The sequence below is a fragment of the Haliotis cracherodii genome, unplaced genomic scaffold (assembly GCF_022045235.1).
Source record: "Haliotis cracherodii isolate W230 unplaced genomic scaffold, xgHalCrac1.p SCAF_11, whole genome shotgun sequence".
Taxonomy (NCBI): Eukaryota; Metazoa; Mollusca; class Gastropoda; order Lepetellida; family Haliotidae; genus Haliotis; species Haliotis cracherodii.
Genome location: NW_027266266.1, coordinates 44,237,084 through 44,370,676, shown reverse-complemented (window position 1 = coordinate 44,370,676; position 133,593 = coordinate 44,237,084). Strand labels below are relative to the sequence as shown.

At 41.1% G+C, this 133,593-nt stretch overlaps 2 protein-coding genes across 2 annotated transcripts; one reads left to right on the top strand and one right to left on the bottom strand.

The window, feature by feature from the left end:
• The first annotated feature begins 20,796 nt into the window (after positions 1 to 20,796).
• LOC139456535 (huntingtin-interacting protein 1-like) lies at positions 20,797 to 111,033 on the top strand. The gene is made up of 32 exons (XM_071238304.1): positions 20,797 to 20,972; positions 47,082 to 47,145; positions 56,053 to 56,195; positions 60,794 to 60,850; positions 66,209 to 66,289; positions 66,943 to 67,019; positions 67,379 to 67,440; positions 67,622 to 67,762; positions 68,535 to 68,592; positions 69,231 to 69,306; positions 70,314 to 70,460; positions 73,708 to 73,787; positions 75,110 to 75,182; positions 75,972 to 76,064; positions 76,694 to 76,772; positions 77,791 to 77,879; positions 79,103 to 79,171; positions 81,195 to 81,332; positions 83,625 to 84,030; positions 85,108 to 85,197; positions 85,605 to 85,691; positions 86,457 to 86,630; positions 87,147 to 87,325; positions 87,970 to 88,059; positions 88,440 to 88,502; positions 89,387 to 89,487; positions 90,530 to 90,759; positions 92,001 to 92,062; positions 92,917 to 93,006; positions 94,287 to 94,322; positions 106,823 to 106,905; positions 108,733 to 111,033. Exons 1-31 carry the CDS (start codon positions 20,886 to 20,888, stop codon positions 106,877 to 106,879), a joined length of 3,279 nt encoding a protein of 1,092 aa, XP_071094405.1. The 5' UTR covers positions 20,797 to 20,885; the 3' UTR covers positions 106,880 to 106,905; positions 108,733 to 111,033.
• Positions 111,034 to 120,434: 9,401 nt separating this feature from the next.
• LOC139455836 (HEAT repeat-containing protein 6-like) lies at positions 120,435 to 131,900 on the bottom strand. Its single transcript, XM_071237383.1, has 8 exons — positions 131,816 to 131,900; positions 128,362 to 128,522; positions 127,388 to 127,464; positions 126,185 to 126,262; positions 125,257 to 125,478; positions 124,764 to 124,905; positions 122,022 to 122,135; positions 120,435 to 120,814 (listed from the first exon to the last, which is right to left on the bottom strand). The coding sequence occupies exons 2-8, from the start codon at positions 128,480 to 128,482 to the stop codon at positions 120,750 to 120,752; spliced, it is 819 nt and encodes a 272-aa protein (XP_071093484.1). The 5' UTR covers positions 128,483 to 128,522; positions 131,816 to 131,900; the 3' UTR covers positions 120,435 to 120,749.
• Between the last annotated feature and the right edge of the window lie 1,693 nt (positions 131,901 to 133,593).

The window sequence follows — 133,593 nt, the reverse complement described above, 5'->3', positions numbered from 1 at the left end:
GTGTTGTACTGGACACTGGCACTGTCGCACTGGTGCTGTCGTGGACACTGACGCTTTCACACTGGTGGTGTACTGGACACTGCCATTGTCACACTGGTGTTTTACTGGACACTGGCACTGTCACACTGGTGCTATACTGGCCACTGACACTGTAACACTGGTGCTGTACTGGACACTGACACACTGGTGTTGTACTGGCACTGACAATGACACACTGGTGCTGTGCTAGACACTGACACTGTTACACTGGCGTTGTATTGGACACATACACTGTCACATTCGTGCTGTACTGGACACTGTCACACTGGTGTTGTACTGGACACTGACACACTGGTGTTGTACTGGACACTAACACTGATACACTGGTGTTGTACTGGACACTGTCACACTTGTGTTGTACTGGACACTGTCATATTGGTGTTGTACTGGACACTGTCACACTGGTGTTGTACTGGACACTGACACTGACACACTGGTGTTGTACTGGACAATGACGCTGACACACTGGTGTTGTACTGGACACTGTCACACTGGTGTTGTACTGGACACTGACACTGAGACACTGGTGTTGTACTGGACACTGTCACACTGGTGTGGTACTGGACACTGACACTGTCACACTGGTGTGGTACTGGACACTGTCACACTGGTGTGGTACTGGACACTGACACTGTCACACTGGTTTTGTACTGGACACTGTCACACTGGTGTTGTACTGGACACTGTCGCACTGGCGTTGTACTGGACACTGACACTGTCACACTGGTGTTGTACTGGATACTGACACTGACACACTGGTGTTGTACTGGACACTGAGACACTGGTGTTGTACTCGACACTGACACTGTCACACTGGTGTTGTTCTGGACACTCTGACTGCCAATGTTAAAGGAATATTGAACTCAAGTTGGTGACTTTCCACACTGGTGACAGACAGTATTTTTACACAAGGAAGTAATAGCATGTCATCCAAACAGTGCCGTGTCAAGTAGAGCCCGCTCCGCCTCCTCAAATACCACAACAATAGCAACACGAGGAGACCGGATAATGAGATCTTAACAGCGCCTCTCTCGAGGATTGTTGTCACAAGTTTCTGAAACTTACATTTGAAGGTATTTATTTTTATCCTTGAACGGGGCTAATATTATCAGCCACACGAGATTTCCTACGCTTACCCAAGCCGGAAGAAACAACAGGATGTGTCCAGATGGGAAATTCCGTTTGAGCCTGGTCATTTATTATAGTGAGTGACTGAGTTGGGCTCAACGCCACTTAATCAAGTATTCCAGTTATATCACGGCATGTCAGCTTAATGTGGGGGAAAAGCCCGAAATGATGCAGGTCTCAGACGTTTACCACTTCGGTGAAACCCACGAGCACGGGTATGGTGCTGACAAACCTATAAATATAATCGGGGCGAACCGCGGTTCGAACCCACAATCACAGAGAATTGCGGCGCCTTAGACGACTGGGCCACCCGTGGCCCGTCATTTATTATAGGGGTGGGATATATATCATAAAAACAAAATGTCCCTATATAAAAGACTGGCGTCAGAAATACTGTCCGCTCACCTAGACTTGCCTTTTATAAGAATAGAATTACTATACACTCTTGGGCTCATTTAGTACAGTCTAGGAGAAGGGTGAGTAGGGGTTAGGCAAAATACGACACAACCCTTTGGGTCAGAGATAACGTTGCAATGGGACAGAATGCGTCATACGTTGGCACAGTTTTCACTACATTGTGTAAACTGTAACCAAACACCAAACAGTAGAAGTAGATGTAAACATTGCGCTGTGGTTAGCAGCGAAACAAATATAAATGTCAGAACAGAATCTTAAATACATTTTAAAATGTAGCAAATCGTACATTGTTTGCTTTTTAATTAACATAGAAAATACAATTGTGTGATTAATACACCAGGTTATTCAATATTTATTGCTGCACAAACTTTAGTCCGAGTCTGTTCTAAAATCTGTTGCAGGAACAATCGGTAAAAAGTCTGGAGTTGAGCTATGACCGAATAACTTATGTCATGGATATATATGCTTGTGGTAAGAGGCGACTAACGGGTGTATATGCTTGTGGTAAGAGGCGACTAACGGGTGTAGATGCTTGTGGTAAGAGGCGACTAACGGGTGTAGATGGTTGTGGTAAGAGGCGACTAACGGGTGTATATGCTTGTGGTAAGAGGCGACTAACGGGTGTAGATGCTTGTGGTAAGAGGCGACTAACGGGTGAAGATGCTTGTGGTAAGAGGCGACAAACGGGTGTAGATGATTGTGGTAAGAGGCGACTAACGGGTGTAGATGATTGTGGTAAGAGGCGACTAACGGGTGTAGATGTTTGTGGTAAGAGGCGACTAACGGGTGTATATGCTTGTGGTAAGAGGCGACTAACGGGTGTATATGCTTGTGGTAAGAGGCGACTAACGGGTGAAGATGCTTGTGGTAAGAGGCGACTAACGGGTGTAGATGCTTGTGGTAAGAGGCGACTAACGGGTGTAGATGCTTGTGGTAAGAGGCGACTAACGGCTATAGATGCTTGTGGTAAGAGGCGACAAACGGGTCTAGATGCTTGTGGTAAGAGGCGACTAACGGCTATAGATGCTTGTGGTAAGAGGCGACTAACGGGTGTAGATGCTTGTGGTAAGAGGCGACTAACGAACGTAGATGCTTGTGGCAAGAGGCGACTAACGGCTATAGATGCTTGTGGTAAGAGGCGACTAACGGGTGTAGATGCTTGTGGTAAGAGGCGACTAACGGCTATAGATGCTTGTGGTAAGAGGCGACTAACGGCTATAGATGCTTGTGGTAAGAGGCGACTAACGGGTGTAGATGATTGTGGTAAGAGGCAACTAACGGGTGTAGATGATTGTGGTAAGAGGCGACTAACGGGTGTAGATGCTTGTGGTAAGAGGCGACTAACGGCTATAGATGCTTGTGGTAAGAGGCGACTAACGGGTGTAGATGCTTGTGGTAAGAGGCGACTAACGGGTGTAGATGATTGTGGTAAGAGGCGACTAACGGGTGTAGATGCTTGTGGTAAGAGGCGACTAACGGGTGTAGATGCTTGTGGTAAGAGGCGACTGACGGGTGTCGATGCTTGTGGTAAGAGGCGACTAACGGCTATAGATGCTTGTGGTAAGAGGCGACTAACGGGTGTAGATGCTTGTGGTAAGAGGCGACTAACGGGTGTAGATGCTTGTGGTAAGAGGCGACTAACGGGTGTAGATGATTGTGGTAAGAGGTGACTAACGGGTGTAGATGATTGTGGTAAGAGGTGACTAACGGGTGTAGATGCTTGTGGTAAGAGGCGACTAACGGGTGTAGATGCTTGTGGTAAGAAGCGACTAACGGGTGTAGATGGTAAGAGGCGACTAACGGGTGGAGATGCTTGTGGTAAGAGGCGCCTAACGGGTGTAGATGCGTGTGGTAAGAGGCGACTAACGGGTGTAGATGGTAAGAGGCGACTAACGGGTGTAGATGCTTGTGGTAAGAGGCGACTAACGGGTGTAGATGCTTGTGGTAAGAGGCGACTAACGGGTGTAGATGGTAAGAGGCGACAAACGGGTGAAGATGCTTGTGGTAAGAGGCGACTAACGGGTGTAGATGCTTGTGGTAAGAGGCGACTAACGGGTGTAGATGCTTGTCGTAAGAGGCGACTAACGGGTGTAGATGGTAAGAGGCGACTAACGGGTGTAGATGCGTGTGGTAAGAGGCGACTAACGGGTGTAGATGTTTGTGGTAAGAGGCGACAAACGGGTGTAGATGCTTGTGGTAAGAGGCGACTAACGGGTGTAGATGGTAAGAGGTGACTAACGGGTGAAGATGCTTGTGGTAAGAGGCGACTAACGGGTGTAGATGCTTGTCGTAAGAGGTGACTAACGGGTGTAGATGATTGTGGTAAGAGGCGACTAACGGGTGAAGATGCTTGTGGTAAGAGGCGACTAACGGGTGTAGATGCTTGTGGTAAGAGGCGACTAACGGGTGTAGATGCTTGTGGTAAGAGGCGACTAACGGCTATAGATGCTTGTGGTAAGAGGCGACAAACGGGTCTAGATGCTTGTGGTAAGAGGCGACTAACGGCTATAGATGCTTGTGGTAAGAGGCGACTAACGGGTGTAGATGCTTGTGGTAAGAGGCGACTAACGGGCGTAGATGCTTGTGGCAAGAGGCGACTAACGGCTATAGATGCTTGTGGTAAGAGGCGACTAACGGGTGTAGATGCTTGTGGTAAGAGGCGACTAACGGGTGTAGATGCTTGTGGTAAGAGGCGACTAACGGGTGTAGATGCTTGTCGTAAGAGGCGACTAACGGGTGTAGATGGTAAGAGGCGACTAACGGGTGTAGATGCGTGTGGTAAGAGGCGACTAACGGGTGTAGATGTTTGTGGTAAGAGGCGACAAACGGGTGTAGATGCTTGTCGTAAGAGGCGACTAACGGGTGTAGATGGTAAGAGGTGACTAACGGGTGAAGATGCTTGTGGTAAGAGGCGACTAACGGGTGTAGATGCTTGTCGTAAGAGGTGACTAACGGGTGTAGATGATTGTGGTAAGAGGCGACTAACGGGGGCAGATGATTGTGGTAAGAGGCGACTAACGGGGGCAGATGCTTGTGGTAAGAGGCGACTAACGGGTGCAGATGCTTGTCGTAAGAGGCGACTAACGGGTGAAGATGCGTGTGGTAAGAGGCGACTTACGGGTGTAGATGCTTGTGGTAAGAGGCGACTAACGGGTGTAGATCTTGTCGTAAGAGGCGACTAACGGGTGTAGATGCTTGTGGTAAGAGGCGACTAACGGGTGTAGATGCTTGTGGTAAGAGGCGACTAACGGGTGGAGATGCTTGTGGTAAGAGGCGACTAACGGGTGTAGATGCTTGTGGTAAGAGGTGACTTACGGGTGTAGATGCTTGTGGTAAGAGGCGACTAACGGGTGTAGATCTTGTCGTAAGAGGCGACTAACGGGTGTAGATGCTTGTGGTAAGAGGTGACTAACGGGTGAATATGCTTGTGGTAAGAGGCGACTAACGGGTGTAGATGCTTGTGGTAACAGGTGACTAACGGGTGAAAATGCTTGTGGTAAGAGGCGACTAACGGGTGTAGATGCTTGTGGTAAGAGGCGACAAACGGGTGTAGAAGCTTGTCGTAAGAGGCGACTAACGGGTGTAGATGATTGTGGTAATAGGCGACTAACGGGTGTAGATGCTTGTCGTAAGAGGCGACTAACGGGTGTAGATGCTTGTGGTAACAGGTGACTAACGGGTGAAGATGCTTGTGGTAAGAGGCGACTAACGGGTGTAGATGCTTGTGGTAAGAGGCGACAAACGGGTGTAGAAGCTTGTCGTAAGAGGCGACTAACGGGTGTAGATGATTGTGGTAATAGGCGACTAACGGGTGTAGATGCTTGTCGTAAGAGGCGACTAACGGGTGTAGATGCTTGTCGTAAGAGGCGACAAATGGGTATAGATGTTTGTCGTAAGAGCCGACTAACGGGATCGGGATGCACGTCATCGTACCCCAATTGCGTGGGTCAATGCTCATGATGTCAATCACTGGATTGTCTAGTCCAGACACGATTATTTACTGACGGCCGTCATATAGCTTGGATATTGCTGAGTTCGGTGTTAAACAACAAACAAACAATAATAACACCAACCTGAATCGGGGGCACGGGTGGCCCAGTCGTCTAAGGCGCCGCGATTCGCTGTGAAGAGTTGCGTCCCTTAGGCATGCCAGAAACCTATGATTGTGGGTTCGAATCACGGTTCGCCCCGATTATGTTTCTAGGTTTGTCAGCACCATACCCGTGCTCGTGGGTTTCACCGAGGTGGTAAACGTCTGAGACCTGTATTACTTAGGGCTTTCTTCCCACATTAAGCTGACACGCCGTGATATAACTGGAATACTGTTAAAACCGGCGTTTAACCAAACTCACTCACTCACTCACTCAACCAACCTGAACCACCAAATTCCCATTTAAGTCAGCTCACGGTTACCGTGATGTGTGAATAGGGGGTGGTGGCCTCGAGGCTAAAGCGTCCCCTTGTCACGCCTAAGGTCGATGTTCGATTCCCCATATAGCTGAGATATGGCTGAGATTCTGCCCATGCGACGTTAAATTTTAACTCACTCCCCCCCCCCCCCCCATCAAAAGAAAGTCATATTGCTGGAATATCGCTAAAAGCGGCCTAAAATCATACTCACGCATTTGAATGAGGCTTAACCTATTCTGGTTCGTGCAAGTAACAGGAAATACTGCATACGTAAACACTACTCTGGAAAGGAAGGAAATCTCTATTTTAATTGCTTTAAATAATTTCCTTAATCATTGTTCAACGACAGTATGATACTCCATATGTCTGATATAGCAGCCTTTGTATTCTCATTGGGACGTGTTGTGTTTGTTTAACAGCCCCTACCACACGATCCCGTCAGTCACTTTTTACGGCGTGGGTTGCTGAAGATTTATTACAACTGAAGTAAACGATAAACAAGCTTATATTATGAGAAATAAAGACACGAAATTTAAAAAAAAAAAATTATTTTATTTTATGTATTTTATTTTTTTGGGGGTGGGGGGTGGGGGGTAGATATGAGAAACCCAGATTGTTAAATATGAGGAATCAAGATGATTTTAGATAGCTGCATATTAGGCTCTCACTAATATCCGACTATAAGATAAATCAGAATTATTTAATTGAACCAACACAGATTTTATTTGCCTGTTCTAGGTATAAAAATGAATTTTAATTATTTGGTTTCCAGGTTGTCCACATTAGAATAATAGTGATTTCTTAAAAATAACAATGTTTGGAGATGATATGTCAGATAGTTTTGTTTTTTCCCCGACCCTTTTTGACATTTTATTACTGACTTAATAGACCGTTGGAACATTAGTAACATACAACACCATTTACATGTTTGCTGGCAGATAATATCATCGGATTTTTGTAATATCTGAATAAAAAACTAATCAACATCAACATGATGGATATATTTTAAGCATGCTGAACTTTTTTGTGAGATATCTCAATGAGTTAATAATTGAAATCATATTACAATGATATAATTTCAATACTTCCTTTGAAAATCAGATTTTCTCATCATGAAACTTGATAATCTACATGTGTGATATGATATATATAATCAGTTTTGGGTAATTCATAAACAACGTTATTTTTCACATGTATCCAGCTTTCAAGATAGATTGTAAATAGACTGTAAATATATGTTTGTATATTTATTTTTGAAATTTTATGAAAAGAATACTTTGACATTTTTGTTTGGTCATAAGTATTATGAAATCATATATTTATCTGCATGGACTTCATTATTTAGACCAGACACACTGGTCCATTTGAAAACCTGTTTCACTAACTCTAAACTTGGAGGTTGCCAAATTTAATTTTTATATCCCACAATAATTGTGTATTATTGTTTAGTGGATTTGTGTATGAATAGTTTGGTAGCCAGTGGTTTCATGATCAGTTTCAAAGAAAGAATATACAAAAGTTTGAAAGAAGACAAGTTAAATTTATTCCTGTCACTCTGAACTGAAGTGTAACAAAATCTATCTACAGACCCAGATTGCAGCCTTAATTCTTTTATTAATCTACTGACATGGTTTCTATTGTCATTCTGAAATCAAACAAATAATTAATTATTGTCCTGCTATGACTAAAAAGGACCAGCAAACTTATATTTGGCTTTCAATTTGACATACATGTTGTGTGAGGCGATCTCTTCTTCCGTCGGAGACATTCGGTTTCCCTCGGAAGTGTTCGGGCAGCTGAGGCCGAGATGCACGTGGCCGAGCGCTGCCGGGAAAGGGGTCGTCTGCAACGAAGCCTTGAAACAGGTAAAATCCTTAGTTCTGAGCTAACAGTAGCGGGCCGCATTTTAACATAGCACTACGCGCATCGTGCCGGGCGATCATACCATTAATTGGCGGAACCGTCAGAGCAGCTAATCACCACCACGCGGAGGTAAAATCACTATAGTGGCGCTGCGAACAAAAATACGATTTCTGCTTTTGAAGGGGCCGCCATCTTGATTGTTTTGACCGTTGGCGATCTGTAGTGAAAATTTTGTCGTACGATTGGAAGACATTTTCCATTTATTGTACGGCAAATATTGTAATTATTGATGCTATATGTTAGAATATCTATGTCTTTAAAAATTTTCATTCATGTGCCACGCGAATTGACGTGTTTGGCAGATTTTGATAAAATTTGACAGTCTGTTGCGAGCGTCAACAAAACCTTTGACCTCGTGACCTTTATCCTCGTCCGTGATACTTTGCATACGCGCGATTGTTTGTATGTATATGTAATTTTAAAGGAATTTTGTGTGTGAGATTGATTTATTACCACTTTTGGTCCACCGTGATACCTATTCATCGTGGATTGATCGTATAATATGATTGAAATCTGTTGAATATTCTGTGGTGACAAAACAACACAGGAATCGTCAATATTGTTGAGATTGGGATTACACACTCGCTGTGTTTTGCGATATTCTTTGCAAAATACAATATCCACAGCGAAATTAATAATGACACACATTGAAAATAATGGGGAAATCCAGGGTTAGAAACTAACAGTTTTCGTCCACTAGTCCTTATAATGATAACATATAGCAATTTTAAAACCCTTAAAAAGGGCAAATTTCTACTAGTCCTTATGATACCTTTACCATTGGTCAGTTTGGCAAGGACTATAGGACTAGTGCCAATTTCTAACGCTGAAATCACCAGGGAGGAATTTTTAAATCTAAAATTTCATAAAGTCACCTCCTTGGCGGACTATTTTGATTTCTCTGTACCTGAAAGCACTACAATGGGTAGCCAGCCTCTGGCTCAGAGCCTTCTACAACCAGACATATCAAGTTCAGCCAACATGGGGCCAAGTTCTGCGGCCTGTATGTCATCAGGGTATGGGGGCATAGCGGGTTTAATGACCCCAGTACATCCAACCACCACCTGCTGGCAGTGTTGCGAGCACTCTTGCAACACCCACTCATACACCTCCACCTGTTGGCAGTGTTGCACTCTTGCTCCACTAGTTGCGAGCACTCTTGCAACTAGCATGTCCAACACATATCTGCACATCCTGGCACAGTACTCACCTTGCCAGTACTCACCATACTCACCCCCAGCATTTGCTCAAGTTGCAGCACTCTGATATGAGGAAGAGTTGCGTCAAAGAGATGCATTAATTCAGTCATTATTGACAGAACACCAAGGGCGAACACAACAGGTACCGGTAAGCAGCCCAGTCCAAACCCCAGACCAGAATATCCATGGGGGGTTCGACCCAAAGTGCCAGCACTGGCAACAGCATCTCGGAGTCAAGACGACCGAACAAGACAGCAAAAACAAATTTCTGTCATTGACAAATATCAGGCCACACATGATGTTTAAACAATTCCCCCGCCAAGAAGGGTTGGAAACCAACCAGGAAGAAATATACACCCTGAGCAATTTCTCAGTGACCGAGAGTATGGGGCAGGGGATGTCAGACGACACACAGAGATTGTTACAGAGCCTGGTCGCCCAAGTACCGGAGATCTGCATAGAGCCAGTGCTTGATGATGAAGAATACAGCTTTCCTAAAAGCCAGACCAGACAGCATCAACCAAGGCAGGGCTATGCAAAACAGGACCGACACAGCCCGGCAATCAAGGTACCTAGGGCCCTGATCTTTGATGGAAAGAGGCGTTGGTCGGCTTTTTATTTAAAGTTTAGGCCAAACGGGAGAACTGGAATTCTGAGGAGCTACGGGACCAGTTATGCTTCTGCATGAAGGACGGAGCGAGCAAATACTTCGCTTCGTGCATTGAGCGAGATCCCGATATCCCATTTGAGGATCTCATTAAAACGTTTCAACGGTGGTATGATCGCAACTTCCAGAAACAGCTCAGGTATTAATTCAACACCATGCGCCAACAAACAGATGAGTCCCTCGAGAAATGGTCAGAACGGCTCATGTCAACAGCAACAATTGCATTTGACAGATTGCCAGAAGACTATGTTGAGCGACAAGTCATCATGAGGTTCTGTCTTGGATGTGAGCAGAAGGAGGCAGGTCAGTATGCAGCCAATCTACATCCCTTTTTTCTAGAGAAAGCAATGGATGCTGTGCGCACATTCCAGCACACCCATCAGGCCATCTATGGTAAACAGAGGCAGATAAGACACCTGGCATCTGATCAAGAAGAGGGTGGAGATTTTCAAGTCAGAGCGGTGTCAAGGTCACCAGTTAGCAACTCCAGAACCCCAACCCTGGAAAAGAAAATAGACCAGCTGGAGGCAAGGTTCGACGAGATTGAAACCATGCTATTCAAAGTAATGGGAAGGTTTAGTAATAGGCGTTCCTCTAGTCCTGCAACATCACCTGCTTGCAGCAATGAATGTTACCAGTGTGGCCAAGTGGGACACTTTAAGATAAATTGTCCTCAGAGAAACCCGATTAAAGATAAAAGGGTAACATTTCAAGAGGAACGGAGTTCCGGGGAGAAGGAGTTAAACTCCAACAGGGTGGATCAAAAGGCCTAAGTCCTACCCCGCACTGAAGTGAAGGCCAGCTGGAAACAATCAGGGCGCCACAGGTAGGTCTATCAAATTCCTATAAAGGTGCCCACGAGGAAGTCACTGCTCACGGCAATGGTCCTAGCAGACCACAAACTGCTGTGAGTAGTGACATCTTCAAATGTCCATGTCCTGAAGTTACCATCAATGCAGTGCATCATGGAACAGTTTTTACCATCCCGCTATTGGTCTAGTGCTCAAAGGCAGAGGCAATAATTGATACTGCAGCAGAGGTGACAATTATCTCTGACAAGTTATTTAAGAAGCTTCAACATAAACCAGCAAAGAACCATGATGTCACCTTACGCACTGCTGGACGAGAATTGAAGATGCAGGGTTTTCTCACCAAACCAGTCACATTGCAGGTCCAAGACAAGCATTTCCAAATGCCTTTATATGTGACTCCAATAGTATATGAGATAATCCTGGGCTTTGACTTCTTGCTGAAAAATAGTGCAGAAATTGAGATGTAAAATCATATTCTAATCATAAATGGAACAAAAGTGGACATGGTTTTAAGGGATTCAGGTAAACCAGTTAATGTATGTTGCATCATGATACCCCGGCATACGTTTCTAAAGTACTAACGGAAATGAAAAAACCCCGTAAAAGTAACATATTCCCTTCTCAAACAACAACTTACATGTCATTATTATTATGTACATAAACATAGCTGTTATTTTTATTGTTTTCATAACTTTTTTTCCAAGGCTAATTTGCATAATGCCTATAACCTCTTTCTGCCATGTCAATTTGGACTTAGTTTTATTTTTGAATGTTGAAAGTGCCTACAAATTACCTCCTGAAAAGTACTTTATTTTGTATTGAGCACTGAGATAAAACTAGCAAATCCAGACAAGTACTTTTCCAGTTGTTTTGTTATTTCGTATTTACATCCACGTAATGCTTTGTGTCGATTATTAAATCCAGCAAAGCAGGTTTTTTTCATTTCCATGAGTACTTTACCATGTTTACCACCCCATTCGGTAACCAGGACACCTTGTTACAAGGAGCAAAGTTTACAAACCTACATCCGAACCTCCGAACCAACCCCAGAAATGGCCGACATTATATCACCATGAATTCTTCATTCACCGGGAAATAAGCTTCCTTAACATTACAGACCACCACATTACGGTAAAGAAGGGTCATATTGTTGGGGAAGCATCAGAGGTGGATATCAGGGAAGTCGCTCTGGATGAAGGAGATGACAGGAACAAACACGACATCGATCTAGGGACAGAACAGCCAGGTGAAATAGGTCACGGCACACATGTAAACTTACCAGAACATCTCAAGGACCTCTATTCACGTTCGTGCAAGCATTTGCCACAGGATGATCAGTCACGATTAGTGCACCTACTCAAAGATTTTGAGGATGTCTTTGCAAAGGGTTATCTGGATTTAGGGGAGTTTACTGCATTTGAACACAGGATTGACACAACAGATGCTAAACCTGTCAGACAACGCATGAGGCGTACCCCGTTAGGATTTGAAAATGAGGAAAAAGCACACTTGAAAAAAATGTTGGAAGCCAACGTTATTCAGCCTTCTATGTCAGAATGGGCTTCAGCTCCAGTTCTCATTTGCAAGTCTGAGGGTGGGGTGCGTTGGTGCATTGATTACTGACGTCTGAATGGCAAGTCAAGATTGGTAAAGAGGACCAGAAAAAGACAGCATCCATAACAAAGTATGGATTGTATAAGCACGTCAGAATGGGCTTTGGTCTCTGCAATGCCCCGGCCACTTTTTCTAGAGTTATGGCACTAGTCCTCAGTGGATTGACTTGGGACATCGTCCTTGCCTTCTTGGATGATGCAATGGTTAATGGAACCGGTATACCCTCCCACTTCATCAATCTGAGGAAAGTATTAGAACGATTACGGAAATACAATCTGAAGCTGAAACCTAGAAAATGTGAGCTGTTTCAGAAGAAAGTGGAATTTTTAGGCAGAGTGGTCAGCAAGGATCGGCTAGAAGTAAACCCAGGTAGTCTGGAATGTGTTCATAACTGGCCCGTCTCCACCTGCACAAAGGAAGTTGAGCGATTCCTAGGATTTGCCAACTTTCACAGAGGATTCATCAAGAATTACGCTGAGCTGGCATGTTCTTTGTATGACCTCACAGGTAAAAAAACCCTTTATCTTGGAGGAAAAACAAGAGCAGTCCTTCAAAAAGTTAAAAGTTGCCCTTACGTCAACACCGGTGTTAGCACTGCCCAACAAGAAAGACCACTTCATCTTGGATACAGATGCTTCAGATTGGGCCATTGGAGCGGAACTGATAAAAGTGCAAGATGGTCAAGAGAGAGTAATTAGTTACGGCAGTTTTAGTCTCACACCGGAACAGAGAAGGTACTGCACCATGCTGAAGGAGCTGCTTGCAGTGATACGGTTTACCCGACAGTATCGCCATTTTATGTTGGGTAGGCCGTTCACCACAGCAGTCTTTACCTGGCTACTAGGGTTCAGATCATCGGAAGGACAGCTCGCCCGTTGGCTTGAGGAATTAAGTCAGTACAACATGACAGTACTCCATAGACCTGGTGCCAAGCACCTCAATGCAGATGGATTGTCACAGATTCCCGAGAAGGACAATTGCCCTTATTATCAGGGAACAGTGGAGCCCCTATCACTCCCATGCAATGGCTGCAATACTGCAAGAGACCACACAAAAATTGGGGAGCCTTCCAGAAAGAAGTTGATTATTCCATACCCTTGTCAAGGAGAAACATCACTCAAGCCAAGGTGAGACAACACAACAACAAACTGCTCCTTGTTCCACTAACCCTCCAGCAAGAAGTGTTGAAGCATGTCCATGACATTCCCGCAGCAGGCCATATGGGAATCTCAAAGACAAGACTAAGGTCCCGATATTATTGGTACCGATGCTCTCAAGATGCACAGGAATATGTCCAAACATGTGAGAAATGTAGTAAGAACAAGAAACCCTCTAAACACTCTAGGGCAAAAATGACCAATTTCCACGCAGGCGCGCCAATGCAAAGGGTGCACCTGGATTTTATTAGTCCATTGCCCTTAAGCAAAAAATGGAATCAGTACATATTGATGATGGTGGACCAATTCACGAAGTGGGTTGAGTGCATCCCTCTTCCAAGCCAAAAGGCGGAGGTGACGGCACAAGAAAGCAATCCAGGAGGCACATGAGATGGCCAGGTCTAATCTCGAACAGCCTTACAAAGAATGAAGAGGGATTATGACTTGAAAACCAATGAAAGTACATACACCGAAGGAGATTTGGTGTATGTCATGGACACCGCTGGGAAAGGTAGGGAAGTGCAAAAAGTTGCATCCCACATGGAAGGTTCCTTTTCTAATTGTTAAGAAAGGAACACCCACCCTATTTATCATCCGATACAGGAATCGAGATTCTACTGTCCACCATGACCGCCACCGTCAGTGTCGGGATAGAAAAATTCCGGCATGGGTGTTGAGGGCAAAAGCCAAGTTTGAGTCAAAACAGCGGATGACAAAGGATACACAGGTGGAAAAACCAGTCGATGTCAACCAAAAAGAGACTGACATCTTATACTGTAAGTGCCAGAAACCCTACAATGGTACACTGATGATCGCTTGTGATGGTTGTGATGAATGGCATCACGGCGTGTGTGTGGGGGTCACGGAGGAAGAGTCTAAAACAATGGACTCTTACTACTATGACTACTGTCTCTATAACTGAAAGTGTATGTGCGTGGGCTTCTCATGCACATACTTGGAAGGGTTACCAATAAACATACAAACCCTCAACACCTCGCATGATTGAATATGTGGAGTAGGGCTGCAAGGAATTAGAAACTTCATACAAGGAAATACAAGACACAGTGAATCAAGTACACGTGCCTATTCATGGGTATTTTGCATCTTAAATTATCTGATGCCATAGGCTGTGGGGACATCATTAAACCTACAGACCCTTAACGCCTCGCATGATTGGATGTGTGGAGTAGGGTCGCAAGAATATAGCAACTCCATATTATCACAGTAAATCAAGTACCCGTGTCCATTCATGGGTACAAACCCTTTACGCCTCGCATGAATGAATGTGTGGAGTAGGGTTTCCAGCAATATTAAAGCATCCCTCCCAGCGATGACGGACGTCTTCGGATGTGCCAGAGCAGCTAAAAAATAAGGTGTTCCTCCAGCAATGACGGACGTCTCCGGATGTGCCAGAGCAGAAATGATGGGGGAGGACCTTCGGCAATGACGGACGTCCTCGGATGTACCCGAGCTTAGAAAACAGGGAGGAGTGTTGTGGGAGGCGATTTCTTCTTCCGTCGGAGACTTTCGGTTTCCCTCGGAAGTGTTCGGGCAGCAGAGGCCAAGATGCACGTGGCCGAGCGCTGCCGGAAAAGTGATCGTCTGCAACGAAGCCTTGAAACAGGTAAAATCCTTAGTTCTGAGCTAACAGTCGCGGGCCGCATTTTAACATAGCACTACGCGGATCGTGCCGGGTGATCATACCATTAATTGGCGGAACCGTCAGAGCAGCTAATCACCACATTGTTCGCGGAGATAAAATCACTACAGACACATCACATATTTTAACCTCTTTACCGTGATTGATATATGCTGATTAGTTTATTTTGTATTTTGTCTCATTCCATCAACATAATTTGTACCGGTAGTTCTACATATATTTCATCTTGGTTTGATTTAGAGGATAAATACTATGTGTGTGTTTCAAATTTTCATTCGAGCCCCTCAAGCTAACGCTTTCGGGTCTCGAGATGTATTTCCAAGATGCAAGTACTCGATAAAATCCCGGAAATAGACACACACATAGTATTTATCGATATTGTAAACCTATTGTTTTATTTAGAAAAAAAAACAACATGCGCGCTCTTTAACACCTCGTACTTACTCGGTTGTGAGGCGTCAACATGGAACGTTCTGTTGTTGCTATGGTGATTGTGATTTTGGTAATTTACGTACACCGGTAATGAGACGCAAATACCATCACGTATATTTCAGCTGCGATACCTACATCCTTGAATTACTCATACATTTTAGAATCAAATACCAAATGGCCTTTGTCACCAATACAAATTGTCTAGATGAAAAAACTGCACTTGTTGGAAAGGTAAACAAAGCCATTCGTCTATTCGTTGAGTACATTAATTTGGCTCTGCATATTCAGAATATACACGGGAAGAATTAGGGAATTAAACATATATACATTGCAATGATTTGATATTTTCAACAGAACTTGTCCAAGTTCCCGTCCTGTATGACGCCATGACTGACGCCAAATCACGCACAACGACAACGGTATCTATCAGAAGTTCTGACTATTTTCGTTGGTTTCAATGAAAGATACAACAACAAAAAACAGTACACAGATTGTTCGAATGTTTCTTATTACTTACATGTCACATTTATGTATATACGAACCCTGAATCAACGAAAGTCCCCTCGTAAAATCCCGCGCACCTTTGACAGTCAACACGCCATTTTGTAAAGTTCGGTCACCGGTAGTGATGTCAAACTTCAACATATTTGTTGTACATCTTTGGTAATTTCTCTGAGGTGAAGGTCCTTGTATGAAACTACACACGATCATTGTTTACTGCTTTTTACTGTTTCATTTTGTAGATCTTGCATATCTTTTGTAGATTTTTTCACACAATTAATTTCACTTTATATAATCAATGTGCAATATGATATCATACGTGGATATAGGTCACAACATATATGAACGTTTGATAATCTCCTGTTTGTTTGAACAATGTTCACATATGTAGCTGATAAGTTTATAGTGTCGTTTTCGATATTTCTTTAATTTGAACAAGTGTTACAAGATGAAATGTAAATGTACCTGACACATGTATGCATTTCTAGGGAGTGTAATAGTTAATATTATAAGTTCATATAAATAGTGTCCATGAATAGCCGTTTTATTTTATTATATAACTAAAACTGACGATATAACTTAACCAAAATGGATATTATTTTTCGTTAAATTATATGCACACATTTCTTGAAGAATTGGCTTGGTCTTGGAATTTTTTTAATGCCGTTGGATATACAGAACAGTGATGTCTGAGGATTCGCCAGGTGCGCGTTTTTCGCTATGGTGATTGTGATTTTTTTGTAATTATTTCATTATAATTTTTTTTAATTAGAAATTTAAAAATTCCAATAATTCCCATGAATAGAGAAAATCAAAATATTTGTTATGAATTTTTTATTTTTTATTTCAATTTGCGTCCATTGTTAATTACTATGCAAACAAGTGCAAAAGTGACCGTAGCTCACTAATATCCCCGACCCGCCTAGTGTGTCAGTAGTTACAAATTAAATAGCTAGGATAGGGTTAGCCTTTAGGGTTTAAAAAATTCATTTAAAAAAATGGAATATTAATAAAAACATTTTTTTCTTTTGACTGCACCCCTCCATATGACACAGATTATATGTACTAAGTTTGAGATGAATCCCCTGAATAGTTTAAGAGAAATCGCGCAGACAAATTTTTCGGACGGACAGACGGACGGAATCTTGGTATAACTATATACCCCCGACATTTTGTCGGGGGTATAAAAATGCTGAGTAATTATGTATTCCTACCCAGTGGTTCGGTCGCTTGCTTCATGGAATGCAAATCATATCCCTTTGACATTTGGTCATGTGACCCAAATTAGCCAGTCACAACACAGAACACACTTTCTATAGGTTTACAATTATATTTATTAATTTTAAATTTCATTTTAACTTATCTTAAACATTTCACACATTATAACTTTTGTCGTGCACGGTGCAATCTTAATCGCCAATAGTCGTGATGTTTGAAGGAAAAGGAAAGTTTCATCTGTCATTGTACACACTGAATAGTTATCGCCCCTTCTGAATATTTATTTTGACACATGAGGTATTTTGTGAACCAATTTCATTTACATCTTAATATGTTTGGATGAAAATCATAGCAGAAAAAGTGTCTTATGTCAACTGGACTCATGGCAGAACGATAGTGCGTGGTGCAGCAAAGACCACTATGAAACGTTAAATAAACATGATCGGCGATCTCGAGTTCGCCAAGCAACGCGTTGACTTAGCAAATCAGCAAAATGCACGGACGTGTTTCATGTTATGCAGTTCATTTACGATACAAAGCTTCTGTCATTGAATATACTATCACACTGTACCCATATGCCGACGAGATTATGATAAAACCTTTCGATTCACTTCCGCCGTCATCCGGGATCCTGACAGCAAAATGCGAATTCCAGTGTAATGCAGGCATATTTTAGTTGGACCTCAGGATTAAATGTGCAGTATCTGCACAGCATGCTCTCTATTCCCTGTCAGCTGATGCGACTCACACTGCATGGAACTATGCCCTCCAGGCCTCGTTTTCGATCCAAGATGGCGAAAGTGTGAAAAAGGTCAATATTTTCTCAATATTAACACCATGTGTCAGTGTAATAGATGTTGATATAATTTTGTCAGTTTACTGCATGAGTGAGTGAGTTTAGTTTAACGCCGCTTTGAACAGTAGTCTAGTTATATCACTGCGTGTCAGCTTAATGTGGAACGCCCGAAGTGATGTAGGCCTCAGACGTTTACCACTTTGGTGAAATCCACGAGCACGGTTATGGTGCCGACAAACCTGGAAACATATCTAGGCGAACCAGGATTCGAACCCAATCAAAGGTTTCAGGCTTGCCCAACTGACGCAATTCTGCACGGCGAATTTACGGCTCCTCAGACACCATTGTGTCAGTTAGTGCGCAAACATTAAAAAAAACATCAATGTATTTGTATTCAAGGAGCGGTTGGGTTGCCTTAAAAGTATGGATGTGTTTTAAGTATGGCTATACCCTCGTACCTCTCCATTTCTTGAAAATAACAGGCCTCGGCTCCATCAGTTTCAAGGAATGGAGAGTTACTCGGACATTCCCCACTAAGTCAAAGAAGCACACGTAAAATATGCACATGCCTGTCCAAACTCACTCCACGCTCTGCTGCCTGTATCCAAAATAGCCCATGCAAGTCTATTACCAGTTGGCAAGTCTAGATTATTACAGCTTCTAAAAATGACGAGTCTCTGGGCTCATTTTCACTATATTGTATTAAGATAATTCAACAACGATTTTTTCCTAAAATATTTCCATTTCATAAACTAGTTGTTAGTCAACCTGTTTCCAGCCCAGACATTGCCATCAATGCATTGAGAGAAGCTGAGCCATTGTGTGTAAGTTGTGCAGCCATTAAAAGTTAAATTGACATGCATCTTAAATCTGGAAAAGTAAACAAATAAACCGGTGTCTAAGTTATTATATTTCCAATATGCGCGAGGCTGTGCTCCTTGAAGCACACCAAACCATTCCAAATCATTCAGGGTGCATGTCTTTAAATACGGGTGACCTGGTCAGTAGGGCTGGGACGAGTCCAAATTTACTACCCGGGTACCCAACCCCCTCTTACCTGACCCTACCCTGGTACCCGCTGTAGGTCTCAAGATGTAGGTTCAAACTGTCCGATTGGGTAAAGTTTGACTGTAGCTCTGGTAAAACGTGTTTAGATACATGTATGAAAAGATTGGGTGTATACACTGAAGTTGACTGAAGTTATATTTTTATTCAAACATATAAAAGTCGTAGTAGTCAGGAAGAACTGCGAACATTAGTGACTTGTAGTTTAAACATAGAGGTTTAGATACCTTTTGTCATTAAACAATACATCACGTCACTAACCACTGGTCCAGGTAATCCTATGGGTACCCGAGTTACCCGTCCCAGTCTTACTGGTCAGCTAAATCACTGTGGAGAGTTGCGTCCCTAGGATTCGGGGATCCGCAAGTCGTGGTGTTCGAATCCCAAATCCGTCCCACTTATTATCATTGGTGTTGTGTGTATTTGTGAGTGGCTTCTTGTACCAGTCCGTACTTGTGTCGATTTAGTGTAAGCCAGATCGGAGAGCATCCCTCAATTTAACACGGATACCCGACTCAGTAATAATATAGTAACTCCGGGGAGATCAGTCTTTGTTCATGGCCCTTAAGACCCGTGAACATCCGGGTAGGAATAGGTCTTTAATAATCCATTTATGCTGTAAAAGGCGACTATGCGTGTCGTAAGAGGCGACTATCGGGACCGGGATGTCACACTCGCTTACATGGTTGATGCAAATCATCGTATCCCAATTGCGTGGATCGATGGTCATGATATCCATCACTGGATTGTCTGGTCTAGTCTCAGTTATTTACAGAAGGTCGTGATGTAGCTGGAATATTGCTGAGTGCGGCGTAAAACCATACTCACTAAATATTGTATTTGCATGGCATAAAGTTATTTGAGTCGATCTATCTAGGGGATGAAATCTTGCGGTGTTAATGTTTATGTATTGCATTTTACAGTGTGTGACACTTCAATAAAATATTCCTTTCTTCTTCTTCTTCTTCTTCTTCTTCTTCTTTCTTTCTTTTACTTTCTTCTTCTTTCTTCTTCCACTACTGCTGTACAAAACAAACAAAACAAATCAATTTCACAATTTTCATTGTTATCTAATTATAACACAACAGGGCACGATTAATCAGTTCATGAACCTTTAATGTCCTAAGGATTCCGCATTTATGAGTAATAGGATATGAAACCCTTAACTAAACGTCGGCCCGTCCGTATCTTCGTAGTGTCAGTGTGCATTGTCCTCCAGAGTCGCGCCGCCCCAGTTTCAGCTCCTGGATATATGTGAGGTTTAATGTTTCGGAATCATGCCAGGAAATAAGAAGGTAAGCTATTATCATACACAATATATACACATACACGACATATACATGTATGATTCATTGCTGCACATTGCATATTTCTTCCGCGTATGGACATTTATTGTTGTGACTTCTATATGTAGATTCTCATGTCGTAACAATACAGAACAACACATGTAATCGTATTTTCGGCATTGAAATGTAAAAAAATGTTTGCTGCACAATTAATACATATATATGATATATTCAGATGTGATATTAATCACAGTTACAGTGCTCGGAAGTACCAATGCGTTGTTTTGAGAACGTGATTATAAAACACTTTCACGTGATGTGCCAAACAGCATGTTATGTGTGGCAAATTCGTGAATACATTTTGCAATGAAAGATCCGGTTAAAAACTTACAAAATATTCCGAGACACACCCCCTTTGTTGTAAACATGGAGTTGTCGCCCCTAGTTCTATAGTTAGCCACGAGAGGTCGGTCTGAGTGTCAAAAATGGAGACTGAATCTTGTTGACTGAATGTCAATATAGTAAAGTTAGTTCGATAATTGTCCAAAATATTGCGTTAACATGTCGTCCCTACATTTACCAAGGGTGGTTAGTCAAAGAGGGAAGAGTTCTTTGGAAGTTGAACGTGAAAACTTTGAAAAAAGACAGGTAAGTTGCACATTTTGTTTTGACAAGTGCGAGCCCAGGCCAGGCTATGCATGTGGAATGATGAGGGAATATCGGTCGTAATAAGTTAAAGAAGCTCAAGAGGAATATGTGTCATATGTTGACCATTAGGAAACCAAGGCCTACATACCCGCGTGTGCAACCTAGGTGACCACCAGGACGCAACCGGCAAAACAACATAGTCGGAAAATTGCGCAAGAATAAATAGCAGTTATTATGCAATTCCTGACATTTGGCTAAGATGTTATGTTATTGCATCCAAAAGATATGCCGGTGCTTATGGTTAGGCGATTCCTGCAATTTAATTTAAAGTTTGTGGTCCAAAGTTTATGATACCAATTTTTCATATAATAATATTTATTTGGGATCATGTATCGATGTAACCAATATTGTATTGTAATGATGCATAAACACACAATGCAGCCGATGTCCGTGTTTCCATTCCGACCAAAGACAGTATGACCAGATTTATATCGACATGATAGAGCTTTACTCTTTACTGATATACACTGACCGCCTCCGTGGTCTAGTGGTAGAGCATCACCCAAAGAGCGGAAGGTCCAGGGTTTGATCACCGGCTGCGTCATACCAAAAGACGTTGAAAGATGGTACTTGTTGTTACCCTGTCTGACGCTCGGCATAAAGGGGCTAAAACAAGGACTGGTCGGCTCGGAGTCAGTATACTGTGTCTGAGTGGGGTATTCATGTTAACTGCGACATAGTATCTCAGTGGGCTAGCACTATAAATCGGCATTAGTCCGGACTAATACACACAGCCACACACACACAAATGCATGCACGTCGCTTTATAAGTGTAATAATCTTGGCCGCGACGTTAACCCAATTTCACCTCACCTGACCTAACTTCACTGATATACTATGTTTTCGGACCACAACGCCCCTGCAATGTTCCTTAGATATTGATAATGACAGTAGAAAATGCCAAAGTAGAACTACAATGCTATTTAAACATGGCCTCCATGGCAGCCATATTGGAACTGTTGTTTTGGTTAGACTGTCATTTGTTCATTTATCAGTGTGCAATCTTATATGCAAAGGCAGGGTTGTTGGGATTAAGGTAAACATCACTTTTTCAGGACATTACACTCAGCACTGATTGTTTGTGCATTCATTGTTCCTGTTAAGATATGCATTTTATTATCTTTTGTAGAAAAAAGGTACTTCAAGACCTTGTTGAACAACATAATGTATTGCAATTAACTGGCGTGTCAAAATAAGATAGGGTCCCGAAAACTATCATATGGAGGCTTGTTACACTATAAGCATGATAAGGATATAAGATGTACAAGACATTAAGTTATGACAGTGTTAAGTAAATGTTTTAACATTTAAAAATATTTAATGGAAAAAATTATATAGACACACATGACTGATCACTGCATTTTAATTTAAGTTGGATACCATTTATGCATGGGCATGCATCATTCATTTGGATAGAAAAAGGCACTCATCCTCTACGCCATGTAAGTTTTCCAATTGTTACAGATATTCTCAAGGCTGATAAAAATTTGTGTTTTCTATTTTATCACTACTTTAGCTAGTAAACATTCTGGGTTAATTTCTATCCCTGCTTACACCATGTTTACAGCAACATTAACAACAACAAATGTACCGGTATACTTTATGATGTCTACCACAGCTTGCTGCCATTGTTAGAGGATACATGGTAGAAAACTCTTGCTTTCCCACCCTTGCAACCTGGTCATCTTCTGTAGTGTTAGTATTGGGGTCTGGTAGATAGCCCCAGTTGTTGGTTTGAGAAGGAACATTTGTTTGAACATGTTGAAGAGAGTCCATCTGTACACTGTGGTACAATATTTATTTCGGGAGGTAGTAAATATACTTGACTGTCAAGACAGCTATTCAAATGAGCTTGTGAATTTGTCTGTTATTCCACTTCAAGAAAACGTTAATTGGTTTAGTTGGTAATAAGCTTTGTGATTATTTGTGATTGTAGTCTATTGACTTTCAGGGGTTCGCAGAAATATTAGCATTGGGCGAAATTCCTTTGTACTTTAGTCAGCAAAGAAAACAATTGTTTGTGCATACTCCACAGAATGAACTAATGCTGACCAGTTCAAATTGTGACAGATTTGAACTTTTCATCAGTTGTAGAGTGAATCTACGCCCCGTTTCCTGTTTAGGCTTAGAAATACTTTGTGTGTCTCTATAAATGCTATAACCACCTGACGTTACTGATCTTCTAACATTAATAAAAAATATTTTGTTATTTAAAAATAATGTGATTAACCATGTTAGTATAAATTTATTCATATTTATCAATATATTAAAATGTGAAATATCTACCTGAGTAATTAATTTTGTTCAAAGTTTACATGGATTTGTTATGAAACATATTTTTGATGATGGAAATGTGATTAAGTTACAAATAATATATACATCGAAGAACAGAGACTCTCTGTACATGCTATGTTGATAGAAAAATAAATGCAAAATGAATTTGCAGCTTTCCTTTGAACAGTTTTAAGTGATTTTAACTTGTCAAATCTTGCAAGCATCACATGAGTAAACAATAAACTTTGAAATCTACAAATAGTGATACCTGAACGATTACTTAACTGATTTTACTTAAAAGAAAAGAGTACACTCCAACTTTTGCAATTTATCGAAATACAGAAATAGAAATCATTTAGATAGGCATCATGATTTGCGACAATTAAATCAGGGTATGTTGAACATATGGTCAGATTGATCACGTAATGTAAACAACATGTTTGTCTTATCATGACTCAACTCACGAAGTGTGACAGCGATGTGCCACGTGCAGGTGTATATTCAAGTACAAACATTTATTTGGCAATCCTGGCCAGCTGATATTGAAAATACCTGTATACCAAATGACTTGCCAGTCAGTATAGGCCGTATTCCCCCATGTCCATATGGACAAATGAAGTGTTAATCTATTTCCTTGCAATGTTTGTTTATCACCACCTGGAGACCTGGGTTAGAATAGGATCTCAGCACTTATTACTTGTAAGAGCCAACTAATTTGGATTGAGGTGGTAGGCTCAGAGATTTTCCTAAGCCCCAATGACTTGATCGTTGCTCGTGTTTTCACTCACTGGTCTGCTTGGGCCAGATTTAAATATTTATAACTCATATTGCTGACAAGGTATAAACAACACTCATTCACCCAATGTTTACTATTCTGTTGAATGCCACATGTAATTATCAACAAGCTGATGACATCACATTCTTACTGTTCAAGTCACGTTATATAATATGTAATTTATACTTTCATCAAGTTGACTGGTTAGAATTCAGGTTATAGCAAGTTTGCATAATGTTTAGCTTCATCTATTGACCTGGCAACAAGACCACTGACTACAAGTAATAGCAGGCCCTCTGTTGTTTCTCTTGGTGATTGCCTATTAAGTTAACAGTTCTCTAGATGGTTATATTATTTGTTGCCTCAGTTTTCTTGAAAACATTTGGAAACCAGAGCTCGAGTTAACTTTTTGAGCAATTGAGTTTTACCCTAATTTCTATTTATTGGGTTATTACATTTTTCATTGGGTAACCAATATTTTTTCACTCATCTATTCATCACTCTATTAGGTTTCCCAAAATTAGTGAACATTTTAAGATTTAATGAAAAATGAAATTATGTTTTAGATGTATATCATGGTTTATAACTGTTCTAAATATATAGGCTTGACTAGGAAAGTAAATTAGCTCGTAATTATTTTTCAGAAATTAGCTCCTTTGTACGCATTCTGAAAAAGCTTCATTACGCAAGCTGTTTTTATTATTTGAGTTTTTCATTTAATGCATGCATTTCTGTACAAAAGCAAATTGATAGTAATTGGGTTTTGAATATTTTTGGGGGTATTTTACGCTAATACGCTGCATCTCTGGGAAACAAATTCAGGAATGTTACTACCATGGCTTAACATGCATAAGAATTGATTTTGTTGACTGCTATTTATTTGTTGACACTGATGATGTGGAATAAGTTGGAAGCATCCCATGGTGGCTGTACAGACTACACAAATAAAGATTTGTTATAGTGATTTGGATAGCAGGAGTCTTACAGTAATAGAATTACCATTGCTCTAAGGCATGTGTATATTTACTGTCTGAGACCCATGAAGACCCGGGGTAGAACAGGTCTTCAGCAATCCATGCTTGCTGTAAAAGGCGACTATGCTTGTCATAAGAGGCGACTCATGGGATTGGGTGTTCAGGCTGTAAAAGGTGACTATGCTTGTCATAAGAGTCGACTAACGGGATTGGGTGTTCAGGCTGCAAAAGGCGTCTATGCTTGTCATAACATGCGACTAATGGGCCTTCAGTCCAGTTTTGTGATGTATGTTTGCAGTCTTGTGATATGAGCTTAGTTGATCCCTGCATCCACAAGAATTTTGAAACCATTTGGGCAAGTTCACTGTAGTTATTGACAACAGAGACAACTCAAGTAACACTTGTGTGTTATATATTGAGAATCTTTTGTTGAAAAAAACAGAAAAGGATACTTTCATTCTTTCTAACACTATAAAGGTACACCATGTGGATCAGAATACTCCCCTTGCACCTTATCATGCAGATGCTTATGATATTGAATGGGAGAATATTTGTACGTCACCATACCCAGATACTATTGTTTTCAATCGATGGTTTGCCCGATTCAGACACTGAAGCACATGTACCACATGTGGTGTTTCCTTAGGCAAGTGACTTTGTTTGAAATGTGCCTCTGTTCACCCAGCTGTGAGTCGGTACCCGGTAGGATGAGATGGTAATGTGGCTGTTAACCTTCTAGTTCTAGCGCCTCACAGGCAGCTTGAGTTGTATACTCCCCAGGGAGCTGAGAATGAAAATTGAGTGCTCACTGATCCATTGACCAGGGTAATAATACTGTAGCGCTATGAGCATCCAATTGGTGAATGGAATCTGGTGCATTATAAATGCACTAATTATTATTATTATCATTATCATTATCATGTGCAGTCAGTGTGTGAAATAGTCTCAATATATTGGTGGCCAGGTTGGCTAGCTCATAAGCCTTAAAAGTAACTAGCCAGTTTCAGATTGCACTATTGTAAATAGGCGACAGTTTATTTTTCCAGAAATTTGATTCTGTGAAGATATCAATAAAGTAAACCCAAATTGCAACTTTGGAGTCAAGCATTATGAAGGGGGGTAAACTCTGATCTCGCGGGCTCAATTCGTGGGTGATATTTATTCTATTTTTGATGGTCGTGTTGATCTTTTGAAACGGGAGAACTTTTTTATTTTGATAAATTATGAAGTGAGCATAAAGAAATCGCATTAAATTTTAGCAGCCAGTCAGGCTAGGGTAATTTCAGAATATTTAGCCCAACTGAAGGTTTGCTAGCCACAGGCTAGTGTGCATTTGGCAATTTCACCCAGTATGCTGTCTGCCCTAGATTCAGCCAGAGTATTGCTGACACAGTGACTCCAATGTTATACACACTTTTAAATAGGAGTAGTTCATTGAATTTGCCATTGCAACAAGTAGGCCATTGCATTCTGTTGTGGTATATATCCAAATCGTGATTATGATATTGATCTTAACACATGCGATGTGACAATTTTGCAAGTTAAATCCCTTTAAAGAGCCTATTGTACTACCTTCAAAGAAATTTTCACACCTCATTGAACATTTGGCATTGCATGTTCCTTGCTTTCCATCTTGTTAAAGGCCCATATGAATGGCCCTGTGTGTGTGGGTTGTGTGCACCCTGCAACCTCCTGTTGATCTCTCAGGGGGTCATAAATGTATATGGTATTGGTCATGACATTTAGGGGGGGTGGGGTAATCATCAATCTCTATAACCACTAACCACTAACAATTAGCTCTAGGGCTTAAACATTTACCATTAGTCTGTCTTACAGACCCTGATACAAATATATATCAAATACAGCCCATGCAAGTCTATAATGTTTCATTAACTTGTCCTGGAAATCAAATTTAGTCATCTGAAATTTGAAACGAGCGGAAATCTGATTTAGGACCACAGTACTGATGAGGATCTCCTTTAAGTAGCCCTAAACTTCCAGGTTTGGAGAGGAGTGCCAATTGTCATGGTTTAAAGCAGTTCCTGGTGCCTGAAGTCACACTTACTGACTTAGAAATCCTAATGTGATATTGTTTATATGAAGCCCGCAATAAAGTTTGTACTTTTAAACATCTAACAAAATATGCTGGATTTTCAAAATTAAAAAAAAATTAAATGAATCATGATGAAAAGGAAATGGTCAATGTTAGCAAATATATTGAGTGAACCTGCATTGGTTGAGTTGAGTGTTATGAGTGGGTTGTCGATCTTAATTATGGAATCGCTGACAACTGCTTTGAAACAAAATATGGTGCTGCTCAAGCAGTGTTTTTACATTGTCCAACAACACTCTAACACATGACACACTATGACCAGCTGATGACAGGCATTGAAAGCAGCGTTAGAAATTGGCACTAGTCCTGTAGTTCTTACCAAACTGCCGAATAGTTAAAAGGTATCCTAAGGACTAGTGGAAATTGGCCCATATTAAGGGTTTTGCTATATCTTATCATTATAAGGACTAGTGGGCAAAAACTGTTGGACTTTTCTAACCCTGGAAAGCATGAAGCACATCAACTTTGTTAGCTTACATGATGTGGGCATCCCTAAAGATGTATTTTGTTGTACACCGCACATCACTATTATGACCATGATGACATGGTATTGCTTGTTGTGACGAAAAAGATGGCATCCCAGTTGTATGTAGAAAAGAGCCAAATTCCATGCTCTCTGTTATCCAAAAAACTTGAATTACTTTCTCTTTGAAGACTTTCTAGATTTCTTTCGTGTTTTCTGCACAAAATGTATTTCCACACAACCACTGAATATAGTAGTAACTGCAACTTTGCATTTTGTAACTTTTAACAATACATGTAATTATATAAATATTCCGACAATAACTGTAAAAGAAGTACTATTGAAAAATATTAGCTTCAGCGGTGAAGCACCTGTCAAATTGGCTGTTTTGAATCAGAGGGGGTTTATTGTGATTTAATAACCTCTGATTGACCAATCAGAATCAAAATTCTTTGGGGTAGAATTGAAATTACAACTGCCCATCTTGCTTGAAGATGGATCAAAAGAATAATGATAAATCATCTTGTTGCCTGACTCTTAAGCATCTTTATGAGTGCCCTGTGTCACTCTGAAGAAAAAGTCCTTTTCAGTCCCCAGTAACATTGACTTGAATGCTGTAAGGAGTTAAAAGTTTCTCTCTGTATATGAACATGCTGTAATAGGTGAATATTGCATTTACACACTGGCCAGGAGCAGTCCGACATATGATTGATAATAAATGTTGCTGAAGATTCTTAATATTGACAGTTTACCAATATCTCCTCTTTATTTTGCGAGGACTAGAAAATATGAATCATTTTGCCTTCTGTACAGCTTTGATTTTTGTTGGAAACAGATAGATCATATACCTTAGATCCGTATCTGATCATAGACACATTTGCCCTATGTGAAAACCTGGGTTAGAATCGTCCCAAGCAACCTGTGCTGGTTGAAGGGGGCAATTATATTGTATCAGGTGTCAGAGCTCTATATACAGTCCCCTGAAACTGCAATTTATGCAGAATTACTTATAAAAACTTTCTACCCATTGTATAAAAATACCCAATAGACAACAGGTTATAAATATATTGAATGATGACTTGTGAGTAAATACTCAAAGGTTGAAAAAGGATCTGGAGCCGTGTTCAGGGTCTGTAACTTGGTTGACTTGGTTGTGTCATTGTACCTTGATGGCAAGTCCAAGATTTTACAGGTTGTTATGATGATGTATGTGGATATCTGACTTCGACATGAAAACAAGCAAAAAATATAAGTTCAGGTTCTTTCATTGCTGTCAACTGTTTGGTAGATAATTGTACATGCTTCTCTTCAGTCAGCTGGTACTTGATCATGTTGATGAGTGTGGATGAAATCATCCATTGTACTCCTTCCTGTGCAGATTGTGCAACAGATCTGTGTCACTGTACATGGTACGCAGTATGCAGTGTTTGGAGCTTGGAGAGTATTAGGCTGCCACGTTGATACAGCGTTTCCGGAAAGCAGAAGGTCCATGGTTCGATCCCCAAATCTTACCAAAACGCTTTACTTGTTGGTACTTGTTGTTACTCTGCCTGACGCTTGACATTATCATAAAACAAGGACTCGTCAGTTCGGAGTCAGTATGCCGTGTCTGAGTGGGTGAGGACTATATTATCACCATTAATCCGGGCTGGTACACACAGATATGCATATGCGCACACACGCTCACATACATGTATGTCGCTATATAAGTGCAATAATCTCAAATGCAACATTAAACCCCATTCACCTCCCCTCAGCTTGTACACATATATTGGACAGCAGGTCTGTATCACTGCATTTGCCACTGTATCATATCTATGCTTGCTTGTTTGTTTGTTGTTCAACGCTGCACTCAGCACTATTCCAGCTATTTGACAGCAGTCTGTAAATAATTGTGTCCGGACCTGACTGTCGAGTGATTGATGTCATGAGCATCAATCCATTAATTGGGATATGATGATATGCACCAATCAAGTCAGTGAGCCTGACCACCCAATCCCCTTTTACAACAAGCATAGTCGCCTTTTACGGCAAACATCATGGTTGCTGAAGACCTGTTCTACCCTGGATGGGTATGCAGCCTTGTACCTACCTAACTACCGACTAACGGGATCGCGTGATCAGGCTTGCTGACTTGGATGATGCATGTCATCATATCCCAATTAGGTGGATCGATGCTCATGACATCAATCACTGGACAGTCTGGTCTGGACACAATTATTTACAGGCCACCGTCATATAGCTGGAATAGTGCTGAGTGTGGCGTTAAACAACAAACACAACGTGGCTGTAAATGAAGCACTGTAAAGCTTAAATCAGTTACCTATTACATAAGTAACATGGACCCACAAAAAGGGTGAGCCAGCACTCGAGACCTCCTTACATGAGCAGTCATCAGCTATTGAGGGTATGATAGAGCGTGGTGTGTCAAGTGGTGGTTGAGTGACAGGACTTGCCTTGCAGTATGGGCTGCTCATGATGGAGGTGACAACATGGCTGGGGGCAATGGACAAGATTGATGTTACTTATTGCTGTTCACATGTTAACTGATATGTCTACTTGAACAATGATTTATGTTCAGTAAGTAATGGACATGATGGATAATGGTGAAAAATACCTTGTGATTGTAAGTCTGATTGAAATAAGTGAACATTTATTACAGCTAGGTTTCTCTATGAATGTGTAATAGAATCTGTATCAGTGTTCGAAATTAAGCATGAAAGTCAAGGGGCCCTTGTCAAACACTAATGTTAAAAGTTAAAGATATAAGGTGTCCCAAGATTCATGTTGTATAGAGCTGACTTGGTTGTTCGGAGACCTGCATCACTTCGGGCTTTCCTCCCACATAAAGTTGACATGCCTTGATATAACTGGAATACTGTTAAAAGCGACGTTAAATCCAACTCACTCACTCCAATTCATGCTTTTGTATGCTTTATAGAGCTGACTTCCCAATAACCACCGGAACAGGACACCACTAGAGAGGTAGAGGCTTTACATGATGCTTACAAGTTACATTTAACATTAGAGCATTGAATGCAGTATTACATTTCAATGTTTAAATACCTGCATTTAGGAAAACTAGAAGTTTTAAAAAAATCCCTAATTTTGAACAAATTGCCTGCCTGTAATGGTTTGGAATCCCACATAAATCCCTTGATGTAGTTTTGAGATTGGACCATGTGGTCTGCTGGGAGTGTGTTTCTAGGTGCAGTGGAACCTTGTAAGTCAGAGTCTTTTAACTCCAATATTGTTAGGGCTGTGTATTGACCTGGATTTTGTATTGCAATATATTGCCATACTTTAACCTGTATTGTGACCAGATTGCAATATATTGCCAATTTAAATTTTCATGAGTTAATTAGAGTTATACCCTGTATTTATGTCAGATACCATCAGTCGGCTATACTCTCGGTATAGAGAGCTCCGTGAACGGGCTATCGCTGTGAGGAGCTTGATAGTCGGGATGTGTACACGCTAATTGATGAAAAGATTGTTAGAGGCAAGTTGTATCCATCTCCATATCAATTAGGAACAAATAAATGTACTTATTTATATTTGCCCCAATATATTGCTACATTTACAAACGTATCGCAATACGTAGTGCTGAAGATTAGCACCACAATATAGCGGTGTACCGGTAATACCGCACACTCTTACATATTGTGTATGGAAATGAAACATTAAGGTCCTGAATCATTAACAATATTAACTATGGTATAGTTTCAATATTCACACACCAGTACTTCAATTAAATGAACAAGGTGGGGGCACAGGTGGCCCAGTCGTCTAAGGCGCCACGATTCGCTGTGCAGAGTTGCGTCCCTTGGGCACGCCAGAAACCTATGTTTGTGTGTTCGAATCACGGTTCGCCCCGATTATGTTTCTAGGTTTGTCAGCACCATACCCATGCTCGTGGGTTTCACCGAAGTGGTAAACGTCCGAGACCTGCATCACTTCGGGCTTTCCTCCCACATTTAGCTGACACGCCATGATATAACTGGAATACTGTTAAAAGCTGCGTTAAACCCAACTGACTCACTAATGAACAAGGTTCAAATTTAACAAATGGTCAAAAATTAGTTCGAGATTCAGGAAGGACTAGTGCCATTTCCTTGTGGATTGTCACTTTTACCTTCAAGTGAGATGGTAACTCTGTAGCAGATTATTGTAGCAGACTGTGACAATTCAAATTGATGTCTAACCCTGATGTAAGCCTAGACCATCCCCCCAGATACGTCAGTGCAGAGAGTATCCTCCCAGTGACTCATTCTTCATCACTTCCTGCTTAGCCAAGGTCTCAAGGTCAGTGTGACCCACTGGTAGCCAGATGACCTCCTGTTGGCCTCTGCCTGTTCTGAAACTGTGACCCAAATGTTATGTTGAGATGTAAAAAATTAGAAGAAAAAATGATGGAACCAAAGAATTTGTAATAATAAGTATTGATATTTTGTGAAATGTAATTTCCGGTGGACATGGGCATTGGGTTAGCCTGGTGGTTAATATGTTAGCTTGTCATGCTGGAGACGTTGGTTTTATTCCCCACATTGTACAAAGTGTGACCCATTTCTGGTGTCCCACTACAATATTGCTGGAATATTGCTAAAAGAGGTATTAGACAACATTCATTCATTCTCTCATGTACCTATGATTGTGGGTTCAAATCCAGGTTCGTCAGCATCGTCAGTATGTTTCTAGGTTTGTCAGCACATACCCTTTCTCATGGGTTTCACCGAAGTTGTAAATGTCTGAGACCTGCATCACTTCGGGCTTTCCTCCCACATTAAGCTGACATGCCGTGATATAACTGGAATACTTTTAAAAGTGGCATTGAACCCAACTCACTCACTCACTCACTCACTCACTCACTCACTCATTTTCTCATGTGGACACCATGGAGTCAGAATCTCCTCTTTTTGTTACCAGATGCTTTTGCATGTAAGTCAGACATATCCTAGGTCATTGTGTATGTATAAATATGTATATTTGATCTTCAAATGATTTGTCAAATTTTATGAGAAAACAACTTCAACTTCAAATTTCACAACAAAGACAATTAAAGCATTTCATAGCCATTTTTGCAGGCATTGCAGTCACTGAACATGCTGAAAGGTTTTTGATGAGTAAGCAGAATCTGTTTTGATTGTGACAGCACATGCCTGAGGTCATTGTGTCTAATAATAACTAGTGATATTTCCATGGGCCAGTGGTTATTTTGTTTACAGTTCTGACCCTCTTGCTGTGATATTTACAGGTCTTTTATTTCCATTGTTAAGCTATGCCATATACCATGATATACACTGACCATATATATGTTGCATTTGAGTATATTGACCTCATTTCAGCTCTGTATTTCTGTAGAGGCCTCTGACCTCTGTGGATGATGTAGCAAGCTGTTGATGTAATTGTATACCAAGGTGGGGAATATTAGTTCACAAAAAGGAGTGTTTATCATGATTTATATGCTTGGATACAATGTCCTGGGTCCCATTCCTAAAACTCGTAAAAGTGATATTAGAGCTACGACTATCATAAGTCTGGCTTACAGGATGGGTGTTACAATCACCTTAGCACTAACATTGCTCTTTGGAACAGGCCCCCCTGACAGACCCAAAAGTTCACTGAATATCAGCTGCAATCAGCATTATTCCAGTGTAATTAAAGGAGCGAGTGAAATCAAGTCAGCAACGATTCACGCCATCTCGGCATGATGAAACATGATCAAGTCATATCACCTGGCAACACGATCCATTTTAGTTGACGCCACCCATCCTGTGTGTCCCCATGCCAGCTGTATGACTACCTGGTCAAGTCTCTCTTCCGACTTCATTCTAGTGAGCTGCCCACATATAGATGCAGGGCTCAATTAATTTATATAAATGCAACCTTATATTTATGGCTACAGGCACCAAGGACATGTAGAAATATTCAGGTTTGTGTCCACACAAACCTGATCTTTGAACACACACACAATGCCTCTAAAATGTATTTATGTTTTTATTTATTTATTGCTACATCATTAATCCCTGTATTATGTGTAATGTGTCGTGCTTTCTTGGGAATGACGTAATCAAACTATGGGTACTTCCAAGATGTGCACATGTTCCTCTTATGTTTTAGTTTTACATTAGCAGCAAACCGACCCAATCGTTTTACCTTTGATCAATTCATTACACCTGGGTGCTACCTGTTTTTGTTTGTAACTTGGTTTTCATGTCAATATGCAACTTGTGCACGTTATGTCAGGTTCTTGAATAAAGACGTGCTCTTACAACAAGCATAAGGTGTTGGGGACCACTATTCCCTGAAATTCATAAGGTGCAGAAATTTGGTGTACTACATGGCTTTGATTGGGTTAAAATATCTTGTAAGGAGGAGTCTGACTCTAAGCAGTGTTCAAGATTGTGTTTAAAAGTCAAGGAGTCTTTGTGAAGTTGTCTTTACCATTATGTTGAAAGTTGAAGATTTAGGGGGCCCCTAGATTCTAAAACAAAGGCGCAAACTTCGAGGACCCCAGGACCTCCTGTAATGTTTTTAACACTGCTTATAAAGAAAGGTCAAGGTCGCAAGGATGGAGCCCTGTTCCAGGGATTGACCTGGGTCTAATATTTCTCTTTTCCTGTTGTTTGGACTCTCAGTAATACTGACAGATTTAGGGGGTCCAGGCATGAAAATGGGGGGGTCCTAGGCTGGCGACATGTGGCACCTTGGCTTGATTTACAAGAAAATTTTATGATGTTATATCGTTACTCAGGCTCAGAAGCCTTTTGTTTAATATTAATGGGTATTTCAAGAAGACACCCTGAACATTGGGTGTAAGTCTTTCAAGAAAGGGAATGTCCATTGTTGTAACATACAGTCAAATCAAACAGCCATACTTTCTGCATCTCACACGACTCACGATGTAAAGTATTCGATGCCATTCTCAATTTGCAATATTAAGCATCCTGTGAAATCTGCGTTATCACTTTCCTCATCTTATGAGGAAACAACAAACATGACACAGGCGATTTTAAGTGTAACAGCAGAATATGCTGACTGGGCTGGAATACAGTCATGTTTTACCTGACAGATAAACTGGAAAAACTGTTGACCCACGTGAAGTTAAATCAGTTATTGATGATCGATTGATTGATCAGTTGTTCATTGATCAGTAGCAACTCTTTGCATGTAAACATTTACACAATTCAGGGTTAGAAATTGGCACTAGTCCTGTAGGCCTTATGCCAAACTGGCTAATAGTTAAGGTATCACAAGGACTAGTAGAAATTTGCCAATTTTAATGATTTTGCTATATGTTATCATTATAAGGACTAGTGGACTAAAAATGTTATTTTCTATCGCTGCAATTTCAGATTATTAGATCAATACAGTACAACTGTAGGGGGCAGTGAGGTGGCAAGTACTTCAAGAGTCGGCGTGTCAAGCCACATGTCCAGATTTGATTCCCCGCATTTGTACAAAGTGTGAAGCCCGTAAATTTCTGGTGTCACCTCAGAATATTAATAAAAGCCATTAATTCATTCACCAGCTCACTCAGTATATTAGTAAGTATGAGATAAGTATACCCACCTTTTAGTGTAGTCAGCAAAATAATGGAATTGTCAGCCCAGGCAATCATCATGACAATTACTGGAATGTTTCCTCAGCATGAAATCTTTCTCTGATGAAAGTTCTCACATGAATTTCACTTGACATACACCAAATTTGGATGGGATGTTCCATGGTTAAAAGAGCAGTGGTCACGGTCAGGTCATTCAAAGATATATTACTTGTCCTCCAACACAAATGATATGGTTCAGATTAATAATATTTTTACAATACAGAGTTAATGGCTCCACAGGCTCAGTTTAAGATATGTCATTAGATCTCTAATGAACATGGGCATCAACCCATGGAGCCGAGTCCCCTATAAAACCCATTAAATTTATGTGATGCTGTCTCCGACTTAAACCGTTAGTCTGAAGCCCAAGTCTAATACAATTCTTTTTGGGCTCGTGAGCTCAGTTGGTAGCAGTCCATATGGTAAAATGTACTAAAAAATATGATGCACTGGTAGTAGACTCAAAGGCTTTTGGCACAGTCTGATGATGATTTTAACTGAAATGATACGGTAGATTACAAGCGTTAAAGGCTCCTCGGGCATAACTTCACACAATTTTACAAGAATATTACTTGACATGGGTACCAACCCCAGGAGAATGGTCCTCTTTCAAACCATTAAGATTTTTGTGATGATTTAAACTGAAATTAACTTACTTTACCAATGAAGACAGTCACAGTCATTAATGACAGCTACATGACTCTGTACTTGAGCTGTTGCATGCATACATGCTGGTAACGGACTACCGTAATTATTCTGATAAATAAATGAACATCATCTGGACACTAAGATGACTGTAATTAAGGCACTTGGTGTCAGCACTTTTGAAAGTGGAATCTACTCTTGTCCTTATGAACATTTATAATGTTTGTGAGATGTCTATCTTATTATGATGAAATATGAATCAATCTTTTAAAAAAATATTTGATGATTTGATTATATGCTTGAATAAAACAGTGTTGTGATGGAACATGTTGAATATCAAGTGATATTTAGGATAACTAACATTTGAAGAATTGATATTTTCATCAAGCTTGATTATTTCGACATAAATAACAGCAGATATTCAGATTGATATATAATTAAGGCCATAAGTGATCTATTAAAAGTGAAAATGATGACCTGGATTGCCCAGAAATGGATGGATCTTTTGGACTTGCTTTGCATTCTCAGGCTGTTTTTTTTGCAAACCTTTGTAAATACTACTTGATACATGGGTAGGCAGATCGTGAAACATAATGGTAGGCATATCGTGAAACATATGGTTGTTGTTCCTCAAGTTGACTATTTACGGTAGTGCGGCTTGTGCACATGTAACATTGAACACCTACTGTGTCCCTGCATGTCCCTCGGTAGGTGGTCACTACTTATAAACTGTGCACTGACACCCCATGGCTTAAACTTGACCCCACCCTGGTTTCATCTCTGTTTTGTTCATAGTGGAACATTTGACAGGCTGATAGTTTAATCATCTTCATGATGGCTTCGTATTTGCTGTCGGTAAGTGAACATCGTCCAGTCTGCAACTTGAGCCACTTGTCTAAAGCCCGAATCTTGTAAACATTTGTTTGGTCAAGTATGCTCAGCTAAGATAGTCATACATAAATACTTAATTAAACCTACTGAATGTGATGCCAAGAGACCATTTCAGACTGTATACATGCATGGTATATATGTAAACTTATTTTGTGAAAATCATAAATGTGTGGGGTATAGTTTTAGAATTGTTCCTTCTTCTCTAAAGGAAATATTCAACTTTTGGTTGTACCAATAGTAGAAATATGTCAATGCATTGTTTCTGATTTGCTAAGTCATATTTCAATAACTAGCATTTTCTCTGAGTATGCTTCCGTAGACATTTACTGTTTGTCAAAATATCTAGTTCACTCAGTTTTCAAACAAACTTTTACATGAAATGATGACCAATAGTGTCTATCCCTGATGTCTCCACAACAGTGGCATAAACATTTGCCAAGCAGATTTTTATTTTTAAAAATTAAGTTTCAATGTTTCATGTTTATATTGGCTTTGCATGTTTTAGTTTGGGGTCAGTTTCCGTCCCAGTAAAACACCAGTACACTTCATATACTTAAGAGAGAATTGTTTGAGTTATGAACGTCTAAAAAAATCACAATTTGATAAATGCAAACACGGCTAATATTGATTTTATTTTGCCAGTCTGTGATAAAATATCAATACCAAAGCACAAAATATGAACTGAATCTGTACCTAACTGATTGCTTTGTAAATAGTATAAAAGTAAGTCCTGCACCATGATTGCGGAATATCTGTTATGTTTTTAATCAAAGCCAGTCTAGATGATAAAAATAGGCAGGTCTATTCGGCAAAATCGGCATTGGGATTGTTTTTTATTAGAACAACCGAGAAAATCGTATTGTGTGTTAAACGTTTTCATAAACTCTGAGTCTTTATCAATAGTGTTCACATGCCTTTGGGCTTTGGGTGTATTTTGCCAGTCTGTGTCAAGATATCAGACTCATAATATCAATACAGATGTAAATTGAATGATAAATACTGATAACATTGTGGGTAGTATAAACATGACAAACATGCTTGTCCATCAGTGCATCAGGGGACTGATATTATGCTTGTACAGTACTTTGTAATTGAACATGGCTGAACAATTGGGTGTTTGTGTGTGACTCACAGTTACTGTATAATGAATGTGGAGAATGTTTGAGTAATTACATGTACCAGACTGACCACGGCCTAAATTAGCTGTCTGAACACTTTGATGTAGCATCATCCTGTCACTGGCGAACCCTTGACCATGCTGACCCTGCACATACTTCTGTGTAATCATGGTACATTGCTTATATCCATTTGTGTTGGCACTGAGAAATGGTTGCATTTTTTTTAATGCTTTTTTTTCTTTTCTTTAGTTAACATTTGCAAAATTATAGGTTATATGTAAGGAAGAGAATTTACAGAGCTCAAGATAATCAATTAAGTTTTTACCCGAAGGTTTCTATTTCAATTGGTTTTTTACATTTTTCACTAGGTAATCAATAATTTTTCACTCGTCTATTCATCATTCTATTGTTTTTTGTGGTTTTTTTCCCTAAATGAGTAAGAGTTTTGAGATTTCTGAAAAAAAGAAATAATGTTTTAGATGTCTATATCGGTTCTAAATATAGGCTTGACTCGGGAAATAAGTTAGCTGATAAGTGTGTTACCGAAATTAGCCCTGTTGTACGCATGGTGAAAAAGCTTCATTGGGTATTTACGCATGCTGTTTTCAAACAATTGAGTTTTTCATTTAATGCATATGTTTCTGTACACAAGTTTATTGAAAGTAATTGGGTTTTGAATAGTTTTGGGGTGTATTTTACACAAATACGCAGCTTATCTGTAGCTCTTAATTTATAATAAATATTAAAGAAGTTGACATCCATAAATTCTCTTCCTTTGTGTATCACTTCTCAATGCCTTTCAAGGACTTGATTATTTATGTGTGATTGAAATTAAGCAGGCAAGTTGAGGGATCCTAATATTATAACCATCATGTTAAATGTTGAAGATTTAGGGGTCCCTAGGTTCTAAAATTAATAGGAAAAAGTGTCATAGCAAAAGACATTAAAATATGGTACTTGTTATTACCCTGCCTGGCACTCAGAATTAAGAGGCTAAAACAAGGACTGGTCGGCTTTGAGTCAGTATACTGTGTCTGAGTGGGTTCTCCATGTTAAACTGCAGCATGGTATCTCTGGCATTAGTCCAGAATACGTGTGTGCTGCTATGTAGAAGTGCAGTAATCTTGAATGTGATGTCAAACCCTAATTCACCTCAACCATAAGACAGCGTACCGTAAGGATCCAAGGACCCCTGTTAATTTCTAACACTGTATTACCATGATTAAAAGATTTGAAGCAAAGTGTAACTCAGCTGGAAAATATGTCAAACTGACAAATTCTGGAATATAAAGATCTCTTATTGAGAAAGGAATTTGTTGGGTTCATGTCAGTGAACATTTAGACAGCTGACACGAAGTTGCAAAAAAAGAAAAACACTGATTGTTCCTTTAATGGTTGATTCAACCCATGGCCTTCTAATCTTGACAGTCTTCTTAACAAACACTTTCAGCCTTGCAGCCACAATATGATTATTGTGCAGCTAAAGACATAATCCCTTTCTCAGATACACCAATATTAATCTAACACATCGAAGGGCCTCTGTGCTAATAATCAAGGGAATTTTCACAAGTCCAGTAATTGTTGAAGCGGATAATGTAGTTGATGTAGACATCCCAATCACGTTAATGTTATTTGAAGTCCATCGGTTTGTTTGCTCGACCAGTTGTGGTAATCCTCTTTGGAATCCTGTGAGCCTGGCTGTTGATGCATTGCTCGACTTTCTTCCCTTAGTGGAACGAACTGATGGACAGTGGCTTCAGGCTTCATTTTGTTAAATAAACTTTATCTTCTTGAATTTAAATCGTAGAGGTATGATTCTGTTAATGGGTTTAAGGTCACTTTGGAATGAGAATACTATCTCAAGTTTTATGGCAGTATTTTCAGTAGATTTTAGTTGTAACTTATGAACCAGTATAAGCTAATCTTACAAGACCAGAAGAACATGCCTTGAGGTCACAGGTGACTGTGAATGGAAAAGTATTTCTAATTGGTGAGGGGTTGTTACACTCAACTCAAATACAACTTGGGTCACATTTTGTTTCGTTTTATTGTTTACAGAATTGATTGAAGATAAAACATATTTGTGTGCTGAGTAATTTTCTTAATATTTGGCATGACGTTGTTTGAGGTTGTCAGTTTAATGGGAATAAATGCTAGCACAGTTTAAAATGTGGTATGTTGGTAGTTTTATACCAACATGTATATATGTTTACTTCTGAAAAGGCTTTGTCCTCTGCATCTAATGCTTGGATCAGTGTTATTTCAATATTAACAGTTGCTTTCATTATGTGTGATCTTGTAGTGTGTCTTTTTACTTTTCTGATCCATCAAAGATAGAGAGGTTAGACAAGAATAAGTAACAAGTATTTGTAGTTTACTTTTTGTCTTCTCGGCATGTAATGTGTTTCCAAATGAAACAAGCTTGAATTTGATTCTGTTAATAGTGGTGTATTTGTCCGGACTGTATTTCTAAAACTATTGGTATTCTTTCATGACACTTTGTACGCACAAACACCAGGTTGTCAATGGTGCCTTTTGCTATTTAGGGGTGTTTAGAATTTATATTTTTTCCGTTTCCTTGGCAACATGTTTGACTTTGACTCTGTTCATAGTGGTGTGTTTGTCCGGACCTTTACTCTAAAACAAATAGGTATTCTGTTATAAAAATACCAGGTTGTCAATTTAGGAATTTTGAGAATTTTTATTTTTTCCATTTCCATGGCAACAAGTTAGATTTTGACTGTGGTGGCGGAGCCCAGGGGGTAAAAGATTCACTCATCACACCAAGTCTGGGTTTGATTCCCCACATGAGTACACTGTGAGCCCATCGCCATGATATTACTGGAATAGATCTATAAATGGCGTAATACCATACTCGCTTACTCAGCAATAGAAATTGTCACTAGACCTATAGTCCTACGGCCAAACTTGTTTATTTGTTTGTTAACACCTCACTCAGCAATATTTCAGTGGTCTGTAAATAATCGAGTCTGGACCAGACCAGAGTCTGTATTGACATCATGAGTATCGATCCACGCAATTGGTATACGATGACATGCATCAAGCATGTCAGTGAGCCTGATCACCTGATCCCATTAGTCACTTCTTATGACAGGCAAGCATGGCTTCTATGGACAAGGTATCATAAGGACAAGTAGACATTTGCCATTTTTAAAGGTTTTTCTATATGTTGTCATTATACATGTGGAATGGTGGACGAAAAATGTTATTTTCTATCGGTGTTACTCTAAGAACTGGTCGCTTGACTGTTAGACTCCCTACAAGGCCTCAGTGATGTAGCTGGGGTATTGCTGTCAGTGGTTTTAACAATGATGAAATGAGTTCACTCACTGGTAAAGATACAGTTTTCAATATGGAAAAAGGAAGAAAGAATCTGATTAAGGAAGAAAGAATCTGATTTGGTTGTTATCTCTTTATTTCGTACAGGAAATGAGTTGAGTGAGTCGGGTGTAACACAGATTTGAACAGTATTCAAGTTATATCACGGCGTGTCAGCTAGTTGTGGAAGGCAAGTCTGAAGTGATGCAGGTCTCGGACGTTTACCACTTTGATGAAACCCATGAGCATGGGTATGGTGCTGGTTCTTGAGAATAAATTAGTTTGCAGATGAAGTGATCAATGTAACTAAGTTTTACAGGAAGGATGTCTGGTTTGTCTAGGCGGAATAGTTTGACACATGAGCGAACACTATGTATGAGGATAAGGCCAGGTTGTGACAGGCCAACTGTAACACTAGATGCAACCAGGTGGGCCAACAGGTCAATCTGGAACTATCTCTTCATGTTACGTACTTGTGGTCTATTCTGGAATGTAACTTGTAATAGACCCGGGGTCTTGTCGAGATCCGGGGTAGAAGCCCATGCTTGCCGTAAATAGCGACTATGCTTTCATAAGAGGCGACTAACGGGATTGGGTGGTCAGGCTCGGTGACTTGTTTGATGCATGTCATCGTATCCTCTGTGGTCTAGTTGTAGAGCGTCCACCCGGAGAGCAGAAGGTCCGGGGTTCGATCCTGGCTGCGTCATACTAAAAGACGTTAAAGATGGTACTTGTTGTTACCCTGTCTGGTGCTCAGCATTAAGGGGCTAAAACAACGACTGGACGGCTCAGAGTCAGTATATTATGTCTGAGTGGGGTATTCATGGTAAACTGCGGCATGGTATCTCAGTGGGCTAGCACTATAAATCGGCATCAGTCAGTGCAGTAATCTTGAAACGACGTTAAGCCCCATTTCACCTCGACTCACCTCACCAATTGTGTACATCAATGCTCATGATATCAATCACCTGATTGTCTGGTCCAGCCTCTATTATTTACAGACTGCCATCATGTAGCTGGTATGTTGCTGAGTGTGACATTAAAAAATAAACAAAATAAACAACAAACTTGTAATACCGACTCCGTGGTCTAATGGTAGAGCGTTCGCCTGGAGAGTGGAAGAACCCGGGGTTTCGATCCCCGGCCACGTCATACCAAAAGACGTTAAAAGATGGTGCTTGTTGTTACCCTGCCTTGCGCTCGGCAATAAGGGGCTAAAACAAGGACTGGTCGGCTCAGAGTCAGTATACTGTGTCTGAGTGGGGTATTCATGTTAAACTGCGGCATGGTATCTCAGTGAGCTAGCACTATAAATCGGCATCAGTCCGGACTAGTACAAGCAGCCACACAAACACACACGTGCATGCACGTCGCTATTTAAGTGCTATAATCTTGGACGCGACAAACCCAATTTCACCTCACCTCACCTCACAAACTTGTAATATGATATGAAAAAGTGTGGTGAAACAGTGAGGATGTTGCCAATCAGCTGACAAATGGCCACAATAAATAGTGCCTTCATGCTTCAAGCAACACACAACCCTGAAAATTTGCTCCCAAATCCCTATCTTCCCACCTTCATAAAACTGCGTCAGGTTTCTTGGAACAGATTTTTATTTATGGCCTGTGATCATCATTCAGCGTGACCATGGGGAAGGGTGAAATAATATTGTTGATGTTACATACCGGAATATAGCTGTAGGTGTGATAGCAGATGGGATGTGTGGTCTCCAGAAGTTACTGTATCTTCATTAGATGCATGCATGGCTATATTTATTGGGACAGTATCTATTTGTAGCATGGATCAATGTTGTAACTCTAACGAACAAGCTACACTTCCTTGTTAGAAGTAGGAAGTATGTCAGCCGATGCTTGCGGGCCTATGGTTTAGGTATAATGTGTTGGCCTCATAGCTAGGTTTATTTCTAGGGAGCCACCTGGCTCCTGCTATTAGATCTGTGGTTGGCCAAGGCAATATTTTTGGAGCCCATATTATTTTACAGAGGTGTGAATTAATTATGAGATAAAGATGATAAAACAATGTAAATATCTTCAGAGCCATGTTCCAGTCATGACAGTAAAGTAAAACAATAACCTTGTTGAAACATATTTGTAGTCATCCAAGTCTTTTAATTGAGCAACAGTCTGATAAAACATGGGTGGTAAGCGCACAATTTGGTCCCTTTGGATCCGTATTATCCCGAAATAGAGGGCTGGCATGGCTAATTATTGTTAGGCAGATTAACTGGTTAGGTTAATTAGAGTTGAGTTCTTACTTGGGAAACAGTGATTTGATACATTCCATGGATAAGGGGTCTTTGATGGAAGAAAACTAGGATGATAACCACAGACAAGGATGGGATGCAGTGGAGAAAACTTGTTTGATGGAAAACCTGATCCCTATGCTATCAGGAACCAGTTCTTCCTAGACTATTGCGCTTTTTTAACACTGTACTTGTTGTACTTGATGGCTTGACTGAATCAGGTGGCCACAGTGTCTGTGTTGTGTGGTGCATTCCAGGACTATCTGTACTTGGCAGTGTGCTTGCATGATGGTCATCAGATCAACCAATGAATTATTTATAAGCTGCTGTAATAATGTGGGTGTCATATTGCCTACTAGAGACTATGTTATGTAACGAGAAGTCACTCCAATCTGTTGATTCTGTAAGTAGATCAATAAGCCCCGAAGGTTCAAGTTGATCCAACTTCTGTAATCAATATATACAAGTGATTTTTCTGACATAGTTCTCATAGTTTTTGCACTTTTATCAACTCGTGTTGATATATTTGATATCAAAAGACACTAGGGTGAGATTATCTAATGTATGTCCAGACAGATGTTGATCTATTTTCAAGTGATCAGCAAGGGTAAATTGTGATTTTAATTTAACATTTACATTTACATGATTTACAATATTTGTCATGCACCAAGTACACAGTGTCATTTTCATAAAAACAGTTTAGAATGTTCATTATCAATCAGTTATTTTAGAGCCATTTCATACATGCTTGCCATAGAAGGCGGCTATGCTTGTCATAAGAGGCGAGTAACGGGATCAGGTGGTCAGGCTCGCTGACTGGGTTGATGCATGTTATCGTATCCCAATTGCGTGGATTAATGATCATGATGTCAATCACTGGATTGTCTTATCCAAACTTGATTACTTACAGACGGCTGACCGCCGTCATATAGCTGGAATATTGCAAACTGCAGCGTTAAACAACCAAAAAACAAAACAAATTCTTGTTGCTCATTACATAAACATGACCAGTTGCTCATGATTTGACAAGAGCTTAATGTTCCACTGTCCAGCTGATGGTATAGACCCATGTTTCAGTCAGTGTGACTGGCAGGACAAGCTGCTGGTAACACTGAAACAATTGCTCCTTGAGTTTGGATCGGGTGAGTGTTTTAGAATGTGAAATTCCAGGGCCGCATTGTACAGGAGTGGGGTATTACTCACGAAATACCAGACTCCCTGTGTCACTTGCTTCATTGAGGAGCAGGGGGCTGACCCACATGTTAAACACACCACTCTGTCATTGCCATGGACCAACAAGGAAGACAGCTGGTCGGTGTTTCACAACTGCTACTCTAGATAATGCTCTCGATGTGCTAAGAGGACATATTTTATGAGTGAGTGAGTTTTACGCTGCTTTTAGTAGCAGGGGACACCAGAAATGGGCTTTACACATTGTACTCCTGTGGGGAATTGAACTCAGAATGACAAACAAACATTTTAACCACAAGGCTATCTCACCGCTTAATATTGACAGTAGTGGGTGACCTCGCCTAGATGAACACTACCAAGCTGACAGTATGTCATGTGATTACGCTGTCAATCGAGCGGACATCTACAGAAATACTAAAGGGACAACTGACGACATCAATTCAGGCTATGAATGATGCGGGCTTTGAGGCCAGACAGATCATTTATGTCAAAATAAAGCGTCCATTCGAAGCTGCAACAGAGAATGCTCGACTTACCAAAAGAAATCACTGAGCTCCACACTGTCGTGTATTGCTTCGGGAAATCCAACCGTGCCGCCTCATGCGGTAATCCCCGTCATCAGCAGCCGTAGTATGACTCAAAAACACACCAAAAGTTCACAGAACGTTAATATCAATCCATTTTCAGCATCAGCCGGGTCTGGATTTCTTTCCAACGCTAACTTTTTCTGAGAACTCATTTCAAGTGAATGACATTTCTGTAGCCGCCATTTTCTAACGTTTGTAAAACCAAGGGATGCCACTCCAAATGGAATGTTAGGGACGGATGACGTCACGACTCTCCACGTTGATATAGTTTGCTATATGTATCTGTCAATATACGGATTGAAGTTGTATTTGTTGACGTTCATCAGCTGATGAAGACAGTGCCTCACGTGAGCAAATTTACCATGAAGCACTTTGCGCATTTAGCGTCATATAGCTGGAATATTGCTGAGTGCGACGTGAAACAACAAAGTTGAACAAACAAACAAAAAACTCAACATGCTCAAGGAGAAGGAATGCATACATAATCAGAAATAAATGCAAACATTAGCTACTTGTAGAGTTTAGTTATTAATGTCGTTAAGCAATAAATCATGTAACTAACCATGGATCTGTGTTATCCTGTGGGTATCCAGATCCTACTCAGGACCCACCCGACCCCAGTATCTGAGTCCAGGGCCCACTTGCACAAAGCAATCTTAGCGCTAAGATGATCTTAACTCCCATACTTTAACATAGGTTTACAATTGTCTTAGCACTAAGATCCTTTTGTGCAAGTGGGCCCTGTACTAAAAAAACAGAAATATTACAATCTATGACTTAATGACAACCTAGGATTTCAGTGAGATTGATGACTCATTTTCAGACAGCCCGTGTTGAATCTAGTTTGATTTTGTTTCTGGTACTCTTTTTAATTTTGTGGATGTTCAGTCTTCTCTCCTGTGTTCTGCTGTTGAAAACCAACAGCTGTCTTACAACTGAACTAGATTGCTGTGACTGGAGAAGTAATTGATCCTTCTAATGTCACACTGTTTATTTTATTTCATGAGCCAAAGACAAAACACTGATTTTAAAGGAACCATATTTACATTCTCCCACATATATTATAAGTACTTTGAGTTTGTGTGACGTGGAGGACAATAATGTAATACAGATTATTGCTGAACTTGATCACTCAGGAAGTTATATTTTCACAAATAAACATTACCCGAAGAATAATGCTTGACTACAGTATTTTATTCATTAGAATTAAGCTGTGTAATGCCCACCCCCCACACAATTTTATGAGAATGACAACCAACCAGCATTTTGTAGAAATATAGTCTGTTGTCAATTGTGCTTGAAAACCATCAGTACATGCTATGGAAGAATTAGCATCTAAAATATTTAACCTGTATCGCGTGCAGTGTTTAAATTATGGGTGACAACATCCTTGTCATAGAGCTAATGTTAAAAGTTACAGATTTAGCATTTGTTTAAGGGGCCAATTACTATAGGAAATGACTTCAAGTACACTTAAGGACCCCCCTAAAGTTAGAATACTGATGTATACTGAACATGTATGCTGAACGGATAAATTTATTTACCCTTTACATATTTTATATCTTATTTATTTGTTGTTCAACGATATATGAAAACATCCATTCTGAAAAGAGCTGAAGAAAATGAGAATGTGGTTCATAAAATGTGTAATCTGGATCTTTGTGTTGATAACATGGTGATTTGTTGCTCATACTATCAACCACTGGATTGCCTGGTCCAGACTGGATTATTTTCAGACATTTTGTGTATTACTTTCCAGATATTTTCATTTTGGTTAAATGTGGCATTTAATCCGTGCATTTTATTTTCCAGGCTGTGGCAATCAACAAGGCTATCAACAGTCAAGAAACACCTGTCAAAGAAAAGCATGTTCGAAGTATCCTTCTGAGTTCTGTTGTTTGTCAACCAGAAGTTTCTCAGTAACCAGCAGGTACAGGTTTATAGAAGAATCCAACTTGGTCATAGATCTTGTGCTTGTGTACTTGAAGAATGTGCATGGAAGAAGTTTGTTTGTCGCAGATTGTAGGGATAGATCCCATTGGTCATATCTAAGTAGTCCCCTGGTCATTTCGAAATAGCAGCTTATGTAATTAGATTTGAGGAGAAAGCAACTTACCCAGCTATATTTTCACTAGTCTCACTGGCTGTGTCAATCACTGAATTTATCTATGTTATAATTACCAATTTTATTCTCAATCCCAAATTTAAGAAATGTGGTATTTGATGACAATATTATATTCATTATTTATAAATATATAATATTTGACAGAAGAAACTGCAGTTTAAGGGTTCTACTGTACAATAGTTTTTTTCTGCATCCTCTTCTCCAGATGGACAGGATGTGTAAGTTTGAGGTTTTCCAGAGGGAATCATGACAGATGAGAAGACATACACCGTATTTGACGTAATAAGCGCCCCTCTCTAATAACCACCCATGGCGAGATTTGCTAATATATTGGCTAGTGAACAATCCCAATTAGCACCCCTTCTGACCCCTATTCGCGTATAATACGCACCGCTTACTTCCCCTATTCGTGTATAATACGCACCGCTTCCTTCCCCTATTCGTGTATAATACGCACCGCTTCCTTCCCCTATTCGCGTATAATACGTACTCATGTGTTGTATGCACCCTTTGTTATTGGCAATTAAATTCTGGAAAAATATATGTCATGCATAAACATTTCAGGCCGTCAGCATAAACCACTAAATTTATCTTTCAACACTGTTTTTTTTTCACCAAAATAATATTCTAATGAGAGCCCCCTATTTCTAATTTTGAGAGCGCCCTTAGCGCTTATTACGTCGAATACGGTAATACGGAAAGAAAATACCACTGAACGTTTCCTCTAACTTATTGTTTGTCTTTTCAAATTTGTGGGTGTAATTTTTATTGGATATCAGTGACCTGAAAGTCCAAATGCTCAATAACCATAACGACACCTTGCAGTTTTGAAAATGTATATTTATGTTTTATGGCCTTGAATATATGCAATTCAGACACTCGTAGCCTGAGTCTAGTAACCGAACATTCTATCAAGAACATTCAGCTGGTTCTAGTCCTGGTTCTAGTCCATATATTACAATCTGCAATGTTAGCCACTAGCCGGAAGCCCAGGTCTAGTAAAATGTTGCTCCATTCTAGTAAACTCTTTTAGAATCCCAGTTGTGATCACTGCTTGTACTGGACACCATGTGGTGAAGGCAGCCATTTAATGTTAAACTGCAGTGGCTGATGTCCCTCTGGACACATCTATCTCCATTAGCCGTGTCCACCAACATGGTGGTCAGTGTCTGCACTGGACACACATGTTCACACACAGCAGCTTGGACAGTGTGAGACCACAGCCGATTAATCTCTTAATTTGTTTTGATAGAATTACTTGGACTGAGCATGACATGTGGAGGCTTCACAGGCTCTTGGTGTGATATTCTATACTTGGTTGGGATAAGTGACCCATCCATTAGGAGGAAATGCCATCAGAATTGATTCTCTTAATGAAATTGATGTGATTGACCAGTCCATCAGAGATCTTGTCTCATCATCATGTTGAAAAATGAATGAAATAAATATGTGTTGAAATATGATTTTATGATATCAGTTCAGGAAGAAAAAATCAGAGGATTTTTTAAATGAAAAAAACCTTTACTGCTGTGTTGGTTTGTTGTGGATTTGTATTTGTGTTTGTTGGTTTTAGGAGTCTTCTCACTGCTGCGGCCCCAAACAAATCCATTTAAAATCAAAACAAGTCATGATAATTGCAATATGAAAATTGTAGCGAAAGATTTATGCAGTTCATGATGTTCATACAACAATAATATAATCATGTTGTTTGTTTGTTGTTGAACGCTGCACTAGCAATATTCCACTTATTTGATGGTGGACTATAAATAGTAAAGTCTGGACCAGACAATCTAGTGATTGAGATCATGAGCATACAATGACATGCATCAACCAAGTCAGCGATTCTGACTATCTGATCCAGTTAGTCACCTCTTACGACAAGCATTGTATGAGTTGCCTCTTATAACAAGCATGGGTTGCTGAAGACCAATTCTAACCTAGATATTCATGGGGCCAGGTAAATATATGAGGTCTATATTGATTCTGGGATTCCAGGGTAGAATAGATCCCTAGTATACATTGCTGGTATAATGAGGATCAGATGGTGCGATGTCCTGATGGTCTGGCTTGGTTCAGTCAACCATGTGTTCAATGCCTGTCCCACACTTGATTATTTACAGGGCGACAGCATGTAGCATAAAGCCGCATGCATCAGTCAATTCCTGTATTTCAATTAAACACAGATGTTATAAGACCTGTGAAGATCCAGGGTAGAATAGGCCTTCAGCAACCCAAGCTTGCTGTATAGGACAACTGTGCTTGTCGTAAGAGGTGATGAACGGGATTGGGTGGTCTGGCATGCTGACTTGGTTGATGCATGTCATCATATCCCAATTGCATGGATCAATGCTCATGATGTCAATCACTATAATGTCTGGTCCAGATTCAATTATTTAGAGACCACCGTCATATATGACTGGAATATTGCTGAATGCGGCGTTAAACAACAAACAAACAAACAAAACAAATGTTATAAAAAAAGGCTATTATAGCAACAGAATTGCTATTTCATTACCGGGGTATCAGGATAATGATTTTTTAGTTTCTTTGCCCCTGTAACAGTGTTGGGATTCCGGATTAGAATTTAAGGACTCCAGCAACCTTTGTTTGTCAAACAAGGTGACGACATGGCTCAAACAGTCAGGCCTAGCGATTTGTCAGATTGGGTGTCACTGTACCCCAATGATTTAAGAATAGGTCCCGGGCAGAGCAACCTTATAGCTTCTTGTATGGGACAACTATATGGTTCGAGCAGTCAGGCCCAGTGATTTGGCAGATTAGGTGTCATTGTATCCAATGATTTAAGAATAGGTCCCGGGCAGAGCAACCTTATAGCTTGTTGTATGGGGCAACTATATGGTTCGAGCAGTCAGGCCCAGCGATTTGGCAGATTAGGTGTCATTGTATCCAATGATTTAAGAATAGGTCCCGGGCAGAGCAACCTTATAGCTTGTTGTATGGGGCAACTATATGGTTCGAGCAGTCAGGCCCAGCGATTTGGCAGATTAGGTGTCATTGTATCCAATGATTTAAGAATAGGTCCCGGGCAGAGCAACCTTATAGCTTGTTGTATGGGGCAACTATATGGTTCGAGCAGTCAGGCCCAGCGATTTGGCAGATTAGGTGTCATTGTATCCATTGATTTAAGAATAGGTCCCGGGCAGAGCAACCTTATAGCTTGTTGTATGGGGCAACTATATGGTTCGAGCAGTCAGGCCCAGCGATTTGGCAGATTAGGTGTCATTGTATCCAATGATTTAAGAATAGGTCCCGGGCAGAGCAACCTTATAGCTTGTTGTATGGGGCAACTATATGGTTCGAGCAGTCAGGCCCAGCGATTTGGCAGATTGGGTCTCATTGTACCCTGACGACATATTGTGATGCTCATAGCATCACTCACTGATTTGTGTGGTCCAGACAGGTCCAGACTCCATTATTTACAGGATTGCATCATATTGCCATATTGTTCAGAGTTCATAGTTAAACAAAAAAACAACAAACATAATTTGATTTTGATGAGATTTCTAATCACAGTCAGCTGGATGTGATGATGTTGAATCCTTAAAATCAGAACGATTGAAAAGACAACTACTGTAATTCCAGACAAACTTGTGTTTCCAAGACATCAGGAATGTATCACTGCCTGCAAAACACAAGTGATGACATGGTAGACATAACATTGCTGATAACCAGATGGAAACAAAGGATCAATATTTTATAGAGTAAGTTTAACCATTATCATCTTGGCACAAGTTTGTGGTTAGGCATTGGTTCCTTCACTCATGATACCAGTAATTTGTGGTGAGTCATAGAATAAACTTGTCAATACTGGCTAAAATTGTACCTTGACCGCGTTGATACTGACTGATTAGTAAATGGTCGCTTTGTCCTAGGGAAAAGTCACAGACAATTTGGTAAATAGAGATTCCTGGTTGTTGTCATGAGTGTCAGAGATCCGAAAAGCTTCTCAGCTTTGTGTACAGTCTGTCTGGAAAGTTCGGAAAAATCAACTTGTCTCGTTGCTTCAGAACCGCCCCCATTATCTGGTCAAGTAGATGGAGAGTCTGCCTGGAGAGCGGAAGGTTGGTAGTTTAATCCCCTGCTGCATTGTTGAAAGATGGTACTTGTTGTTACCCTGCCTGGCACTTGGCATTATGGGACTAAAACAAGGACTGGTCGACTCGTAGTCGATGAACTGCATCTGAGTGGGGTATCCATGTTAAACTTCGGCATGGTAACTATGTAGGCTAGCAGTACAGACTAGTACATGTGTATGCACACATGCATAATCTTGAACCCTACGTTTAACCATGTTTCGTCTGACCTTCAGTGGGCTAGCACTATTAAATCGTCATTAGTCCAGACAAGTACAAGCAGCCACTCACATACACGTGCAATAATCTTGAACACAATGTAAAACCCAATTTTACGTCACCTTCACCTCACCTAAAAGTTCGTCAGAATTTGCTTATTGGAGCTGGTGCAGCGATAGGAACTACCAGTTTTAGTTCACTAGTCCTTATGATGATAACATATCTTAAATATTTCAAATATCTACTAGTCCTTATGATATCTTAACTATTGAGCAGTTTGGCAAGGACTGTAGGACCAGTGCCAATTTCAGTCACTTTGGCGGTTAACACGTGGAACACAGTAATTGCTTATTATATTACTGCATAATAGCACCTATTACTTGAACATTACTATTAGATATAGCTGCCTTTGACAGAAAAGGAAATTTGCTGATGTTGTTACTGTTATGAACAACAGCGACACCCACAAGATGATCATGAATTATTGATTCCTGAAGACAGTACTGTACAGAATTGATGACATCAGTTGTGGGATATCAGACATCAGTGTATGAAAGGAAATCTGAAGAACCACGGATGACTGAGTTTCTCTTGTACACGCCATGCAACAAACTATAAATTGTCCCCACGATAACTAGGCTGGAGTTATTTTCATAACAGATATGAATTATATTTTTTCACATGTACTTTGAAAATCATCCGTATTGGTTCCTTTGAACACAACGAAGAAGCATTAGTTTAACATGCAGGGCTTATTTCTAGATGTGAGATATTGGCGTCAGTACCAAGGTCTCAATCTGACAATAATTCTGGGATTTCACCAATATGAAAGTAATGTTGCCAATAATAATGACAGCACCTATGATTATTGACACTTTTTGACAAAGGAAGGGTATCAATTTCTGGGAGGTTGATATCCAGGAAGGAAACAATCACCATTTGGAGATTTTATGTCTTTGCTCTTAGATTGGAACTCTCAGTAGTATCAACAGTGACACCAGTTTTCACGATTCGACTGCCATGGGCATGTAGTGAAATTTTTATATGAAAGCTAGTCATGGAATTAACTCAGTTATTTTAATACCAATTTAATATGACTACATCTAAGTTTAATCTGCCAGGTAATTTTTTTTCTCAAAATCTTGGTGGGTTACATAGAATTTTTCACATGCTTGGAATCTTTTCAATAATGTTTTCATATTTTTTTCTGGAAAGACCAGACCACTTTTTGTCTTGTTTTACAAATTATTTAGGAAAACACAGGCTGAGGGAGGCCAAAAGTTAGATTACTAAACGTGCTAAATAGGTCAGTGCCCTGATCCACAAATTGTTCTTGGACTGCTACAAATGTCAAATATCAATATGGTAAGATCAGTTTGTGGATAGAAGACTGCCTTGTGCATGTTGTGTTTAATCACAAATGACAAACTACATTTTTTAACAGAAGTTTTTCGAATGAGGATCTCCCCAAACTATGGTGGTGTTAGATATTACAGGTCCGGGCATTCTTGGGTTCTACTTCTACAGTATTTGAATCTGTGGATTGTAATAAATGCCAGTCACTTTCAACATTGATGTTATGGCCGAGGCCCCATTCCACAAAGTGATGTTAGTGCTCTGATTGTCCTAGGCCTGTTAAAGTATGCGAGTCTGGATTGGCAGCCAGGAATTTTGACTTTCTTGCTGAATTTTATGTCGCTTTAAACAGCTGATTTATTATGATGGTGAATCTAAGAACTTAAGTATGGATATGTATTTGATTGAATTCCTCCTGATTGTTTATTCTTGTAACTGGAGAGTCCCCTGACATGTCTATCGCCACGGAAACATAGTGACCTCGTGGTTTCCTGTTTGCCTTCCACCCCCAGTTTCAATGATTATCCAATCTGGTCTATTCTGAGACACTTCATTACGACCTTATAAGCTGTATTGGAGCCCCAGTAATAAACTTATCAACCTGTCTGTGCAGAATGGTCTTGTGAGATGTCTACATTCCCTGTGTGTGTAGTCTGTCGTCTGGTTGCAAGATGACATACTGTCATGACTAATATGGTTACAAGTTTTATATGGGATTCTCAAATCATAGGTCTGTGTATTGGTAAAAACAGTGTCTTGCAGTAATTACTAAATTGTTGCAATATATTGGGAGCTAATGTGTTTGACAGTGTTTGACACCGATTACACATGCAGATTCCACTTTTCTACATAATAATGTAATTCTTTCTCAGAATGGTCAGTCACAGCCATTTTGTTACCATGGATAACAGTGTAAGGAAATAACACTTCCACATTTCCGCTGTTTTGTTAATCTATGTGTAGGGAAACATCATTTGTGATACAAATAGTAAGAAAACTTGAAAAACACAGTAAAAATGTAATATGTATCATTTGATGATATCGTTTAATCCTATCAAAACATTGCAGATAGCCTTGTAACAATTTGCCAAATTTCATTTGCATCAAGATACAGGATACGAGAGTTGTATCCTGGGGTCATGTATAATGCAAAATGAGACATAAAAGGAGCATGTTATTTGGTAGGAACAAAAAGTCAGATTGTTTTTGAACAAGTAGCTAGATTTATTGTTAGTTCCTTTGATATATTTAGAGTAAGTGAGTTTACGAAGTAGCCAGTGTGTTTTTTCTGTTTTGTTTCTAATCTTGGCAATGATGACCCCTTTGGCCAATGCAAGGTAACCTTGGTGTTCAGCAACGTGTGCTTGTAAGAGTTGGCTTAATGGATCAGGTGGTACTCATTGACTTAGTTGATTGAGTGTCAATATCCTACCCAGTAGGCATGGGATAGAGCTCATAACATCAATCACTGGTTTGTCTGGTCCAGGTCATCTTGATATGGCTGATTGTTGCTGATTGCCGTGTTAAAGAACTAGCAAATAATTAGTGGTGATGTGTGTAACTGCATCAGATTTTGGAACAACAACCAGAGCTCCATGTTAGCTATGTATTTGCGTAAAATAAGCAAAATAAATCACCATTGCATACCGTATATGACCATAGATAAGCTGAATTTTGAGGACCCCCAAAAAGATTCTGTAGAAAGAGTCTGCTTATGTATGGGTTACACTTTCATCAAACTGTTCTTCTGGTAGTAAGAGTGGTTGGGTAGCCTAGTGGTTAAAGCATTCACTCGTCTCGCCGAAGACCCGGGTTCGACTCCTGACATGGGTACAATGTCCCCCCACCCTGATATTGTTAGATTATTGCTAAAAGGGGCGTAAAACCATACTCACTCACTTCTGGTAGTAAATTTAAGTTGCTTGTGCACACTATGCATTTAAAACATCATGATATGATTCTAGTAGATCCATTGCTATGAGGATGGGTATTCAAAGTAATTGCATGTAAATTGGAAAATTGTCGGTTTACATTAGTTTGGTCAATTGTCAAATCTGTCTGCAGTCTGTATTGATGTTATTGACTGGCTGTCGTTCCATGTTTCTCCGATTGGTCCACGCTGCACCAATATGGTCACATGATATGATCAGTCACCACTTGTTACTACCTCATTGCCAATTAAAGCTGATTTTAATAGCAAATGGGAAAATAATGATTTGGGCGAAGAACCCGAGATGGTGTTGAGTCTGGTGAAAGTCTGTTGATTTGATGGCAGTTAGACCCTGAGGGGATGGTATGGCCAGGAACTGATCAACACCGGAGGAGGATATAATCAGGGATGATAAGTAGAGGAGACGAAGACTTCATTGTCAATATTGCTGCTGCATTACCTGATGTCAGAGTCTTGGTTCATAGGAGTCATAATGACATACGCCCAGACAACTACAAGTGCATGCACGCACACACATGCATAATCTTGAACGTGTGTTTAACCATGTTTCATCTCACCTTCATGACATCATAAGGTTCTATACCATAATGTCAAGGAAGAATGTTGGGCTTTTGAGGATATGTTGTGAGAACACCCCCATACGGTTGGGGATTGAGTATGTACAGAATCAGACCAGCACTCTCCTGCTGACAATGCCCATTTCATGTTACAAGATCAGGGGTTTTCTGTGGTGTCATTAGCAGGGTGTACCTATCTTGTACTGGAACAGGTTATGTTTCAGTACACTGGGGGGGTATGTGTAACATCCATTACAGGAGTTCTGTACAAGAACAATCATCTTTAAACTCCAAGGAAATGACACATAATAGATCGTTTACTGAGTTGCAAAGATTTCTTTCATTTTATATGTTTGTTTGGAAATTATGGCCATCTGGTGTCAGAAATCATTTGATATCTCCATTAAATGCATGGAAGATAAATATGTGATCATACATACTTTTTTTGTCTACTGTGAATAATCCCCTTAACTTGTACAAGACACAATCCTTGGTACCTTCCAAGACAATGGCGGAGGGATGTTCTGGACCGTTGCCACCAAGCTGCCTGTCCAGGGCAACCCCATCGTGTGCTGGAAGTTTCTCCACGTTCTCCACAAGATACTTCGAGATGGACACCCTAATGTAAGTATTTCTCCACACATATATAAGTGCCACTTAGTCATAAACACCCCACTGTCAGCATACTTTGACATGGACTCCTATTGTAGGTACCACTCAGACATGGCCATCCTATTGTAGGTACCACTCAGACATGGCCATCCTATTGTAGGTACCACTCAGACATTGTCATCCTATTGTAGGTACCACTCAGACATGGTCATCCTATTGTAGGTACCACTCAGACATGGTCATCCTATTGTAGGTACCACTCAGACATGGTCATCCTATTGTAGGTACCACTCAGACATGGCCATCCTATTGTAGGTACCACTCAGACATGGTCATCCTATTGTAGGTACCACTCAGACATGGCCATCCTATTGTAGGTACCACTCAGACATGGTCATCCTATTGTAGGTACCACCCAGACATGGCCATCCTATTGTAGGTACCACTCAGACATTGCCATCCTATTGTAGGTACCACTCAGACATGACCATCCTATTATAGGTACCATTCAGACATGACCATCCTATTGTAGGTACCACTCATACATTGCCATCCTATTGTAGGTACCACTTAGGTTTGGACATCCTAATAACAAATATATGACCACCAAAAGGAGGACAGCAGAAAGTATTGCTGGGCCTCATATAGTTCAAGCACCTTCTGGTTCGCTATCCAGTCAGGGTCAAGCTCTTCTCATTGACAAGTAACGAAAGGCTGGGCTCTCCACTTTAAGCTTCAGACAGGGGTCATCTCAAAGGACATGTCTAGATCCAGAGGACCTGAAAAACAATTACTGTGTATGTCTGTTACCTGCAAATTCTGTTCTTTCACCAGTCACTAGTCAATCCATTGGGATTCCGGGTAAACATATGGGCTCCCAGCAACCTATGCTTGCTGAAAGAGGAGACTTAATGCATCAGGTTGTCATGTTTGGTGACTTTGTTAACCTTAAGCCTGCTGAATTGTTTTCACACTTCTTAGCCCTGTTGCGTCCCTTGCCAGAAACCTATGAAATGGGTTCGAATCCCGGTTCGCCCCAATTATGTTTCTAGGTTTGTCAGCACCATACCCATGCTCATGGGTTTCACCGAAGTGGTAAACGTCTGAGACCTGCATCACTTCGGGCTTTCCTCCCACATTAAGCTGACACGCCGCGATATAACTGGTAAGAATTGGTCCCCCAGAACTCTATTGATTGTCGTAAGAGGAGACTAAATTGGATCATGTGGTCAAGTTTGTTTGCTCTTAATATCAACCACTAGTTTGTCTGGCCAAGACTCAAGTATTTGCAGGGTGCCATGATGTATCTGGAATAATCATTGTTGTGTAAAACAACAGGCAATTACAATGTGTGTCCCAGCTGATGGTGTGTCACGGTACCTTGACAACATGGATGGTTGCTCATGCTATCAACCACTGGATTGTGACAATTTGCAGGCCACCTTGAACATTGTTGACATCATCATTAGCATCTTTGACTGTATGAAAACAATGTTAATCTGATCCTGATTCATCTTTTGACACAGCCCCATGAGTAAGTAACGGCTTGTGACACAGCTGATATAGGATTATGGAAGTAAACAAAGTGCAGGTGTTATGCCTTAGTACTGGCAGGGTATATGGGCTATAATGACCTGGAGCCAGCTCTTGAGTCTCTCACTGTGATATGCTGCAAAATTGATAATACAGCCTGATGCTCTATTCACTCTCACAACTCCAAAGGTTTACATATAATCAATACATTGCAGGAGCAAAGTGTCCTAGATTTATTAATATATGTAGTGTGTCATACTGATTGTATGTAACAAGTGTTAGAAGTTGTTGTATTTTCTGAGTGTGAGCATGGGAAATTCATGAATTCTGATCAGAGTTTTTTAAATATCTCGTTGGTATCGATAATTGATAAAATAGGTGGAGAGAAGATGCAGTTCTTCTGAGGAGAGCACTGTGTGGACGTGTTCACAATATCAACTGTGACATCATCTGTGACATTATTGACATCATCTTCTTTGACATCACAGTGTCAACACTGCTTGCTTCCCTTTGCTGTGTCAGGATCTGCTTGTAGTTGGTTCCAAGTTTCATCCCACTTACGATCTTAGGGCCGTCATCCCCCGTTCCCGTTGGATTCACCAAACTGGTAAATGTCCACTTCTTTGGGCCTAGGTGTTCCAACTCAATGTGCAGAGTTGCTTCCCTTTGCTGTGTCAGGATCACCTTATCCTTGGCTCTTTTGTCATCACTAGTATCAGTTGGTTTCATCAAATGGCAATATCTGTAACTTGCTTTCATTTTGGCGTAAATCCTCTTAAATCTAAGTAAACGTACTGTTATTTAGGTGAAAAAAAACATTCAAAAATTGTTTTACACCCCAACTCTCTCACTCACTCATGATGCACATCCATGTATGAAGCCTGCCCAAACTGTGCCCTCTCCTCCCCGTACCCAACAGGGATGAAGAGTTTTATCTGTTCATTGAAAAGTGAAGGATGTTGAAGGTCAGATTGAGACAACAAACCTTGGCTCCACGTGTCTGTTGGTGGAGTGTTCTCTACCAGGAAATAGTCGAGCAGGAATAGATGTGATGTACCACGCACTTCCTAACATGGCCAACTTGAACCACTCAGCTGCCACTGTACAGTGACATGTGCAGGCCTGGACTGAGCTGTAGAGGATGATGGTGGTCAATACTTAAAGGGCCACGGTCACTTGGAGGGAAATTTGGAAATTTGATTTGAAGGTTTGATGATTCAAATAAAAGGGCACTGGAACAATACTTGTGGTATTGTATTTACAAAGAAGAATAATGATGTGTCAGTGTTTCTTTGCACTCCTATGGTGGCTGTAGGATCCTGTGTGATATCACACCATTGGGTTGCAGAGGCAGAAAAGGTCCCATCTACCATAAGGCTCCCAGGCTGCGTTAGAAATCTGTTTTTCTTGAATCTAGTCCGAAGGACTTGTGTAAACCTAATTGCACTTGTCCTAATTGCACTTTGTAGCTATCCCTACTTGAACACAACACAATGTTTTACAGAATAGGTTTCCAGTGGCCCCAAGCCTGTCCAGAATAGGTTCCCAGTATCCACAAGCCTTTCCCAGTACCCCAAGTCTGACCCAGTACCCCCAAGCCTGACCCAGTACCCCCAAGCCTGTCCCAGTACCCCCAAGTCTGTCCCAGTACCCCCAAGTCTGACCCAGTACCCCCAAGTCTGACCCAGTACCCCCAAGTCTGTCCCAGTACCCCCAAGTCTGTCGCAAGATTCAAATGATGATTGTGTGGATGCAATGTGCATGTGAATTGTTCATGCTATCAACCACTAATTTGCTGGCCCTGACTTGGTGATTATTAACAGATCTCCATGTGAGGGCTTGAATATTGCTGTATCCGGCATATTGCACCGCGTCTGATAGACATTGTAACAGTCATAATGGCACAGTTAAAATATATGCCAGAAGGGCATAGAAAACATGATGTTGACAATATTATCAATCCCACTGAAAGGGCGAAGGGGCTAACTTTAAAGATATTTCAACTTATCATTATCTAGCCTTCTTGAAATGACAATAATGACAATAAGCTTGGTAGGTATCCAGTATAGTGATGAAGACATGGTGTTATAGAAAGAGAGTGTTCATTTAAATGTTTGCAGAAGTGGGCAAGCCATTGTTCCGTACTGGGTCAAGTATTGGGTTAAATATCATTCACACGGCAAAGTAGGGTCACATTCACGGAGGAGTTTTTTCATTTACTCCCATGTGTTTGTCATTGGTGGTTTTCAGAACTTGATGTTCACATGATACAGGCACGTTTATATATTTAACTACACTAGAGCACAAGTTGTCTGGTTGTAATAAAGATTTCTCGAGTTGGAGGTTCATGAAACGGCTCATTGATGAGAATGATGCTTATTCCAAACTTGTATCTTATTACAACTGGCTCAAAACCATTTGGTTGCTTGTATAAATGTAATAGGATACAATGAAACCTGTGAAGATCCGGGGTAGAATAGGTCTTCAGCAACCCATGCTTGCCGTAAAAGGTGACTATGCTTGTCATAAGAAGACGACTAACAAGATCGGGTGGTCATGCTCGCTGACTTTGTTGATGCATGTCATCGATCCCAATTGCATGGATCGATGCTCATCATATCAATCGCTGGATTGTCTGGTCCAGACTTGATTATTTACAGACCGCCGTCTTATAGCTGGAACATTGCTGAGTGTGGCGTTAAACAACAAACTAAGCAATGATGTTTTATATTATGATTATGCTTGTTGATGCTGAAATGTTTTGAGATGATGATAAGGAGTAAGTGATAAAGTGAATGTGGTGACTGTGGTTTCAAATGATGTTGATGATGATGATGAGTGAGTGGGTATGGTTTTGCGCCCCTTTCAGCAATATTCCAGCATTATCGCTGTGGGGGACACCAGAAATGGGCTTCACACAATGTGTGCATGTGGGAAATGGAGCCCGGAACTTCAGTGACGAGTGTGCGCTTTAACCACTAGGCTACCTCACCACCCCTGATGATGATGATGATGATGATGATGATGATGATGATGATACATGAAGATTATTCAGAGTGTTCATGTTATATTTGCAGGTCATTATTGATTCCATGAAGTACAGGAGTCACCTCACAGACCTGGGAAAGCTATGGGTAAGTATTGCCCAGGACTCTGTCAGTACATGATGCTTGTCATGGGGATTGGGTGGCCACAATGGCTGCCTAGTGCGGACAGTGCATGGTGACTTCATGGTCATGATCAACCAGTGGTATGCCTGCTCAAGCCCTGAACACACACTGCAGCACCCTGTGATAAAACTGTAATGCTTGTGTTCGTTCTTGAGCCTTGGAACATCTATCTCCATTACGGCTAAAGAATATCTATGTGTGGTAATTGGTCATGTTGTTTGCAATGTGAAAAGAACCTGTAATTGTTAACACCAACACAGTTAGAATGCATCAGTGCTCATTTCTCAGCATGTCAAGTCCCTAGGTTGTGTAGGGTCTAATTTGAGATTGGTATATTTTTGTCGACTAGAGTTCAGCACCCCACATTTTATTTATGATCACTTAACATGAAATCCTTTGGAAAGTTACTTTATGTTCTGTCTGGCTGTCTTTGATAATTTGTCCAGTGGGTATTTTCCTTACACTAGCCATCTATAATTCATCAATACACCCACGTCCTGTGGGACAAGGCACTACATTTATGCTGAGCACAGTGTTTCTAGCCTATTGAAGTAATACTTGTTCCTGTCATAACATTTCCCACAGGAATCAGTCTTTCTGGTACATTCTCAGCTTCCTAGCAGAAAAAAAGTATTTCCCCAACGACTTGTTCCAATGTAGAAAGAACCTGTATTGATTCTTGTGCTGTGATACTATCATTGGACAGACTAACTGCCTTGTAAAAGGATCTACATTTTCTCCTTGCTGTGTGAATGGAACTAGTTGTCAGGGAATATGTATTTTGGGGCCATTGAATCCAGTGTTAGCTCATTTATTGGACATTTTGATCACACCATCACTGCCAAACATTGTTGATGTGCAATTTGCTGTAAAGACTTGATGTGTTTATGGGACTGAATGAGTTGTATGATCATCATTTTCTGATGGAAAAAGTATACCTTTGGCATATGTCATTAGAAAAAGATAATGTCTTAACACAAAAGATAAACCTCTGAAGATCCGGGTTAGAATAGGTCTTCAGCAACCCATGCTGAATAAGTGGTGACTATCTTTGTCGTAAGAGGCAACTAACGGGATCGGGTGGTCAGGCTTGATGACTTGGTTTATGCATGTCATCGTATCCAAATTGCGTAGATCGATGCTCATGATGTCAATCGCTGGATTATCTGGTCCAGACTTGATTATTTACAGACCGCTGTCATAAAGCTGAAAGTTTGGTTAGTGCTGTGTTAAACAACAAACAAACAAACAAACTAATTACACAAATGATGCCGTATGATAATAGCCCTTTTTGACACACGAGTTCCAGGAGGAAGACTTTAGAATTGGTTATGAAAGCTATCAGAGGTACTCCAGCGGTAGAAATTTTAAGTCCACAAGTCCTTATAATGATAACATATAGCAAAGTCTTTTAAAATGGCAAATTTCTACTTGTCCTTATGACACCTTAACCATTGGGCAGTTTGGCAAGGACTACAGGACTAGTGTAGGGTTGGGACGAGTCCAAATTTACTACCCGGGTACCCACCCCACTATTACCCGACCCTATACGGGTCTGACCGTAGCCGTTTGACCGTTACCCTGGCATGATATATTTAGATACTCATAGAAAACGATCTAGCCACGCATACATTGAAGTTGACTGAAGTTTTATCTCTATTCAAACATATAAAGTCAGAAGGAATTGGTGTATAGTCAGAAGGAAATTCTAACACTAGTCACTTATAGTGTAACCGTTGAAGTTCCAGATTATTGTTGCCATTAAACAATATACCACGTGACTAACCACGGGTCTGGGTAGTACTGTTCCTACTCAGGAACCACCCGACCCGAGTACCCAAACTACCCGTCCCAGCCCTAGACTAGTGCCATATTCTAACACTGTACTCACGTGTAAGAAAATTTGATTTTTTACATTACATTTATTCTACATAGCTAGTCTGTTTGAATTGATAGGATCTACATGTATAGCTTAAACAACACATCATCTTGTGTACAATTCCTGTGGTACAAGACAATGATAGGACTTAGAAACATGAAGAACAAATAAATGTTCATTCATTGTACCAGTAAGCACATCAAGGACCAGAAGGTAAGTTTCATGAAGCTATTGATCATTACTTCCACCCGTCCACTGAGCTCTCAGATTGAAATAGGAATATGTATAAAAAGAAAACTAATTTGTGTGGCATTATGTGACATGTAGTTGCTACAATTTAGATGAGACACAAACCTGTGACTGGGGGTTCAAATCCAGTATTTGCACTGATGTTTCTAGGTTTGTCTGATCCACACTTGTGCTTATGGTTTCACCAAGGACTAAGACCTAACTCGAGCTTTTTTCCAAAGCTAACAAGCTGTGATATAACTGAAATACTTTAATTGAAGTTATGTTTGCACGATCTTCAGTATGTTAAGTAAGAATTCACCATTGTATATAAGGTAGGAGTGTTATAACATTGATGTGGAAGTCAGCAGTTGGACAGAGTGACGTTAAAGCAACTCCCTCACGTTGTTTGAAATGCTTACATTATAAGGAAATGACTCAGTGAGTGAAAACCCCATGTGTATACTCTGAGAAAACCCGCCAACTATATCGAGTGGAATAACACGAATAGCAGGGTGAAGACCTGGCCTGATACAGCCATGCTGGAGACGAGACAGCTGTGTGAACAGGTTGATATGTGTGTTCCTGTTCGACACATGTACTGTATTACTATTATACAGAGTTTGGGGGACACTGTTGACCCGGATATTCGCTGTTGACAGTTGCTTCCCTTAGCATGGCCAGGATCCGCTGTCATCTACATCATCTGCAGCTTTTCACAACCCCGAAACTGCAATATGTAACATTGTTTCATTTTCTCCCCCAATTCATTGCTGACACCTTGGTAGTGTTGGGAACTATTACAAAATACTTGTAATTTTGATTTACTCTTTCAGGTTAAATAATCAAAATAAATGGAAATGACACAAAAATCCAACATCAATACATCAATGTACATGCAAAATGAGTGAGTGGTTTGGAAATAAAAACTTTTAAAATATGTTCGCTACATTTCTGTAGCAAAGAACCCTGTCATTGCTTATGTAGAATAAGGCTAATGGCTGTACAGCTGGACACGATGGTTTAAATCAAGCAAGGCCACGGTTTATTTCAGACTAGAAGTTTGTGTGACATAAATTGAATTTGGAAGAATATGAGTGCAAGTTGTCCTGGATTGTCACCAGTCTCAGGGGCGCAGATGGCCCAGTCACCGAAGGTGCCACAATTTGCTGTACAATCAGAGTTGAATTCCTTTGGTATGCCATAAACCTGTATGATCATGGGTTCAAATTCCAGATTCACACTGATTTTGTCAGCAGCATAGCTGCGCAACATTAAGGACCTGCATCACTTTCCTCCCACAACAAGCTGCCACGCAGTTAGGTCACTGAAATACTGCTCAAAACATGGTTAAGCCAAACTCACTACTCTTCTGGAGAATGGCTTATGTGCACGTGATGTTCAACAGTAGCCACTCACTAGTCTCAGGATTAGTGGCCATGTCTGATCCTGCTTTGGACATACTCTTCTGTAGAATGGGTTATGCCCAGGTGGTGTTCAACAGTAGTCACTCACTAGTCTCAGGATTAGTGGCCATGTCTGATCCTGCTTTGGACATACTCTTCTGTAGAATGGGTTATGCCCAGGTGGTGTTCAACAGTAGTCACTCACTAGTCTCAGGATTAGTGGCCATGTCTGATCCTGCTTTGGACATACTCTTCTGTAGAATGGGTTATGCCCAGGTGGTGTTCAACAGTAGTCACTCACTAGTCTCAGGATTAGTGGCCATGTCTGATCCTGCTTTGGACATACTCTTCTGCAGAATGGGTTATGCCCAAGTGGTGTTCAACAGTAGCCACTCACTAGGCTCAGGATTAGTGGCCATTTCTGATCCTGCTTTGGATGTACTCTTCTGTAGAATGGGTTATGCCCAGGTGATGTTCAACAGTAGTCACTCACTAGTCTCAGGATTAGTGGCCATGTCTGATCCTGCTTTGGACATACTCTTCTGTAGAATGGGTTATGCCCAGGTGATGTTCAACAGTAGTCACTCACTAGTCTCAGGATAAGAGGCCATGTCTGATCCTGCTTTGGGCATACTCTTCTGCAGAATTGCTTGAAAGCAAGTTGACCAGTGAAGATCGGGTGTAGAATAGGTCTTCAGCAACCCATGCTTGCCGTAAAAGGCGACTAGTGGGATCGGGTGGTCAGGCTCACTGACTTGGTTGATGCATGTCATCGATGCCAATCGCGTGGATCGATGCTCATGATATCAATCACTGGATATTGCTGGAATATCTCTGAGTGTGGGGTTAAACAACACACAAACCAAATGTAAGCAAATGGTGTTCAGCAGTTATCACAAGTTATGTCAAGCACAGTAGATCAGGAAATACATGTTACATGATAGAGATGTCGATGGTTGGAGTTATCTACATAACGTATGTGAGGAATTTGGCCCCTCTGATTTGAGGTATTGGGTTCCATGCTAGTTAGTGGTAATGTGTGATACAGATTTCTATCTACATGATTCAGTGGTTAAGAGGGATGGAAGCTGTGAAATGGCTGTTTTCTCTTTTAGATTTTCTCATTAATATGTGAAAGAGTAGGTACTTGTGACACAGAACCATCAGGCTGGCAGCTCTAGTCTGCATAGTGAGAGCTTGAGTAGAAAGTGTAATTAACTAATTAGATGGCAGTAGACTTGATAGTTCAAGGTAACTCAGGGGTCACATTGTTAGTTAGTCATGGGAGGGATCTCAATGGGTTGGTCTCTTTGGCTGTTTTTGGACAGCATACCGTGTGTGGAATATTTATTTCATCAGCACTAGCCACATATTTCACTAGCCAATTGCATATTTAAGTAGCCATTTTTTTTACCGTGCCACCAAATACAAGAAATTGGTTAGCAGCTGAGTGAGGGAAAAGTTATTTCAAGCTTCAGCATGGTTAAGACCAGTCAATATCAAACAGGTTTCTGTCAGAACTAGAGCTGAACAATGAGAGGTGTTTGTTTGTCTTTTTGTTGTTTTTTAAATTGGTCTTATTTCTCAAGAGAATATTTCCTATTTGAGGTAGGGTATGAGGTCTAAATATAGCTCACTAGGTAGAAAATTAAGCTAGCCAGTTGGGCTCATGACATCAATTCTTTTTCACTTGCTGGAAAGAAAAGCAAGTAGCTACGGGGTAGAGGGCAGGCAATTATTTCACATATTGAGCATATGCATTCAATTAAATCTATTCCAATGAACATGATGAATGTGTCTCCCTTCCAGGGTCATCTGAAGGAGGGATATGGCAAACTGATAGCATCGTACTGTAAGCTGCTGAAGCAGAAGCTAGCCTTCCACAGGAAGGTAAGAAACAGATTAGCTGCTACAAACTGACCTGCAGGTACAGGCTGCACCCAGTACCCTATTGTTTTGTAAGCTGCTGAAGCAGAAGTTAGCCTTCCACAGGAAGGTAAGAAACAGATCAGCTGCTACAAACTGACCTGCAGGTACAGGCTGCACCCAGTACCCTATTGTTCTGTAAGATGCAACTGAAACTAGTATTACATGGTTAAAATGTGGGATGAGTGTGGTTTTGTAAGGTTTAAAGCAACCTATGTTTATCATGCAATGTGACTTTTATTAGGATCTAAACCATGAAGATCCGGGTTAGAATTGATTTTCTGCCACTCATGCTTGTAAGAGGCGACTGATGGCATCGAGTGGTGACTTGGTTGGTGCATGTCACTGTATCCAATTTGCATAGATCGATGCTCATGATGTCAATCACTGGAGTGTCTGGTCCAGACTCTATTATTTATAGACCACCTTCATCTAGCTGGGATATTACTGAGTGCACGATAAACATCATACAAACCAACAACAAAGTAAATGGAACTGGTGATCAGACTCGCTCGCACTCTCTCTCACTCACTCGCTCGCTCACTCGCTCGCTCGCTAGCATGTATATTGTGTTCTAAAGCAAAATGTTCAGCTGTCTTTGATTTGTTTTCTTTCAGTTTCCCCGAATTCCAGGAAACATGATGATGTCCGATGAAACTTTCAACAAAATTTGTGGATCCGATGTGAACAGCTAGTACGTATAATTATTCTGATATGATTCCATATTCATCAGGGTTCTTCATTTTCATTTATCAGTAAACTATATATCACAATTAAAAAATGCACTTTAATTATTAAAGTCTGATGATAAATGAGTCCCAAGGTCATCTCCTTCAGCAAGTTGAGGGTTGTGGGAGTGGTATGTTTTATCAAATACATTGTTCACTTTCTGACATTTAACTGATATACAGTCATGGGATGTTCAGTGTTTTCTTTGAAAAATTCTCTGTAGCAGTGACCACAATGTAAAATGTATTTAATAGACTGATTGCCGAAATACCTCAACATGAAATATTTGGCCTCAGGGACAGTAGCGTCTTCTGAATGTTTCAGCTTTGAGTTCTCCATCGACATGCTGGATTACCTGGACGAGATTCTCAGCTTCCAGCAAGCAGGTAACAACTGGAAGGGGGACAAATACCAGGATAATAACGAGGACGATAAACCGTTATCACTGTTCAGATATTTCAAACAAAACTAAGGCAAAGTTTTATTAATGAAGGCAAATATGAATTTTAAAACCTAATCCTACTGCTTCTATTGTAAGTTTGTATGTTTTTTTCTTTCTTTACTTAGTGTTTGGTTCACTGGACATGTCCCGGGCCAACTCCATGACGACATCGGGACAGTGCCGCCTCGCTCCCCTCATCCTGTGCATCCTTGACTCATGCCAGCTGTATGACTACCTGGTCAAGTCTCTCTTCCGACTTCATTCTAGTGAGTGACACCAGCATCCACACAAGTTTAAGGATGACTGAGGCTAATTGTGGTTATCACTACGTAACTCATGCGTCTAACAGAGATTTTTCTCAAAAGAGTTTCTGGGCCCAAATAGGTGTCCATATGGGTTGGTCGTAAGAGAAGCCTATTTGAGCAGGGGGTGGTTACAGTGTGGGACGACCCGTGAAGATCCGGGGTAGAATAGGTCTTAAGCAACCCATGCTTGTCGTAAAAGGCTTCTAATGGGAAAAGGGTGGTCAGTCTCGCTAACTTGGTTGATGCATGTCATCCTATTCCAATTACTTGGATCGATGCTCATTATGTCAATCACTGGATTGTCTGGTCCAGAATCGATTATTTACAGACTGCCATCATATAGTTATAATATTGCTGTGGGCAGCATTAAACAAACAAATAAACAAACAAATAAACAAACAAACAAAGCATGACCTGGCCTGCAAAAGGAAAATCAGTTGTCAGGTCTTGACCTGTTTTAGGGGTTATTGTAGGTCACGAAGACCCAGTTGTCTGAGGTGCTACAATTCCCAGTCTATACATGCAACCCTTAGGCATGCCAGTAGCTTAGGTTTGTTGGTTGGATTTGCAGATAGACCTAATTATGGTTATTGGTTTGTTCACCTTACCTTTGTTTGTGGGTTTCACCATGGTGGAAATGGTGGGAGACATGTGTTGGGCTTACCTCCCACATTCAGCCAATAATATTGCTGAAATACTGTTATACAACTGACTCACACCCCTCCTGTTGCAGGTCTGACACCCGACACACTCTCAGGTCACCGGGAGAGATTCCTCAAGGGTTACAAGAGGTAGGTTACAAATGGCCCCTGTGGGGATTGCAGGTTAGAATTGCTACCCAGAAACCTGTGCCAATAGTAAGAGGCAACCAAATGGTCTGGGCCCACTTGCACAGGGCGGTCTTGGCGCTACGACTATTGGAGGCCTATGTTAAAGAACTGGAGATACGATCATCTTTGTTATGTCAGTGTTATTTGCCATAGCCCCTGTGGGGATTCCAGGTTAGAATTGCTACCCAGAAACCTTTGCTGATTGTAAGAGGCTCAATGGATCAGGTGGTCAGGCTTTGTGACTTGGTTGCTTGACTCAGATTGAGATTGACCAGTTGGTTACTATGTAGGAAATAAATAATTTGATTGGTCACTTTGGGTTGGTCATTTTAGTCATTAATTATTTGTGCAGAATTAGTTACCTCTGTCGATGTTATATGATAAAGCATTCAGAACTGTTGAAATAGTTCATAATAACTGTCTGTATGGTATGTCCTACTGCAGTTTCAGTTTCATATTAAATAGTATACGAAAAACTACTAGCACTGTTACTGTCATAACAATTTTTGTGGATATACATTTGTGGTTCAAATCTAATCTTAGATGTACATGTACTAATAAATTTGTAGGATTCTCACTGTGAATAATTGGTGTTTCAGGCTAAAACAGTTCTACCACAGCAGTGCCACACTTCAGTATTTCAAGAATCTAGTCCAGGTCCCCGCATTGCCGGAGGTGAGACATTGGGTGTCATGGGGGAATAGGGGTTTGAGATGCTGGGCATGTATGGAGCAACTACCAGGGAATCTTGGATGAATCCCTAGGAAATGTTCTTCAAAAAGCTCTTGACCTATCTAATGTCAGACATTTGTCTTGGTATCCTGACATCTCTGTCTACTGGTGTATTCTGATGTATATCATCCAAACTGGCTTCCACAGTAGATATCTCTTGGGTGAGATCAAGTGATCATCTCCTTGGAAATATCGCTTTAGTGAAATTGCATCACAATGCTTTGCTGACCATTGTGACATCATCAGGTACCATGACATCACAGTCAAATGACATCACTTATCTCTCTGCGGCTGAAGCTGCTTAGCTATACTATTTACACTCAAGGCCCTTGATATTACTGTTTACAAACAAACATTTGGAATGATAATTTTGGATGATAAATAGAATTTCACCTTCATGTCTTCCAAGCTCTGTAAACTTTGGATATTTGTAACTTTCAACTCGTCTTGATATATTTGATTTCAGAAGACACTTGGATGACATTGTCTATATATTTCCAACTTGTATATAATGAGCACGCCACCCTTAGGAGTTCAGTTTTTGGTTGAAAAACAGATTGTGTACTGACTTGTGCACAGTGCTCAGTCAAAACCTTCCTGGTTGAGCTTCAGGTGGATTTCTGGCCAAAGCAAACACACATCAGTGTTGCTGAAAGCTTTCTGATAAAAGATTTTTTTGACAGGCAATTTCCTGTTTCACTAGGTTTTCATGAAAGCAGTAACAAATGTTAATGTGAAGGATTTACTTATACAAATAGCATGGAAATAGAAACGACCTTGACCTTTGACCTTTATGCACATGCTCAATGAGTGATTCAGAAAACCATACCTGATTTTATTACTCTATTAATTTGATACGCGATGATCAGAAGAATAAATTCACTCACTGATAATATTTTCTTGACCCTGATGCTTTCTCTCTGAAAATAATTTCTTGGTTGCATTTTCAGGAACCACCCAACTTCTTGATAGCCTCTGACATCAGTAAGCATGTGAAGCCTGTAGCAGTGGTGCCATCAGAACCAGAGCCGGAACCGGAACCAGAGCTTGACACCCCCGAGGTGGAATCAGTGGGCAACCTCATAGACACAACGGAGGTAACAGCTTTGCAGCTTCATGCAAGAAAAGTTTATTAAAAGTGACCATAAGGCTTAAAAAATATAAAAGAATTGGTTCTCAGGCAATGGCTTTTGAAAATATGGCGTACAATCAACCTGATGAATAAATACTGGAGTACAGTATTTGACTATCGTTGGTCTTGGAATATTTAAGGATTTAAAAAAATAATAATTTAAAATGGAAATAAAAATGAAACATACGGCAAACTTTATGATGATACGGGCGGTGCCTGAAAACCAAGATATTTTTTTTAAAGCTTAAAAGCTTCTGATTTGAATTGCCTCACTGGAAAACATTTCATTTTTAATAAACTAACAAATCTATTGATTATTGCCTAATGAGACGTGTAGCAGTGCCTGTGTGATGGAATATCCTTACATGTTAATCAATGTTTGCCCCGTGTGGACCCGGGGTAGAATGTGTCCCCGGCACCTCATTTCTGGTTGTAAAAGGCTAATATTTGGGGAGCTGGGGGATCCGCGTCATTGATCCTAGCATTCTTTGCTGCTTCAGGAGGTGACTTAAAGGAATAGGGTGGTCAGGCTCTGTGATTGTGCGTCATCGTACCCTAAAGACACGGATCGATGCTCACGATATGAATTACTGGAGTGTCTTGTGCAGCCTTGATTATTTACAGGCCACCATCATGTAGCTGGAATATTGCTGAGTGTGGCGTTCAACAGGAAACATACCATATGCAGTCAAACACTGTTGTGTCAAAGTTGATTGGACTATTTTGAGTTATCCAAGGTTCGACACAACCGATAATGATAATTATAAGGAATACATAGAGACGAAGTGTTTACTTCGAGACAACCACAAGTTCCACATATCAACGTTCCACACAACAGTGTTTCACAGTAATTTATATCATTCTGTGTTGATAACTATAGAAGAGTTACCATGTTAGGATTTTAGGATGCTTGATTTGATCTGTATGTGATTGTAGTTTTAGTAGTTGTGTCTAGACAGAAGATAAGAAGTAGGTCTTTATTTACCAAGTAGCTGTAGTTGGAATGTGCTGACAAGTCTGCATGTCATACCTGCTACTGACATCTATGCATAAAGGAAGAGCTGTTCTCTTTTTAAAAAGACTAACAGAAATATTAATTTAACAGTTACACTAATAATTGACAAATTTTGCCATGTTTAACTCTAACTGTTTGTGATTTTATCAACATGTTCATGAAAAGTATCTGTAGAAATCTCAGTTCAAATAACAGTCACTACTGATTTTCACAAGCACAATGCATGTGGTTGCTAGACTCTATAGTATCCATCCTCATTTCTCCAGTGTCATTTCTCCATTCTATTGATAGATATCGTGGACCCATTGCCACCACAGCTTCTTGTCAGTGATGCCATCGTCTCTCCTATTACACAGGGGCGATCGGGTAGCCTAGTGGTTAAAGTGTTTGCTCATCACGCTGAAGACCCGGGTTCGATTCCCGACATGGGTACAATATGTGAAGCCCATTTCTGGTGTTCCCCGTCGTGATATTGCTGGCATTTTGCTAAAAGCGATGTAAAACCACACTCACTCACTCACATCTATAACGCAGAATTTCTCTTGCTCATGATCTTAAAATCAACAACCAATCAACATGCCTCTTCAAAATATATGTCAACAATAATAACTTCACCAACTGCTTGTTTACTTATTAATATTCAACAGATTATAGACAACAATATGAAGTCTCAGTGTTAAGCACAATAATGCAAAACAAGCCCTGTCCTTCTCTTATCAACCATTTGGGAAACAGTAGTCTGTTAATGAAGCATGGCACTTTTTCTTTGGTTTGTGGAAACACACATGCAACAACAGTTGGTTGTTGAGCCAATCAAATGGGATGAAGTCCACTGCCATTTTATGTTGGCATAGATCTACATTCAAAATTGCAGAGGCATACGAGTGAGCCTTTGATGTATTTTGCCAAATCAGTAGACTGTTATAAATGATGTCTTGATGGATTTCCTTTTTGATGTGTATGAAGACGCGAGGACTAAGTATGCAACAAGGCATTCCCAGTTGTATTCGAGACTCTATGATTGAGTTGGGGGGGCATGAGTTGCCCAGTCGTCTAAGGTGCTGCAATTCGCTGTGCAGAGTTGCATCCCTTGGGCACGCCAGAAACCTATGATTGTGGCTTTAAATCCCAATTCGCCCCAATTATGTTTCTAGGCTCGTGGGTTTTACCAAAGTGGTAAATGTCTGCGACCAGCATCATTGCGGGGTTTCCTCCCACATTAAACTGACACGCTGTGATCTTACTGGAATACTGTTCAAAGCAGTGTTAAAACAAACTTACTCGGTATGATTCAGTTGAGTACAGGTGATATCACAACTTGTTTTACTTCTGAAATTTCATGGGTTGGCTATATTTAGCATCATTTCATTAGAACCAGACTCAAAATGAAGCTGAATGGTGAGTGGGTCCGGCGTATCTATCATATTAGAATTGAGATATAATTCCCTGGAAAATAGAGGATGTATGGCATATCGCCTTACTACCAGCTGAAATCCTGAGCTGAACATTGATCTGTGCATGCCTTGACAGGAATTATTCGGCCTAGTTGTAGAAACCTTCATCACTAACAACAGCACATATACACAGGGGGATAGGACGAAACAGCAAACACATTCGGGACATCAGGAACTAGCCACAACTTTTAAAAGGTTTCAGTGGTTTCCGACTAGTGGCCCTGACCAACCCCAGATACAGTGGTAGAAATGAAAGGACATATGCCTCAAATGTTTTGATCTAAGGGCCCTTTAATCTTTTTCTCTAGTTTACAATAGGATTATTACAAGGATGCCTTGACCTCCAACCAATATTTTGATCACTGTGATTGAAATTGTGATTATTATTTTTTTATCCTGAATATACAACGTATAAAGTAGCCTTTCTTAGCAAGGATTTGGGATAATTTGATTCATGGTTTTGACTTCATAAGATCAGAAAATGTTAAATCGAAAGAGTAGTAGTAGGTGTCTCCCTTGATCCCTCACATTTAAACTGTTTTATAGGATTGTTTGTTACAGTTAAACACCTGAAAGTTACATAAGAAGAATAGTTTTTGAATTTGCTGTTTGACATCTTTCTCACCTGGAAATTGCCCTTATCACCTTGACCTCTGACCTTGACCTCCCTTTCCTGCATCTGCTCTAACCGTCTGCTTGAGCCTCTGCTGACAGTGTGGCATGTTCTTGTTTTCCTGCCTCAGAATGACAGATTTGACAAAACTTTTGGACAGGAGATGGGTGCATTCAATTTCAACGGACGACCACCTGAACCAGATGAACGGTGAGTTACATGATATGATGTATTACAGTGTGTGACATTTTTTTAGTTACCATATTTGATGTAATAAGCGCCCTGCTCTAATTAGCGCCCACGGCGATATTTGCTAATATGTTGGCTAGTGAACAATCCCAATTTGTCACCCCTTCCGATTGATCAATGTACACAAGACTTATTTATTCTTGTATAATACGCACTTGTGTGTTATATGCTCCCTTAAGTATGGGCAATTAAATTCTGGAAAAATATGTATGTCGTATATAAACATTTGAAGCTGTCAGCATAAACCACAAAATTTACAATCTTTAACTAAAATAGTATTCTAATAAGAGCCCCTTATTTCTAATTTTGAGAGCGCCCTGGGCGCTTATTACGGCAAATACGGTACTTGTAAACTTTTATATTTTGCATTTTCAGCAGGTGTTAGTCTTAGTATATGAACTAGTGAAAGCTGGTTTTACTGGACCATAAGAATTCTTTTCTAGTCGGAGACTGTATACAGTGTTCCCTCGCTATTGCGCTCTTCAATATAACTCTGTTATTGCGTGCGGTAAAGCATGGCGCCCAAAAATTATTTGAGTTATTTGCCTTGCTCTGTGCTTTTCCATTAGTTCTTTCTGTGTGAAATGGGGACAAGTTTTCTCAGAAACTACTGAAGTTACTTGAATGGAAGTTTGCATTCATTCAGAGATACTTGTCAAGACTGTGTTCGGAAAAATCCTGTAAATCATTTTTTTTGCAGGGTTATGGCCCTTGATCCATGATATTTTACTTGGTTCATAGTGTATGCAATGGGGACAAGTTTTCTCCACTGAAGTTACCTTATCTAAGAGATACTTGTCAAGACTAATGTCAGTCAAGGGACTAAAAGTTTTCTTTATTTGAACTAAAACCTCAAATATGGATATGTGGCAAAAAATGTTTTAAACAAATAGAGATTTTAGAGGTTTTTGGCTAGCATATCTCAAATTGTTTGACATAAACATGTCTTTCGCGAGAGATGATATTAAAGAAGTAATGATATGAGCAAACTGTGAAAATTAAGTCGAAGGATCAGTTTGAAATATCCATTTGATATAATATTGTTGACTTGTTTGATAGGCATTACTTAGAAGTTTACGGGTGACAAGGTAGATACAATTTTATGGATAACAACTTCTTTAATAATGTAAAAGCGACGTTTCGGTATAGATCCTGATACCAATTGCCCTGCTTGAGAACGGTATCAGGATCTATACTGAAACGTCGCATTTTACAGTATTAAAGAAGTTGTTATCCATAAAATTGTGTCTACCTTATATTATTGTTGAATGTTTGTCCTGCAGTGACCTGCTGATAGAACGACTGCACAGAGAGATTGAGTTCCTGAAACAAGAGCTGCATCGACTCAAGACAGAGGTATAGTTCCCACAGCCTCTGGCTGTCACTTGATTGATGGAAATATCAATGTGTGATCAATAATGTCTCATGTTCAAGAGGCAGATCAGGATTTTCTGTAATCAAGAATAAACATGTGTGTCTTGCTTATCTGTGAATTTCTATCTGTAGCTGTCTCAGCAAGACAGACATTATCTCAATCTGTACTATATAAACAGTAAACTACGCTTTGTTCTTCATTGTTCTTTGCGATTTATCACGTAGCAATCTAATATAACACATATATCGCGCTATCGATGTATTGATATATTCATCATGTTGATGAATAGATACAAATTTATGAATATTGATACTAAATTATTAATTCACTGCCAGAGACATGTTTCCATTTATTAAGAATACCATTGTTAAGATGGACAAGAGAATGCAGAAATTAAATGTTAAACATCTAATGGATCACCCCGGTGCACATTTAGCATTAAACTGATTAATTGCAGGTCTTCATAGTTAATTTTTATCAATATACATTAGAATAATTAATTGTATTATTAATACAATATATTGATGTATCAAGATACTTTTGAGACAAAATATCAGTACTAATACTCTGTAAGGCTAGTATTCCTGTTGTTGACAAACAATAACATCCCAACCACCACCCTAAGTAAGCAGACCTACTTTGTCTTGAAGTATAGAATACATAGTGTCAAGTGGTTGAACTTTTGGTCATGAACTTTTAAAAGTATCTGCCTATGCAGTACTCATGATAAATCTTCCAGGAATGTTGTGATATAATTCTGTCTCTTCCAGGATGGAAGAATCATCCAGTCTTTAAAGGACGAAATCAGCAAGATGGAGAAGCTGTTATCAGAACTTAGGTTATCGGCTGACAAAGCATTAAAGGTAGAAGATCTTACAATCTGCAAGAAACAAACTGATGTAGGGTAATGATGGTTCAGTCATCTGAGGCATTGCAACTTGATGTGCAGAGTTGCATCCCTTTGGCTGACCAGGATCTGATTACTGAGGGTTTGAATCTCTGATGATCCCTGATCATTGTCCATGGTTTGTCAGTGCGATACCAGTGCTTGTGTATTTTCCTAAAGTACCAAATGTCTACTACTTGCACCATTCTGGGGTTTTGTCCTTGACAAGCTGTGATAAAACTGAAATACAGTTCAAGTTCAAGATGAAGGCCCTTTGGAAAGATGAGGTACCCAGCACCCAGTCCTTATTTTAAGATGGCTGAATTTGGAACCCTCCATGTAATATTCCTCCATGCAAATGATTTACTTTTTGGATACATTTTATTTTGAACAAATTATATTTGTGTTTTCCTGACCAGGTTATAGTGGTGTCATGTGTTTTCCTGACCAGGTTATAGTGGTGTCATGTGTTTTCCTGACCAGGTTATAGTGGTGACATGTGTTTTCCTGACCAGGTTATAGTGGTGTCATGTGTTTTCCTGACCAGGTTATAGTGGTGTCATGTGTTTTCCTGACCAGGTTATAGTGGTGTCATGTGTTTTCCAGGACAGTGAGATGATGAAGAAGGAGAGGGATGAAGCCCAGGCCAGTCTAGATGCCCTGGCGAAACTGCCTGAAGCCGAGAGTGAGTATGCTTCCATAGCAGTATCTGAAATTATTTTAAAACCAAACAAGACAGTCGGACAGTTGATCCATAGATGTCGCCTGCCCATCTTCAAAGTTCCTGCCTGCATTCAGATGTTGTGAGTATTGACAAATTATGAAAAATAAGAGACAAATGGCATCTTGATTCAGCTGAAATAATGCAAAGAATTACTTGAGAATCTACAAGGAGTTATGATAAACTGAATGTAAAACTAGTCTTAAAACTTTCTGTCGGACAGGTGGAGGTACATTTCATGCATCCTGACAGATAGGTTACCAGCCACAGGCAGCCAGGCAGTTGTTTCGGACACTGTACCTTAGTGCACTTGGTCATCCTTGTCATCCTTGTTATCTGCTGGGTTGGAATCCCAGAATCACCCTGATTGTGTTTCTCGGTTTGTCAGCACCACACCCATGCTTTTGGGTTTCAATTGAGACTTTCGACCCATGAAGATCCGGGGTAGAATAGGTCTTCAGCAAACCATGCTTCTGTAAAAGGCGACCATGCTTATCTTAAGAGGCTCGCTGACTTGGTTGATGCTTGTCATTGATCTCAATTCTGTAGATCGATGCTCATGATATCAATCACTGGATTGTCTGGTCCAGACTTGATTATTTACAGACTGTCGTCATATAGCTGGAATATTGCTGAGTGTGGCATTAAACAACAAACCAACCAACAGACCACCGTCATATAGCTTGAATATTGCTGGGTGTGGCGTTAAACAACAAACCAAACCAATTGAGACTTTCCTCCCACATCATGCTCTGTCGCTTGGTTGCATGTTATCATACCACACTGGTGGAGGAAGTATTTGCAGACTGCGTTGAAATGCAAAACACATGACTACAAAATCGTAAACAGCATGAGTTCCTAAACTAAGTAGCAGGATGTATGATGGGTCCATGTTTTTTGTGGGAAATGTAGTGATTGCTTGGGAGGATCGACAAAGCTAGTTTCATGGATGTTGATCAGTGATTGATGCTTGACGATGCAGAACAAGCAAAGGCCAACCAAGAGAAGTTCCAGAAGATGAAGGACATCTATGGGAAACTGAGGGAGGAGCATGTGCAGCTTCTTAGAAATGTGAGTAAAGGGATTTGAGTCGGGAGATGTGAGTGTGGGGGAATATGGGTATATAGGGATGTGAGTAAAGGGATTTGAGTCGGGAGATGTGAGTGTAGGGGAATATGGATATAGGGCAATGTGTGTGTGTAGAAATGTGAGTCGGGAGATGTGAGTGTGGGGGAATGTGAGTATAGGGATGTGAGTGTAGGGGAATATGGATATAGGGCAATGTGTGTGTAGGGGATGTGAGTCAGGGAGATGTGAGTGTAGGGAAATATGGATATAGGGCAATGTGTGTGTAGGGGATGTGAGTCAGGGAGATGTGAGTGTAGGGAAATATGGATATAGGGCAATGTGTGTGTAGGGATGTGAGTAAAGGGATGTGAGTCGGGAGATGTAGTGTAGGGGAATATGGATATAGGGCAATGTGAGTGTAGGGGATGTGACTGGGCAGATGTAGTGTAGGGGAATGTGGATATAGGGCAATGTGAGTGTGGGTGATTTGAGTGTGGGAGAATGTGAGTATAAGGATGTGAGTTGGGAGATGTGAGTGTGGGGGAATGTGGGTATGGGGATGTGAGTCGGGAGATGTGAGTGTAGGGGAATGTGGATATAGGGCAATGTGAGTGTGGGGGATGTGACTGGGCAGATGTAGTGTAGGGGAATATGGATATAGGGCAATGTGAGTGTGGGTGATTTGAGTGTGGGAGAATGTGAGTATAAGGATGTGAGTGGGGAGATGGAAGTGTAGGGGAATTTGTGTATCATGGATGTGAGTGGGAGAATGTGAGTATAGGAATGTGAGAGGGGAGATGGAAGTGAAGGGGAATGTGAGTGTGGGTGATGTGAGTGGGAGAATGTGAGTATAGGAATGTGAGTTGGGAGATGGAAGTGTAGGGGAATTTGTGTATCATGGATGTGAGTGGGGAGATATATCAGTATGGAGGATGTGAGTGTGGGTGATGTGAGGATAGGGAATGATGAGTTTAAGGGATGTGGGTACACGTCATGTGAGTATGTAGGGGTTGTTTTATGGTTCTGAGGCTTCACAATTTTGAAAGTCTGTCATTGAGGTGGGTATAAACTTCTGAATAAGTAAATTGTCCTTGCAGTGATTCAACATGTGATAGTATCCTTTATAAGTCATATCTAGCTTGCAGTTATTGATAGCCTAGTCTGGTGTACCACCATCAATGTACAACTGGTAGCCTATAGGACGATATAACATTTAATCCTTCCAGCATGCTGATGTTACCAAACAACTTGCTACGGAGAAGAAAGCAGCTGACGAGAAGGAGCAAGTCATTAAGGTGAGGGATGATCTCCGCACTGTCTCCTTACTTGTTTATATAAATGAGTGATGGTAATCGAAGCTTGAGCTCATGAAACTACAGGACCTTGTTGAGGAAGTTGACATCAAGCCAGATTGTAACTTGGGGATGTCGGGACAGAAACGGTTTCCATAACCTCATGCAGGGGCACAGGTGGCTCAGCCAAATAAGGAGCTGCAATTCGCTGTGCAGAGTTGCCTCCCTCAGGTGTGCCAGAACTCTGTGATCGTGGGTTTGGATTCCAGATTTGCCGTATGTTTCTTGGTTTGTCAACACTATTCCTATGCTGGGTTTCACCAGAGTGTTAAACAAGACATGCATCATTTTGGACTTTGTTCCCACAAGCTGTGATATGACCAAAATACTTTTAATGGGGCACTGGACCCAACTCACTCAGTCTGTTGGGATTGATAATCTTCATGTAATAAGGAAACAAGTAGATCGTTTGGATAAGCTATGGTCAATGATTGTTATGGATAATGATCTTTGATCTGTTAATGGGCGGTGGGTAGCCTCATGGTGAAAGTGCTGGCTTGTAACACCAAAGGTGTGGGTTCTATTCCTCAGATGTGGAAAGCCCATTCTCCAGGGCACTGCAATATGGCTGAAAGATTTAAGACAACAACCTCACTCATTCACTCCAGATAATTTATTACAGAGCTCTATTTTGTTTCATTATGTACACATAAAAGGTTGCATTGTTTATTTTGCACTGGCTGCACCTGTGTCAAGCTGTTACTTCTTTCAAACTGTTCTTCTTGATTGTGCATGGCTTAGTGTTCTGGAGAGAATTCAGGTCACAATGTCCAATTGTCTCTCAAGCTCCTTGGTCACCCAACAGTTAGGACACAGATGACTATGTTTGATCACCCTGAAAATAATTGCTGTGTTGTGTTAAGATTCTCACATGATTGTGTGAGAGATGGCAGTGATTGAGTATGTGACTATGTTCTCTGTCTCTCATGTAGTCTAGTTGGGTGTTGTCACTTACACTTAGTCATAGTGGATGTTTTCTTTGATAGATCAGGCCATTTAGTCACTGTAAAGTAGGATGGTAGAAGTAAAACATGATACACACTTCTCAACAAAGGACCACCCTATTCTTATGTATCACTGCAGTTAATGTGTCATGACAGCTTAACTGTAGCAATATGAAAGAATCGGGTGGGCCTTAACTTTTTTGAGTAGTATATATATATATGGCTAATGTGTATATTATGCCTATGAGGTAATTAAGAAGGAACATATTGGTTTGAGCCACAAGTGATGATTTCGACTCGGAGCACTGGATTTACCAAGTGCAAAGTTTCATCAGTTATTTATAACTTGAAAAATGGAGAAATAGTTCGGGCGTTTTTCAGGCTGTACCAGTACTTTACTGATGACTGTTAGATTAGTTTGTTTTTGAAAATTAACAATTCCTATGCCAAGATCTGTCAGTCTACATTCTTATTATCTTATTCATTTCACTGCTATGTATATGAGAATCATTTCAATTTACCATTTGCTTTGTCACTATTGTCATTGATACGTTTGAGACAGATTGAATTAAAACAGAGCATAAATTTCATCAGAGGTCTTGATGCACTGATGTACTGAAAATAATGCTTGTCATATTTTTGGATGACCCTCCCCATGTCCTTTTTCATGATTCACCCTGAAAAGACAAAATGCAAAGCACGTTATATTATATTTTAAGATGTCCATTTTTTCCAAGACCTTTACCAAGTATGTGTATTTGTTTTTATAACTTTCCCATAGTCTATATTCTTTGGTGACCCACCCCTGATTCTCTCTGACCCACCCACTCCCCAAAAAATGACAGGTCCCTAAACAAGTAGACTTTCTGTGATGGCAAACCAACCTGAAACCCTGCTGTGATCAGTGGGATGTGTTATCTCATAGGACAGAATGAGGACTGACAGCTGTCTAGGTCAGCTCTAACCGTCTCTGCATGACCTGCCTATTGTGATGTGCATGCCCTGTGTTGATGTTATGTCAGGAGGCAAAGATGGACCTCCAGCGCCTTGAGGACGAGAAGCAGGTCATCCACAATAACCTGCAGAAAAGTGCTGATGAGGTCACAGGTCAGCTGGCTGAGGTCACTGGTAAATGTTCTGTTCTGGAGCAGCAGAAAGAGGTGAGGGTCAAGGTCACTGGGCAACAGCAGATCCTGGCTTGAACATGTGCATGCTGCTCTTGTCTTGTGCTTTGTGTGGGTGTTTTTTTTCTGTTTCGCAGTCCAGTATTGAAGGTGAAAGTAATGCAGGTTATTAAAGGTAAGTTTTTGGATCAGTCAGCTTCAAATGCGGAAAATGCTGCAGAGACATGGACGTTCTTTGTTGATATCGACCAAATTCTTTAAATGAATTTGCTCACAATGGTCTATTTTTCAAAATACTTTTCACTCTCTTTGATGGGGTCAATAATGTACCATCTATACAGCAAGCTGTGCCAAAATCAATTTAGTCTGTAAGCCCTAGCATGGCTCTTAACATCATTTTCAGTGGATTTTATTATCATTATTATATATTACTTTCTCAGCTTACTATAACAAACAGTTTTACGAGACTAGGGCTTAAGACTATTGTCAGCAGTCACAGTCTGCTGCCGATAGTTTGTTATGCTATTGAATAGGCTCTGCCCCGAAGCAACCAAAATATATTATGAATTTCCAATTTCATGATCTACTATTAAGGCCCACTTGTGGTTAGAACAATAGCTCCCTTAAAGGATGAAGGACTCTATCACCAGGAGGTAAGATTTCATACTGTCATATAAGCATGTCTGCTTGCAAGTCGTCATAGGGGAGACAACTCTCGTCAACAAGCATGTGTTAAGGGGAGATTACTCTACAAAGCATTGTGGTATGTATGGTCAGCATGTACTAACAGCATGTCCTGTGTGGCCATATAAGGTCTCCACAGCTCGTCTGAATATAACGATGGTGTCGGTTAATGTATTGGCAGGCTGCCGGCTTGGATGAGTTCTATGAGGGATGGCAGAAGAGCAAGGTAATGCTAGCTTGCTGTTGAATCAGTGGTATGGTACTGTACATATATCTATTTGTAATCGATCCAGCCTTTGTATCCTGAATATTCCCATTGTACCCACCCCTGCTTCTATATCCACGAGAATATGTATGCTTGTCAAGATCGTACTGTTGACGTGTACAGATCTTACCAATATGTTATTTGATATTTTGTACATGTACGCCGTTGGTAGTAAGATAGGGAACATGTAGCAAAGGAAGAATACCTTTACATTGAAAGCTTGTTAGTCTGAACCCTGTGGATTTCTGGTCAGAATAGGTCTCAAGCTTTTGGATCAAGTGGTCAGGCTCGCTGACTTGGTTGATGCATGTCATCATATCCCAGTTGTGTGGATCGATTCTCATGATGTCAATCACTGAACAGTCTGGTCCGGACTTGATTCTTTTCAGATCGGCGTCATATAGCTGGAATATTGCTGAGTGCAGCGTTATACAACAAACAAAAGTAAAACCTAACCCTTTAGAAACCTCCTCATCCAGATGATCTGGGAACGTCTTTTATATAAGCAACTTTCCTTACCACCCTTGGTTTGATAATCTGGATATTTGGTAAACCAGATGATTTCACTAGGAATGGCACCGTCGTCATTAATTAGGTTTCACTGAAGATGATACATACCAACCACGAATGAAATGTTAGTTGTTTATTTAGGATTTCTTGCTACAAACTCAGAATGAATAAATGATTTTGATGGACTTGAACACTGAGCATCTTGAAAGGATGCTTTTGTAATTATGAACATATTGTTTAATGTGATACAATCACCACCCCTTCACTTCCTCTGCCAGCCTCACTCAGGAAGTAACCAAACAGCAAGGTTAAATCTTGATTATTATCTCCCAGCAATCCATGTGCACCTCACAAAGTATGTATGAAAATAAGATACAAAGTAATAATAAAAATAGTTGAATTTGTTTGTATTAGAGTGCAAAGCGCACAGTTGAGATCATTATGGCATAATTAAATAAGTATCTTGGGCCTTGGGGCTTAGAATAGGTCTTCATCAACCCAAGCTTGTCGTAAGAGGCGACTAAGCTTGTTGGAAGTACACGACTAATGGAATCAGGTGGTCAGACCAATTGCTTGGATGGATGCTCGTGATATCAATCACTGAGTTGTCTGGTCTGGACTTGATTATTTACAGGCCACCATATGGCTGGAATATTGCTGAGTGTGTGGTTGTAAACAACAAACAAACGAATAATGCATTTGGGATAGTCTCCATTGTATCAAAGCCTAGAGTGTCCCTACACTTCAGAATGCATTTATGGAGGTATTGTCATGTGATAGTGGTTCCATTAACTGAAACAGTTACCCAAAGGTCACATGAAGTATAAACGTCATGGAACTTTTTTTATCTTAATTTTTTTCCATTTTAGGACCTTGACTGTAAAGTAAAAAATTTAGAGGACAGCAAATCTACTCTAGAATCTCAGTTAGAGGAAAGTCAAACATCAGTTGCCTCCCTTGAATCCCGCCTGTCCGAAGTGCAGCAAGGGGGCGACCAGCGAGAGCAGGAGCTGTGTGGTCAGCTGTCCTCGCTGCAGGCATCCTTGTCCACCACACAGAAGGAGAGGGAGGAGAGTGAGAAGAGACTGAGTGAACAGGTGTCACAACTGCAGGGGCAGTTAGACCAAACTCTGGCTGAGAAGGCCTCGAAAGAGGAATCTCTGACCGAGAAGCTGGATGAGCTTCAGAAACAACTGGATCAGCTGAAGACAGACAAGCAGGACAGTGAAAGTCGCCTTGGTGGTCAAATTGATGACCTGCACAAGAAACTGTTAGGTAAGGGTATCCATTGTATGTTTGTGGTACTTGGTGATGGGGAAGGTTTGACTTGACTTGGTGGTCAAATTGATGCTGTGCAAACAGTCTCCATCCTGCTTGAAGGTCGAGCTTACTCAAACAAGGATCTTGAGGTTACAATGTGTAACCTACCAAAATGTATGTGATACACCCCGACAACATGGATTGTTGCTCATGCTGTCAACCACTGGTTTGCCTGGTCAGGAAACAGTTATTTACATGGCACTGTGATACAGCTGAAACATGGATGATTGTGGCATAACATAACATGGACTCCCATCACATCAAATGGAAACAAGGTGACAGGATGATTTTAAAATAAACCGAAGACCCTGTTTCATAAAACTCAGAATTGATTATAACACTACCTGGGGTATATTCCTGTCAAATTCAATGTCAAGCACTAAGCTAAGACTATTGTAAGCCTGTTCAATTTAGGATCACCTTAGCGCTAAGCTACGGCTATTGTAAGCCTGTTCAAGTTAAGATCACCTTAGCACTAAGCTACGACTATTGTAAGCCTGTTCAAGTTAAGATCACCTTAGCACTAAGCTATGGCTATTGTAAGCCTGTTCAAATTAAGATCACCTTAGCACTTAGCTACGACTATTGTAAGCCTGTTCAAGTTAAGATCACCTTAGCACTAAGCTACGGCTATTGTAAGCCTGTTCAAGTTAAGATCACCTTAGCACTTAGCTACGACTATTGTAAGCCTGTTCAAGTTAAGATCACCTTAGCACTTAGCTACAACTATTGTAAGCCTGTTCAATTTAGGATCACCTTAGCGCTAAGCTACGGCTATTGTAAGCCTGTTTAAGTTAAGATCACCTTAGCACTAAGTTCACTTTTTGCAACAGGCTTGGACTTCATCATTAAGGTGAGACATCAATGGAATGTTGTATGTTGGATATGGGTGTTCCAATCTTAAGAGTAACATCAACTGTCACACATTACATACTATGTGTCTCAGTTCCTTCAGAACACTGATAATGTTTGTATGTTCTGACAGAAGTGTTCCTGTTCAGTGAGGAGGGCTAAGATGTGTTTGTATTGCAGAGAGAGGCGTGTCCGAAGGAAAGGCTATAATACAGGATGCTCTGGAGCAGAATGAGAACCCGACACACACAACCGTCACATGTACAGCAGGTAGGCTCATACACCCTAGGGGCGGGTTATATAGGGCAGTTATAGGATAGTTATAGTATAGTGGGTAGTAATGTGTGATTAGCTGATTGTGTGTCACCATTCCCTGATACTGGGGCTCATAATGTCAACCACTGGTTATCCTAGATACGTGACACACAAGCAGTCATCTAATAAGGTGAAGAATTATTTTTGTTTCAATTTTGACTTAATGGATGACTATGAATTTTGGAATGATTATACAGTGACAAGAAAGTGATACAGAATCTTTGTATTCTCTGAAATTAAGAACTTACAGTTTCTGCTTAAAAATGTAAAAACAGTTTGATTTGTTATGTAATGAAAGGTGCGCATGGCATCTATTTCTTGGTTTAGTGCTCCAGTTTGACATATGACACTCCTTTTTTCAGAATACTTACTGATGAGAGCAGAGCCTGTGTTGGAGAGTCTGACGAAGCTACGACAGAGTCATGGTGCATACACTGGTGAAAAGAAAGGTGAGGTGTCCATCAGTCATCACAGCCTTGGAAGTAACACCTGAAATTATACCTTGTAGGATGCCTTGTACAACACCTTGTAAGATAGGTCTACAGTTAGTATCCTCATAATATAAACTCACAAAATATATATAATACTAGAAAGAAGTTAAGATCACCCAATACTTTCATACCGTTAATAATGGCCCAGTCGTCTATGTCACCACAACTTGGTGTGCAGAGTTGCGCCCCTTGGGCACGCCAGAATTCCATTACCAGTTTACCCTGATTATTTCCAGATTTGTCAGCACCATACCTGTAGGTTTCACCAAAGTGGTAAACGTCATAGACCTGCATCACTTTAGACTTTCTTCCCACGTCAAGCTGACACGCCATGATATGACTGGAATACTGTTCAAAGTGGCATTAAACCAAACTCCCACTTTAAGGCGTAAAGAAATAAAAGAATTGGTTCTCAGGCAATTGCTTTTGAAAATATCTTGCGGGTGGGTGTTTTTGGTTGTTTTGGGGTTGTACAAACTAGTAAGAATCCAAATCTGTATATCGCTGTGTATAAGGCAAGTTTTTCGTACCTAGGGGCTTTCAAGGGGGGTCGTCTTATACACAGGCTTGAAGAGTTTTGATGGTTTTTTTTGTAATGATGCAGCAGTGCCTGAGAACTAAGACGATTTTGTTTTTAGCCTTATTTGTCCAATATGTAGAAATGGCTGATTTTGAGATTGTGTTGTAGTTCTTAGTGTGAAACTTTACCTGTGTGTGTTTCAGATTTAGATATATTGATTGGGACAATCAGCATGTTTTCACATCGAATGAGTGACTGTATCGTGCATGGGTTCGCTACGTCCCACTCCGCACAGATAGAGCCAGGGGAGGAACTGGCCAATGCTTGTCGAGACACGGGGAGTTCCGGGGTGTCACTGCTGGATGCTGTTGGCAAAGGTAGGCTGTGGGTAACTGCTGACTGCTACCTTGTCTCAGATGTACAGTGCAGAGTGGACACCTGCAGCCAACACTGAATATTGCTGTCTTAGCCGGACGTTTTCTTTCCTTTTTTCCTTTTTTTTATTGGACACACCTTCCCAAAAATGTTGATAATGAGATTGGAGGAGATATGTTTACCATGTGCTACATTACAATACTTATCATTAATATATCTGTTAAGAATCATGCCAATGCTTGTTAGTATAACTGTTTTCAAATATATGGAAAAGTGTGTTGTTGAGCAATGCCTGCAGATGTTGACAGCAAAGGTGTATATATATATTTATTTATCTAGTTAATTGTGGTATGCCTTTTAACTTGTTGGACAGTGCTGATAACAGGTCATTTGATATAGCTGGATTATTATTGTTATTATTTACATGCCATTTGAATGTTGCTGAATATTGCTGAAAGTGAAATAAGAATCGCTCACAATAACTTGTTCCATAAAGTTGTGATGCCCTTTTCTTGCAGGTGGCAACACAACATCTGAGGTGGATGACTGCATCCAGAAAGTGCAATACGTCATGAAGCTGGCAGAGGACCTGGTCCCCAAGATGGAGGACGTGAAAGCTGAGGAGATCGGGGACCTTGTCGACAAGGAGATGTCCTCAACAACCAAAGCCATTGAAGAGGCAGCCAAGAAGATAGAGGTTAGTCGCACTTACAGAGGACACAAACTGGGTAGAACCAGGGAAGAACCTTCAAGGAGGAGTTTTATCTCCTTGGGGCTGTAGAGTAGTAGCCCAGTTGTTAAAGTGCTTGCTCAGCATGTCTTTGTTCAGTGCCCTTCATAGGTACAGTGTATGAAACTGGTCTCGTTGCTTGATTACCCGGATTCAGGGGTTTGAATTTGCTCCCCAGCAACTTTTGCTTGGATGAAATTGGATCAAGTGGTTGGACTCATTGAATTGGTTGATTGTATGGCATTGTACCCCCAACGATGTGGGATGTTACTCATAATATGAATCACTGGATTGTCTGGTCCAGATTCTGTTGTTCATAGGGCTGAAATATTGCTGAGAACAGCATTAAACAACAGACACAACATGAAGATGTGGATCACTGCTCCCAGTATCAATCACTGGATTGTCTGGTCCAGACTCTGTTGTTCATAGGGCTGAAATATTGCTGAGTACAGCATTAAACAACTGACACAACATGAAGATGTGGATCACGGCTCCCAGTATCAATCACTGGATTGTCTGGTCCAGCAAAACGCCATCATGTTGTTGAAGTAGAGTTTGGAGATGGGTGCTCGATGTCAGGCTGAACCAGCACTGGTTTTGTTTCACAGGAGATGCTGCAGAAGACGAGGGAGGACAATACGGGTATAGAGCTGGAGGTGAACGAGAGAATCCTGGATGCCTGCACAGCTCTCATGAAGGTCAGTAAGGGGAGACCACTCTGACTATTTAGTGCCATGAAACTGTTTCGTTGATGATTCATTGACTGGTTTCATGTCCATGGAACATATATATGTAGTGGCCTGCTTTAATTCCAGTTCCATCACCACATGATGGCTGTTCGATAGCCAAATGTAGATTAACAGACAGACAGGTCATATGATTATTGTCACAATAAATCCTGTTTCAGGTTGATATTTCTATAACATGGATGAGCCTGTAGTGGCATTATATAAAGTCTTTTCTCTCTCATGTGTTAGTATTCCAGTTAAACTCTGGTTTATGTTGATGAAACAGGTAGCCTAAACATTGATGTGTTTTGTTGTTTTCTGACTCACTTTAACTTTTCTCGTGTTTACAGGCCATCAAGGTGCTAATAGAGAAATCCAGGGATGTGCAGAAGCAGATTGTACTCCAGGGCAGGGTGCGTAATCAGCAGTGCAGGGTGAAGTTGTTATCGTTGCATAGTCATTGTGGTGTGAGGAGAAAAATGGGGAATTCAGTGTTTGAAAAGTTGTGTGAAGACAGTTGAACACCTTTGAAGAATGATTCTGATGTGACCAGCATGGGCTGATGTCCTCAGTAACGTTAATGTCAAGGATACATATGGTACACCTTTGTGATGGCTGAAAAATATTATCATAATTACCGGCCACCGGTGGGCAAACAGTTCAAGGCATACCTGAGGGGCCAGAATCCACTGGTTGTTAGTTCACACCCCATTTCCACCAAATTATGAGCTTATCTGAAGTATAACTTTGCGGTTGTTGGCTGTCCTGTATCACTTTGTGTGTTCCTTTGATATGAACTGGGGGCAGGGGTGGCCCATAGGTCTGAGGTGTCCTATTCATTGTGCAGAGTTGCGTCCCTTGGGCATGCCAGAAACCTATGTATTTGGGTTCGAATCCCGTTGGCTCCGATTATGTTTCTAGGTTTGTCAGCACTATACCCGTGCTCTAGGTTTCACCAAAGTGGTAAAGTCCTGGATCACTTCGAGCTTTCCTCCCACCTTTAGCTGACACACTTTGATATAACTGGAATGCTGTTAAGGGTGGTGTTAAACACAACTCACTCACTCAATCGATATGAAGCTGACACACTATGATGTCAGTGAAATGTTGTCACTCTGCGTTCGCTGGTCTTGAGTTCAAATCTGAATCAACTCAGTTATGATCCTCACTTTGTCTGAAGCTGCTTTTGGGTTTTACCAAAATGGTCATCGTCTGTATCCTGCGACACTTTGTGCCATCCATGACTCTTTCATTAGTGCTGCCACAGTACCTCCATGTGTCATTCTGACTGTTCCAGGGGACATCCACAGCCAAAGATTTTTACAAGAAGCATCACCGCTGGACAGAGGGGTTAATATCTGCGGCCAAGGCTGTGGGCTTTGGTGCCTCCACTCTCATGTAAGTAATGGTGTATTTTGAAACAAGCCATACAGAAACAGGTGCTTGTCCTAAGTCTTTGATCTCTTGAAGGAATGTGGAGGTTTGTTGAAGGATAACCATGCAAGTAAGCTCGGAAGTTTGAAGGAATATAGAAGGTTCTTGAAGGAATATGGATATTTGTTAAAGGAATTAGGAGGTCTGTTGAAGGAATAATGAGGGTTCTGGAAGGTATATGGAGGGTTGTTGTAGAAATAAGGAAGCTGTTGAGGAATATGGAGGTTTGTTGAAGGAATATGGAAAGTTTTTGAAGGAATGTGTAGGATTCTTGAAGATATATGGAGGGTTCTTGAAGGAATGTGGGGGTTTATTCAAGGAATATGAAGGGTTCTTGAAATCATTTGGAGGTTTCTTGAAGATATATGGAGGTTTGTTGAAGGAATATAAAGGTTTTTTGAAAGTGAGTCATAATAATATGGTCCGATCATTGCTTGTTGCAATAACTTGTTGCTTTCCTTTAAAAACATGGCTTGGTGCAGAGTTGTGTCCCTTTGCCCTGCCAGGTTGAACTGGACCTGGGTTTGAATCTAAAACTGATTATGATCCTTGGTTTGTTAGTACCATACCTATCCTTGTGGCTTTCAGCACATACAAATCCTGGGCCTTTTTTTTACTGAACTACTGTTAGAACCAGTGCAAAACCCAACACACTCACTCATTCGAAAGATCGTCTGAGGTGCTGCAATTTGCTGTGCAGAGTGACATCCCTTGGATTTGTGGGTTCAAATCCCGCTTTGCCACAATTATGTTTCTAGGTTCGTCAGTACCATACCTGTGCTTGTGGGATTTACCAGAGTGGTAGAAATCTGAGACCTGCATCACTTACGGCTTTCCTTGCACATGCTGTCATATAACTGGAATACTGTTAAAAGTGGTATTAAGCCAAACTCACTCAATCACTCATTGATCTGAAATGCTTTTTCTTGCCCATTCTACTTGACAAGGCCTATATTCCGTGTCTGCTGTGTAATGTCATTGTTCACTGAGTAGATGATGTTTGCAGGGAGGCAGCAGACAAGTTGGTGAAGGGCGAGGGCAAGTTCGAGGAACTGATGGTCTGTGCCCAGGAGATCGCAGCCAGCACCGCACAGCTTACCGTGGCCTCAAAGGTCAAGGCTGATCGAGGGAGTGAAGGGTTGTCCGAGTTGTCTCGAGCATCAAAGAAAGTCAACGAGGCCACAGGAAATGTTGTAGCATCTGCCAAAACTGCTTCACAGATAGTTGAGGATAAGAGTGAGTCAGATTTCTGCCATTTTTCCTGTGTTCCGGTATGTTGGGTAAAAACAAATATGACAAGGTTATGTTATTGTTTGTATTGTTTAACCTAAAATCAACACAGAAATTCATTCACATTATTATGTTTGTGGACCCGTGAAGATCCGGGGTAGAATGGATCCTCAGCAAACCATGCTTGCCATGAAAGGAGACTATGCTTGTCGTAAGAGGCGACTAACGGGATCAGGTGGTCAGGTTCCCAGTTGCTTGGATCGATGCTCATGATGTCAATAACTGGATTGTCTGGTCCAGACTCCATTATTTCCAGACTGCCATCATAAAGCTGGAATATTGCTGAGTGTGGTGTTAAACAACAAATGTACATACATATTATGCTTTTGGACACTAACCCATGCTGACCAGCTGTCTTGTTATATGATGTATCAGCATCTTATAATTATCATTGAAACAATCAGTCTCAAGCACTTGCTGGCAACTGGGGTGGCTCACTCATCTAAGGCACTGCAATTTGATACTCGTGAAGATTCCGGGGTAGAATAGGTCTTCAGTAACCCATACTTGCTGTAAAAAGCAACTATGCTTGTCGTAAAAGGCAACTAACGGGATCGGGTTGTCAGGCTCGCTGACTTGGTTGATACATGTCATCGATCCATATTGCGTGGATCGATGCTCATGATGGCAATCACTGGATTGTGTGGTCAAGACTCGATTATTTTACAGACCGCTGTCATATAGTTGGAATATTGCTGAGTGCGGCGTTAAACAACAAACAAACTCTGCAATTTGCTGGGCAGAGTTGCGTCACTTATGCGTGCCAGGAACCTTTGATTGTGGGTTTGAATCCTGGTTTGCCCTGATTATGTTTCTCGGTTTGTAAAGCACCATACTCATGCTTGTGAATTTCACCGAAGTGGTAAACGTCTTAGACCTAAGACAGCATTTCGGGTTCTCTTCCCACAATAAGCTGGTATACAGTGCTGTAACTGAAACACTGCCTCTAGTCCATTAGTCGAGACCGGTGAAGATCCTGAGGGACAAGTTGTTTTATATCCAATTCTAGCTATTTGACATACTGGTAAGCCACCTGTCTGAAATGAGCTGCTGATCAGTTGGATATGGCCACCCCTGGATAATGTATAAAGGGGGGTCAAACCTGACTCACTCACTCACTCATAAGCATTTGCTACTGGCTGTAAGGAGGCAATGAAAACTTGATGTTACTATTGTGACTGTTCCAGATCTGATGGACTTCACCCAGCTGTCTCTCCATGACACAAAGAGGATGGAGATGCAGACTCAGGTTAGTGGTATTGACCATGGTTGGAGAAAGTGCTTGTCAGCTCCTGGGACGACTGTCTTGTGTGTTAATGAAGTGTGTCCCTGTTTCACTGTTGTCTCATCATTTCTCGCCATGTCTCACTGTTTTGTCAGTTCACCATGTGTCACACTGTATGATCTCACCAAATCTTATCACATGACACGTCGCGATGTAACTGGAATACTGATCTAAGCAGCATTAAATCTAACACTTTCTCTCTCTCACCCATTATTATCTCCCCAGTTTGCAAAACAGGGCATATAGCAATCAGCATGTCCGTTCGTCCATCAGGCATCTATTTTCCGTTTCCAGAGCAGAACTCCTAAACTTCTGAATATTCCTTGTTGAAACTTGTTATAAATGTCAGTCTAGTGCCTTTAGATGATTTAGGATATTTTTATTTTGGGATATTTTTTTCATGAAGACAAGTTGGACCATTACTGAAAATGAGACTAGTGCTCCTTTCTGGAGCAGAATTTGAAACCGTTGAGTATTTCTGGGTGAAACAAGCTATGCAGATCAATCTAGTCGTTACCTAGTACCTTTTGATGATTTGGGATGTTTGTTTATTTATTTTTTCATGTTTTCAAGACGACAAGTTGGAATTTACTGACTATGAGGGTCGTGCTTGTTTCTGGAGCTGGACTCCAAAACCGTTGGGATATTGAAAAATACTGAACTGCATTTTTTTTTCTTCTCTGAACAGAAGGTATCCAACGGTATCAGTAGCCAAACTCCATTTTCCGAATTGCGCCAGTCCGGTGAGACATGTCATCTCCTAATGACTCTTGTCACATGTTGTCACTGTGTCACCCTATATTCTCCCCTGTTCCCAGGTGCGTGTGATTGAGCTGGAGACGATGCTGGAGCAGGAGCGGAGGAAGCTAGGGGATCTGAGGAAGCAGCACTACCAGCTGGCCGGAGAGGTGGGTACCCCGTCATGCACCTCTCATGCTGCATGAACCATACACACTTGTACTCAGACCGTGTAGTCGACTATTACTCTATAGCTGGAAGATGGGATTTAATGTACTGTGTTCATACACACTTGTTCTCAGACCATGTAGTCAACTATTACTCTATAGCTGGAAGATGGGATTTAATGTACTGTGTTCATACACACTTGTACTCAGACCGTGTAGTCGACTATTACTCTATAGCTGGAAGATGGGATTTAATGTACTGTGTTCATACACACTTGTACTCAGACAGTGTAGTCGACTATTACTCTGTAGCTGGAAGATGGGATTTAATGTACTGTGTTCAAACACACTTGTACTCAGACTTTGTAGTGGATTATTACCAGTACATTCATAGCTGGAAAATGGGATTTTTCGTACCGTATTCGCCATAATAAGCACAATGTTGCTTAGAAAATTGATAATGGAGGCACTTATTAAAACTAAACACTACAAGTTCAATTTGTTGTCGGAGATGGATCGGTAGTGAACAAACTTAGTTCAAGCATCGATGAAACCAAAACTTGTGTGATTATAGTTACGAGGCAATTATATTCCCCTTCTACACTGATGTTTTCTGTGAAAATTCTGCACTATACACGAGCAAATACCTACTGTCATAAATGTTGGCTCTTAGTAGCGAATTGGTTTAGACGTTGGTCTTAGGGTTCATATTGGTGCAGATTGCTTAATACGGCGGATATGGTGGTAATTTATGTACATGCACAGTGGGTCAAGGTTGTTGTGTATTATATCAAAATAATTCCAAGAAATTCAACGTTGTTCATTTCTGTACAGAAACACAAGATCAAGCAGAAAAGTTTAATGTTGTTTATATTATTACTTTTTCATATATATCATATATTTGATTCCAGAAATATTTTGCAACTAAAACTGGTGATTTTTTCATCATAATCTCTATCAAATAATACAAATATTGCCAGATTTTGTTCCCTAACACCTTGTTCACAAACTGGTTTGGGCGGTGGTGTAGCCCTGTGGTTAAAGTGTTCGCTGAAGGCCCAGGTTCAGTTCCCTACATGGGTACAATGTGTGAAAAGCCTATCTGGTGTCCATGCCGTGATGTAGCTGGGATATTGCTAGTAGCGGCGTAAAACCAAACACACTCATTCACTGGTTTCCTCTGCAAATCTAAAATCACGGAGTATTGGGCAGTGTTTGGGTTATTGGATAATAGTAACACCAAGTTACATCATTAATGACACCAACATTGATGATGCTATTAGGAAGGAGAGGAGAATGGACTCGGGGAAGATGTCAACGTAAGTTTGTTAAATTCAAGACATTTTGTTGTTTTAGGGGCTACAATTCTCTTTCTGATTAAATCCTCCTTGGGGCACTTATTGCATTTTCCTTGCTCAAGAAAATCTACATGACATAGTTGTAACCATTTTCCTTAATAAAAAATGTTACCACACAAAAAACTTCGTTTTTGTATGATATACGACCACCCTTACGGGGCCTCACCACCAACGGCGCCTCACGCCAGGGGGAGCAACTCTCACCCAAATCACTTTCCTTATGTCATCTGTAAGAGACAGACGTGTTGATTTTTCACACAAGACAAAATAAGAGAAATCTATCGTTCGACAAGAACCATGGCTGACCAAACTGTATGTATGGTACATTTCTTTCATTGCAAAGGCGTAATACCTCGCATTGTGAAGTTATAGAGTTGTAATTGACGCCACGTGCACGGCACCTTTGAATTCAAATGGCCGTAATGGCGTCCATATTGTAGTCCCACGGGCTGATACATGTAACACCAAGGCCATTAAGAAACGGCTTGGGGTTTTGTTATATCATACAGCATTGGACTACAATTTTTTCCTTTACAAAACCCAAGGTGGTGTGTTAATTTATAAACTACACTTACCTTTTTTTACGGGTTTTTTCACCTTAGCGCGTAACACGCCCCTTTGGTGTTATAGTTAAACTACGACATTGGCTATTAGTATCGCGTTACAAATCGCATTCTACATTACGCCTTTGCTTCTAGTTTCACAATTTATGCACGTATTTTTCCGATCTTTATATCGCACTGATACACGTTAATACCCTTCCCGCCCACCTCAGAAATTACGGTCTTGTTTACAAAGACCTTCAAACTGTGTACGGGTTGTTCTAAGACAGGCACGAACGCTGCCTGATATGTCTGGCGGAGGACATTGCCTTTACCCCCCAAAAGAGACAAGTTGACTTGTTCCACTTTAAAGAGGTCTATAAAGGCGGGGGTAGATATCAGATCTACTAAGACATCCCCCCCCCCCCCCCCCCCTCCCCATCTAAAAAGGGTAAAAAAGCTGCCGAGATTGTCTCCCCCGCTCCCTCTCCGGGGGCCGGGGGAGAAGGCTGGAGGGTCCCCGTAGTAAGCACTGCACCCTCTCCTGCACTGTCTTTGGCAGACTGTTCTGCGTTACTTAAGTCGCCGATGGCGTCGATGATGGAGGAGGTGAAGTCTCGGCTCCGGAGGAGCTACGGGCTGAGCCTTCCCCGTTGTCGGCGCCGGACGCGGCTTCGAGATCTGTGTTATGCCCGGCGTCGGCCGAGGCAGGCCACTTGATCTCGGGGACGATCCGAGACCGGGCTTCGGCTCCGGCTCGAGGTCGCTCCCCAGCGGAGGGGTGGCGGGCGCCGGCCCGTGCACTACCGACGCACAACTTTCCCTAGCGGAGCCAGACGCCTCTTCCGAGGCCGAGGCTTTCACTAGTGGATTCGTAGCCCGGAGCCAGGGGGGTTCCCTTTGTCTCGGGGACGATCCGAGACCGAGCTTCGGCTCCGGCTCGAGGTCGCTCCCAAGCGTAGTGGTGGCGGGCGCCGGCCCGTGCACCACCGACGCACAATTTTCCCTAGCGGAGCCAGACGCCTCTTCCGAGGCCGAGGCTTCCACTAGTGGATACCTGCCCCGGAGCAAGGTTGGTTCCCTTTGTCTCGGGGACGATCCGAGACCCAGCTTCGGCTCTGGCTCGCGGTCGATCCCCAGCGTAGTGGTGGCGGGCGCCGGCTCGGCCCGTGCACTACCGACGCACAACTTTCCCTAGCGGAGCCAGACGCCTCTTCCGAGGCCGAGGCTTCCACTAGTGGATACCTAGCCCGGTGCCAGGTGGGTTCCCTTGAACCTCCGGCACCTCGGCACCGGGACTCGGCACCGGGGCCGGGTGCAGAGGCACGTGCGGGACAGGATTGTCCAGGTACTGCCTCAGGTGGCTGCGCCCATGCCAGAGTCGGAGACACCCAACTTGACTAAGGTCAAGCAGGGCCGGCTGTTGCCCCCCCCTTTCCCGCGTGCGGTGCGGAGTTGAAGGCTGCTTACATATGCTTCGAGGAGCAATATCATAATGCATGCCAACAGCTCCGTGTGTCCGTACACTCCGCGTATCTGTCGGCTGTACAGAGGGAGTTAGCGGGAGAGGGGCCGGTCGACTCTTCGGAGTTGGCCGCGCAACTAACGGAAGTTCAGTTATCTTACGCGGGACGCTATTCGTAGCTGTGCCTCGCAGATGATGTGCGCTGTTATGGGCATGCGCAGGCGGTGGATGTCGGTATCTAAATACTCGACTTACACATGCCAAGACTTACTTGCTTTGCCGTATAAGAGGGTGCCACCCTCTTCCCTGGGGCTCAGCAGGTGGTCCGAGAGGCCGCTCAATGGTATACTTCCATCAAAGACTCATGAGGCCATGTTGGAGGTACCAAGCGTTAAAACCGCGTAAGCGGGCCTCTCCAATTGTCCCCCCCCTACGCTAACGCACGGGTCAGACGTCCACACCTGCTTGGAAGCCGCCGCTTCCTTCAGGTATAAGGGCGCCGGGAGGAGCAAGAGAGGCACGGGCCGGGGCAAGGCAGCTGGTCGAGACCAACAGCTTATTCGCGGGGCTGGGAACGATGGGTTCCCATTAGCGCCCGAAGAGCCCCGGGTGAACCCACAGTCGCAAGTTATCGAACTGCCGACAGCCGGGGTTCACTGCCTCCAGCCGGATGTCCCCGTAGGCGGCCGACTGGCTCTATTCCTGAAGGAATCGGAGACAGTTACATCACAATCCCCGGACCCCGTCCATTTTAAGGGATGGCCATTTGCCTCGGTGGAAACATCATCCGCCCCTCCCCTTCTCCGGGATAAAGCACACTCCGGTGCCTGCTACCCGAGAGAAGGCGGAATTCCTCCGTGCCGAGGTCGACGCACTTATGAAAGCTGCGATCGAACCGGGTCCCGAGGGACAGGAAAGCGAGGGCTTCTACTCGACTTGTTTCCTAGTCACCAAACAGTGATCTCACCTGTCGAGACAGGAGAATGGCTAACGTCAATAGACTTAAGTACGCCTATCTCCACATACCAATACACCCCGAGTTCAAGAAATACCTGAGGTTTTCTTTCGACGGGAGGTGTTATCAGTTCAGGGTTCTACCATTCGGGATCTTCACGGCCCCGAGGGTGTTCACCAAGCTGATGTTGAGTCCCGCCCAAGTGGCCAGGTCAAAAGGTCGGTTCTGCCATCCGTACCTCGACGACTGGTTACTAAGAGCTCTATCGCAATCCCTGAGTCAGATAGCTACACAACAAGTGATAGATATTCTGATCACGCTAGGGTGGATGGTCAGTCTCAAGAAGTCAGATCTGAGCCCCACTCAGAATCTAGTCTTCCTAGTGGCTAATTTCAACACGGTGAGAGGACGTGTATCTCTGTCACAAGATATCAAGTCCCTTAAGCGCAAGTCACACTGCTCGTACATAGCTCCAGTTACTGGACAACATGGCGGCGACAGTGGATTTGGTCTGGCGGGGCGCTTGAGAATGAGTCCCATTCAACAAGCACTCTGTCGAATTTGGGCGAACTCGGAAGATCTCGAGACTGTGCTCGAGACTCCGTATTGGCTCATTACACACCTCCAGTGGTGGACCGAGGTCGGGAATCTGTCCCGGGGGCTCCCCCTCGACACTCCCGTTCCGTCTCTCACAGTTCAAACAGACGCGTCACTCTCCGGCTGGGGAGGCGTTCTGAATGATCACACTGCCTCGGGACTATGGTCCCAGCAGGAGATCAAACTGCATATCAATGTGCTAGAACTGAGAGCGGTCAGGTTGGTGTTCCAACGCTTCCCGGGTCTGCTTCGTGGCCAAGTGGTTCGTCTAGAGATGGGCAACCAAACGGCGATGACTTACATCCGGAAGCAGGGGGGAACGGCGTCTCCGTCGCTTCGACGAAAGACGTGGCAGTTCCTACTATAGTGCGACTCTCACGATATCAGGGTGCTACCTGTTTATCTCCCGGGGGTGGACAACGTCCGTACGGACGCTCTGTCTCGCCGGATCCTCGCTCCTCACGAGTGGAGGCTCGACCCGGGGATATTCGGGATTTTCTCCCTGTTATACAGGCCGTTACAGGTGGATCTGTTTGCGTCTGTGATGAATCACCAGACACCAACGTTCTGCTCCCGAGTCCACGACCCGAGGTCGGTGGCACCGGACGCCTTCCAGCTAGATTGGACGGACAGAATTCTGTGGGCATTCCCCCCAGTACCTCTGATTTCCAAGGTCCTGTCTCAGCTAAGCACTCAGCCTGCGCGACTAATTGTGCTCCTGGCACCTCTTTAGTCGGCGCAGAGTGGGTTTCAAGTAATACTCAGGTTTCTGTCTCAGCCTCCTGTTATATTACCTTTATGACCGGACCTCCTATCCCAGAACGGGGCCCTCCACCCGAATCCAAGGATTCAATGGGTGGCTTAGCCACTGTCAGGAATCGCCTCCAGAAGAGCGGTATTCCTGCACGAGTTGCAGACACAATACTGGCTTCGCGGAGAGATTCGACAAACGTTCAGTACGATAGATAGGCCTGCTATGCGCCCTGGTGTGTCGATAGAGGGATTGCAGATCTTTTGTTTTTTTTTTCTGCAGATCTCGTATCCGTGATTGAGTTTCTCCAGTCGCGACTAGATGACGGCCTGGCCGCATCAACAGTCCGGGGTTACTCTACAGCTATCGCAGCTTTTCACGTCACTGTCGACGGGGCACTTCTGGGTGCACACCCATTAGTGCAGCGCTTTTTAGCAGGTGTGGACAGGATCCGACCGCCAGTCCGGCGGATCAGTCCCCCTTGGGACTTGTCAATCATTCTCGATTGGCTGTCCGGTCCTTCCTTTCGGGATCTGTCGTCTCTCTCTCTTCAGCTGTTGAGCTGGGAGACGGCGTTCCTTGTGGTGGTAACGTCCGGCAGACGGGTAGGCGACATTCGTGTTATGTCAGCCGATCCCGAAATAACTGTCTTCCATGCGGTCGATAAATATCACCGGGACAGAGTCAGTTTTCGACTACCGGACTCTTACTGTCAAAGGGTCGCACACGCTTCCACGTGAACGGCTCCTATTGAGCTACCTGCTCTTTCACAGCCTTCCGCGTCGGGGACCACTGCAAGACATGCTCATGTCTTGGATGTCCGCACGACTCTCATGGCCTATATCAGCAGAAATATTGGTGTCCGTAAGGATAACCAACTATTTTGCTGTTACGGCGGTAGGAAGGTTGGCTCACCTGCGAGTAAACAATCTATCTCGAGGTGGATAGTTTCAACCATTTGTACAGCGTATACGCTTACAGGCAGGGACCCCCCTACCAGGTTGAAGGCTCATTAGGTTAGAGCAGTGGCTGCGTCAAAAGCGTACGCCGCGGCTCTGCACATTGAGCAGATCTGCTCCGCGGCTATTTGGAGCCAGCCGAGCACGATTCATCAAACCTTACCAACTCGACAAACAGTCAAGCGAGCGTACTCGGTTTGGTCAGTCAGTTCTCCGAACGGGGCAAAGTTCTAATCTCTAGCCAATTGAGCATTCGAGATTTTAGACAGTCCTCCGGTTATACTGCTCGGTAATGGTCCGGATTTTATCTTCTGCGGTCGATAAATATCAGTCCTTACTACTCGATAATACTCGTATTTTGCGCACGCGCTCCTTCGATCCTCGGGGACTCTCTGGACTAGCTCAGCGCTGGTTATGGTCTCTCGTGATCTATGCCCCTATATCACTTGTTCAAAAAAAGTGTGGGGGTGGGAGGTGTTTCGAGTTCTCAACTTATGACAAGCCGCGAAAACAGGCTTTATCATAATATATGGTCGACCACGCCCTGTCTCTAGCCCCCGCCTTTCGACGGTGGTGCCTCACGATAAGGTTGGTTCCATTTATTGAACTCAATATTTTATTCTGTTGAATAATCAAATACGATGTATTTATTTACGCCTGTTGCTGACGGATGCCACTTCCTAGATTATCTTTGGGAGTCTGTCCTGATGCAATAAGTGCCCCAAGGAGGATTTAATCAGAAAGAGAATTTTACAAACCTGTAGAGGTTATGAATTCTCTGATGAAATCCTCCTTGGGGCACGGCCACCCACCTCCCCACATTCCGTCAGCATTTGACATATGGAAAGTGATTTGGGTGAGAGTTGCTCCCCCTGGCGTGAGGCGCCGTTGGTGGTGAGGCCCCGTAAGGGTGGTCGTATATCATACAAAAACGAAGTTTTTTGTGTGGTAACATTTTTTATTAAGGAAAATGGTTACAACTATGTCATGTAGATTTTCTTGAGCAAGGAAAATGCAATAAGTGCCCCAAGGAGGATTTCATCAGAGAATTCATAACCTCTACAGGTTTGTAAAAATTTCCATGTCATTTCCATTCAGAAAATATGTAGAACATGAAATGAAAAGAAGTTTGGAATATATGGAAGTTGGAAATGACATGTTAATTTTGCTGCAACTCCCGAATGTTAAACAGGTTGGCGTCATGAAACATGGGCTTGAACATCAAGGTTGGCATTAGTGTCAAGTCGGACTATGTCAGGATCGTCAGGATTTATCATGAGAATCTGATTTTTATAGTCTACAGAATAATTTTTTCCATGATATTTGACAGAGGATGTTATGTTTTAAGATATTTGCAATTAATCACTTCACATAGCATGATATCGGTCATTGTTATGATGATGATGGTTATGTTTTGCACAAAGAAAGTTCACTATTTTCACTTGTGCATGTAGACAAACCACAGTTACGATGAATTTCCCGCCAGCACGTGTGGATCCAGAAGTGGAAATACTTCACACGTAGTCACCTTGATAGTTCTGATGTTTGGTGGTGCATCACCATTCACTCTCAGCTTTCTGCATAGACAGTGGTACATAGCCGTAGCAACACCTAGCGTATGTAGTCGTGTTGTAGACACAGAGCACTTCCCTGTGGGGATTTCAGGTTAAAATAGGTCCCCTGTACCTCATGCATGTTGTAAGAACTCGCTACTAGGAGGACCTGGAGATCAGGCTCAGGGACCAGGACCTCGTTCCACAAAATGACCTTAGTGCTACGATGATCAATGATCATAAGTCTATGTTAAAGTATGGGAGTTACGATCACCTTAGTGCTACAAGGATCGTAAGTCTATGTCAAAGTATGGGAGTTACGATCACCTTAGTGCTACAAGGATCGTAAGTGTATGTCAAAGTATGGGAGTTACGATCACCTTAGTGCTACAAGGATCGTAAGTCTATGTCAAAGTATGGGAGTTACGATCACTTTGGTGCTACGATGATCGATGATAGTAAGTCTATGTTAAAGTATGGGAGTTACGATCACCTTAGTGCTACGATGATCGCAAGTCTATGTTAAAGTATGGAGTTACGATTACATAAGTGCTAAGATCCCCACTGTGGAACGGGCTGAAAGTATGTGTGGGTCATTGCTCATACTGTCAATCACTGGTTTGTCTTTGATTCCAACCAGCCGGTGGGGATTTCCAGTTAGAGCAGGCCCCAGCAACCTATACTGGTCTCAAGAGGCAAACCACATGGATCAGGTGGTCAGACTCAGGGACTTAGTTGATGGTGTGTCATCGTAACTAAGGCGTGGATCGTTGTTCTTAATGTCAATCACTGGATTATCTGGTCTAGACACAGCTATTTACAGGCTGCCGTCATATTGTGGGATTATTGCTGAAGGTGGGTTTAAAAAACAAACAGACAAAACTTCTAATCAGCGGGAATAGATCTCCAGCAACCGATGCTTGTCATGAAAGGCAACTTCATTGCATTAGGTGGTCAGGCTTGGTGACCCGTGTCAGTGACCCTGATGGTGTGGACCATAGTACATTCTATCAATCACTGGTTTGCCTGGCACAGGTTAGAAAGTTACAGGTCGTTGTGACATGGCTGGAATATTGCTGACTGGACATTAAACATTCACTCCATCTACTCACTTAGATATATTGTGTATATTCTCCATAGAATATATGTATCTAAGTATGCTATACACTGAAGACTCTGATTATCAGAAAAATTGACTTGAGGATGGTGAACATTGCCAGGATGCCCTGTAGAACTCTTTGGGTCTCTTTTCTTGCCATAGGTCACCTTTAGAATTTTGAATATGTACTACCAGTTTGACTATATAGTATTCAGATAAGTCTAACACTTTCATCTACCTAGTTTTGGTGAGTCTAGATAAAGCCCATGATGTCCAAGTGTGGGGCCTAACACTGCAGATAACTCATAGATACCAATAACCCCACTCCAGGAAGGATTCTTGAAATAAAACCCTTGTGTACTCCAACTCTAAGGCAACTAATTCATGTTTTGCTTTGATACTGAACATTTCTATTGAATATTATCAGAACTGAAACAAATAATTGCTAATGTCCTGTCCTTATGTAGGTTCCAGGGTTCCAGGATTTGGGTAAATAGCAGCCATATTGCTGACACAATACCCAGTTTAGCTATTCTGAGATAAAGTGACGTAGATGATGCAGTGGTCTAAAGAAGAAGAAGCTGTAATACTGTATGCAGAGTTGCATCCCTTACATGAGCCAGGATCTGCATGCTGAATATCCGATTCATTCCAGTGATGGGCTATGGTCTGTCCACACCCTTGCGGCATCACAGTCATAAATGTGTTAGCTCCCCTGCCCCCATCCCCGCCCCTGATTTTAGTATTTTTGTTGATCTATACTACTCAAGAGAAGTAACAGAACACCTAATTATATGTTATAACTATAGTTATACCAGGATAGATTAACTATAGTAATATGACAGAATCGGGTGTTCTGTAACTTCTTTTGAGCAATATATTTAATGCTGTCATTATGAATTATTATTCACTATTTGAAATTAAGCTTGAAAGTGAAGGAGTCTTGTTGCAGCCCCAATGTTAAAGTTTAGGGTCAAATACAAAGCAGCAGACACCAGCTACAGCCATGTTTCCACTGAACAGTCTATGCAGAAAGCATGTGAGGGTTTGTTTGAGATGGTGTCACCATCTCCACATCGTCCATTTTCATACTTCAACCTTGTTGATTCTTGTCACTAGTCACCGATAGCATGCTTCAAGCATCCGGCCGTCGCCGCCATTCCTGTTGTTACCACACTAACATTCTGTTACCAACTGATATGTTACCTTCTGCGCATTGAAGTCAGGAATGTTCGTTAGACACATATCTCTCATACATGATGTTGTCCACTAAAACAAACACACATTGATTATGTCACGTTACTCAATTAGCAAAGATGTCACCTTCTGATACTGGGTTCTGACTTGTTATATATCGGTCATATTTTCAGTTTCGTGTGGTTTCAAATTCTGTGCTCAGATTAAGGTGTTATGAAACCATTGTTGTTTTATTTGCAAAATCATTTTCTTTCTGACAAACTCAATGTGTGTTTCCAGGACAAATCTAACCATGTTAACAATTATATTGTTTAGTTCTTTTTCACTCACTCTATGAAAACTGAATCAATATTATGGGCAAAGATTATTTGAAGATTATGAAACCTTAATATAAATTGTTCTTTCTAGGGCTTCTGACTTGACCAACCATTTCTGTACAGATATAAGTTTTACATCCTACCACCAAATTAATGGAGTAGTTTCCGAAGGCAATGCTCTGTCCAAATAAAATCATCTGTCTCTCAACAACAGTGCTGCAATGGTGTGAAATCATTTGCGTGTGCTAAACATTTAAGAAAAACAGTACAAAAAGTAGCAGTTTATTCAAATATTTTTGCCCAAATATGACTTGATCTAGTCCAAATTAACATCAGTTCTTTGCTTGCCATTTAAACAGTTTTGGAATGTCTTGTTCCATATACATATATGCTACACAATGCAGCCAACATGCCAGTTGCTGCCATTTAGAATAGACGCACAGAATATTTTTATTGTCATATGGTTTTTTTCTTTCTTTTTCTCAAAATTGGATGACATATCTTTGAAATCTTGTATTACTGTTGTAAATATTTATTTTACACTCTTCAACTTTTACACCAAAATAACAGCATTTTGTTTTCTGCTCTGAAGTCTGACTCTTTCAGATCTAATAATCCATGTTTGATTTTACATCGACTTAAGACATAGATTTCCTAGGCAGAAAAATGCTGCAAATTTCACATCGCTAGCTTTTCTGAGGAAACATTTTTTTTAGACATTAAATCAGTTTTACACATACTACATCAGCATTTAATTGATGTGGAATTCCTTGCAAGGTTTTCCTATCCCTTTATAATTTTTGTCCCTGCCTGTTTTTAGATGAGTGTTAGGAATTCATGTTTGGCTTGAAAAAGCATGTTTAAATGTGTTCCTAAGTGTATTAATTTTGAAGTAGTTTGTTGCCATATGATTGATGTGCATCCACCTGACAGTTCGGACAGTTGCCATTATTTGTAGGGATAGGCCATTTGTTATTGGGACGGTGGAGCAGAGACTATGTCCATGGATTGGCCCAAAAGGATAATCCGCCCCAAATGTCGAACATTTCTATTTTTGCGAACCTTCCCATAATACTTATAAAAATGTTTTGATGACATTTTCCCTGAAAGCTGTAAGTGAAAGTTGTTAGTTTTTACAAAAATTCTAGAAATATTATATTCATATTTCGATTAATAGGACAGGGCGGCGAGGAAGTCTTGTGCTTAAACCATTCACTCCTCCCGCTGAAGACCCCGATTTGATGCCCCATGTAAACACATGTGAAAACCATTGATTGTGGTCTCTGCTGTTGTATAGCTGGAATATTGCTTACAGCAGTGTCAAACCCAACTCACTCACTCACTCAACAAAACAGTAACCTGTGTTACTTGTGTATGATTTTAAAACCTCCTGACGACTTGTGATGTTTTCGGGACAATCCTTGTGTCCTCTCTGACCCACCCTCCCACAGCCTGTAATATGTTGCCTCTAGTTCTCCTCAGCTAGATGCAGAAGAACTATATCTTAGCTGGCTTAAGTTAGCTAACATGCTCCGGGGAACTCATTCATGTACCTTAATCCTCTGACTTGGTACTGGTGTTATTAACCATATGAAATGAAATGTTTTCTAGCAAGAAACTCTGTATTATTCCATTCTATCTGTGTCTTGTATTGATGAAATGTCCACAGTCGGTATTGAATACCAGTCAGAAGTGGATGTGAGATCAATTGATTGAGTTTTTTTCCAGGATTATTTTCGGTCCATATGGGTACAGTGTGTGAGCCTATGTCTGGGTGTTCCCTGTGATACTGCTGGTGTGTTGGTGAAAGCAGAATAAATGCCCTATAAGAGACTTACTCTCCTGAATACCAATGAGCCCGACAAGTCACTAGCCATCTTGCTTTATAACGCTCATTGAAATTGACCACAAATAGGTCATGCAAAATCAGATGTGTCACTGGTCTGTGTGTGCTACCTCAAGAATTGTTGCCATATTTGAAATGGCTGTTCACTGACTCCCTCCCCAATACATCTCCTTTTTGCTAGCTGGCAAGTCTGCAAGTCTAGCTCAAGCTGTGACTTTAGCCACTGGTCCGATGCCGAGTCTTGTAAAATTCTGTTGCCTAGTAAACTGGGATAATAATCCATATCATAACACAAAAATCTCCTGAAAATGATGCTTGGAGCCATATTCAGGCAAAAGTTTTGGCACAAAGTGCATGTCAAACACACGTTGTCACATCAATACGACTGTCCACATTGTGCCATCATTGTGACCACCAAATCTCCACTTTAACTTTTTGTGAGTTGTACAATGATGGGTACCTGCTGTTACCCTGGAAATTGTAAGTCCAGGAAATTGACAGTGGTGGAATGGAATGATTCAGAGAGATCTTGCCTACGAGTTAATGAAATAGTTTGCAAAATCATCATACTTCATGTCCTGTTGCAAGAAGCAGCATCTGAATTTCAGTTTGTCTGGTTTCGGAGAATTAATTTCTGCCTTTTTTTAATACGTCCAAATGGAAATACAAAGAGAAACTAGATTGGTCTGTTTTGCAACCAGCAACATGTGGTTAATGGTTTTTGCAAAAGATGATTGTTGATGTTTATGTTTCAATTTTGTGACATTTGAATGTTTATGAATTGTGGTGAAATTTGAACATTTATGAATAATAGTGAGATTTGAGACACTGGTTTATTTGAGTGTTTCAGCATTGTATTATGACATGTAAGTTAGATGGATGGAAGAGGGATAAATGGATGGATGAAACAAAGGCATATCGCCATCATGACTCAAACTGAAACAACATGATTTTTGAATCCTTTTTTTCACTTTCTTGAGAAACTTCAAGCCATTACATGTATGTATACTACTCAAAAGAAGTTAAAGAACACCCAATGAGAGATTAGCTATTGTAATATTAAAGAGTGAGGTGCTAGTTTAACTTCTTTTGAGTACTATATGACATATCAATTACACGGCTGGATATATTTAATGTTTATGGTTACTAAGACTGCTGAAACTGAGTGGTGTTTTTCTAGTCAGAGGTGCCAGTTTACAAAGACTGGCTAGGGCCCTGGGACTCGGATATGTTGTGATCATTCTCGGGTAACCATGGTAACGGGTAAGACAGATGCATGGTGTGGCCTGCACCAGGTTTTGCCACATGCTGAGATGGCTCCAGTTCTATTGTTGATGACTGAACGTTCATTGACAGCATGGTGTTTGTTTAATTGTGCTGTTGCTTCTGTTATGGGGAGAAAAGTTCTAATATTATGAGATGCTTACTACAGGTTGTATGGGTTTTATGTACTGAAAGATCTTGTACAGAAGTCCAAACAACAACACCGATACAGGAACTTTAAGAGCAGGTTTGGAAATTGGTCTTCAGCAACCTATGCTTGTCCTACAAGGCGACTAACGTGATCGGGTGATCAGGTTCGCTGAGTGTATCGTCCCACCACAAGTAAGTGCTCACCATATCATCCCACTGATGCATCCGTATATCATCCCACCACAAGTAAGTGCTCACCATATCATCCCACCACAAGTAAGTGCTCACCATGTCATCCCACTGATGCATCGGTGTATCGTCCCACCACAAGTAAGTGCTCACCATATCATCCCACTGATGCATCCGTATATCGTCCCACCACAAGTAAGTGCTCACCATGTCATCCCACTGATGCATCGGTGTATCGTCCCACCACAAGTAAGTGCTCACCATGTCATCCCACTGATGCATCGGTGTATCGTCCCACCACAAGTAAGTGCTCACCATGTCATCAGTGAAAGTTAGCATGCTGTTAGGGTGGCAGTAAGTCGTTGGAAATGGTTTTCATATTTGAAAAAACGTTTTAGAAAATGAAAAGGTCAACATATCTTTCAAGTGTAAACCATCAATTACAATGGATTGTGTGCATGGTTTTGATGTATGTGAGCAATAATCTAATAACTGGTATGTGTCTCCTAATATATCAATGATTTTCAGTACAAATGTTTCATTTGGATCTCATTCAATAATAAATAAAACTCAAATATGTTAGTGTGAAGTTAGTGACAAAAGCTGCTAAGTCTTGACTGATTTTGTATTTGCCTGGAGTGTTTAACAGCAACACAACCTGTGAAGGTCCGGGTTAGACTAGGTCTTCAGCAACCCATGCTGGTCATATGAGGCAACTAAGGGGTATGCTTGTCGTAAGAGGCGACCAACGTGATCGGGTGGTCAGACTCGCTGACTTGGTTGTCGATGCTCTGGATGTCAATCACTGGATTGTCTGGTCCACAGTTGTTTACTTACAGGCCACCGTCATAAAGCTGGAATATTGCTGAGTGTGTCAACAAACAAACAAATAATAGCAACAATGTGAATGTTGTTTTTGCATCATGACAATTTGATAACAAAGTTGGTGTTGATGAAGCAGGGTGTAGCCACAGTGCCTGCTGAGTGTGTGGTAGGATAGCTTGTTGGCAAGGCGTGCTGTCAGTGTTGAGCATGAAGGCCACAGCTGCCTCTCTACCTACAGTTCTGTAACAGCATGGCCAGGATGAGAGCAGGGCTCTGGTGGAAACCAGATTTCAGAGGACAAGCATGAACGTTTTATGTTCTGTCAGAATTAGGAATTATGCTATAGATTATTGTGCCTTGAGGAAACGTTTTTGAAATTATGTAAATTGAACAAATTTCCTGAAATTATTTTCATTGTCTATATGTATCTGACACAATGTTTCTTATTCAATATACATTGAAGCTTTTACTGATGTGTTGATGAATGTTTGATATTTGATTGTGTTAATTTTGTGTTAATTTTGTGTTAATTTAGTGTTACTGTTCATTTTGGAAGGGATCTCTTTCAGTAATGTTACAATAATTGTCTTTGAACAGTGAATTTGATTTATTGAAAAAAGGTCACTTGTAACATAAATGACTCTTTTTCTCATGTGTTTGCAGAAAAGCTGACGTGGTTGAGGAGAAGACTGGCGGTGGTATTTTATTCTGAGTGCTGTGTAAAGACTATAACCAAGATGTCCCGGAAAATGTCATACACACATGTCGTCACTTCAGTCATCACGAAAGGTCATTGTGTCACTTAGCCATCAAGGTCACTAGGTCATCCAAGGTCATCAGCTTTGTGAGAGGTCATCAAGGGTCAATGGGTCATTGAGAAAAGTCTTCACATGACACTCACAAAGAGGTCAAATGTTCCCATGATACAGTAACAGAAGAATGCTATGGATTATTTTTATTTTTATTTTTTAACGATTTTGAAAACATGCAAGGGATGATTGTCAGATATATTGGACATTTTATGTATTTAGTGACGTGTGTGAATCATACCCAGGTAATTGAAAGAACTTAAGACATTCATTTGGACTTTCACACATATAGTCCAGAAAGTGGAATGATTAATCTGTTACCATTTCTTTATATTCGGATACCCCCACAGTATGTATATGTACAGTTATATCAGATCCTATTAAACAAATATAAGTTTCAACAACTAAAGTACTTGACAACTTTTATTGGTCAAAAGAATATACATGTAATCCTGATACTTAACATATGATATCATTATGCACATTAAACGTGATAGGCTCCAGCTAGAAGGGCCAGCCAAAGTGTACCGGTAGTACTTCAGTCTGCGACTTTTGCCACTTGTCCAAAGCCCGAGAAGCCTGATATTGCACTTATGTAGAGGCGTGTGGAATAAGTCATTTCAGCAGTTAATCAGGTAGTACTTCAGTCTGCGACTTTTGCCACTTGTCCGAAGCCCGAGAAGCCGGATATTGCACTTATGTAGAGGCGTGTGGAATAAGTCATTTCAGCAGTTAATCCCGTACAGTGGAAGATGGTGGGTGAGTCTTGTGGTTAAAGTATTCGGTATTCAAGCCACACACATTGCAGTGTTTGAAGCCTGTACGATTTTGTTATTTTGAACCCCAACCCTTTATAAATTCTGGAGCTGTCCTTGTCATTGCACTGTGGACAATCCATCGGTACTCATTATTAAAGAATTTTTATAATGTAAGTGAAATTTTTTTTCCAAATTGGCCCGTGTTATTTAAATTAAATTTTGAGAGCAAAAGAAGTGTACACAGGAGTATATTTGCAATGTTAGTAATTAAGGTTGAAATAATAGTGTGTGTTATGGCCCTAATGTTCTCAGTTATGGATTTAGAGGTACTATGATTCATATACCATTGCCAACAACCACAAGGGCCCACTGTCTGTCACTGGAGGTGTGACAGTCTGGCAGCAAGACTACACTAGGTATACATGTGCACATCTTCACATTGAGACTCCATTGAGTGAACACCCTCATATATGTATGTGTATAAATTGAATCTCATACTCACACAATGAATAGCTATCATTTCGACATTTCACTGGTCATTTGAACATGTGCTCCAATATGGCCTCATTGTCAGCCATATTGGATATCTGCATTGTCATTGATGTATAAACTTCATATCTTCATATCATTCACATCTTGGGGGAGGTTTCAATGTGTTGCCCATGGCAGTGTTTTTATGTACCATATAGGCTGGTGTGGTTTATGACGTGTAAGAAATTGGTTCACACATTCAAACTGCATTGGAAATTTATAGTGTTGCGCATGGTTAACATTTTGATGTATTCACTTCTGAGATAAGTTTGTAACATGGCATTTCATTTGTTTGTGTAGTTGTTTAACACAAGAAGGGGATAGTGTATCCTGTCTCCAAGATACTGAGTTGACATTTTGGATATTCAGATGTAACTATTTTAGCACCTTTGTCTCACATGAATCCAGAGGGATATAGTATACTTAATTCATTGACACATGTTAGAAAGGGAATTGGTATTTGAGTATCATTTGCAGGACTAATTCTAGGGCCACTAATTTGGAGCGATCCACCAAATGGTTGTTTGTTCATGATATGAGTCTCGATGTTCTAGGTATGTTAACATGATTTTATTCTGGTTTGGATGTAACAAGGAAACCAGAAATTATTTGTTGCCAACGTTTATGTCAAGTTTTCTTGATGGTTTAAGATGATACACATAAATAAGATGATACATACATGAGATTTAATAATACATTTTTTTATGATAAAGCTGTAGACTGTGAATGTGACTCATCAAAATGATAATTGAAACAATTCCCATCGATGCTGAAGAAATCGTAGGGAATTTTATAGAAAAAAATATAAAGACCCAGACATTCTTTAAAAAAATAATTATGCATCAAACTGTTGGAAAAAAATTGCCTGCCAAAAAAAGACATCGTTGCAAGGTGTGATAACATGTGTAATAACTTTCTGATATTTGCACATGTGCATTTTCGTGATTCTCAATGCTGATTGGTCAACTGATGCCTTATGACGTCATAGTGCTTCATTGTTGAGAAGATTTGATATGATGTTATCCATTGTTCTTGATGTCACAATTACATGACATCAACTGAACAATAGGCTGCTTTCAGTGAAGTAGGGTTGACATTACACACAGGTGTTTTTTTTTCATTTTCTCTCTTAAAATGTCATCAGGTAATATATAGAATAACCTACCCGTAACTCTGCATTATGGGTTATCTGTCCCTAGTGAATAAATACTGTAAGTCCCTCCCCAAAGACACGTGATCAACACCATTCATTCACTCAGGACAGATAATTTGTCATTCCTCGTAGCTCGTTGGTTCTTCTCTAATTGTATCATAAGTGTATTGGTTAATGGTCTGTCTGACAACTTTTAAACATGTTTATTATCATGCTTTTGCTATCTTTCTATCTTTAACGCAATTCTTTTTAAAGTTTTCCTGAAGAAGCTCTCCTTTTCATGTGGATAAGTGGTACAGGAAATATTTCTTTTGAAACTTTACAGTTTGCTGATATTGAAGTTTATTTCTGAGATGCTATATGTACAGATCTACCAACCAAGGGTTTGTTTTATTGTGACGACTAAGGTATCTACAAGATATTTCTCAGCTTATGTAGGTGTGAATTCAGTCCTTCATGACTCTTAAATCTAGGCTAGAACATTTGGTTATGTATGTGTGTGTGTGTGTTTCCTGGTAACCAAATAGAAAATGGCAAGTTTCATCCCAATGGAAATTTGACAAATGTGATAATTTGTTTTTATTGTGCCAAGCAATGTGTTTGTGGTTACGTATCCAGCAACCAAGTATGTTGACTTTAGTGAGGTTTGAATTATTATTAGTGTCACCTTTAACCTGAAGTCTTTACCCCGCCACCTTTTCTTGTCTCTTATTCTCCTTCCACTTACACACATATGTTTAGCTTTAAGACACAACAATCTTTTTCTAAAAATGAAAAGACTGCCACCTCTTTTTAACGGCATGTTTGGGTTGTTTTTATAAGGTACAGATGGCTATTATTCAACCAGTCACCTTGGTGTTAGACGTTTTCTTGACACTAGAAAAAAAGGATGAAGATCACTTACTGAAATCCTACAAAGAATTTAACTGGTTTCCAGTAGGGTGGAATTATTTGGTTTGTCTATAAAATAAAATATAAACTTACCATTCATCGTTTATGCCTTACTGTCTGTGATTGTCTATAATTCTAGTTGTGAATGAAAGATAGGATTTCATTTTTGCAACAATGAAGTTTTTAAAGGAAAATGTTACTTGTGAATTTGTGTTTTTTATTGTACTGTCGGTCTTACTTTTCTTCTTTGTAGAGCAAACAAAGCTGAAGTTGCACATGCCAAGAAGTCAGAGTTTGTACAAATCATGTATATTTGGTACCCAGCTAGATAGAGTTAGGTAAGCTAGAGTTGATTTCACTAAGTGTACATATTTGAGTGTCTGAGTTGGCAAGGGTGTTATCCAATTGGCTGGATGGTGTTTTTTCTTAAAGTTTTGTTTGTTTGAGCATCAGTCTCCTTAATATGTGTCACTGACAAACAATATTGCTCGGTCAATATTAGCATTGAGATGTAACATAATGCCATTGAGCACGCGTAAACTTCCTACTAGTCATAATTGTGAAATGTTGTAGTGTTCAAGCAATGTTATGTCTCGGCTTTGCCCAGCACTCTTAAAGGGGGTCTGTGCTCAAAGGGTTAACATCGGAACTGTCATAGTATCAAGTGTTAACATCGTTGCTTTCATAGTATCAAGGGTTAGCATCAAAACTGTCATAGTATCAAGGGTTAACATCGATACTGTCATAGTATCAAGGGTAAACATCGAAACTGTCATAGCATCAAGTGTTAACATCGATACTGTCATAGTATCAAGGGTTAACATCGATACTGTCATTGTATCAAGTGTTAACATCAAAACTGATAGTATCAAGTGTTAACATCGATGCTTTCATAGTATCAAGGGTTAACATCGATACTATCATAGTATCAAGGGTTAACATCGATACTGTCATAGTATCAAGTATTAACATCGATGCTGTCATAGTATCAATGGTTAACTTTGACTGTCATAGTATCACGGGTTAACATTGATAAAATGAACCCCTTAAATGTACAGTTTATTATTAGAGAGATATTCATAACTTGATCATTTACAATATTCAGAGTGATTACCTTATCCTCTGCTTGGTTTTCAACCAAGACTCGTCGTCAGTATGATCCTGGGTTTGTCAGCACTATCCCCATGTGCATAGGTTTCAGTAACAAGGTAAACATCTCAAGGCCTGATTCACTTAGGGCCACCATACCCGTGCTCGTGGGTTTCAGTAACAAGGTAAACATCTCAAGGCCTGATTCACTTAGGGCCACCATACCCGTGCTCGTGGGTTTCAGTAACAAGGTAAACATCTCAAGGCCTGATTCACTTAGGGCCACCATACCCGTGCTCGTGGGTTTCAGTAACAAGGTAAACATCTCAAGGCCTGATTCACTTAGGGCCACCATACCCGTGCTCGTGGGTTTCAGTAACAAGGTAAACATCTCAAGGCCTGATTCACTTAGGGCCACCATACCCGTGCTCGTGGGTTTCAGTAACAAGGTAAACATCTCAAGGCCTGATTCACTTAGGGCCACCATACCCGTGCTCGTGGGTTTCAGTAACAAGGTAAACATCTCAAGGCCTGATTCACTTAGGGCCACCATACCCGTGCTCGTGGGTTTCAGTAACAAGGTAAACATCTCAAGGCCTGATTCACTTCAGGCATTCCTCCCACGTCAAGCTGGCAGGCCGGGGTGTAAGTGATGAGCTGTTCCAAGCAGTGTTATACCCAGCTGAATCACTCCGTTGTCAACAGAACTTAATTACACGTTGATGGTGTTGAAACAGTTCATAAATCTACCCAATTGTTTGGCAACAGAAAGCCGTGCAAGCCATTGCTTTATAACAACATATTCATGCTAGCACACTTTGTCAAGTGTAATTACCCCAAAGATCTGCCAAAAGGTTTGTTTTTTTATACTTCAACATTGTGTTGCTTTGAAGAAAAGTGGACCTTGTTCCTTGTGTTAAAGGTGAGCAGATTGTAAACTGTTTGGGTTTTTTCAGTTTTAAAGGGTTTTTCACTTCCTTTGTTATTGATTTGGATTTTATTTCTGATGCTGTTTAAGTCTTTGTTGTAGCCATTTCCTCAGTGCCTTAGTTTTCATGTGTAGAAATAAACTGGGATTTTTGTCACAAGCAGTTAATTATGTCAATTAACACACACCAAGTACCCTGGAATGGCTCATGTTAAAAAGCCCAGATGAACTCGGTGGATTTGAAGATTGTTTTCTCCACCTTCAACCTTCAGTTTGATCATGTGTTTATGGAAACTGATGATTGTTGAATTTTGACATCAAGTATGTCAATTGAAATATTTCTGTGAGGTATTAATCTGTTTACTTAAGATATTAGGTAGTGCTATGCTTACAAATGAAATTATTATGATGGATTGATATTTGATTAAAATACTCGGATTGCTGTTGAGATATTGTAGGATTTATGGCAACGCTTGTGAAGATCATGATGAAGGCCCATTTGCACCTCATACTTCTACACAGACTTGCAACCTTCGTGCTACAGACGTGCAGCTGGGTCGGGATATACTGTTTGTTGTAAAAGACGAAATGGCAATCAGGTAGCCACAGTGATGGATAGTACACGGATGGTCACCAAGGAGAACTTTCCTCTGTGACCTGGCTGTGTCATCGTACCTGATGATGTAGATCGATGCTCATGCTATCAACCACAGGTTGACCTACTAATGGCTCTTAGAAGTCAATATTCCAGTTATGGTGCCCACTTGACGTTAACGTTGGCATGGTCTGTGACAAAAGAATTTTATTTGAATACTTTTCTCACTGTTCTTGAGTTATGGTCATTCCTGAGTGCAATACAATTCTTCAATTCTTGAAATTGTGGAACAGTAATATATCTGAATTGTCTAATCCTATTATTATACTAAGCATACTATACCTCAGCATTTCTTTCACTTATAACCCATACAGAGTTTGTATTAACAGGGGTGATGATTATTTAGACACATTGTAATTTTGACCAATGAAATGTATTTATTTAAACTTGTATTACAAAGTTGTGTGTCATACTGCCTGTTTGTGAATGCATGATATAAATCATTTTTAATCTATACTGATGTGTATTCTGTTTATGGAGATCTACTCTTCTCTTTGTTAAGCTTTATAGAGCAGTGAACCATCCCACTGCAATGTTCATTGTTGGCTTCGTGTTAACCTGGAAGTTTGTTCGTGCCTCTTGTCCTCAAACAATCATTTTGAACTAGGTTTTTGTAACCCAGCACAATAAATCATTATCAAGATTGTGGTCTGAGAGAAAATAGTTAAATTTTGAACTTTGATTTGTATTTGTTTTAGATTTGAAAAAAAGCTAAAATTCTTTACAGCTGAGATGAAAAGGCTTCTTTTTGGAAATAAGGTGCAGTCGGGTAACCTAGTGGTTAAAGCGTTTGCTCATCATGCCAAAGACCCTGGTTTGATTCCCGATGTGTGAAGCCCATTTCTGGTGTCCCTCACAGTGAAATGGCTGGAATTTTGCTAAAAGCGGCGTAAAACCACTCACTCACTCTTGGAAATAAACCGCAGTTCCTTGTAGCTTGTCAGTTATTCTCATAATATTAATTACGGTTGAATTTGTGAAATGCACTGAGCCTTCAGTTGTGTAAGTAGTTCATTAGTTTGATACTTGTCATCTGTATAGACAGTGTGACATTAAAGATGAATATGTTTCTTATGTGAGTTTTGAAGTATTGGATTACCACCAGGGCCTCTGTAATGGACAAACTTGTTGTTATGAGAGTTGTTGTAAAAGGCCGTCCAATACACTGAAATGAAAGTTATGTTTTGTTGTGCCCAAAGTCATGACCCTAGGCTACTGAATAGTACATATGAAAGTGTCCTTTATACTTTCTTTGAGATATGGTTTGACCTGATTGTTGGAGGACAACTAAAGTGTTCGTGTCTGTACACAGCAGTTTGTGTATGTGTGTGTCTAGGTAGTGTCACTCTACATGCAAATTATTTATTTAAACTACTGACATATGCATCTATGTAAACTTTCAACAGAAATAAATACATCATGTCTACACTCACCTGGAGTTGTCACGTATGTCCCGGGAGATGTTGTTCGGAATGACCATGGAAGACAGCTTTCTTTCCAGCTTAACTGGGACCACGTTTACACAGTCGTTGAGGGTGACGCAATTCATTGTTCAAAGCTGCATTTCAGTAATCTGTGATCTGTAGGAATCCCAGCTTCGCCCTGATTGTGTTTCTTTGTGTTTCAGAACCACATGGTGGTATCTTTAGTCTGAAATGCTGTGATAGGACTGAAATATTTGTCAAAGCGTTGTTAAACTCCCAACTCGCTCACTCTAGCTTAAATGGAAATTCCCCTGTAGAGCTCATTGCATCATCCACCATTGTTCATAGTATTGCGTGGTTTGAGAACAATTTGATGACCCACGAGGGATCAGGGTGTGAAGACCATTGTTGATGTCCTTGGCTGGACCATCTGGAATATTGCTGAACGCTGTGTAGCACCATACAGATCTTTGGTTTCTGTAGCTTGGAAGGGAAGCTTCATCTTCAGGAAGGGACACAGATGGACATTCACTGTGTAGACTTGCATCTCTTGGGCATGACAAAAACCTTTGATCTTGGGTCCAAATCATGGTTGCCCCAATTTTGTTTCTAGGTCTGTGAGCACCATACCCTGTGCTTGTGGGTTTCAGCAAAGTGGTAAAAGTCTAAGTGAGTGAGTTGGATTTAATGCCACTTTTAACAGTATTCCAGTTATATCACGGCGTGTGTGCTTAATGTGGGAGGAAAGCCCGAAGTGATGCAAGTCTCAGACATTTACCACTTCAGTGAAACCCACAAGCACAGGTATGGAGCAGACAAACCTAGAAACATAATCGGGGCGAACCGGGATTTGAACCCACAATCATAAGTTTCTGGTGTGCCAAAGGGACACAACTCAGCAAATTGCAGTGCCCGTGCCCCATTAAACGTCTAAGACATCGAGGTTTTCTCCCTCATTAAGCGACATGCTTTGACATAACTGCAATACTATTCAAAGCAGCACTACACCCAACTCGCTCTCTCATCTCCAGGAAATAAATCTGCAACCTCTTCCCCACTCACAAAAACAACACAAGACAAATCATGTATGAAGCAGATATTTATGCAGAATTATATTATTGGATAAACTTTCCAGGCAAAGAATAGTCAACAACAGAGCTTTTTAACTCAAGAATATCACAGCTTGACATTGTATTCTAAGAACATTTTCAGTTTCATAGTTTCAAGGTTTCAACAGTGAGCCAGTAAGATTTTAAGTTTCAATGCATTCTAAGTTGTGGTAGTATCACAAGGGGTATATGTGGTTTTATGTGTCCCTTGAGGCTGAGGCACAGAAAAATCCACATATGATGCTACTACAATGAATTTATCTTGCCGACATGTTTCAATCTGCCATTGTCAAAGAATGAAAACAAATTGAAAATTGATAGAAAACAGAGCTGAGGTTAACTTGTGTTGTCACATGACCTTCATTGACTCGTAAACAACCTGCAGCTTTTTGCTTCATAGTGGGGTGCAAGAGATTTATTCTCCCGCTCAGAAATCCAAGTGCAGCCTAGCTGTTTTCTTCATGGCAGGGTATAAGGGTTTTTCTCCCACTCATTGGTATTTTATCAAGATCACATGAACCAATCAGATCCAAACATTATAAGTTAAGGTAAGATAACAATATTTAAGTTGGAACCCTGAATCACTATCACAACAAAGCATTTGCCCAGTCACACACTATCACGCATATAAAATAATAAAGTGAATGTCTTGCCTTTTACTATCAGTGGGGCATCGGTGGCCCTGTCATCTTAGGCGTTGCAAATCCCCCTGCAGAGTTGCATCCCTTTGGCATGTCAGACTCCTATGATCATGGGTTTGAATCCCGGTCTGCCCCGATCTAGGTTTGTCACCACCATAACCTTGCTCGCAGGTTTCACTAAAGTGGGAAACATTTGAGACCGGCATCATGGGTTTGAATCCCAGTCTGCCCCGATAGTTTCAAGGTTTGTCACCACCATAACCTTGCTCGCAGGTTTCACTAAAGTGGGAAACATTTGAGACCTGCATCATGGGTTTGAACCCTGGTCTGCCCCGATAGTTTCTAGGTTTGTCACCACCTTAACCTTGCTCGCAGGTTTCACTAAAGTGGGAAACATTTGAGACCGGCATCATTTTCCTCATACATTAAGCTGACACACCATGATATAAGTGGAATACTGTTCAAAGTAGAGTTAAACCCAACTCACTAATATCTTAAGTGGGGTCCATTTGTGTGTCTAGTGCTGTACATATCATCCTTAACTTTCCTCTTACTTTCATTCTTAATTTCAATCACTGGTAGATTTGATAATACGTGAAAAATGTTACATATTAACAACATAATGAGGAGTATATTTCGGTGATTATTTCACGATGGTATGTTCCGTAATGGAGAAATCATCGAATCTGTTGATTCTACTTCCCTAATCCACAAAATCAAGTGATTTCTCAGATTTAAACCATGTTATGGTTGATAAACTATTCTATAAATTTATTTCTTTAAATTCAGAAAGGCCAGTGACTTCCTGGCTCAGAATCAACTGTGACAAGAGTGTAGTCATCATAATGGTTTGATGAAACAGTGCAACGATATCTGTTAAGAGTGAAAACTTTACGTCAGGAGACGTCGCTAATGAAAATAACAAAGATGGAAACCCTTATGACGAGTGAAGAAGAGAATGTGACGACGACTCCCGGTAGCAAACAGCAAAACCCGTCGGAGAACTATTCCTTTTCAATTAGCATACAGCATGTACGGCAATGATGTACCAATGACATAATAAAATATTTAAAACAGACTATCAAGATCCTAATAACAGCATAAATACCAACTCAATAAGTTCTTTCATCACTACCATTTGTTTTTCACATTTATTAGCCTGGTTTTGTTGGTAGTGGCGTCTCATACAGTGACACCCTGCTTCCACTGACACCTACTGGGAATGATAAGATATAAAACTAAAGGCATAATATTACATACTTTAGATATCACAAGGAACAGTACCACCCCTGTCCACTGTGGCTTAATAACATAACGTTATGGTCCCTACATAATCCTGGTCCAATGTTGACAAGCTTTCACTGTATAGTTTTGCAGTTGTTATGATGCCATACATATCTGGATAGTAAGGTTCCGATATGATACCCAGGGCTCAATTTAGCGATATCAAACATGCACTAGTGCAACCTATAACTGAAAAATATAACATGATACTTATGTCTACATACTTCAAATTGTGTCTGCCTAAACCTGACTTTTCCACACAACATCAATCTTTGAATACACTCAATACTTCTAGGCTCTATTTACCATACTACAACACTAACCCTATGTCATGTGTAAGGGGCGGTCGGGTAGCCCAGTGGTTAGAGCGTTCGCTCATCACGCCGAAGACCCGGGTTTGATTCCCGACATGGGTACAATGTGTGAAGCCCATTTCTGGTGTCCCCCACCGTGATATTGCTGGAATATTGCTAAAAGCGGTGTAAAACCATACTCAGTCAGTCATGTGTAATTTCTTAGGTGTGATGTCATCAAACTGTGGGTACTTTAAGATTATGTGCACATGTTCCTATGACATATTACAGCAATGCATCTTTAATCCAGGTGACACTGGCAGCCGACCATGTTTCAACTTACACAATGTATGGGACCAGGGTGCAACCAGGTTTTGCCTGATGCAATCTGGTACAAGTTAAATCAAGTTCCTTAAATTGTGTCTTGAGACACAATGTGACACATGCATATTGACGCTGGTCTTGTCTTCAGCTGTATTCCATCAACATGGGAATCAAAGGAAGCTCAATCAAATGTAATGCATCTGGGTTAAATCATACACCAGTGCCTTGAGACCACTTTTATGTATCAGCGGAATATATGATTTTACAAATAATGTTCATACTATTTTACATGTTACCTTTATATGTGTGTATCATGCAGTATCATTTTCCAAGTTCTGTGATGGGATTTGAACCACAGACCTGATCAGGTTGGGTAACTTGACCACATAACCAATATGGTGAACCTATCAGTGAGCTGTAAAGGACTTGATGTCTTCATGACACATACAGGTTTTATTGAAATTGTGGTTCTTGTGTATTCAAATAATTTATGTTTTTTTAAGTTAATAGTAAAAAAAATAATAATTATTGAATGAGTTTAATGAATTTGGAATCTATCAGTGACGACCAGGTAGTTAAGTAAAGAATGTACGGCTAGTTTCTGTAGGCTGCAGAACCCATGATTCTCAGAAGCAGTCAATAATCACTAAGCCAGACCTCAGAATTCAGATCTACATCATCCAAGTCAACATGACGTGATTCGGAGTAATTGTGACTTCAGTAGACAGGGTTTGGTGTCTTGTGAACATCTTTCTTTTTCCATGCCCATCATCAAGAGTATCATCTCTCCATTAGTCATAGATTTGCATGAAAGCTGATTTTTCTGCTGGTCTGTTTTCTTGTTCCTCGTCAGTGTCTGAAACATGAAAGAAGGATCTCATCACCTTGGTTACCATGAACATGTCTTCGTCTTCACCCCCCCACTCCGGCACCATGATGAATTTTGTTCAAGTGGGTAGTCTGGATCAGGGTGCACCCAATTTTCATTCTCAGCTCCTTGGGGAGTATACAACCCATGTTGCCTGTGAGGCGCTAGATAGTTAACAGCCACACATCCTACCCTGCATGGGCAGGAATAGCGGGTGGGTCTTAGTGTGTATACAGTATACTGACTCCGAGCCAACCAGTCCTTGTTTTAGCCCCTTAATGCCAAGTGCCAGGCAGGGTAACAACAAGTACAACATATATTAACCAATCACAGCCTTTGTCTCACATTAGTTTGGTTACAAGGCTTGTTCTGTTTTGTAATGCACTGTCATCAATCAATAATGTCTGTAGGTTGGCAATCAGACCACATTTCTTCCAAGAAACTAGAATATAACAACAGTTTGTTTCCATACATAGAATCTACATGTATAAATCCACTCATAAAATATTACACTGTACTTTTATTCATTTACACTAATAATTATTTATTTTTTTTTTTTGCGTTTTGATTCATTGCCCATGATCAGTGTTACATAGATCTACATGTCCCATGCTACTGTGAAATAATTTTGTTCCATTCACTACTATCACTACGTAATGTGTTGAACAATGAATATCTGTATAACGCTCTTTCCGAGGATGCAGGTTTGGGATCTTGGACCCCGATGACCGCGGTATATCGAGGAATCACTACCATCGTTTAACGTCTCTTGGTATAGCGCAGCTGGGGATCGAAACCCGGACCTTCTGCTCTCCAGGCAAACACTCTACCACAAGGCCACGAACAAAGTCACTTGCCTAAGGAGACACCACATGTGCTACATATGCTTCAACCACTGACCTTCAACTTACCAGGCACTCTATCCACTACACCACAGAGGTGGTCCTCTTATCAGGAAAGTGTAATTTGAAAGAATGATTTTTAGCATAATAGCATTCAAACGGAACTCAAACCTTACCCATAGTGATGAATGAGTCCCATGTATAATAAAATAGAATGGAGACATAATTCACTGGCTAATCAATGCCGACCTTCCCCACTGGTAAACACACAAGGAATATTGGACCAAGTATGATTAATACATTCTTGGTGGCAAGAGACAACAAGCCTAAGCTCTTCCTGTCCAGTTCCTTACCTGCATGTATGAGGCAGATCTCTGTGAGCAGCTGCATGGCAACCAGATCGTCTCCAGTGGACAGACACAGCCCCACCTTCTCCACCTGCTTCCTTGCTGTCTGCAGTGTTGGACCTGAACACAAGTATGTTACACAGTGTTACAGGGCAGTGTCGGACCTGACACAAGTATGTTACACAGTGTTACAGGGCAGTGTTGGACCTGGACATAAGTGTGTTACACAGTGTTACAGGGCAGTGTCAGACCTGACACAAGTGAGTGAGTGAGTATGGTTTTACGCCGCTTTTAGCAATATTCCAGCAATATCACGGCGGGGGACACCAGAAATGGGCTTCACACATTGTACCCATGTCGGGAATCGAACCCGGGTCTTCGGCGTGACGAGCGAACGCTTTAACCACCAGGCTACCCGACCGCCCCCCTGACACAAGTATGTTACACAGTGTTACAGGGCAGTGTCCGACCTGGACACAAGTATGTTACACAGTGTTACAGGGCAGTGTTGGACCTGGACACAAGTACATTACACAGTGTTACAGGGCAGTGTCAGACCTGACACAAGTATGTTACACTGTGTTACAGGGCAGTGTTGGACCTGAACACAAGTATGTTACACAGTGTTACAGGGCAGTGTCGGACCTGGACACAAGTACATTACACAGTGTTACAGGGCAGTGTCAGAACTGACACAAGTATGTTACACTGTGTTACAGGGCAGTGTTGGACCTGGACACAAGTATGTTACACTGTGTTACAGGGCAGTGTCGGACCTGACACAAGTATGTTACACATTGTTACAGGGCAGTGTTGGACCTGGACACAAGTATGTTACACAGTGTTTCAGGGCAGTGTCGGACCTGACACAAGTATGTTACACAGTGTTACAGGGCAGTGTTGGACCTGGACACAAGTATGTTACACAGTGTTACAGGGCAGTGTCGGACCTGACACAAGTATGTTACACATTGTTACAGGGCAGTGTTGGACCTGGACACAAGTATGTTACACAGTGTTTCAGGGCAGTGTCGGACCTGACACAAGTATGTTACACAGTGTTACAGGGCAGTGTCAGACCTGACACAAGTATGTTACACTGTGTTACAGGGCAGTGTCAGACCTGACACAAGTATGTTACACTGTGTTACAGGGCAGTGTCGGACCTGAACACAAGTATGTTACACAGTGTTATAGGGCAGTGTTGGACCTGGACACAAGTATGTTACACAGTGTTATAGGGCAGTGTTGGACCTGACACAAGTATGTTACACAGTGTTACAGGGCAGTGTCAGACCTGACACAAGTATGTTACACAGTGTTACAGGGCAGTGTTGGACCTGGACACAAGTATGTTACACAGTGTTATAGGGCAGTGTTGGACCTGGACATAAGTATGTTACACTGTGTTACAGGGCAGTGTCGGACCTGGACACAAGTATGTTACACAGTGTTATAGGGCAGTGTTGGACCTGGACATAAGTATGTTACACTGTGTTACAGGGCAGTGTCGGACCTGGACACACTTATGTTACACTGTGTTACAGGGCAGTGTCGGACCTGGACACACGTATGTTACACTGTGTTACAGGGCAGTGTCAGACCTGACACAAGTATGTTACACAGTGTTACAGGGCAGTGTCGGACCTGACACAAGTATGTTACACAGTGTTACAGGGCAGTGTCGGACCTGGACACAAGTATGTTACACAGTGTTACAGGGCAGTGTCGGACCTGACACAAGTATGTTACACAGTGTTACAGGGCAGTGTCGGACCTGACACACGTATGTTACACAGTGTTACAGGGCATTGTCGGACCTGGACACAAGTATGTTACACAGTGTTACAGGGCAGTGTTGGACCTGGACACAAGTATGTTACACAGTGTTACAGGGCAGTGTCAGACCTGACACAAGTATGTTACACAGTGTTACAGGGAAGTGTCGGACCTGGATCAAGTTTGTTACACATTTTTACAGGGCAGTGTTGGACCTGGATCAAGTATGTTACACATTGTTACAGGGCAGTGTTGGACCTTGACACAAGTATGTTACACAGTGTTACAGGGCAGTGTCAGACCTGGACACAAGTATGTTACACAGTGTTACAGGGCAGTGTCGGACCTGGACACAAGTATGTTACACAGTGTTACAGGGCAGTGTCGGACCTGACACAAGTATGTTACACGGTGTTACAGGGAAGTGTCGGACCTGGATCAAGTATGTTACACAGTGTTACAGGGCAGTGTTGGACCTGGATCAAGTATGTTACACAGTGTTACAGGGCAGTGTTGGACCTGGATCAAGTATGTTACACAGTGTTACAGCAAGAGCTGAACATAGTTGGAAAGCCCACTTCGAAGTATAAAGATGCCTGCTTTTTCCAAGACAACGATAGCACAAATTAACCTCACCTCAACCAAACAGCCATTTTCTATCAATTTTGAATTCTTTTAAAATGTCATATTAAACATGTGTGTAAGATACCTCCGGCTCATGGTACAAAACCTAACACAGGAAGCATAAAACCCCATGTACCCTGAGTGATCCTACTACAACTGATAGTGCTGCTCACGCACCTCCCTTCAGAAGGGCAGAATCACCAAGCTTTGCTATCAGTCATACAGCCACGATCATGAATCCATGATGTACTGAAACACATGCCTGCATATTGGGGGTCTTCCTTGTGCCATCTATTTGCCACGTATTAAATAATAGAATCAAAGCAAAGGATTATTTCCCCCTACCCTTCAGGAACTGGGCGTTGGATGATCGGAGTTTCTCCATGAAGGCTTGTAGGATGAAGCCCTTGGTCTGCAGACATGGCAGCAGCGCCGGTAGGTCCTCGGGGCACAGCAGGTGCAACATGTGGAAGATGGCCTCTATGATCTGTGAGTGAGTGAGTGAGTGAGGAGGGTTTTACACCACTCTTAGTGATGGGTGTTTCTTTGAACGTCAAAAAACCGAATTAGTTCCTTTCTAATTTTATTCAACATTAGAGGTACTGAATTACTGAAATTTGTTGACAAGATTTTTCTAAAAAAATTCATTTTTATTCCACATTTGTATATTTGGGTCACTGGATCTGCAGGAAGCACCTTATTAAGCCGTAAAATATTTCTAGTAATCCCTGCCCACTTAAAGTAGATGACAGCCGACCCATTGACGTGCTTCTGACCTCAAGCCCACATCCTACCTTGGCTCCCCACTCTCTGTTCAAGCGAATCAATGTCCAGTTACCTGATCGGTCAGATTGTCCCTGTAGCGGAACTCAGCAAAGTCGGAGATGTCCTCTGATGATCTGAGCGCCTCAATGAGGCTCTCCCACACCGAGGCGTACAGTTCAGACGAGCCGTACGCGTTTCTCTCCCTAGGGACCGATAGAGCCAGGGCACCATTGATGCGGACCTTGAAGTTCTTGCAGTCTTTCACCACCGAGGAGAGGGCATTCATGACTTCGATCTAGGAAATAACACTGGCTGGTTTAACATTGCTTTGAACAGTATTGCAGCTTGATGTTGGAGGAGAGCGCCAAGTGATACAGACCAATTTACTACAAGTATGTGTATGGTTCTGACAAACCTAGAACTATAATCAGGCCGAACAAAGATTCAAATCCATGATTATAGCTTTCTGTCATGTCTGGTCCATGCAAAGACAATGGCTGAGAAGGTTGGGGGTTTGATTTGTTTGTTTGATGTTGTTTAACGCTGCACTCAGCAATATTCCAGCTGTATGATGACAGTCTATAAACAATCGAGTCTGGACCAGACAATCTAGTGATTGATGTCATGAGCATCAATTTACTCTCATCTGGGATGAGATGACATGCATCAACCAAGTCAGCAAGCCTGACCATGCGATCCCAATAATTGCCTCTTACCACAAGCATAGTCGCCTTTTAAGGCAAGCATGGGTTGCTGAAGACCTATTCTACCCCGGATTTTCATGGGATGTTGAGGCCAAGAGAAATATTAATTGTTGTAACACTAATGTTAAAAGTTAATTTTTAGGGTGTCCAAAGACAATAGTTCAAAACCATGATTGAAAAATGTATCCGATTTCAACCCAAAATAATTCTGAATATAGCCTCTAGGGTATAAAGTCCATTATTTAACTGTATAGGAAGAGTACTCAAGATTCTGCTTAAACACAAGAACACACTTACTGTCCACTCAGCCTTGCCATGGGGGAGGAGATTGTTCTTGAACATGTTGCTGATAGCGTAGCAGGCGTTCCACCTCACCTAGGGAAGGAACGTCAGATTGAAGAAACATGAACACCCTCAAGGAGTGGACACAATATTGACAGGGCTGAGTGAGTCTGGTTTAATGCCGCTTTGAACAGTATTCCAGTTATCAAGGATGAGAATGGATATTTTCCTTTTCAGCCGAAACTTCTTTGCAATGGAGCAAGGGTCATAATTTGGAGGTGTTTTGGGGGAAGCCATTAGATTTTAACAAATTTGTGGTCAGTAAAATGCGGATCCGCGGAAGATTCTTACCCCTGAGTTATATCACTGCTGTGTTAGCTTAATGTGAGAAGAAAGCCTGAAGAGATGGAACCCACAAGGATTGCTGTGGTGCAGGCAATCCTAGAAAAATAATCAGGCCGAACCAGGATTCGAACCCAGGATCGGAGGTTTCTGCAGCACCATCGGATGGGCCAATGGAGGCGTTGTACAGGTCACATGGCACCACAGGAACATGTGATGGCGGCGTTCTCAGATATCTGCCAGCCAAAGTTTCAATGAGGGCCTGGCTATTGGGAGAACTGGAATAACTCCTTGTATAAGTACTGTGATTCGGCGGGTCATTATTCTTCATAATCAATTTAATGCTCCCAGCTCGCACAATGTACCAAGGTCAGACGATTTGATTCAGATAAAAGAAGAGCGAGTCTCAGTTCACGGTTTTGTGTTGTCCGCCTTTGTGGCCCACATGACATAACCCAGTTATCTCCCCTGCAAGTATCTATTTCCTTTGAGGTGAGGTGAAATTGGGTTTAAGTATTGATTATTAAGATTATTGAACTTATATAGCGACATGCATACACTTGTGTGTGTGTGTGGCTGCATGTACTAGTCAGACTAATGCAGACTTCATAGTGCTAGCACACTGAGATACCATGTCACAGTTTAACATGAATACCCCCTCAGACACAGTATACTGACTCCGAGTCAACCTGTCCTTGTTTCAGCCCCTTAATGACAAGCACCAGACAGGGTAACAACAAGTTCCATCTTTTAACATCGTTTGATATGACATGGCCAGGGATCGAACCCTGGGCCTTCCCCTCTACCACTAGACCATGGAGGCGGTGTCCTGCCCTGAGGAGGGTGCCGTCCTGTCTACATCCGGTGGGTAACTACCTTCATTGTCCCGGACAGGATGTTCTTCACCAGGGCCTTCACACTCTCTCCAACTGCACTCACAAAGTTACTTTTACCTGGCCACAAAGAAAATGTCATGTTTGAAAAGCTGCACTGACTCTGACTTCAAATTACACAACGTGATGGATTTGATTACATGATATTAATATGACAGAACTTATAATATTACAATATTACATTCATTCACCTGATGAAGGAGTGAGTGAGTTGGGTTTAACGCCGCTTTTAACAGTATTCCAGTTATATCAAAGCGTGTCAGCTAAAGGTGGGAGGAAAGCCCGAAGTGATGCAGGTATCAGACGTTTACCACTTCGGTGAAACCCACGAGCACGGGTATGGTGCTGACAAACCTAGAAACATAATTGGGGTGAACCGGGATTCGAACCCAAAATCATAGGTTTCTGGTGTGCCCAAGGGACGCAACTCTGCACAACGAATCACGGCCGAAATCATATACTCCGAAACGTTGTGTTCCTCATGATAAAGAACTTCCATCAATTCTCTTCCTTAATTTAACAGAAGATAATATGGATGATCAATTCTTTATCACAGCTGTATCAATAATGCAACTTATCATATGATCCTATCACACTTTGTCAAAGTTGTAAATACCGCTCTATGATAAAATAAATAAACATGCATGTTTGATCACATTGCTGTACAAAACACTCAAAGGAAAGACAAGTTGCCTAAACCTTGAATTTCTCACATACAAATCTCAGGATATCAATCTGCGGCAATATCCAAGATCCAATCTTCAAGGATCAATATCAAAAGTACCTGGCTTATATTGAACAGGGTGTTGTTCAGAGTATAACATGACTGTAGGTTGGCGAGGCAGGGAATCTTGTAACAAGTCAAGGAACAGGAGGAAGTAGGGGATTTGGAACCAAGGGACACAACTCTGCCCATTTTCTTACAAAGCTGACATCGATAATTAACTGCAGTATTACCTAGACTTCTCTCTGTGAGATATCGCAGCAGGTTGCCGACTGCACGGACAGCGTTTGACTTGACTTTGTCGGTGTCCTGAGATGACTTGGTCGCCACTGTGAGGAGCTTGAGCAGCAGCATGTCGGAGAACTCATCTACAAACTCCAGGTCACCACTTTCCCTGTCAGTTGGAAACAGTGTGACAACAGAATGAGTGCAGGTTTGTGAGTGAGCAATATCACCTTCACACGAGGATGGAAACACAATAAGGCTTCATACATTGTACACAGAGGAGGAACAAAACCTGGGTCCTACTGGTGATAGAGTGGACCCAGTTGTCAGGTCATTGTATGTAACAGTGTTGACTGGTGGTCAGGTCATTGTATGTGACGGTGTGGACCCAGTGGTCAGGTCATTGTATGTAATAGTGTCGATCTGGTGGTCAGGTCATTGTATGTAACAGTGTTGACCTGGTGGTCAGGTCATTGTATCTAACAGTGTTGACCTGGTGGTCAGGTCATTGTATGTAACAGTGTTGACCTGATTGTCAGGTCATTGTATCTAAGAGTGTTGACCTGGTGGTCAGGTCATTGTATGTAACAGTGTTTATCTGGTGGTCAGGTCATTGTATGTAACAGTGTTGACCTGGTGGTCAGGTCATTGTATCTAACAGTGTTTATCTGATGGTCAGGTCATTGTATGTAACAGTGTTGACCTGGTGGTCAGGTCATTGTATGTAACAGTGTTGACCTGGTGGTCAGGTCATTGTATCTAACAGTGTTGATCTGGTGGTCAGGTCATTGTATGTAACAGTGTTGACCTGATTGTCAGGTCATTGTATGTAACAGTGTTGACCTGGTGATCAGGTCATTGTATCTAACAGTGTTGATCTGGTGATCAGGTCATTGTATGTAACAGTGTTGACCTGGTGGTCAGGTCATTGTATGTAACAGTGTTGACCTGGTGGTCAGGTCATTGTATCTAACAGTGTTTATCTGATGGTCAGGTCATTGTATGTAACAGTGTTGACCTGGTGGTCAGGTCATTGTATGTAACAGTGTTGACCTGGTGGTCAGGTCATTGTATGTAACAGTGTTGACCTGGTGGTCAGGTCATCGTATGTAACAGTGTGGACCTGATTGTCAGGTCATTGTATCTAAGAGTGTTGACCTGGTGGTCAGGTCATTGTATGTAACAGTGTTTATCTGGTGGTCAGGTCATTGTATGTAACAATGTTGAGCTGGTGGTCAGGTCATTGTATCTAACAGTGTTTATCTGATGGTGAGGTCATTGTATGTAACAGTGTTGACCTGGTGGTCAGGTCATTGTATGTAACAGTGTTGACCTGGTGGTCAGGTCATTGTATGTAACAGTGTTGACCTGGTGGTCAGGTCATTGTATGTAACAGTGTTGACCTGGTGGTCAGGTCATTGTATCTAACAGTGTTTATCTGATGGTCAGGTCATTGTATGTAACAGTGTTGACCTGGTGGTCAGGTCATTGTATGTAACAGTGTTGACCTGGTGGTCAGGTCATTGTATCTAACAGTGTTGATCTGGTGGTCAGGTCATTGTATGTAACAGTGTTGACCTGATTGTCAGGTCATTGTATGTAACAGTGTTGACCTGGTGGTCAGGTCATTGTATGTGACAGTGTTGATCTGGTGGTCAGGTCATTGTATGTAACAGTGTTTATCTGATGGTCAGGTCATTGTATGTAACAGTGTTTATCTGGTGATCAGGTCATTGTATGTAACAGTGTTTATCTGGTGGTCAGGTCATTGTATGTAACAGTGTTCACCTGGTGGTCAGGTCATTGAATAGAACAGTGTGGAATGGTGGTCAGGTCATTGTATGTAACAGTGTAATCTGGTGGCGAGGTTAATGTAGTCAACACAGTAGATTGTTGCTCAAATTATCAGTCACTGGATTGTATGGTCCAGACTGTTATGTACAGGTCATGGTCATGCAGCTGGAATATTGCCGAGGGTGGTGTTAAACCACAAACAAAAAACTGTATCAGTTGTTGGTTTGATGTGAGATCATATTCAAAGGAACTTTATGGAACAATAATTAAAGACCAACGCATCACCACATATCTGAGATGTAAAACAAGGTTTGGAATTAACCATGAGACTCAAAGGGTACTTGTCATGTGAAAATTTTAAACTTTAGGGGTGGGTGGGTCCTTAATCCAAATACTATAGCAACAAACATGGAGGACCCCAGGACCACCTTATATTCCAACATATAAGAAAACAGTTCATAACATTAAGGATTTCCGTTAATCTTAAACACAGACAAAGATTTTTGCCATTTCTTATGAGAAAAGTAATTTATACATTTTACTGGCATGAAAAACTTATATGATTTAAGGTATCGTCTTCCTATGCTGGGCCCTATCTCAAATTATTTTTTTTATAATTTTCAATATGCCAACAAGACATTTGACTGGCATGAACAACCCGTGAAGATCTGGGTTCAATTGATCTTCAGCAATCCAGGCCTGTCGTAAGAAGCAACTGATGGGATTGGGTGGTCAAGGCTGGCTGACTCGGTTTATGCATGTCCTGGCATCCTAATTGGTTAGTTGATGGTCATGATTTCAATCACCGGATTGTCTGGTCCAGACCTTATTATTACAGATGCTGTCATATCGCTGAAATACTGCTGAATGTGGTGGAAACAAACAAAAACAGAAGAGAAACAAACAAAACTGGCATGTACAGCTTTGAGCCCCATAGCACTGCAGCTTCCTCAGCACTGTAGTTTCTTGGAAGGTTTGAAAAAGTAACTTTAATTCAGGTAAAAATCAATTCATAAAAATAAGTTATATCATAAGTCACATTGTTAGATTACACATCATAGCAGTTTTTTGGCCTGTGGTCTCTGAGAAATAAAGACTGAAAGATTTTTTCAGATGTTTTACCATTTTTTTATGAAGTGATTATTTTGTGCATTCTCCAAGCAGGAACAGCTCTGAGTAAAAATGTGTTATTATATAGCACATCAAGGTTACTGCTTGCTGTGCCCAGTGGATTTTCAGAAGACGTTATTAAAGATTACACATAATTTTACTGAGGAAAGCTACTGTCTAAACACACGGGTAATGGCAAACATTTGCATGCTTGCCATTGAACCCAAACGTTAGTTTGGAAAGAGAGTCTTTTTTAATAAACTTTAGGCTGACAATATTACTATTTTATTAGAGAGATCAAGCGAGTTTCATCGTCGTTGTGGGTTTTTTTTATGAGAACTTATCAAAACAACCCAAATGTACACTGGATACACTTACGGTGCATCTGTGTATTCAAGAATTCTGTTCATTCACAATTGACACCAATGAGCATGTCTTGCCTCGACCGCACGCAGTGCCTGTTGGTGCAGTCGAATGCAAGTCTTTCTAGATCCATGTCTACAACTTTATCTATACATGCACAGTATTTGTAAAAAGTATTAACAGTGAAGATACTACCTTATGTATCAACGAGCTGATAAGGCATCCCATGACATATCACAGTTTGCTTATAAACAGCTAACATCGTCGTTGTCATTTCTAATATCACTTCCTGGTGGCCATTTTGTTTGAGAAAGTTCAAGGTCGTGTTGGATGGTGCTAGACTAACGTTTAGTCTCTGAAAATATATAATTTGGAAAGAAACAACGCCATTTAAATTGAAAAGGAGTCCCAGTGAGATGGGGGATTCCTGAACCTGTCCCAAATCTAGATTTGCTATATTTAGGTCTTATGCATTGCAGAAATTTTAAGGGACTGTGAGACATTCTAGGATTGCACTTTTGCCCACACATACAAATAATGTTAATTTTGTCAATATCTTCCTTTTCCTCTTTTTCATTTACAGTTTAATGCGATAGATCGAGGCAGGGATGCAGTTTAATATTATTCCACCACAATGCAATTTCACATTTTCTTTTTAAAACAGTGTCAATAGATATCTGTGCGTGTATACAAGAAGAATACAAGTGGCTCACTGTATGAAAAATACAATAATTTCGAGTTTATTCTAATTAGTCTCTGTACCTGTCAGGTTGACACAGAATATTAGATTTGGAGTCTGTCTTTTTATAATTATGCACGTTGCGACACACGAAGTCTAGTTGGAATCTCCGATACAGTAAATTTCGATCTTTCACGGAGGGCCTGAAACTGGTGACGTCGGGGCTCAAACACATGACGTCATTACCTTTGTCCTTGCATCTTATAAGCTTGGCAGCTATAAGTGGCATCAATTCAGATCTGATCAGCTTGGCGTGAAAACAAGTTAGTTTTAAGAAATGTTTACAATCAAAAGGTGTGTGTTTCATAACTCGCTTTGTCGGATTTGAACTAATACCATAATTTCCTAAAAAGGTTTTATGTTACCAAAACTGTTATGGAATAAGGTTCTGCATTATATGTAGGGAAATTAAAGACAACATCACGTGACGTAATGGCGGGCGTGGTCAGAAATTGAACAGACAACAGAATGTGAACTAAAACGTATTTACGCTAAGCAGGAAAAAACGCACGCACACACACGTATATATGTACGCATGTATTCAGTGGATTTCGTTTAAAACAGTGAGAGAGTTATGTTACGTGATTCAACTAGAACAACCTTACAAAAGGACATAGATTTTTATTTGATTCTGAAACATTGTTTCAATATGCCAGTATTCATTATCATCATAGACTGGTGACTGTTCCGTCCCCTCGGGGTAGACCTATTCCTGGTATTGTTGCACTGGACGTGGTGTGTTTATACATTACCGTCAGTTTAAAAAAAAAGTGAAAATTATTAACGCACCCATTACCCACCATGCCAGAATACACTGATCGTAGGTTTGCATTCTAGATTCTCTCTGATTATAATCCCTGGACCACTATTGACTATCAAACGTGTATCAGATCAATGTTCCTGTGCAAACGTGTTTCCATCAACCCACCAGACTCGATTACTTACAGACCCGTCACAGTAGCTGGAGTGCAGCTAAACAACAATCAAACAACTATTTGTTGTTTGACGTTCTAAACTGTGTACCGAGAGTATTGTGTCCCCTCGGAACGTTACATACACTGTATGTGAAGGATAAAACTCGAAACAATCCTCATCCGAGGGTGTTTTATCTTATTTGTGAACCGACAAAACTTTCAACACTTTCCGTGAATCTTAGGAAACGGACGTAAAATATCTCTGGATGGCGAATAATTATGTACTTGAAAAATGAGATTCTTAAAGCATTGTGATTTAT

What these genes read in the sequence shown, in the direction of transcription:
- LOC139456535 (XM_071238304.1), top strand. Translation starts at nt 20,886, where the DNA reads ATGTCGTCCCTACATTTACCAAGGGTGGTTAGTCAAAGAGGGAAGAGT. An exon ending in CAGACCTGGGAAAGCTATGG is followed by an intron (nt 60,851 to 66,208) that starts GTAAGTATTGCC and finishes TCTCCCTTCCAG; the next exon opens with GGTCATCTGAAGGAGGGATA. An exon ending in AGATTGTACTCCAGGGCAGG is followed by an intron (nt 88,503 to 89,386) that starts GTGCGTAATCAG and finishes TGACTGTTCCAG; the next exon opens with GGGACATCCACAGCCAAAGA.
- LOC139455836 (XM_071237383.1), bottom strand. Translation starts at nt 128,482, where the DNA reads ATGCTGCTGCTCAAGCTCCTCACAGTGGCGACCAAGTCATCTCAGGAC. An exon ending in ATGGCAAGGCTGAGTGGACA is followed by an intron (nt 125,479 to 126,184) that starts GTAAGTGTGTTC and finishes GTTATTTCCTAG; the next exon opens with ATCGAAGTCATGAATGCCCT. An exon ending in GGGACAATCTGACCGATCAG is followed by an intron (nt 124,906 to 125,256) that starts GTAACTGGACAT and finishes ACTCACTCACAG; the next exon opens with ATCATAGAGGCCATCTTCCA.